The following is a 138773-nucleotide window of genomic DNA, read 5'->3' as shown; positions in this document are numbered from 1 at the left end:
AGACAAACTGAGCGTCACTCGGCTGGTCAGTAAACCCAAATTACACTAACTGCCCATAAAGAGGGCAGAGACAGAGGAAGAGAAGACAAGAAACAAAGGGGTTGAGAAACAAGAACACAAAGTACAGAGTATGCAACAGTTCAATGTCTAATTAAATTTAGTATGAGGGGAATTTGCCAAGAATGGAGCCATTGTTCGGGGGCATCTGGAAAAACCTGACATGCATCTGTGCGTGTGGTTCTTTTAAAAACCGTTGTTCTACAGAGGAAATGGATTGGGTTCAGTTAGGAGGAGAAAAGAGAAAAATCATTCATCATAAATGAACATGAAAACACTGAAATGGAGGCATTCTGTTGAGTAGAAACAACTGAGCACAACAGATGGGATGATATGTGGTTGGTTTTGGGATAAAACAGTTTAGGCCACACATGGAGAAACAGATATGAATACTGCTTTTTGTAGATGTTGGAAATGATAAAACATAGCCACACTGTAGCTATAATACACAATCATACCATGACTGATCCAAAACACCTCAGCCATTTCCCTCTATTGCTAAAATCTCTTATCAGGTCCTTGCTATGATTTGTGTAAATACACAGGCTCAATGGACCGCCATGGCCTCTTTTTTATTCAGCGACATGGTTCTTTGGAGGAGCACAAAGGCTGCATGTCTCACTGATCTCGTATGGGAGTTCAACACATTCGGATAGAGACATAAGAACAATTTATGCCAAATGGATTAATCTTTGACGTCAACATAGACAACCTGTCAAAAAGAGTCTCACTGGAGGGCAAGCACAGGGCGGATTGATTGTTTGAGTGAGAGCAGTCGCACATTAAAATGTATTTAGGAGAAATAAAGTTTCAATGGAGGTGAACTTTCACTTCCCCAGCCGGCCACAGAAGATGTTTCTTAAAATGCTTGTAAAATAATAAACATAAAATATAAGGATAACTGATGGTCTGGAGAAGCGACTCATTTCACTCAGTCAGTCTATTTATTTATCTACCCACATTGTTCCAGAAAGTCCACATAGTAAAATGAAGAACGTTTGTATGACATGAAAAGGCACATAAGATGAATAAATGAATCCATTTTTAGATGGGAGAATTAAATAGAGCTACATCAAGGATGAGAAGAAACATGACCTTTTTCAAGATGACTTAAATGTAAAAAAAATGTTTAGGTTAAATTATTGTTATTTATACATAAAGGGTGTTATCTCAATGTGATTTTAAATTTTTATTACAATCTTAAATTAATTTCTCTATTTTCTATCATTATTTCTAATTTTCTCATTTACATATGTGCGTTATTTTTTTTTTAAGAAGCGATGGATGGATTGCCGTGAAATTTGGTACAAAATCTTAATTAATTGTAATAACATTGGTGACCCCTTGACCTACAGTCCTGTATGTATCATCAGGTCAAACTTTTACATTTGTCCAATACGCTGTTGTACAAATGTTAGCATTAGAAACAAACTCTTCCTGTATATAATAAAATGTGGGATCATTAGCACTGGAATTAGCTAAATCCCTTCCACATCTCTTGTGGAAAAATGGCTGGGCTACCTTTCAGTTCAACCATGCATCCTATATTTGACCATTTCTGCAAGTCTATGACACACTGGCAACAGATCAGGGTGTGAAATGCATCAACCTATTTCAAAAGCACTGTTCAATTCTATTACTTTGTACAGTCATGTGTATGGCAGTGGAAAAAGCTGCTAATATTGTGTTAGCCATGGCATGGATATCGGGAATGACTCATTCAATGAACGGCTCTGCTGCTCTCTTTAGTTGTTAAGTCTTTGTGATTTATCAAGATAAGGGCTGAGTAGCTGTGGACCTAGTATGTTTGATTTCCTACAGGAGTCATCACCTACATCTACATTTTCCCTTTTCCTTTCTAATGGACAATCTGTCAGAGCAGATCAAGGAACGTTCCTGTGTAGAAAATACCCAGCATTCAAGAGACATTCAAGGCAAATTCTGATATGAACACATCTGAACATCTGCTGGGGTATATATTGTATAATACAATGTTTCCTCATTTCTGTCACATCTGGGTTATTGCATCAACCTTTTTCACGTGTTTTTCTTGTTGCCCCAGTGGGACCAAAGACAGAGGAGGAGAGAGAGGGAAATTACCCTACTTGGGTATATTTAGACTCAACGGTTAAAGAAACATTATCTAAACGATATAGCTGATAACAGTTAGAAAAAGCAAACAGTGTGCTTATGAGCAATTACGACGGCCTCACAGGGACCAAAGGATCAAGAAAAAGATGGACACTGATTGTTCCCATCAAACTCCTTCAGACTGTTCCTTATTTTACTTCATAAATGCAAAAACATGCATGTGGCCAAAACTTTAAAGTGAATTATACCACATTTTTGTCACTATAGTTTCTTTATCATACTATTGTGCTCACAACAGATTCTTTGTTTCTGTTTTTGTCTCACTTTAGATTTATCCTCTCTCTATTGTTTGTCTTCCTGCGTCTTTTCTATCCCCCCCCCTTTTTCCTTTCCCCTTGGCTAAGTGAGTGACTTAATAGAGTTTGAATGGCTTTTTAAGAAAGCCAGACCTCTGTGGTTTGGACAGCATGTGATGGTCAGGCAGGCTGGGTTTGAGGTGTTGTCACACATCTGCATTATGAAACTACAAAGTGGATATTATTACTGTTCTAAGACGAAATGTTTGACTTCATTATGAGTCCACAAAGGGGCTAAGTTGTCAAATGACCAAACTCGAACAGATGGATTCTTTTAAATGTTGAGTATTAAGTGATCAGGCAATAGATTCTGCAAAAACTGGGTTTGGAAATGAACTTTTCAGTGGTTGTACCTCATGTGTTGTCCATCTGCTTTGTCCAGATATACATTCATCTAATAGTTAAAGCTGCTCTGATCAGTATTTCTATTGATTTTGACAACTTATGTAATGTGATAGGGGTCACTTATAGAGATGAACCCACAGAGAATTATCACCAGTCTCTGCAGTTCCTCTCAGCTCTATGGAGATTTTCAGCAACTTTACTTTAGTTTGCCATATCATCTTCAGCTTGTAATGCTGCCCCCAAGTAGTCAAAAAAAAAAGTAATTTCACAGTATATTACGAATTCTTTAATAGTCTTTAATGATAATAATTGATCAATTTTCTTTGCAGAGCAGAGATGTTATGACACTATCACTAAATCTAGTTTTCTATAGCGTCTCAGGTAAAAGAAATGAGACTCCAAGGTAGGAGAGACAAACAAAAAATCATGTAGTGAATTTTAATTTAGCTTAGTCTGTAAAATGTGTCATTTCTCAAGGTGGGAGTGGAAAAGTTATGCGATTCTCACTTAAACTTTGACCAGGATGGGTGACTATATATTAATACTGTGCATGAAACATACAACACTTACATATTGGAAAAATCTATAATAGCGTGACCTGTTGATTTGGACTAAAGGAAATCCCTTAATTAAAGAAAACACCTACATATGTGTCTTAATAGAGTGCTGGGCCATTACTGAACTGCCAAACAGCTTCAGTATACTTTGGCTTTGATTCAGTACAAAGTGCGTGACACTGATTTAAATTATCCCGGTGGTGTTTATTTGGGTTGAGGTCTAGGACAGCCATGAGGGTGTTTCCCTCGCAGCTGAATGGGCAGGTTGCAGCACCTGAGCAGCTGTTACCCTTTTTAAAGAATTTAAATTGACACATAGTCCAAGTTCCTACATCTCCTGGCCATTTTTAGTTTCGGCTTGCTAAAACAAGACCTACAAGATCTGCTCTCAAGTTGGGAACTACATTACATTGTAACACAGAGTGCAGTAGTGCACTGTAAAATATTACTGCTTTAGCATCTGCATTGCTGTGTTGATCAGATCAGGACACGCCCCTCTCGCGCTCCTGCCGGATTGCCTTCCCTGTCCTCACAGGTCCTGCTGGAGGTATGATATCGGATGACACATTCCCACAGTCCCAGTCAGGCATGGGAGAGAGAGGTGGGTGGGCAAGACTGCACGATGAGGCCTCACACGTGCCTCACTGCCTCTGCCAGGACTGGCCCACATAGATAGGGATGGAGACACCTACACAGACGATCCACGTTGAGATTTCCTTGTGCCCGTACAAACTGTAAGAGTACACAGCATGTAAAAATGCGCAAGAAATGAAAAAAAAGTGTGTAGACATACGTACATGTACACTGAGATAAGAATGGAGACAAGCTCAGGCTTTCAACCAGATTAAGATGATTATCACATCAGGCGTGTGAGAAAAAGGCCAAAAGGCTTCTAGACAGAAAGAAAGAGGGATAAAAGAAATGGAAATTGGATGAGAGAAAGTTAAAGATGAGGGAATGTAGAGAAAACAAAAACTAGAAGAAATAGTTTGACAAATAGGGAAATAACCCTCTTTCTTTTCCTTGCCAAGAGAAAATTGATACCACTTTCACAGTAAACATGAAACTGTTGCCAGAAGCGGGTTAGCTTAGCATATAAGCAAACTGTTCCTTTAAAAATGGAAACAACCCTCAGAGATTTAGACAGTAAGTTTCTGTGATGGACAACATGTCAGATCACAGAACTGTGAGGTCCTTGAGTTTTGTGAAGTGTTGGTGATGTCCATGTCCACTGTGACCTTTTGTTGTAAGCCCTCCCTGTGCTTTTACAACACCCCTGTGGGACTCATATTCCACAGTTCGACAGAGTAAAGGGTGAGAAATGGGCGTCAAAGTTCAGCACTGTCACGTGAATGGATGGACAACGGGCATTTTACAGTCGGAAAGAATGGCTTCACACATGCCTTTGAGGGAAGATTTTAGTGGCTTTTAGTCTGTGTGTGTGTGTGTGTGTGTGTGTGTGTGTGTGTGTGTGTGTGTGTGTGTGTGTGTGTGTGTGTGTGTCTTTTTGGGTGAGAGAAGAAAAAAAGAGGGGACATACACTAAATCTGTAACTAATCCATTTCCCACAAGCATCAGGCTCTCTGCATCTCAGTATCACCGGTTTACGACACCACATCCACATGTTCAGCGCTGGCTGGCGAGTAAACAAACATGTGTTTGTGATGTTTATTGTTTCTGGCTTGAGGTTTTACCATTGAGCGTACAGTTTCATCATGAAAAGTACTGTTGAACCATCCATCAGAGAACAGTGCTGATTAAGGACAGATCTGCTTGTAACAATAGAAAAGGTCCAAGAAAGAAAGACAGTTGAACTGTTGTTAAAATAGTGCAAAGGCCTTGGTTTTTTGTTGGGAACAGAGTAAAGGAGCTGGTTAGGATTGTATGTTACTGATATTGTCACTGATTGCATTGTATAGTCCTGAGGCGTGGAATCCGTCTTGCTTGGCCAATTTATAAGAAAATATTCCCCATTATAAATTGGATTTAATGGATATACGTGATAGAAAACAATAATTTCCATATTGTTGGCCATCAGACCATTTGTAACCCAAGGGGACCACTACCCTGATTGTACACCTCCACCCATGGATCCGATTCAGAGCAGTTAGATGGTGGTCTTTGGTTGTCAGTGGCCTCTTGTCCACTGAGGAGAACCACTGTTTAAAAATGAAATTGCACTGGAAAACAAATGATCTTATTCACTGGCAAACATTTTGTTGGCGCCAATATCAGATATCCAGTCTGAATTTGTTTTAAAGAAGTGTAAGAAAATTTTTTTGAAAGTGGTGGTCTGTGTCACTGGGTGGCTGGTTATTAGTGTCGCAGGCCATCACCTTCAGTCTGGATTAAATCTCCTTAAAGACCCCGAGCAATGTCCCTGACTAAACTCCATACGACAGGATTTAGTGAAATGCGTCTAAATTAGCGTGTGATAGTGCCTTAATGCCTGACTTTTTTTTCCTCCTTACCATTTTTTTCCTCCTTGGCCATGTGAAAGGCGCAGCCAGCCAATACAAACTGGATCAGGTTAATAGTTCCGTCACTAATGGATGTTATTGTTGAGTAATAGGAGAATTCACTGCCAAGCTCTGTCATGTGTTAGAGAATTGGGATGGGCAAGGCTTATTGCTGCATACATGCCTTACACTACAAAAAACATTTGTTCTTATTCTGAGATGTTTTTAGTATTTAGTACTACTTATAATAGGAATTTCATTTATTCCAAAGCAGTTCCATTTATGGGTCCAGTGTGTAACATTTAAGACAATCTATTGGCAGAAATGGAATATAATATGTTTTCATTAGTTCCTGAAAATAAAAATTGTAACTAGAATGAGCCTTTTATATCTACAGACACCTGTGGTTACCTTTCCTCAGAGGTCGCTAGAGTTGAATTATCATGTTTCTACAGTAGGCCAGAAAAACCAAACACTGGCTCCAAATATAAATAAAAAAATAAATACTGATTATAGCAGCTTTGCAGGGACTATATTATTTTTAAAAAAAAGCAAGTGTACATTTTAAAAAACAATGTTGATTTTAATTGGCCACAAGTGAAATTATATTACCCTAACCAGAATGTATTCATATAAAAAAAGACAAGAAAGACTTAAAACATCCACTGGACAACTTATAAGAACTGACATTTTTATAGTGACTGAAGGATTTCCAGACCGAGGCCAAAACAAAACTTTATCTTGCGATCCAACTCCCGCCTCAAAGCTTCTGAGCCTGTCTGCTTTAGACAAAACCGCAGGTTCATGCCAACATGAGATATCCTCCATCTGACAGGAGTGACACCTACACTTGAAAATACTTTGTGGCACTTAAAGTACTTGCTGTAATAGAATTAGTTAACGGTGTAGTTGGAGACACTTGACACATGAGATAAAGATGAAAACATCAGCATTTTTTAAATTTCAAGTTAATGTCCAACATGTCTTTTAAGATTGGAAACACATGTGTACATTAACATTCCTGTTAAGGAAATCTTTGTCTAAGTTTATCATCAGCCTGTAAAAACTCCTGCTGTTGTGTCAACTTAAGTAACCTCAATGTGCTTTCATTTTGTGCTTCAGTGTGAATCATTTTGTAAGAGCAGCTGCCACAAATGATGGATTTTTTTAATCTTGGAGCAAAATCAACTGTAGATGCATTCCATGTGTCTCATCCTGCACACCTGGTAGGTGGAATTTAATGAACCAAGAACAAAGTGAAACTCTCTCTGGCAAACATTTTGTAACCTTAATGCATCGCCGAACACTTTTAGTGACATCTTTTAAACACATACCCTTTACCCAGACCCAAAAAGTGCAGCTGTTTGGGTATAAAAACTCACACTAAGAGACACAAACTTTTATAGGAAAATAACACAAAATTCAATTCTTCCATTTAAAAAAGTGGAAAAAAAGTGGTTATTAAAGAGTTTGTGGCTCTAATTTTGCTAAACACAAACCTTAAGCTTACAGATAATCAACCCAGCTTAAATTCCCCCTTAACAAATCTCATCAACAGCACTTTGTGGCTGGCTGAGCTGAGCCGACAGCAGCCCATCTCTGCAACAACCCTGTCACAGATTCACCGGGAAAAGGAAGAGCATGTCACAACAGATCAGCCGTTTGTAAAAGGCAGAGTCACACGCTAATGGCAACAATGTGTTTTCTCTCCCCGCAGACGCCGATAGCCATGTGCACTCCCGGCTAGCTCCGCTCGTACCCTGCAATTTTCCAAGGATAACTGTGGAGGTTATTTCCACGCAGGGGTCAAACACAAACACATCATATGAATGCTTTGTGCAGGTTCAGGAGGAGTTCAAGGGAAGCAGGGCATCATTTTCACAATTAGCCTTGCTGTAAGTACTGAGGCCCATTGCCATGATTGAGGCTTTTGGTTTGAAGCTCAGTGTTTATTAGGTCCATTATGACTGACTCAGAGCTGGTCTGATCAGTTCCTGCTTTTTAAAAAAATCTAATTTCTTGTTCCTTTGTTTCAGGTGGAAGGTGTGCTTGCATGTAAATGTTTACTTTTGTAGTAGATTAGGGTGTTTGCAGACAGTGTGCCATTTATACTTAAATTAAAGCATACAAAGTGTGCTTTCATTATCTTGTTTTTTTAGGGGGGGGTTAGCCACACTGCTAGCTTACTTTTTATTTTATTTTAGTTATTGTTTTTGCCAGCAATATGACAACATATAATAAGATGTAGCTGCTACACTGGCTTTATGTATCACCCAAAGGTGCTCTCTTGTCTTCTTTATTTCTTTATTGGTGGCAGGGTGAAAAGGACAAAGAGGACAAGAAAAGGAGGAGTAAAAAGGTGCCTCTCTGTCTGTCAGATGTTTTATTCATTTTGTATCTTAAAGCCAGATGGAAGAGGTTTGTTACACAGACCGTCATATAAATTCTTGAGACATAGGTTCGGGTTGGGCATGGAGAGAAGGAAATCAAGGGTTTTTAAAGACACTTACCATGGAAAGAGTGTGATTTTTCTTCCGAGACAGCAGAGGAGACCGAGAGGGAGAAAGTCTAAGACGGTGATACATTTCCTTTGAAACTTGCGAACCGTTTGCATAAATCTTTGCTTCACCTAAAGATTTAGGTGAAATGTAGCAATGGAGGATCTGGACAATGCTTTTTGCACGTCCTCCTCTTCTCCTGTAAGGGTGTGTGTCCAAATGAAGAAAACAAATCATAGAGGGAGGTAAGAAAAAAGTGCTAAAGGAGGGGGGCAGAAGGTTGTCAGGGTGTTCAGACAGGATGGGGAGGTTATGGCAACTGGGAGAGCAAAGGGCAGTGAAGGTAGACAAGGGTGAGAAAGGGGAGACAGAGAGGAGAGGAGTATGAGGTGGATGGGAGGCAGAGAGGGGGGGGGGGGGTGCTTTAAAGTGTCTGGGACAGATTATCCTTGGAAGGCAATCAATCTTCCCTGGGATTTAGATGACTACAGGGGGCAAATGCACGCACACACACACGCATGCACACGCATACAAACACACAGTGAGAGATCACCCCTCTTAACCTCGTCTGTCTCTCTTTTTTTTAATCTCCCTATCTGTCCTCCCACCCTCTGCCACCTTCCCAATCGCTCCCTCCTCTTTATACACTTGAAGTTTAAAGTCAATTGTAGATAAGTGTTGTTTCTCAAGGTGCTCGTTTGAACTGGGGGTCCCCCCTCAGACATGTGGCTGCAATTTTTGAAATACAGGGGAATGAGCGACAGAGCGAGAGAGGGAGACAGATAATGTGGTGGCGGGGGTTCTGTTTCGGGGGAACATGAGGGTGCATTTAGCTGTGTGGAGAATCACGGGGTCCACGTGAGCACTGGAAAATAAAGACAGTCTGATCTGCAGATGGTTAAATCACAGTTCTGTATTGTGTCAACAGCTCAGGCCTCAATAAACTTTGGCATCCTGGTTGGAGACGTCCAGGATTCGCCACACATTTGTAACTCGGCACAAACAGATTTTTTTTCTTTCCGAGTATAATTATTCGGCCTTGTTGTCCAGTTTAAAAGAATCCCAGCCGCACTTTAAAAGTGAATTGTATGTGACTGTGATGGAAGCTCTTGCAACATTATTCCATTCATCCTCGACAGCTTCTTGTCTTCATAATGAGAGGCCATCTGTGAACACATTAGGTCCATCTACTTAGTATGGATGCCATGATGACAGGCTGTGTAGCAAAAAAAAAAAAAAAATCAATCTTCACAGCAGCAGCAGGTAAGACGTGGTTAGACACGCTGACAAAATATGCTGAGAGAGAGAAAAAAAGATTTTAATTAGCTTGAAATGTCAACTTCTTGAACTAATCATCTTAAGGTGATTGAAGTCAATCGAAAATTTGATTTGTTTTTGATGACTGGGAAATACCGAAAACCTGATATCATATCTGAGATTATGCAAATTACAAATGCCCATTCATTTGCACGGACGAGATTTAAATGTTAACTTTCCTTTAATCTTGAGCTACACACAACATTTGCCTTCATGCCAGTTCATTTACAATATGGAAAGGTTTGAGCTCTTGACTCCATGGTTATTAAGAAGTGTTATCAGCTGTGTGTAGCCAAGGTGAGCAGTTCCTTCATATAGAAAAAGCTACTTCAGAGAAGTGTGAAAAATGAGAAATGTGGAGGGAAAGAAAGAGTCTCAGCCACAAGACTATCTTCAGGACAACTTACAGACAAGGAAACTCTGGAGACTTAAATAAACTGTCACAGAAACTGCAGCAGCCAATCAGGAGGGAGGTGGTAAGAGGCAGGTGTTTTCAATGAACCAATTAGGTGGTTGAGCGCAATCGGATGGGGCTACAACGGAATCTGAATGAAAACATAGACAATTTTGACATGTCACAGCAGAAAAAGGAAATATTAAGGCATTAATGCAACATGCTGGCTGAATTCCATTTAGCTGCTTCAGTTTCAGGGTCCTGGTATTGTGCATGCTGGGACATGACAACAGATCAGAGCCATCGTTAATGTTATTAGTAACACATGTGATTTTCCTGCTATGTCAAGCCAAGATGTCTGCAGTGAAAAAGGCCTATAAATTAATATGTATACATATACACGTATATATATGTATAAAGGTAGACTGTATGCACAGAAATACAGAAAAAAGCAACATTTAGGCAGGCTTATGACCAATCTTATAGCTGAATCATTCACTTTATGTATCTGAGGAACCTGTTGTTAGTGCACTAACAAAGACTTTTTTTTACAATATGATGGGACTTCTGTTCATACAAATTACTGCAATATACCGGATGAACTAGTATATATACTGGATTTAAATTTGTCATATGATATAAATTTTTCATATACCGCCATGCTGTTGCATAGCTGAAACAACAGCTCTAATGCATTTGTTTCAATAGAACATCTCTTTGAATACTTCAATACTTGAGTGTATGTGATGTCAGTTTATAGTGTTTATACTACTATTTTGAAATACTTAGTTTTTAAAAGAAAACAATGTTAAAGTTTCTAAAAAATCTATAGTCAAATGATTATCCTTGGGTTTGGGAGTGTCTAACATCTCAAAAATCTCTTTATTCCAGAGGATTTAAAAAAATAGCATGCAACTTGTTCATTTTTGTCTGAACAATAAGATAATATGTCTAAATCCTCTATTTGAATGATGATATTCAGGTGGAAGAGACATTTCAGACATTCACACTTAAAATATTCCCCTCCATGAAGAATGGACTCCGTATTAAAAGGCTGGCCAAGTGTGGCTCCACACTGCGATAAATTGAGGCCATGGATTTTGAGTTAAAACCCAAATCCCAGGATTAAATATCTCTCTTTTTGCTGTGTCAGAGTGATTGATTCCCATAGTGGTAGAGAGCATTTGGCAGAACGTGGAGGATGACAAACTCTTTCTGTGCGCTCACCTCCAAATAATGCGAGTTACTTCTTCAAGATATGCAAGGGCAGATGACACATTTAGTGGAAGAAGTTAAAGAAACGTTTGCAAGATGTGAAAGGAGACTTGTGAAAAAGAGAGTTGTTTTTCAGAAGAGGCCTGTCCTTGGCTTCGTGCATGTTTCCAGCTGTGAGATCACTAAGCATCTATCTTTTTTTGGTTTTTTTCCTCATCATTTCTTCCTGTCCTGAAGAGTGTCTTCAGCGAGAAGACGCGCACATGTGGACATACACACACACAGATGCAATCACTCTGTCTGTTCAGCTGCCAAGGCTAAGTGCCCTGAATCTGCAAGATTTCTATCAAATTTGCAGACCCACAGAGAGCAATTTCTCAACGTTACTGCACGTGCATGAATGTGTGCGCATGTTTCCAAGTGTGTTTCCTTGTGTGTATGTTGTGCCTCAGTCTGTGTACACATAGCTCAGACCTCTGCCACAGCATTTGTTAGCATTTCTTTGTACTCAGCCTTAAGACAAACATCTCTTGGCAGATCACATCACATGCTCTCTCTCTTTAACACACACACACACACACACACACACACACACACACACACACACACACACACACACACACACACACACACACACACACACACACACACACACACACACACGCTGCGGTCTCCTGTCCCTGATTGATAAGATGTCTGCTGAGAGGTCTATCTGATCATTTCAACATGGTTGTGTTGACTGTGGCTTTGCCCGGATTAACTCTCATCTTTTCTTCCTCTTCAGTTTCTCTTTCTTTCTTTTCTTTGGTTATGCATCACTTTCACTCTCTTAGTTGAACTTTTCTCTAATTTCTTTGGTGTCTATCAATCGTGTAAAATAGATAGATGTACTGTAGATTGAGAGGGCTTCCCATTCCACTGTAATCTAATCACCTCCCTGGCTATTCCAGTGAAAGAGGAATATTTATTCTATGTACCTTCGGCTCTCTGGCTTACTGCAAAGTTGGTCATCTGAGAAATGAAGCTCGCTCAATTGTTGCCCTCACTGTAAGTCACTTTGGATAAGAGCATCAGGAAGACGCCTAAGATGTAAATATTTATACAAAGATTACAAAGTTGCAATGGATTGCATGAGATGTTGGGCCTAATGAAAAAACTGGCAGGAGTTCATAAGACTTTTTCTTTTTTTCAAGGTTTGTCCCGACAGAATGCGGGGGGAATTTTAGTAGTGGCATGATTGCATATAAAGTCAATGCAAAGATACAAGTGAATGCAAGCACAAGCAAAAAAATATTTGCTTAACCTGAAGCTCCAATTCGTGGACATACAGAGACTAGAGGTAAAAGTAACTGCCAGATTCACCCGATTCCACAAATCAACGTTTAGTGGAGGAATGGCACCAAGAAGTGCGAAGTAGGATAACAAACAGTGATGTAAACATTGCATAATTTAAAATATTCTAAATGTTGGCTTTGCTGTACCAGTCTTCTCCCAGATTGTCTTACTTTTCCAAATAATTTAAAAGATGCTATAGCCTTATCACATAAAATTCTACACATAGTGGCTTTAAGAAAGTAAGAGTAAATATAATAGTAATAAGTATGTTTGACATTATTAGAAAAGTGAAAAGTTTTGCACCCTCTCCATCTGTCCTCCTGTCTTCTCATCAGTCGTCATTTTAACTTTAAACCTCTGCATGACGCTCTCTATTTGTCTGACCCCTCTCTCTGTCAGTCAGCTTGTCAGTACAGATGTTAACAGCTGCCGCTCATTCTTTTTTTCTTTAACACATTTCTGTCTGTGAGGCTGTCTGTAGTGGAAACCTTCCCCACATTAGACGAGAGGGAGACGGATGTGGTTTTGGCTCGTCTTGTCTGTCAGTGTCTTTCCTGGGCAGCTGCTGGGGGTTTTGTTTAAAGTGGGCCAGACTCTTGGCGATGCTGTGAATCATATGTTGCTGGCTTGATAGATGTTTGAGGAATGCCCTAAGGCTATTTCAGTCCCCCCCCACGCCTTTCACTATCTTCCCCACTCCTTGTTTCTTCATTTCTCTTCTCCTCTTGTCTACCATAGTGATATAATGAGAAGGCCTCTGATGTGACTTTCTCTTCCTCTTTCATCAATCTAAACTCATTCCACTGTGACAGACAGACTGGAGGGATCTTCCTAAAAGAGGCCCAAGTGTGTATATATTTGTGAGTGTATATGATCTGCAGATAAACGACAATGCAGTTTTCCACTCGCCCTTGTATCCGGGAGAACCAGAAAACTATTTCTTTCCACTGTCATAAATCCGCAATGAAGTAAGGATATTATTTCAGTGGCAGACATAATAATTTTGGAGCAGCAGGGCTTTGTTCTAATAGATGACTGATATTATCATCACTGTGGTTATTGTAAATTAAAATGTTTTTCTTTCTCAGCTTTCCAACAAAAAATCATTCTTTGCTATAAATCAGAAAATAATAATGTATTTTACTTGCTGTATGTTTGTTCTTGTATTTCAGTCAACGGTCCTCACAAGGACATAGAGGTGAGACTGAATCAATGCAAAAACACACATATTTACACATGCATTTATGCCATTAAAACACACACACACACACACACACACACACACACACACACACCTACTAATGTTCCTTTTAATGAAAAAAATGGCACATATCACATTTTCAAGGGCACTTGATGAAAAAGAAAAAGAAATACATATAATCTTTTTGTTAATAATATGTCTTTAGTTAATTTGAGGGATTTTTTTTTTCAGCCAGATGATGAATGCAAGCAACATTTTAGGAATAACTTGCAGCTAGCAGCTCTTTGAGACTGTACTTTTGAGTAAAGCAGTACTTTGAGCTAAACGCTAACATCAGCATCCTAACATTGCACACATGCTTGTATTTAGCAGGTTCGCCATCTTACGTACCCCACTGGCAGGCTAAGATTTGCTAATTAAGTACAGCTGAGGCAGATGGGAATGTTTTTAGTTGTTCAGGTATTTGGTCATAAACTAAAGTATTGATAAATTAATATTTTGACCTGATGATGGCAATTTGAAAGGTTATGTTTAAACAATTCAACTCGATGGGGACATGAATGTCTACAACAAATTTCATGGCAATCCATCAATTGTTCACTGGGTAAGTGAAAACTGACCGACTGGTGGCATTTGAAAGGTCAGAGGAACACCAAACTAATTAGGATTCATGGATGTACAACATTGCATGGCAATCCATTCTATAGATGCTGAGATACTTCAGTCTGGACCAAAGTGGTGGACCAACTGACCAATTAATTGCTGTTCCTGGAGCCATATTGCTAGCAAACAAAAACAATTTAAAGTAATGTTAAAAACACACTTCCTAACATCTCACTTTATCTTGTGCAGCTATAATCAGTATCTTCATCAGTGGAATACTTTGCAAAGGAGAGTATGATGATGTAGTTGCCTTGGTCCTACTACAGTTCCTGTCCTTTAATCGATACAGCAACAATGGAAACACTGCATCACTGCCGATGCTCCCATGGCTAAAAGGAATGCGTCTGATGTGAAAAACATTAAGTCATTTTGTCTGCAGTGGAAAAAGAGATGGGCAATTAGGAAATATGCAATGCAATATTGGACAAACCCATAAAGGCAGTATTGAATGAGTAAACCATTTTCAACGGCCTCATCTAAATGTCATTGTGGCTTCAGCCGCAGTTCTTCTGTAGTTTGTGACTGTCCCTCTTAATTCATTGCTTGTCACATTATTCATTTTCCACTTCCTTTGTCTTTTGTTTTCTTCCCTTACAATCTCTTCTTCTCTTACCCTTTTAATTTGGCTCTCTACATATACATCTGTCTTTTTTATCTTCTTGTGTCTTTTGCTTTCCTCCCTCTAATTCTGTGAAGCAGACACGACCCTTCTGTCCACTCCCATATTATTAAAGTGGTTCTTGAAATCACATTAACCTAATGCATGAGGCTATATGCACCTCATCATGGGAGCTGAACTCTTAAGTAACCATTATGACATTTCCTCTGGATGAATCCAAGATCAACATATGTACAGGACTGGATGATGATCAGCCCCATAAGGTCTACAGTCCTGACCTGCACTTTCATTCTGGGTACATCAGTCTTCTAGTTGGGTGGCCTTTTTCACCAAGAGAGACTGTCCCATCATAGAAAGAACATCTGAAATACCTTTTGCATCTGCATATCAGTCAAATATTATGAATGAGACTTTAAATCTGCAAAAAAATATGATCATTCTTCAAAAATAAATCTTAACATTCTCTGCTTAAGACATTTTTCTTCAGCGTCATACTAGTACAGGTCACCTCACGTGATCTCCGGTGTTGTAATACCATCAGTCTTCACCTCTCATTCGGTACACAGACTGACCTTTGACCCCTGGCTCCAAGGGTTGTGTGTCTGGTGTGTAACAGTGAGCCAGCAAGCACACTGAGAGAGTGAGATAGTTATCATCTGAAGTGTCAGGGGGGCATCGGCCAGTCTGCATTTTTGTGTGTAGTTGATGGGTGGCAAGTGTTCATGGAAATGTTACTTTTCAGTGGGGTTGCCCATTTTTGCCCTTTTGCAGTTTTCTAACTCATTGGCCAAACAGACACTTGTGAATAGTGTATGTGTGTCTGTGAGACAGAGTGTACGTGTGTGGGTATGTGCCTGGTGTCCCTGTACCTCAAGGTCCGATAATCCACTTGTCAACTGACCGTAAACTCGAGAGTGTGTGGTCGCCGCGACGGCTGCTGCCTCTGCGTGTGTGATGTGTGACATTCCTGCCATACCAGACGATCACGCAGACTAGGAGAGAGAGAGAGAGAGAGAGAGAGAGAGAGAGAGAGAGAGAGAGAGAGAGAGAGAGAGAGAGAGAGAGAGAGAGAGAGAGAGAGAGAGAGAGAGAGAGAGAGAGATCTAAATTTGAAGTCACCAGTGTGATCTCTGCAAATGCCTGTGTCGCTTGCAACACCTATGTTAAAGTATGCACATGTGAAAAGGAAATACTGGGTGTACAGATGTTGACATCAAAGAGTCAGAGTGAGAGAAAGAGACAGAGAGAGAGAGAGAGAGAGACACACACACAGACAGACACCCAAAGAAATGAGAAGGAACAAATTAATTTCAGAGTTAGATTGCACCACACTAAACTGGGCATATTTGAAAACACAGTTAATGTGTAAAACGTGTGCCCACTTTAGCATTGTTAGGTGGATTTCATTTCAGGAAAATGGCTGGATCAGCTATATTCACCGGGACTGGAAGAGTAGCGTTCACTGAACTCCTCCTGCTTCATGTCGGTGTTGATGTCAACCAGCAACAATGAACACAACAGCTGTGTACAGATCAGGAGCATGTGCCGAAGGCTTTAGTCATTCTGTTGGCTCCACACACTATACACAGATCTTTGATACACAAATTGATTATTGACATGTCTACACAAGTAAAGCAAAACTCCAACGTCTGACTTCGCCCTTGTGTTTCTGTTGTCAGTCAACTGAATAAGCATAAATAAGTCATTTGATTGTGGGTATTAACAATTAATTAAATGCTACTTGTTAATCCAAATACAGACGCGAGTGGTCTTAGGTTAGTTGCAATCTGCACTATCACTGCTATATGCCACTAAATCCTCAACACTGGTCCTTTAAATGATCTACCCTGTAAAAGTGTTTGCCAACCAAGGATTTGCTATTCGGTGCTGCCATTTTACAAGATTTTTTAATGAAGCACAGTGTATCTCTCTATTTCATGCGACCAGTCAATCTGTTCTGTAGCACTTTATTCAGTTTCTCTGTAATTTTCAGCAAAACCTCCTCCATATTTATTCCCCAAATCCCTCTGTGCTCCTTAAAGCTTGCAGGATACTCATTGTTAAGCCTCTCAAGATGGCCAGAAAGCACAAGAGCATCTTAAAACAATTATGGGCCTCTGCATCATTAAAACAAAACTGCGTTTGAATGGACAAATGAGAATAATACTGGGGGGTTTTTTAAGTTTTTTTTTTTTTTTTTTTTAGTAAAGGTGTTTCTAGGCAACCCGTTAAAAGGGATAATGTAACTGGAGAAAACAGGATCCCAAAACATCCGAGGAGACACTTTTAGTCATATCATGCCTGTTTTGTAAATTAAACCAGAGATACACACACACACACACACACACACACACACAAACACACACAGGTCAGATTTATGACATCCTCCAACATAACAGAGACAAATGGTTGTGCATAGTTGTGTGAATGGGGAGATGAATGGTGAAGCTATAAAACACATAGGGAAGGCGCAGCTGACATTGTATGTCTTACCCAGCCCTGCTTCGTGCTTACTGCCATGTGACATGAATCAGATGGTGTTTCTGTTGTACCTCTATCATTCTGTATGAGCCAGCAGTGTTTATGTTCACTGCTCATTTTACCGGCTCATTTCTTCCCCACAAAAGGTTTCCTGAACATCACGGCCTTCGTTGATGAATTTGCTGAGTTGTACTTAGAAAGTATAATCAAACCAAACCAAATGATTCAAAGTAAAAACCTTAGTTTGCTGAATAATGCACGATATAGCATCACGTTTTGACTTTGCAACATGCAAGATGACCCAGCAAGTTAGTGTCCTCGGCAGTGTCATCCTCATCCTCCGTGCTCTGTAACAAACATTGCTTTATTGATTTAAACTACTCTCAGGTATCCAGCTTACTTTTACTACTCTGTCTTATAAAAACCACATCCTCCTCCCATTGGACGGATAACCGCCTCTTAAATCAAAGCAATAAAAAGTTCACTGTCTTGTTGCATTTTCCACTTTAATTTCTCTCTCTCTCTCTCTCTCTCTCTCTCTCTCTCTCTCTCTCTCTCTCTCTCTCTCTCTCTCTCTCTCTCTCTCTCTCAACAGCTTTTTTCCCCCCTTCTCTAGCTCTAAATTGTCTTGTCTTCATCCACCTCCTTCTCTGTTATTCTCTCCCACTTTTTTAAAATTAATTTTAAACACAAGCTAAAAGTTTCTGGGCAGAAGCTTAGCGTTCACAGCCGACTGAAAGGAAGAAATACTGCCCTCCAAAGTGTTCTGCAATGAGCCTTTCCACACTTACTCAGAAAAGCAGCAGGAGGTCTGGGTCAATGTGAAAGGCATTTTCACAACTCTTTCCTGCAAGTCACGACTCTTGAAAAAACACATACATGTTGGTCACACAACTGTGTCCTTCACTGTGTTAAGCCAAGTATGATATGTAAAAAGCACCCTGTACTTCAAGCAGATTTCCAGTAGTCACTTTGCAACAACAACAATCAAGACTTACACTGCCCACAAGCATCTGTTTAACACACCGAGCTAAAAAAAGAGGCGTCTTGAGGACCCAAGGTCGAACTCCATGTTCACACTGCAAGCAACACCATCAGCAAGTCAGCGGAAGTCCATTCACTGATGAGTGACTGGAGGAAACTCAACCAAAGTGTGGAAGATTAACAAGCTTGTTAGCTGAAAAAAAAAAAAGACGGACAAAGTGAACTTCTCCTGATAATCGCCCATCAACAGCATATCGGATGTTTTGGTTGTTTCCAGCACAATAAGATTATAGCCTACTGAACTGTAGGTTCATTTCAACAATTTGAGGCTTTAGTTCTCTTCTGAAAGACTACAGAACATAATCTCTCTGACAATACTCGAAATAACATTTCAGAACTTTTATTTTTCTACTGGCTTTGTTTATTTCTAGACCAGACCAGACATTGATACCACCCTCATGTATGTCCATGAAATATGGAGCAAGAGCCAGCAGGCAGTTGGCTTAGCTTAGCCATGAATACTGCTGCTGCTAGTTAACAGCTACACCATGTAACTCGTGTTTTTTTTTCATTTCAGTGGTTAGGCAAACAAATTACAACAATTATTGAGCCTTACATGTACGGGGAAGCATACTTTTGAACTTAGAGAGAGGCAGGCTTGCTATTTTCAGCCTCCTGACTTCAGCTATATTATAATCTAATCATCTAACAATCAGCAAGAAAGCAAATAAACATATTTCCCAAAATCTCAAACTACTATATCTACTACAAAACAGCTGCTAGGCGTCACGGTTAGCGATTGTTAGATTAAATTAGGTTGCTTTAGGTTTAGTAGTTTGTGTGTAACTCAAATTTTCGGTAGACACAGTGGAGTAGGCCTGATTTCTCAAAGTAAATATTCTGTACTGTATACACAGTGTAACATTAAAGGTTTAGCATTTGTGGAAGGCCAACCTCCTTAGGCATTTCACTGATTGATTTACTGTCTACTGTGGTGAGGAAAATACCTGCCAGAGAGATGGTATCAGGCCTACCTGCAGACTTATTAGAGCCCATCCCAGTCCATTAGTCCATTATCTCTCTGCATCTCATTCTTTCTTTCTTCCAGTTTTCTCTTGATATGAATCAACATTTTTATACAATAGTTAATTTGTTTGACTCCCCGTTGTCTGATTCTGTTTCACTCTTTGTCTTCCCCCTGTCCCAAGCGTCAGACTAGACATTTCTCACTCGGGCAATTATTCAGACGACTGCAGGGTCAAGCTGGTCCTTCTGCCCACGGCTACATTTCACCTCCTGGGAATGAGTGATGAGCTCTCGAATGTAATCGCAATCTTGCACGGAGGCCATATTTCCCACTTAGCTCCATTTCTTGGTTGCTTCACAATTTAGCATTAGGCATGTCTGACCTTTCTCAAAATTTGGCAACACCATAATGACGTAAATTGCTGATAATAATTCTCATTTAAGGAGTTCATAGCGATCAGTTGCTGTTATATGAAAACGGCAATGTCTGCCACTTGGTTTTTCTTACTTGAACTGAAAATTGACTTGGACATTTTTTGCGTTTTACTTGATTAACTTTTTCTAATTCGTGACAAACATACTTTCTTCAGACTAGACAGCATGGTTACGCTGACCTGACTGAGGTTAGCTAGCCTGTAATTAACTGGAAAGAGTGTTGTGGGACATCCCCTATCATCAAATCACAGAGATAATGGCTACATTAGCAGCATCTCAGAGACAGAGCAAGGAGACATAGTGCTGCATTTGTCTGGAATGTGGCACCAAGCCAGATAAGGAGACAAGCTACAAAGAGAGCTAAAGGCTAAGCACTAATCATATCTGTGTCTTTCCCCCCCCTTTCTTTCCCACACCACTCCTAATTTTTCTGTCCCATTTTTCTCCCACTCTCAGTTCAGCTGAAAAAGTGCCAGGAAATGCCCTGTGACACCCAGATTCACAGTATAAATCCAACTGTTCACAGTGTGAGGAGCAGCCCTACATGTAGGTATGAGTTATATGCCTGTATCTGCCCACACACTACTGGCTGACCCCACTTTGACCACACTGTAATGCAAAGGTACTGCAACTAATGGCTGCACGCCCCCTCATACTGATAAACACACATCTGAATAATAATGTACTATGATCTGTGAGATTACTCGTGATAAGACTATATAGGCCAGAACATGGTGGCACGTCTGCTTCCCTCTTCCTCTCCTAGTCTACCTTTACATCTTATCTCTGTCTTTTTCATCCTGAAACCTCCTCCACATATTACTGTGAGGTCAGTGTTTGGCATGCATCGCCTGAACAGTCGTTTTAGACTCATTGTGTGTCTGTGTGTGTATATAGAAGTACATGAACTTGTGTGTCTGTGCCCACAGCTGGAGTCTGCACACCGTGTTGGGGGGAAAACATTAGTAAATCCTGGCTAAGCAGACCACATCCTCTTCACCCTAAAGCCCTGCAGGTAATGAGACAGGGGGGGTGTTACCTCTTAAAGGGGCAGCAGGAAATGACATGGGCAAGCGAGATTCATTGCCAAACATCCTTTCCTACTATACGGGAGGAATTGTTTTCCAATTTATTGCAGTATACTAACTTGGGGCTTTCTTCCAGTTAATTAACCTGTGTATTAACCTGTGGAAAAGTTTTGTAATTACACAATTTTACTGTTTGGCTTATGAGAATCCCACCAGCTGAGAGGATGTAATGAGAAACAGAGTTATGTGAATTATTTTAAATGGTTATCATATTGAACGTTGGCTTCAGTTACACATCCTCACCTCCGCACTCACATGTGTGTTCAGCTACACAAACAAGATGCTTAATGAACGCCATTTGAATCAGATTTGCATTCAAGCATGTGAACAGACAAACAAGGCAATGTCACTAATGGCAACACTGCTTTGCATCTGAGTACTTGATTGGGCAGCCACCAATGTTATGTGCCCGCAAGCACATGATTAGACAGGCAGGCTAGTGTCATGTGAAAGTGAGTGACCACAGTTTACAGCTGATTGCCTTAAGTGGCAGTCTGCAGCACCATGGGAAAACTGACCTTAGGAAAAACTGGATTTATGTGCTTTTTTGACATGAAACTCAAATCATCACACATTGGATGATACTTTAACTAAACCTTAGCAGTAAAGTTCCCATAGCCTCTATTTCTGACCTTGGATAGAAAGATATGACACAGGTAGAAAGCTTATTAATCAGAAACCATTGCAAGAGGTAAAGAAAAACAAGGCTAAGAATATACAGCCATGCTAGCAGCTCTTTCTTCCAGTCCTGAGCCAATTGCCAATGCAGTCATGCTAAAATGCTCATAAAAACAATGCTAATATGCTGAGGAGTAGCAGGTTTATTGTTATACCATGTTCACCATCTTAGCCTAGCATGCAACCATTTGCTAATTAGCACTTAACACAAACTACAGCTTAGGACAATGGGAAATTAGTTTTACTGGTATTTAGTCATAAGCCCAATAAGCTATTGGACAAATACAAATGTTGACCTGATTATGATGGCCATGTACATGTAAAGTTAAGGGACTCAAAGTTGTTACAATTCACGCTGAGTCGGACGACAATGTCTGTATCAAATTTGATGGCAATCCATCCAATAGTTAGTGTAAGGTGTTTCACACAAACCGAAATAGCAACCTTGTGGTGGCACAAGAGAAAAAGTCATTAGCAATAAGAATACATTGTCTGGGAGACATGAATGTCTAGGTACAAAAATCTGTACCAATGCATCACTTACTGTAGATATTTTATATGGATATACGTGGAAATTCTGACCTGCTAGTGGTGCTTAATGAAAAGCCAAGAGATCAACAAAGTAATTCATTGGGATTCATCCTCTGGGAACATAGAAATTTTACCAAAAAACAAAAATGTGAACCTCGTGGTGCCTAGAGGAAAAGTCAGGGCATGACCAAAGTCAATCTTCATCTTGTCTGTACAATTTTCATCGCAACCCACCAAAAAGTTCTTGGGATATTTCAGTCTGGACCAAATTGAGTGAACAACCAACTGACCATGTCGTGAACATTCTCAACACAATACATCATACTACCTCATAGGTCTATGCCTTGAAAAGTGTTCATTGTCCCGAATGACCAAACTCTGAAAACAATTAAGCATCTTCTTTTCCAGAGTGTGTGTTGCAAACATAAATACATGCGTCATTCAAATAGTGTATGGAATAATACCATTTTGTTTCAGAGAGGGGATGTTGTGACCACATCCTCTCCTCAGTAAGGGCTTGTGTTTAATCGCCTCTGTTTGATTTCACTCCTCATTTCTGTTAGTCTTTAGCTTAGTGGTATAACACCGTGTCCACATCCTGTCTTCGAAGCTGTGAGGGTAAAAAAAAAAGAGAGAGAAAGAAATGGAGAAGAGTATGAATATGTTGTTCAGTTCACATGCATGTATGTTTGAGCCACACACCGTCTCTTAACATCTTTTGGGTGAGTGCCAGTGAATGCATCTTTCAGTGCCAAGTTTGTCATATGGAAAAACAATCATGATGAGCTAGCATCACTGTTCTGATTAATGTGCTGTTTAAAGCACAGCACGTTGCAGGTACCCCATTGTGACTTACATTTTACATAAATATACCACATGTAACATTAGAAAATGCTTCAAACCAACTACATTGAACTGAAAGAAGTAAAACTATGCTCTTTTTGCAGTTGACTGTAAGTCTGAATGTTGGAATGAAATACTTGTTGAGATGAGTATTTTTTGTGGTGAAAGAGATGCCAACTGAGGACAAGGCAGCGGGGAGGAGAGCAGCGCTGAGGAGAGCTGGCTGTTAGCAGACATAATGGGAACCAGACCTGCTGGTAGAGAGGTAATTAAACTGCACAGCACAATGGCGTCACCACTCGTAAACTCTTCAAGAGAAGTTTTTACCTCGTAGCTCTTCCTTCTTTTCCTATTGACTCCTGTGCATCCAAGATCTGTTAAAAGCGATTACATTGAATTTGATGACAGGATTCAGCTTAATATCATCCCTTGTAGCATGGAAAAACGAGCATAATACCCACTAAGTACCTGGACTACTGTTTGTTTTCAATCAATTCCTAGTTTAGTTTTTTTTTACAATCTCTAAATCATCACATGCCAAATATAGCATTCATAACATAACCCGTTAAGCCCTTTAACTTAACAAAGTAAAACCCACTAAAGAATTTCACATTTTGTGATAAACAATCAGTTTTGCTGAAGAATAATTAAGATTATTCTGGCAACAAACTTACTGCCAACAAATGACTCAAAACCTTGTCTTTGGTGAATGTTACTGTTTTTCCAGTTTACAAACTCATGAATGCTGTTTTCTACATCTCTGCTTGCAATTTACTTGTGGAGGTCTGTTCAAGATACAGATTAGCCAATTTCAGCCCAATTATTGGATGTCTGGTAAAGTTATGTAGCAATTCAAGGACCAGCTATGCACAGAAATGAAGGCTTCTGCAGCAGTGTAATACTTGATTTTACGGGCTAATCTTCACAGGTTTTTTTAACAAATGTAATTGTACATAAAGAGTCCAGCTGTCTGACAAATGACTGTACATGATGTCATGTTGTTAATGGTTTAGACATTATTAAAGCTGCACTAAGCAATAATTAGATAATAACTAAAGATCAAGTGACTTGTGAAAACGGTCACACTTGCCAAACACACACAGGATTATCACCCAACTCTGCAGTTCTTCTCAGCTCTGAGAGTTTTAGCATCTTTCAGCTCATTGTTTTGGTTTTATGGCCTTGAGCCATGGCAGACAGCTGTTTTCGGTGAAAAACCCATACCTGTCCAAGCTAGCGAGCTGGTGAACACATAGGGAAGCCTGAAAGGAGAGTGACATTTGGACTCCAAATGAATGCTTATCTTGTATGTGTCTGCTGGAGGTGTAAATAGGCGGCGGTTCACTCATACATTTGCTATAACTTTTAGAAGGTAACAGTATATCATTGTCGTCTTTACAGTTTGGTCTTTGTTTTAAGTGTTGTTTGTTTTGCTGTCATACAGTCAAGGTGTGAAAACAGACAAATACAAGTGAACAATAAAGTTATATTGTCCATAGTGGCAGCTGTGTTTACACAGGGAGTGGATCGAATCCATCTGATGTGTAATTTCTTTGTTAACATTGAAATTATTGACTTTAGCCATCCTGTGCAAAGATGTGAAAAGGTGCATTTTGCAACCTCTCGGTGGAAGTGGTAATAAATTCCATAGACATCCACTAATTGGATGAAAAAAAAGCTAAGCTCACTATTCAACACCTTTAAACTGCATACAGAGGAATAAAACAGCATCCAGTTTGCTTTATTTCCAACCAAACCAAACATCATTTGAGGTTAAACCTTATCACTTGCACTTTTCTCCCACTCACTCCACCGATGCAGTTGAAGTGAGAGCACATCATTGCACCCTGAGGAGGGTGTCAGGGTTCAGGGGGCATCAGAGGGGTGCAGGTCACGACCTGCCATGTCACACTCTAATTGTGATTGTCATGTTGATGGAGAGGAAAGAGACTGGAAAATTAGCAAGCTAACATACATTTTAATGATAGGTACTGGGCCGTGGAAATGTGAGTGTTTATGTGTGAGTGTGTATGTTATGTATGTAGTGTGTGTGTGTGTGTGTGTGTGTGTGTGTGTGTGTGTGTGTGTGTGTGTGTGTGTGTGAATGAATGATAGAGAGAGGGTTTGTGTGTGTAGGGGAGGAGGAGAGTGAGTTATTTTGTCCCGGGGCAAACGGAAACCATTGTTTAAGCCACAGCTCTTGTCTCATAAGCGTTTGCTGTTGTGGGAATGCTGTGGTTTTGGAGTCACAGAGCAAGAACTTAGTGTTACACTAACAGAAACAGAAACAAAGTGAGGAGGAGAGCGAGAACAGATGGAGAGAAGAATGGAGCGAGAGAGAGAGGGAGAGAGAGAGAGAGAGAGAGAGAGAGAGAGCTGCAAAGACAAGAGACAATATGAGAAAAACAGACCAAATGAGACACAGAAAGACAAAGAGCCAGAAAGAATTTGCATGCAAACCGGAGTCGGAAATAAAATAAACTATATATGTCATAGAAATAGACAATGAGAGACAGATTCAGAGGAAAAACAGAATCCAAAAAAGAATCCAAAAAAGGGGGAAAATAAAGAAGAAATCAGAGACAAAGAGGACATGCAAAAAGACACAAGGAAAATGGAAAGAGGTGATTCCTCCCATGCCTGTCATTTTTTTTTTTTCCTGTGATCTTTCTCAACCTCAGGCTGTGCATATCCCCAGGCCAGCCCGCTTTTGGAATTTACAGTCCGGTGGGCCTGCCTGCTAATAAAACACATGTGGACTTGTAGAGGAATGGGGAGGGACAGGGTCCTGAGAACAGCCTCTCTCTGTATCCAAGCCCTTACAGCACACTCATACATGCACAGGAACAACCCCATTCCTACATATACAGTACCTGCTAATGCAAATGCAGACTCAAACACATTCACATGATTGTAAACATACACACATTGTAGAGAAGGTATTGTAGAAGCAGACTCTACTATTGTTCCTGAATATACATATGAATCTATATATTTTATGATTGATGCACACGACGAATGAGAGAGAAACAAGAGTAAGGGCCATGCCAGTGGCTCTCTGAGGCTGTACTTAGGCACAGAAGTGCTTTGTGCTAAATGCTAATGTCGGCATACTAACATGCTGACAGTAAGAATGGAAACATGCCGATGTTTGGCAGGTATACTGTTTATCATGTTCACCATCTTACATTAGCATACTAGCATGGTAACATTTTCTAATTAGCACAAACTCAAAGTTGCTACAGCTGAGGCTGCTGGGGACGTCATTCATTTTGTGGGTATTAAGTTAGTTAACATTTTGACACGATGATTGCAACACAGTCATGAGGAGTCGTCCTCTTGGGACCATGAGAGTCTGTACAATATTTAATGGCAACAGTGTTGAGCTATTTCAGTCACAAAAGTGGGTAATAAACACAAGCAAATGAGAAACAAAGGGGGGAAAAAATGCTCATAAATCAGATTTTTATGTGAAAAGAAACTCTCTTTCAGAAAAACATTTCTTGTGGATTCAATATAAGAAAACTTATTAGTACATATCAAATACATTATATAATTGACCTGGAATAGAGCCCCTCAATTGCCTACCCTTGATAACCATTTCTAAACACACAAAAGCTGTCCTGGGATCAGTTAAAACCGTATCTTGCAAATTTGTAAAGTGGATCATTGGGGGATTAGGCTACAAATGTTCCACACATGTCAATGATTTCTACTCGGCAGAGCATGAACACTGGCCAGGGCAGAGTGGCCTCAAGTCCAACTGAAATCAGTCCTGTATGTCTCTCCTACACTCTGGTACCAAATAACAACTGACATGAAGAACACAAAGCTCTTTACAAAACTTTGTCTCACTGTCTACCTTCTACTAATTGTAAATGTACAGGATCTCTGTCTTTCTTGTTTCCTCTCTTTTTCTCTCTTGTCCTATTATTTCTCTTTCTCTGTGATTCATCCTCCAGCTGTCTACAAAATATGTCCTCGCCGGGCTGATACACTCAAGGATTATCCCCTGCGTAGAAAAGCTTGCAATTAAATGTTTTATATACTTACCTCAAGAGCAGTGTGTGTTTGACAGAGGAAAGAAAAGAGTGTGTGCCTGTGTCATGTGTGCAGTACGGCTTCAAGCAGAGATCTGCGGCCCTTCTGGGTTTTGTGAGACTCTAGGGGGTCGAGTAGAGAGGGACAGAGATAGAGATCCCTGTCACCAAAACCTCTCAAACTCAACCTCTCTCCTCGTTAATCTCGAGTCCTCAGAGAGCCTGCAGAGATGTGTGTCTGCATTAAAGAAATATGCTCATGCTGGCCTATTGGTCAGCATGCCTGTTAAGTGATGAGAAAGTCATCCATACCGGCTCTTTTTTTTCCACTGAAAACAGCTTTTTGCTGCACCTAGCAAATGGGTTGATAAGAGTGGTAAGAGTGAACCAGAACAGTAGTGTTGCAGGATGTAAAACCAAAACAATGCGCTGAAACATGCCAAATAGCTCCATAGCTTTTGGGTGATGATTATCTTTGGGTTCATTACTAGAAACAACCCACTTCACATGGTACCCAGTCATTTGATCCATTGTTTGTATTAATATTAATATTTATTAGAACAGCTTTAAGGTAATGTTAGTTGCTCAACTTGGCATAACATATGATAAAGTGTTAGCCAGGAGTGTTAGGGTATAGGGTGTATGAAAGTTTATAAACAACCACATATTCCTGTAAAGTTGTTCTATAACTCAATGACAGGATACTTAATTGATTAAATCTTAGAAATGTAACTTGTACAATACTATTTGCTTTTCAAACACTGCAAGTGCAATAATGTTCATAACTCCAATGATCCTTTCTGTAGACTCTTACTTTGTACCTTTCTTACTGAAAATTTAACTGAAAGTTAAAGTTTACTTGATCAGTTTGAGTCATGACTTTGGAGACTCTGAGAACCGCCTTGTTTTTACCCCGAGATAAGATCTATCACATGTTACATAATTAGAAAGATGTAAACAAAGAGACGGCGAAGACAGGGTTTTGAAACTTCTCCATTGTTTCTCAAGCTGTCCTGCATCATCTGGACGTACAGACCTGGGGTGGGGGTTGGGATGCGACTCGGGTCAAATTAAGGCTATGGCTCAGTCTGTATATTATTAGGACGAAGGCAGATAATGATGGTGGGATGGGGAGGGGAGTGTATAGTGATTAGATAGACCGTGTTAATATATATATATATATATATATATATATATATATCCAGTAGAAGCATCCTTGAGTATGATTTGGACATAAAATCCACTCACTAGTCATTAGATAAAATATCTGCACAACACAACACAAGGGGTAGGTCTATAGATAAAGCTTGGTCCACCCATTATAGTCAGACCCAGCATATCATAAGGGGGGGGGAATTGTACAGTACTGGGGTTTCGGCCGTCACAAGTAATTGTACAGTATGAGGATGTCATGTCAGTGGAAGGAGGGGTTGGAACGGTTATTTGCTCCCTGTCTGAGTATTTTCTTTGTGCAGTCTGTGATAATGAGGGGGATAGCGTAGACAAGGCTGCAGTATATAGGACATAGAGGATAACTACATTCATTCATCTCCATCGCTGGAAATGAATGAATCGAGTTACTTGTTTGTGGACTCATTAAAACATACAGACTCCATGGCTTATTCATGCTCTAGACATATTTTGGTAATCCTAAAAAATCCCAGACCCAGTGACAATGTGTGTCATTTTGTAAAGTCAGATTTGACATTTTTGTCCATGGTGGATATCTCGCTATGAGATTTTATGGGACCCAGCAGACACAGCTCCGTGGAGGGGCTTTGGACCCACCAGTGCTTCAGCCGAGTCTGACAGCAAACCTCCACGGACTCATAGGGGATCTTCTCTTAGCATGTAAAAAGGAAATGGGTATTAAGTTCAGGAAACTTCCCCCTCGTGTAAGTTATATCAGCTGTGCCCCTTTTTGTCAGTGTTTATCGCTTTAAACATTTGCATTTTAGTTCTCACATAGAATGAACCAGTTTATCAGTTTTGGGGTTTTGTTCCTCTCTAACCACAGCCACATCAAACAAGTCTTTGAACCCTGTAATGAATCCTGAAATGACATTTTATTTTCTTTACATGTTTTTTAAATCATGTTTTTGTAAATTGATTCTATACTGAACATATGTGTTTTACCCCCAGCTAAATAGGAACAGTGGGTCATAAAAGTAGATAAAGGTCTAAATGTTGGGGGTTTTTTTGCTGACATGAACAAAATACAGACCAGGGAGTTGTATTATTCATCACTTTTTGTGGAATAGAAATTAATTAAAGACATTACATGAGGCTATGGCATAAAAACCCAAATGATTGAACCTTTATTCTAAAAAGTAATGAACTGATTTTGAGTTTGGCTCATAGTTAGAACCTGTTTCTGCTTTTCATTAGCCCAGGTAGCATGACTTCCCAACTTAACTTAAAAACAAAGTCCTCATTTTCCTTTTTTTGTGCAAGTTCTTGTCTGTCTTAGCATGTCTGTATCTCTGTGTGTTAATTTCTGAGTTGTGTGAACATTAGACTTATGTACATGCTCGAGTGTGGGCTGGGTTTGTGTAAATGTGGTTTACATAAACCTATAATTGCTCTCACATCTCTGATCCCTGCCGCAGGCCTGTTCCTTCAGTGTCACGCTGCCGCGGTGTCAATAGCATGCCAACCCACACTATTACATACATAATTGATCGGTCTCCATGGTGACGTGGAACCTGAGGAGTCATTGGCCTATTGATCTTGATCGGATACACAGGTTTCTTATCTGATTATGTCATTGTTGTGTAATTCTTACTTGCCTGTGTAATTAAAATGTATTTTGCATGTGAGTTAATGTTTCGGTCAATGATTAAGAGCTTTAGTTTTAACATGGTTCAGGTAGCATGTGAGGTATTTTTTGCCAAAATTCCACATATTTGGAGGATTACTAAACGGGACATGGTAATGAGATGAGTAATCAGTGAAGCTGAGGCTGGTGAACCCATCACAAATTATTTGTATAAAGGCCACTGTGGTCAGACTGAGACGAGTCAGTGCATTATCCTAATGCAGGATGTCTATTCAGAGAAAAGAGGTCATGCTCAATAAAAGAAAATATTTTTGAATTTTTCATGTCATCATAATTAAACTGCCATCGACCCTGGGGCCCATCTATTTATGCCTTTTGCAGGAACAATGGCTTTATTTGAAACAATGAAGTGTGAATACTAAACCACTGGGAATGAGAGTGGAAGACTCTGTGTTCCTTTACATTAATTAATCATAATAATAATAATAAAAAAAACAGCAGGTGTGTTTTTGAGTATGAATCACATTTTAGCATAACTATAATTCTGCTCTAAGCTGTAAAATGGCCTGAAGTTAGTGGGGTGAAACTGTACCACAGGTTGAAGTATGTTAAAATAAACTTGCCATATCATTGCCACAGGTGCACATGTGCTTAAATGTCCGATAGGTTGAGGAGAGCTGCAGTTTGACAGTTACAAGCTGAGACTGATGGGCTTGTGCTCAAGGACGAATGAAAAGTCACTCAGAGTTCAGACCCAGCTACCTGTCTATCTGTCTGTCTGTCTGGCAGATGATCGATGTGAAGAGTCTTTCTGCATAATGTGAAAATCTCAGAGGAGTCAGCCAGAAAGGGCAACACTGAAAGTGAACAACAAGGTTTAAACTTCCAGCTCAGTGTGCCCCACTGGGTAGAGCGTGGCACTGAAATTCGGGAGGGGGGACTTGGCATTTATCTGCCATTCAGGTCATTAAAATTAAAAAGGTTAGAGGAAAACGGTGTGGAATATAAAGCAGAAGCAGTCATTTGTGAGGTTTGTCTGTCTCTATCGACGTCTAAGAAATCACAAAACCATCAAGGAATGTATTGTGTGGCTTTGATTTGTTGGAAATGTAAGGTCAGAGACTGCTGAGTGAATGACCTTAGATAAAGAAATTGTTCTATGGATTCATATTGTTTTAAACTGTAACTCTTGATTAGCCCCCACTCCTGTCTAAACACACAGTTAATACAGGAAAGAAATAAATGTCAACACATCGAGACTGACTCCAGAAATAGTTGAAGCTGGAGAGCTGGGAACACCATGGCGTGATATTGACATTTGCCAGTTTGAGATGTGATTATCTGGCTATTAGAACAGCAGCAACTGGGCACAGCAAGACTACAATAACTAGGCGTGGTGGAGGAAATTACAAAAGTGATGCAAGAATATCAAGCACAAATACACAGGTATCAGTTTGGCCAATAATAGCATATACCCACTAATAATCACTTATGTCTGGAGGGCAGCAGCTGGGTCAGTGTGTTGTGTGTATGTGTGTGTGAGAGACAACATGTCATGCTGTCGCCACCACACTTTTGACATTACTGAGTGGATTAATTGGCCCTATGGCTCTCATGGTGATACCATGGACTTGTCTGATCTTGACAAGCATGTGACTGTAAGTATTCATAAGATGTTGACACACACCGCTGTCCATGTGAGAGCTTTCAACAGCACATTCTACATGGTAGATCATTTCATCCGACATGTAAAGGCTTTGCATGCGACGAACCATGTTGGAGAAAAAAAAGGCAAATAGAGAAGCATTTATGACCAACAAGTGCTCCAAACTAAACAACAGAATAGGTTGTGAGTCACTGCCTTCCAAAATTACCATTATTATTACTGTTTTTCTGATCCGGTGCCCCTATTGGCAAGGCAACAGTGTCAAGACTGTGATTGCAGCACGATGCTTCTGACAGCCATTATTGGCACAGCCACAAGAGGTCCTTGTTAGGAAAGTTTCAACATTGGCGGTTACTGATGCGCGTTTCTTTAGCAAGGAATAATATATATTAAGTTTGTTTCCTGATTTGACATCCCTTAAATTACTTTGAAAAACTCCCTTCAGACACCCAGATAAGTGTAAACATGGTCAGCTTCCTGTTGTAAATGTAGTGAGGAAACACAGGTTATCTTATTTCTTTTTTAGGAAACTGGTCCTTCTATTTCTATAATAAAAAAGAGACTGCAATGGTGTTGACCTATATTGCTCTTTGTTACAGGAATATTAACAACATCATAACAATTTAAGCCTTTGTCTTCCTGCCCTCCAAATAAATCACTCAATGTAAATCCACATAATAAACGAGCGGTACACTTAATCCTGAATGCACCGATTATAAAGGTTGCTAATCCTGTGGCACCGCAGAATTTGGAGCATCAGTCGTTAATGTACAGCAGCTCTTTGTATTAATGAGCCTACTGTACTGCACTCTTACTACTTTCACAACTGCACCAAACTTTATAGCCACATCACTTACAATGACTCTCTTAATGTGGTTGATGTTGGCGCGCACAGTCCCCCAGGCTGTGGAGTGATGTCGTCTGTTCTACAGGCTACCTTGTAATTAACCTGTTTATTTTAAAAATGCTTTCTAAATAAATTTGACATTGCTTGACTTGATGGATGTGCGGTTAGCCTCATGTATCGCAGCTGAGAGCTTTCAGTGTAAAACGGCCCCCTTAATGCCTGGCCCTTATATTTACATTAAGCTTTGAGCTGCAGGGGGCCACGCCGCTGGTACGGCTTTAATGAATGCCACTGCAACAACAGGCAGTTACACACACACGTACATAAACACACACGTAGGCACACAAAAGACTGCATACATGGGCTATACGCACAAAGAGAAAACACATGCACGTATGTGGTCACTCAAGCAAACGAGGTTAATCAAGCTAGCATGATTTGGCCCCCCCGTCTTTCAGCTGCTGTTATTGTTGTGAGTGTCTTCTTGTTCACAGTCTGCGGTGATCCAGGGTTGAGGGTTCCATCTCTACCACTTTGTTTAGGCTTTACACTTACACACATTTAAGTGACCCTCCCATTTTTGTGATTTACACACCCTCAATTATTGTTGCTATGCAAGCTTTCTGTTCTCGCACAGCACAAACAGTCAGTGTAATAAGTCTTTGTTATCTATAGGTCTTTTTTATTTTATTTAAGGTCCAAATTAGAGCGAACGTATTAAATGCATTCTTACACTTTTGCTCTTGCATTTTGGTTTAAAAAAAACAAAACAAAAATAGATGCACAGCGTCACTCTTACTACTCTCCCATGCACAAAACTTCAACATGCAGAGAAATCCAAAGCTTGACAGGCATACCTACTCATGGTTGGGAAGGGTTTAGCAATGGTCAATTAGTGGCCTAAGATGGTCATCATTTATTTTTTTTTTTTATTACAGACTGCCAATGGGATGTTCATGTGATTATAATGAAAAATAATTACAATATTCTGGGATGTCAGTTAGTGTTAGCATTATACCGCTTATAAATTTATATTATTGGTCATTTTGTGTTACCTTTAACACACTCTCTGGCACTAATCCTACTAAGATTCCCTCCTGCTTCCAAGCTATACAAGCTGACAGAACTGAGCATGGTAGTGTGGAGCAGAGGAGGGGGAAAAAACAGGCCGTACCTTATGTTTTCCAGAGAGAGTGGCTGTGTTGCTATATGGACCGCGTGCTTGGTCTAACGTTGTGTTTCATTGTGAGTCAATCGGGTGTGAATAACAAGCATGGGCTTTCTTGCAGGACGCGGTTGGCCAATAAGAGATGATCTGCGGTAAACAAAGGATCAGAGGGTGTGAGGGACAAACTGTGCAGGACTGGAGAGGTTTACACACACTTAAAGATCACACAATACAGTAGAGAGGTCAAAGAAGAAAGGATTATCTTGTGACTGCCAGAAAACATTGTTTTCACTACTAGGGAATGCCATTTTATGCATTAGGGCTTTTTTGTGATTCATTTGAAATGAATAGTGTTAACAAATTGTGTTCTTTAGACCTAGACAGCTTATTTAGAACTCACATTTAAATTCATCCAGGCAGAGTCGGAGGTTCTGAAGCAGTCTAAATCAGCATATGTTTTCGTGTTTTCTTCCCCCTCTGCCTAAGTCAACAGTAATCGGGCCAGGAAGTCAATGAATAGTGTCTTTATTCTACACGGATGGCTGCAGCAAGGATCTACTTGAAAATATCTCCTAGGTGGTCTCAGTTGAAGTGCAGACTGCAGCAGAAGTGAATTACTGACCGAAACCTTGTATTTTTATTCAGAAGGACAAGATTAGCTATGCATAAAACAGGAAACATGTTTCAGGTTGCCTTGAAAACTGGATTTGGTGGGAGCCCAGTAACAACATTTAAAGGCTGTGATGTGATTACCAGACTGTTGGTTGGCGCATAAATGTGACTTTAAAAGCTGCAGACTTTTGATTGTGACACTTCTTGGTAGCAATCAATTTAACTAGTGGAGGTGTCAGAGTTGTAGGGCGCACAAAGAGAGACATAATCAAACATGATGAATGGTTTTGTCTTAGACTGGGAGCTGGTTGGCAGGAAATGCACATCCATCAAACCAACAGCCAATCTATTTAGTCTCGGACTAAACACTTAAGATTGTTCCTAATTTGATTGACTTTTGTAAAAGGACATTTCCAAACCAAATTTGGAGGGGATGCCTATTAAGTAGCCTTGTTTTATGGTTGAGCATTTTGGCAGTTGAAGGTTGTTCAAAATGAAAGTCAATTGGGAGGTAGGTTTTTTCCAACATGAACTATTCTGTAAAGTGATACCTACTGACGAGTGATGGCAGCAATGTAAATCTAACAATCTGGACAAGGCTAAGAATCTACAGCCATGTGCCACTAGATGCCAAATTACGGGATTACCAAAGCGATTACAATTCATCATCCCAGGACTATGGATGTTTGCACTAAATTTAGCGGCAATCCATCCAGTAGTCTGAGATTCACTAAAACACAGAAATGTCAACCTCATGATGGTGCCAGAAGAAGTAAGAAAATAAAATAAAATTAGCTATCGCAGAACGCTTTCTATGCTTTTAACATATAGAACAATAAGTATGCCAACATTTTCCAGTGTGGACATAAAGGTTATGGAAAGAAACCTCTAAATCCCTTCTTTTTCTGAGAAGTGTTGGCCAGAAAACAGGAAACTGCTACCTCAGTATTTTCTGCAAGTTTGTGTCGGCTCCAAAACATTTCAGAACCGTTTAATGTAACACGCACGACCTTGTGAATGTCTTTGTTTTGGTTGTGGTGAACTGAGGTCACTCTGTGTTGTGTCCTCAGGCTAATAGTGGGTTAAATGAGCCTGGTGAGTTTCAAAGAGGGCAAGAGTTGGTCTGAAGGGTCTCAGAGCTGATTATTCAGCAGACATGGTCCTACATGATGCAATTTAAGCAATTAATAAATCTGTTGGGATGAATGAGATGATTTTTTCCCCCCTTTCCTTGGACTGGGTGTAAAGTTTGGGCTGTCAAGTTCGATGTAGTGTTCAGACTGTTGAGTCAAGCCTGTAAGTCCGGGTTGTCGCCACTGGTTCCCCTGAGGATGGATGACCTTTGACCCTACTGGTAGCCTAGGGGTCACCATGCTGTGACCTCGGCAGTTACAAGGGTGCATTCCCACTGAGAGGGTTGAAGGCCACAAACACACACATTCAGACAAACATATGCTCACACACACACACTCACAAGCATAAACACATTCAAAATACCCACCGAGCGGCCTGTGGTCTGCTGCTGAGTCAGCAAAAACAAACCCCTAACGTTTTGATAATCAAATTTGACTTTGAAGGTTTTTGAGTGAGCATTATTAAATTTCCCCAGAGTCACAAAGTCTGGCACGGCTTTATTAATTAGTGCAATGAGTAGCGAGTGATTTACGGTGGGAGTCTTTGGTGTCAGAGTTTAGTGTGTTGCAAATAGGTATCATTAGTCTGTGAGACGCTCTAAGTAGTGGCCATATACACATAATGAAAGCTTTCATTAGGAATCTGGGAGGATTGGTTGTGCAAGGTGAGTAAGCGTGTGCGTGTGACTGTTGTGGCAGCACGATATGCACGAGCTAATGCACGCATGCTTGTGTACATGTACCTTTTTATTTGGCTTTGTTTGGCTACCTTTCTCATCAGGGTTACTGTATTTGGCAACAAGCAACAAGTCTCATCCACTTATCTCTCTCTCTCACACACACACACACAGAATTTTATCTTTCCCTATTCCCTTTCGATTTTCCGTTCAGTCCTATTACCACCTCCACCGCTCAAACCTCTGAATTAATCCTGACCTCATTGTCTATTTTGGCAAGTCAAAGCAAAAGCGCTATATGTTTCAAAAGGGGCATTTCTTCTTCATCCCACATGACCTGCCTCTGCCTCCCACCAGTATCTGTCTCCTCCTCTATGTTTCAGTTTTAAAACATATTTATTTTATTGTGTACCAGTATTTACATCTTTTCATGTCCTCAAGCTATATCCCACTGATTCATGGTGACAGGCTTACTGCATGTGCATACAGTAGCATACATAGGTTGAAGATTTTACAAGTAGCCTGGAAAAGAACAATTTGCTACTGTGCACTGATATGAGACATTGGTGTTTTACTTGGTGGATCTGATTAATGTGGTAGTTCATTTCACAGATGATGATGCTTTTTGCCTGAGTGCCCTGTTTGTTAGCCAGTTTGAGGCTATCAGCTAAACAGATTAGGATTGCAGAAAATAATGGATTACTCCAAGTTGTCACAATTCAAAGGCTGAACCTGAAAGCAGGCTCAAGACTGGATGGTGGTGAAAAAAACAAAGGTTTCATTCCTTAGATCAGTGGTTCCCAAACTGGGGAACCACTGTTCTAACCCCCAGGAGTCAAAGCTTCACAAGGAGTCGCGAGGCCTTCTTGATTTTAAGATATGATAATATTCTGCATTTTGTTCATTTCCATGAAGAAAACTTAATTTTAAAAGTAACATTTTCATTTAGACTGTTATTTAGGAACTACACTTTGAAGACCTATATTCACAGAGCCTTCACCCTCTGATTAACAGCCTTATCCTGCATTAGAAAAGAATTAAGCAATTAAAACAACCAAAGAGCTAATAGAGAAATAAGAAGAAAATACTTAATTTGTCAAAAAAGAAACCTTTTAATTGTGTATGATTGTTAGAAAAAAAAAAAAAAAAAGAACATCATAATACTGACAGAAAACTCATCTCTGATTCACAGGAGATAATTGAAAAAATTCAGTGAAATCATTGTACTCAAACTTCGGGCAGTTAATGTGTTCACTATTTGAGTTCATTATACAGTTTGTCAGTTGTACGCTACTGTTATTATTATGCATTGCAATGCCAGTATTATGTAATATGTCATGTAGTCAGGGGTCGTCAGTTAAGTCAATGATAGACAAAGGGTCCCTTAGGGAAAAGCTGGGAACCACTGCCTTACAATATGGTGATCTGGAGGCTGGCTGACATTTGGGCTGAGGTAGAGTTGGAATCCAGGGATAAAGGCTTGCAGCGGGAAAACCAGTGCGGAGAGCTGACAGACAGGCGAACCTGGAGGCAGAGGAAACTGTTGTAAGTTACTTTGGCAAGCAGAAAGGCAGACTAACTGATAGCTAAACTGTCTAACTTGGCTATAAAGGGAGCTGAAGGGAGGAACATTACATACTGCGTATAACTGAACGATCCAGCAGGGACTGGATGTCAGCACAGGCTTCTTAGGAGTCACGGAGGCGGAGTCGTGACAGTAGAGGTTAAAAAACAAACAATGGAGGTATAATGAGTTTGAATTTAATTTGTACATTGTCCAGCTTGTACCTTTCTGTGCAACTGTTGTCTTATATCTCCCTAATGATAACTAATGATAGCATCAGCCTCAGTTGTAGGCCTTTGTGTTTAGTGCTAATTTGTAAATGTTTGTGCATATTTCAACATTGCTGGGTCATGATAATGCTAAGATGCTAAACTAACATGACTACACCTGCTGAACATCAGCATGTTAACATTGTCATTCTGAGCGTGTTATCATGCTGACATTAGCACTTAACTCAAAGCACCATTGTGCCTAATGACAGCCTCAGAAGGCCGCTAGCATGGCTGTAGACTCTTAGTGTTGTTATGCAATTTGAAGGTATGTTGAACAGTGAGATTAACTCAAACCTTCAATTTTACAGCACAATTATACTAGATTAGACTAACCAACAATCAACACTTTTACATTTTAATTTGATTTAGGGGAAAAGTCACTGTAGAAAAACTAAACTTGTAAATAAAGTAATAAAATGTTACCATAAAAAGCTTTTCACTGGCAAGAAATCCATCTATTAGCAAGATTTACTTTTGTGAGAATAGTAGGTGTTACAGTCTTCAAAAATCATATCCTGTTCACTTTCCATATTTTCACAGGCCACCTGCCTCATGAATGAAAATCCACTGACCTCTTCAGCAACCCTCTTCTGCAAAATGTGAATTTATGCAGCACAATCACACTGAAATGTTAACATGAGCAGTGCTTTCTGCCCACGTGTGTGCTGCTTTGCTGCCAGTGGATGAAGCTACAGTTAGTCTGCACTTGTATGACAAAACTCAGCAAACACTCTCTCTGCCACACACACACACACACACACACACACACACACACACACACAGCCAGTACAAAGCAGCCAATTAACTGCAGACAAAACCAGTTCATCATTAACACTGCAAGTCTCAGTGTGTGTGTTTGTGTGTAGACAGAGGGATCTCTAACCTTATGTAATCTGTGTATATCCTGTAGGCTTGTCATCTGTTGGTAAATTAATCATTAAGTCCTGCTGCTGCGCTGAACCATCTCTGGCCTGTATTTTTTTTCAAGCTGTGCTTCAAGCTGTTCTTTTATATAATACTAAATCCAGTATGAAAATAAAATATATTGTCTCCGTTTTGCATACAATTACTGTTCCAACAGTTACTTCTGCGTTCAAGATGTTCTTGCTGACATTTTCATTCCTCCTTTCTGTTCATTGTCTGACTTTTTTTTAAAATTATTATTTGTGCATATTTTCCATCCACCAAGAGTCATGTAACATTTAAACACCTTTCAAGGAAATGAACCAAAATCAGACATAAACCAAAGGCTCCATGGAGATGTAGTTGCATTTGGGATAAAATTAAGAGCTTATCCACTGAGGCATCTTCTGATGGCTTTGGTCCTCGGAGACTCATTGATCTCAGCAACGGGTTTTATCTCAATTCCTGTCTTCCCTGCTGCTGCACACAGATGGTTTTGTTCCTTCAAACAGCTGAAAAGGTTCCTTAAAAGGCACCTTTAAAAGACTCGAAGATTTGTGCCTTAGCAAAATCTAAATTTTTTTCAGTTCTTGTCTTTTCTCTAGTGTAAATTATTCTTTTTCCCTTTTTCTCTCTCAACACGCACGCACACAGACTCTGTGGGAGTTGGCTGCCATGGTGGCTGAGTGTATGTGATGCCAAGGCAGCAGCCTGGTGCGGCAGTGACGGTGAGTCATAACTAGCAAGAACACAGCAAGGAGTCATGGCACCCAGTCATTACAACACACACGTACACACACACTACAGGGGTCCGGACCAGGAAGAAACCAGGTGCAGTACAGATGCAGCAGTTTCTTTGATTCAAGTTAGAATCAGTATGTTGAATTGATTGAGTTTTTTCTCTCCATCACTCTGTTTCTGTCTATTTGTATATGTCCCTCTATCCTCTGTGTATTTATTCTTCATCTTTGCTCACTTCAAAGTTACATGATTTGCATCCCACTCAAACACTGGGCCTTAGCACCGTCAAACAACACATTCTTGCAGAATAGTTGGGAGCACGATCAAACAAACAATAACCTCAGCAGAAGACGGCATCAAGTCTCCTGCTGATCACTTTGTTTACATACTTGAGGAGATGGCAATGCCATGCATGGCTGCAGAAATCTATGGTGGTGCGCCACAAGCCCAAATGTGTGCGTATACGCGCGTAAGTCTGCGCGCCTGTAAGCACATGTCAGCGTTCACAGACGGCATTTGCATTAAAAGCCCCCATTAATGATCTAGAGACATGATTAGATGGAGGAATCGATTACTTCTCCCTCCTCTCAAGTCGCCAACCTGTAAATATCAGCTGAGGGGAGCACAGCTGGTTTGCACAGCACAGCATGGCACCAGGCTGGTGGCTTTATGCCTCATTAGACTCTGATGTAGCATGCTGAGCAGCAACACAGATCAGGTAGAGGAAGTGGGCTTATCACATATGAAGAACTTTGGAACAAAATCATGTCATTTGAAAAGTGTGAGGCCTGGTCTAATTACTAGGTTGAAGTAAAAAAAAATCCCTTCAGGAGCTATGAATGAACATTTTTAACTGGACTGAGCAAATGGTAAATCATAATTTATGTACGTTATCAAGCAGACAGGTTGGACAAATGGTCAGACTCTCCTGTAATATACAGGTCACAGGTTCACTCTATACAGCTTCCCATTTCAGTCAGGACCACTTTCGTCAAAATATCTTATATCCCAAGCAGAATTACATTTGGCGGTATGGCTCTGTTCTGGGACCTCCTTGTCCTTCCGCGGGCCTACGTGGAAAACCTTAAGGCAGGGAGAGCACACCTCCCTGCCCTTCCATGTGCATACATGGAAAAGTTTAAGACAAGGAGAGCGGCAGCAGAGACCCCCAGGGTACAGAACAGAGCAAGCATCAATGGCAATCAGAAAATGACATTGATTAATTAGAAATATAAAAAGGAGGAGCTGGGGTGGAGGTGGGTGCAAAAAGGCTTGTAGAGGAGCAGCAGAGATAGGCAGGCAGGCTAAAGCAGCTTAAATAAGGCGCCATGTAGATGTTAGCCAATTGGATGCTTGAGGAAATCAGGTGAGCTGTCAGCTGACTGTGCATGGTATCCAATGGGAAGCTTAGAGGAATCAGCTGATGTATGTTTATGACTAGCTGTGATCGTATGATATAGCTGTAACTGAAAGCTAAGCCTGACTTCGTGCCCTGCCTGAACTAACGCTATGCTCAATTTCAGTCAGGACCACTTTCGTCAAAATATCTTATATCCCAAGCAGAATTACATTTGGCGGTATGGCTCTGTTCTGGGACCTCCTTGTCCTTCCGCGGGCCTACGTGGAAAACCTTAAGGCAGGGAGAGCACACCTCCCTGCCCTTCCATGTGCATACATGGAAAAGTTTAAGACAAGGAGAGCGGCAGCAGAGACCCCCAAAGAACCATACCAGGCAACCTCCCTTCCATGAGCTACATGGAAGTGCCGGTAAGAGGAGCCAGCAGCGCAAATTTTTGTAAGAAATAAATAACAGTAATAAAGCCAATAATTTATGCAGATACTAGTTAAGTAACTTGGCTGAGGATTAATAAAGAGATCCCTCGAAGTTATGCTAGAGTGTATTTAAATTAAACCAGCAAAAACATATTTCCCGAACAGAGGGTTATATTTGGTGGTGTGGCTCTGTATGGGACCTCCTTGTCCTTCCACGTGCCTACGTGGAAACCTTCCATGTGCATACATGGAAAGGTTTAAGACAAGGAGAGCGGCAGCAGAGACCCCCAAAGAACCACACCAGGCAACCTCCCTTCCATGAGCTACATGGAAGTGCCAGTAAGAGGAGCCAGCAGGACTATAAACCAATACGTCTAAGCAGACACTAGTTGAAGTACAAGGCTAAGTATACTAGAGATATCCCCAGAAATATGCTATACATTAATGAATTTAAGCCGGAAATTACAAGCACTCATTGCTTTGAGCATCAAGATTTGCTTGGCCTCAGGCAGGAGGTATCGTTCGTAAGCAGATAATGAGCATTTACCCATAGCCTTAGCGTCGAGACAGGAGCTACGGATGCTGCATTTATGCGAATTGAATGAGTTATTTTAATGTAGATTAGCTAAGCCAGATCGCATATACTGAGCAGTAGATAGCCTGTATATTGCATGGTTGTGTTTACTCTAACACGGTTTGAGAAAATGGGGGCAAGTCAGGCTGGATGGCGCTGCCTCCGGGCACAGCTGGCGAAATTCTGCGATTCAAACGGGACAAAAATCAGCAATTGTTATCCAAGCCTGGAATATGAGCTGCTCTAATAATGAATTTACCCAACATAGATAACCAAGTGAGGCGTCTTACAAATCTATTAATGAATGGAACTGAAGAACGCCCTTGTAAATGATGTTGGCAGTTGCCTCATTGTCGAAAAACATGATTGTTCCCATGACCAGTCTTTTCCCACAGAAACATGAAACAACAATTGTACATTCATTAAAAAAGGTAGAAGAGGCATTAGCTGGCAAGGATGACAGTATTTTAGCCATATGTCTGTGAACCACTGATTATTAAAATACCCCCCCAAAACCTACGGAAGGGTGGTTATCATACAGGTCAATCATGCCACTACTACTGTATGTTTGAATGAATTATATCTCCATTATTTCTGTACCCAACACCGAAAAACTTGAGGATCCATTGCTCTTCCCTAAATGCCCCTCATGTCTGCTCTCTGTCTTCTAAGCTCAGCAAAGCTGTTCATTAGTGATCTAGTAGATCATAGCAGTCACACTATTAGACCTTGCTGTTGACATAAAGCTTCCAGGTGAACTGGCACACAGTGTTCGATTCATTTATATGTACTCAATATGCTGCGCCTTTTATAATTAATGGCAAATGATGATTTTAGCTGCTCATTGTAAAGAAGGAGATGCCATACCATTATCACACAGAAGAGATCAGGACTGGGGCTCGGATCTGCAGCCCTTCTCCAAGCTCACCATATCATGGAGTTCTCTATAAATCGGAGAGGTCCAGAAGCCTGGATATAGGGGAACTTCCCTGGGGAATAACACACATGCCAATTTAAGATGTCCAAGCAAGGAGAGCAGTTCTCTTTTGAAAATTACAACTGCCTGCTGCTTTCATTACCTCTCTGATGCAATTTTTCATCAGTACACTATCTAGAGTGAAGCCTAGACTCTAGCCTTACAGGGCCTGATGTTTCTCCTTGGCTAGCAGAAGACCTAATGTTTAAAGGTATATTTAAGAGCAAAATGCATGGTCTGATTTTGAATTGATAGTCAACTAACAGAAAATCGTCTACGAGATGGAGCACGAAAGCAGTTGCAGTTATTTAAAAGAATCCAGCAGAGAGCCTCTGATAGGTATCAAATATGTGGGGCTGCTGTAACAACCAAAGGTGAGCCTAACTGAGAAGTACATTTCTCTTCATTTAAACCGAACAGATGCCAATGTGAAGGTGTAATGCATGACTTAAATGCATCTGTGACATCTGCCTTGGCTAGCCATGCGCCTCTACATGCTTCCTTAATCAACTGATGGCATTGTAGATTATAGCATAAAATAAGGAAAAAGTGCCAGAGGATGTAGCCCCTTCAGACCGCCTTATGTTCCGAGTGTGAAAAATATAATAATGACTTTTTCCCCATCCTTTATGCAACCAGAAATGAGAATCAATAAAGAAATTTTTTTTTTTATTTATTTATTTTTTTAATCAAAACCCTTTAATTGTTATTTTTCTTGTCCATTTCAATGGACATCGGGTCCAAACAATTCTTAAAATACCAACATCATATGACAACATCATACCTATTTTTGTCTGTTAAATGTTGCAAAAAGTAAAAAAGAAGCCCCTGTCAAGTGACGTCCATTGTAATGGACACAGGGTCTGAAGGGGTTAAACTATTTATGCCTTAGTTTTGCCTTTGCAAGAGCAGATCAATTAATGTTTTTTTTTTTTTTTCCTGAATATCCCTGGTAGCTATACCTTAATGCTTGTTGAGAAGGCGATTTATGAATGGACCAATATGAACCTTTTGTTATCCTTCTTCAGTAAAGCATCGACTATCTCAGCTCTTTCAAAGCAGATTGTAGGTTTTGGCAACCAAGTCAGCCCAGCTAAGAACCATGAACCAGCCCTATAACAGAATGCTTTCTTAGCGCCTTCCCCAGCTCAGGGACGTTTATCTCTCATGCCCCCTTTTTTGAGAGGCAGCACGTTCTTCCCTATGGTGATTGGGACTGCACTTCCCAGCATTCTCGGCGGGAATGTGACGCCGTCAAACAAGCTGCTGTGACGTCATCGTCAAGCGCTGCACCTGTGGGACCATGCGCTCTACCTGCAGACAGCGAAGAGGGAAACAATTGCGGAGGAAGACTGTCCGGCCTGACGTGCCAAACCGAACCCTGGACCCTTGAACCCATGACGGCAAGCGACAACCGGATGTTGGACAGAGCTGACAAGCAAGACAGGTGGAGCCGGCCGCTGCGCCGGACCCGCGCTCCCCTGAAGGCAGCGCAGCGCCGGCCGGCCGCAGCGGAGCCGCAGGAGCAATTCCTCCCCCTTCTGCAGACCCCGCAGAACCAGAGCAGCCGGACAGAACTGCGGATGTTGTTCAAAGCGACACTCTCCCCAACAGCCGAGATCGCTGCTGAGACTTCACAATGCAATCGACCCGCCATCATACTCACCGCAGACAGGACAAGTAGAAACAAACGACAAACCACAAGTAACGCACACAACATCCTGGCAAAAGGCTTGTAGAGGAGCAGCAGAGATAGGCAGGCAGGCTAAAGCAGCTTAAATAAGGCGCCATGTAGATGTTAGCCAATTGGATGCTTGAGGAAATCAGGTGAGCTGTCAGCTGACTGTGCATGGTATCCAATGGGAAGCTTAGAGGAATCAGCTGATGTATGTTTATGACTAGCTGTGATCGTATGATATAGCTGTAACTGAAAGCTAAGCCTGACTTCGTGCCCTGCCTGAACTACGCTATGCTCAATTTGTTACCATTGTGAGCCAAGTATTCACTGTCAGTTCGAGTTGTTCTGGCTGTTTTGCTCAGTCGCTGTAAATCACTGTAATGAGAGTGTTTGCAGAGCGTCCACAGCATGAATGCAAATAGAGCGAGATGACATGATCCGTCAAGATGTAGAGTCATTAAAACTTTGTGTCCCTTGTGCTGCAGTGGCAAGGTTGTAAACAACATATGGGCTCCCGAGGGTGGCATCTTTACTTTACAGATAGTTTGTCAGGAGACGCACTGTGGGACCGTGGGTGAATGAAAAACAGCCTTCCTAACAGTTCTGTCTCTCTCTCTAACTCTCTCGCTCTCTCTTCTCCACACACACACCTGAGCTCACCTGTGAGTGTGTTATTCTACACCCGGCAGTGAGCCCCGGGAGAGCTCAGGCCGGTGTAGTGTTACATCACTGACACGCTTCACCATTAGCTACAGCTCATTAGGGTAAATTGGTGCATCTCTACTTGCTAATCACTCTGCTGAGTTGATATTACTTCATTGAAAGTTGAGCTGTGATTGTTATTTAATTGTGCAACTGAGGAACGATGATATGAAATGTTTTCTGAAAGCTGGAGAATAGATGGCATCATTTGCATGTATGTCCACCTAATTTTTAGTTGGACTTGTAATAATATTTTACATACATCCATAACACACTTAAACAGTGCCATCCAACAGCAACTTCAGTAGTGTGCTTAAATACAATTTTGAGGTACTTTCTTTTCCTTTATGCAGCAACCTGGATATAGAGCGTACTGGCTTAGGCGGTGAGAAATCAATACACAATAAAGTACACAGACAATCAGAAACCTGAATACTATAAGACTGTGCATGTGAACACACTTATTCATTATACAATTTGCCCCTTGTGTTCAAACCTACCCTAGAAATTGCTAAATGATTTAATGCAATCTACAGATTTTGTCCTCCACTGTATGCATCACCGTCCTCCCTGCAGCTGCAGAATTACTGACAGGGTCCACAGTTTAAATGTTTATTTATAGTCATTTGCTGCATATTTAGCACAGTGCTATATATTTTGTACCATCCTCATGCCTCTCTGCCAAGTGTTCCAGTGTTTACTTGTTTTAATTCATTATTTGTTGACATGTCTCTCCGACGGTCTCTAAACTAAAACAAATCCTTGTCCATTTATTGCACTTGGCAAATAAAGTGATTCAGAGTCTGATTATGAGAGTGTCCAGACTTGGCTCAGCGCTGCTTTCAATACTTCCGAGAGATGGATGAGAGATGAAGCAACAGAGAGGGGAGAAAGTGTTAAAGACAGAATGATAGATGGACCAGGCACAGAGGAGGCATGTTCAGTGGACACAAGCCAACATTTCTGTGAGAGGGGCGAAACCCAACAGGGAGAGCTTTCTTGCATCCTCCCCTGGAGAGTTTCAGCCCCTCCCCTCCCCTCCGTACGTCTCACCCATATCCCCCCTATTCCTCATATTCCCCCTCTTTCCTTCTCTTTTTATAGCTCTCCCCTCCCATGATATTCCTCCATCTGTCTCCCCTCTTCACTTCCTTCTCGCCGCTCCTCTGACTCTCTCCTCCTCTTCACAGAGGTGATGACAGAACTTCCCTGGCACGTGTTGCGCAGATGAACCTCCAGAGCCTCTAGACACACACTAACAGACATGCACGCCCATGCACAGAACACATGTTGAATGGATTAATTCAACCATACCATACCCACCTGGGCTGAGGAGACGGGGATGGAACAAATAGTGAAGTCTGCGGCCAGTCTACATGTCTTACGGTGCTGTCCTGCTATGAGATCCCATTCACTCTGTACCATGTATAGCATTAAGTTTGTTAATGCTTTAGCTGTTAATATGCAGCCCTGTAACTATCAGTGACACTGAGACGAATTCCTGTTCAAGAAAGAGTTTCACATTCTCTTTCTTGCTGAGCTAGGTAAAAAGATCAATACCACGCTCATGTTTGTACAGTAAATATGAAGCTCCAGCAAGCAGACAAATAGGTTAGTTTAGCAGGCTAACTGGCTGCTGGATATTGTTGATTTACATCCATGAGAATGGTATTAATCCACTCTCAGCAAGAAAGAAAATAAGTGTAAACTGGAAAAGTAGTGCATCAAAGTTTATCATCAAATTCTGCATGTATTATGTAGCACACCTCTATGCTACTGTGGGTTCTTGCAGCACGCAATCTCTCACACTGGGTCGTTGTACCACAACTTTTATTTAACGCACCGCTGTCACAACAGATAACACACAACAATTTCATACGTCTTTCGCTTTTGCTCTCAGATGTTTGTCTGCCACCCAGGTCCAGCACACTACTGCAATATAAAAGGGATTACACAACACAATGAGTAGCAGCTGTGATCGTCAACTCACCTGCCACTGCTCTCCCAAGCCTTCCCCACACCTCTCTCCCCTGCAGCTGAGTGTAAACCACACCCACCTCCACACATTATCTGTTGGGGCAAATGTGAATGTGGCTAATTAAAAAAAAATACACAGTTGTGGCTGCTTAGGCAGGTGGAAAGAGGACTACAGTCAGTCTTTGCAAAAGATAAATCTCTACATAAAAACTAAAAATGAGTGAAAAAAATTAAGAAATTCAGGCATGTAAAAGATACTGCCAAGTACATTAAAGGTTGACTTAACCATCACTCTGGAATGCATTCACACAACACTACATTTGTGTACAAAAGCGTATCTGATTACCTGTGATTGTGTCCAAAGAGATCGACTCACAATATGTTACTGCTTCTTGGGATTCAGAGCTTCATCCATTTTTCTGCCAAGTGTGGTTTAAAGCAGCCAATGAAGCAAGCTAATGCTTATACATCTGTTTCTGAGCTCTACCTTCTTTGATTTTATGATTAATGGAACTTGAAGAGTGGGTGTCCCCTTGTATTAATGATTGTACAGATGAGAGAAATAGTATTCTTTGAGTATTTTTTTCATCTTTATCTGGATCATGTCTTGTAACGACAGACCAACTGAGCACTGTAAGGGTTCTAACCACTGAGCTCAAAACAGCACACAGCCACTGGGAAACCCTGCACTTTTAATACATTTGCTGTCATCAACCAACTGAAATCAACTATGCAAATATTTTCAAAAAGATTTGGAGCAGATGACAATATCTCGAGTAATTGTAACTGCTGAGCAACAGACATAATGCAGAAAAAGATGCATCATACTAACTCAATGAACCCCAAAAGTATACAACGTGATTTGGTGCAGGGCTCAGTGAAATCACCAGACACATTTTTCGTTGCCAGAAAGTGTTTTGTTTCTTCTCAAAGAAAATAATGACTGCATTATCTGGCCAAAATCTGCACTTGTTTTCTCTCTTGAGCCTGTGGGAGCCTGGTTTTCCTGCTGGACAAGCCTGTGAGCATTAGTTAAGGCCATACAGTACACATTTTAGTGGGTGTAGTTTGAAAGGAAGGCATAAAACACAGCATTGCATCATCACTGTATATATCATAACCTATATGTTATGAGGGCCGGATCGCTGATTACGCCCTGTGTGTATACATTCCCTGAATATATCATCTGAAACATAACACAGCTATGAACGTCTGTGAATGTGTGTGGGTAAGAGGTCTCATTCGTACATCAGAGAGACTGTCCATGTGTGTAACATGTGTTTCTCATTGGGTTTCATTGCGTTTCATTTGCCTATGTGAGCCAGGTTCTCACCTCTAAAGCCTCTGGGTTTATGTGCAAAGGGAGATATGAGACAGGTTTGAAAAATAGATTGTTCTAAGATTACAGATGCAAAGAGGAGAACTGAAATGTTCCTGACCACATATATGACTGAATGACAGGGAACAGGGGTGTTAAAAGAGTACCCGTTATTTTTTTTGACCACCCACTGTAGTTTTCTAGACTTAGAGGAAGAGTTTAACATTGTGGGAAATATATTTGTTAGCTTTCTTGTCAAAAGTTAGATTAGAAGATTGTTACCGGTCTCATTTGTACCGTCTATATAAAGCTCCTGCTAGCAGTGGGTTAAATAAGCAAAAAGCCTGGCAATGGGAAAAACTGGCTGCCAGAGGTGACAAAAATCCGTCTTCAAGCATATCTAAAGCTCCCTAATATCTTATTGGTTTAAACAAAGGATAAAAAACAACTTGCAGTTTTATGGGAGTTGGAGCCATGTTAGTTGTTTTTTCCATTTCCAGTCTTTGTGGTAAGCTAGGCTAACTGGCTGCTAGCTGTACCTTCATATTTACCCATAGGAATATGCAAAAAATGTTGGATACCCCAGACAAATATCTAGTTCAAGCTACAATGCTATTTCCAAAAAGGCCTATTCCTTATCAATGACTGATATCGCAAAATTAAAACAAATAAAACAAAGTCTGCAACGTCCCTGATAAGTCTCTGATGGACAAAATGATAATATCGTTGCCAAGTAGATGCCTAATTGTTTTAAAACAGCGGTTTGGAATTGAACACTTCATCTGCAAGAGAAAGACAGAGTCCCCTGGGACACCTCAGTTAGGAAACCTTCAAAGAGTTTTCAAATAAAGTATTTTCCTAATATTTTATCTGCCTTTGACGCGCTGCGGTCTGGGGACTGTAGGGAGGGTTTGACGTATTTGGCTGCAGTTGTAACAACGGCAGGAAAATTCATTTCTGGACTGTCAAAGACATTTGTTCTCCCTGGCCTCCCAAGGCGAGAGTGCAATCCAAGGTCTTTCTTCTCCACTCTTTTCCTTTCCTATCCTTTCTTCTCCTTTCCTCTCCTCTCAACGGTCCCTCCCTCCTTCCTCATTTTCTTGCACCCTCCCACCGATCTCCACTCTTGCCCTCGGCTGACATATCCCCTGGATTCTGTGTGTGTGTGTGTGTTTGTACTGCGTTTCTGTGTGAGACATTCCTCAGTATGGTCCAGGAGCTCCGTGTTGTCACACACTTCCTCCCTGAGGCCTGAACCCTGAGGAGGCGGGGGAGGAAAAGCAGGGATGTTGGTTTGCAACTTGAAAATAGTTTTGAAAAATGCTTAAAAAGGTGCACAGTTAGGTGAAACCTCTGGTCGTGCATACAGTATACAACATGCGTGCAAAATTCAACGAGAACCTCTGGTGAGCACGAGTAGTTGATGAATGTTAAAGATCGGGGATGTGATATGCCCAGTTGACAGGTTACTTCCGTTATTAGACTGAAACATACCAGTGAGCCCCCCCCCTGTCATTCTATCTGCTAGGTGGTGCATGCATACGTGTGCGTGTGTGTTTTCAACTTGCCTAAATGCCTGATGTTGTTTGCTTTTTAGTTTGCCTCAGTAAGCACTAAGCCAAAAAAGCGCATTTGTTTAACCCCCCCACCGTGCACTCACAGACACACACACAGAGTCTAGTGTGTAGTTGTGGGACCTCCTTGTCGTAAACCGTGTTGAAACAAATAAATGACGTAACTGTCACAGGAGTCAGTTTGCATTTGCTCACTCCTCATAGCTCACATGTTTGACTTTTGACGATATACTTAAAGTTAAAATCTGTTACATTTTTCATGAATATTGCTATAATATTCAACTTGCCCAGTTCTCAGTGCTACTGTATTTTCACCTCAGCAAATAAGGCCACACTAACACTAGCTGGTTGGTAAATGGTAACAAACGCAACATAACATCAGTCTGTCATCATTAAAGTCATGGAGTGCAACTTTAAAATATACCCAACGTTGCATCTTTTTAAAATACGCTCCTTTGTTTTACTGCTTTGGAGAGCTGATCATATGTGGTGGTCTTTGGGTCAGCGAAGGCTTAAAGATTAGACAATGTCATATAGGAGAGGTTTAGCATTAACTCAGAGGGTGAGGTAATCACTTTAAGATCTGTAGAAAGAGAAGTAGGCGAGTGGTCCTATATATGGTCACAGATTTGATCCAAGCAACAGCAGATGCAAAATGCAAAAGTACTGTCTGTGTCAAGACTTAATTAGCAAAATTTAAAAATAAATAATATACATATAGATGGAGGGATCATGGTTTGGAAACTTACTCTAATAATAAATGTACTTTTGGCAACTCATTTAACATTAAGTTCATTTATTGACCTTCAGGATTTGGATATTATTTACATACGGTGACAATAATATCTGTATTATATTTTATGCATTCTATCAGTTTACTGACAGTGTTGATTCACATCATACACAACAAATGGAAGTTAGTGCTACTGTGACCCACCATGAGGATCCGAACCCTAAATCTTGAGTTACAGGACCAACACTGCTGCTGAGTTTGGGATTTCACTGTCTAACAACCGCAGCCCTGAGGGGGAAACTCCACGCCAGAGACACAGCAGGTGTTACATTGCAGATGTGGATGAGGTTTCTCTGTAGGCCAGACACCAGTTAAAGTGTTTAGTTGCTTTGCATTTACATAGATGGTCGAGTTAAGGGTCTGGATTCTGGATCCTATGATACACAATCAATGGAAGGGGCAGAAATGTGGACTACAGTGGTATAGTAACAGACAGCTCTGATGGATCCCTACAATTGATATCATTTATGTAGCCCAAAATCACAAATTTGCCTCAAAGGGCTTTGCAATCTGCAGCATACGACATCTTTAGACCCTCAATTTGGAAGAACAAAGTAAGAACAGCCCTCCACCCAAAAAGATAAAATTAAATGGGGCAACAAAAGGACGAAGGGAAGTCATTCACTGTAAATAAAAGCATCACCCAGATTTCTATAATATGAACTTAATTACAGACACAACAGAATGCTTATAGCTCATCAGTGACTAATGCTTTTGCACCAGATTTCCCATGACAGACCAATAAATACAGATGTATTAAAGATATACAGTACTACTACATTTACTTCCCTTTTTAAGGGCTGCCATGAAATCCTTTATGAAAGTCTTTTGGCAGGGCAGTGACTGACGTGTCCAGTAATTGTGTTCAGCAGTGGGAACGCAACAGGAAGTTGCAGGCAGCGATGTGGTGACTTCCATCCACTCGAGCTGAGCTTAACGACCACCCAACCTAATATGGTCAAAGACTCAAGAGCCAGGCTCTCAGGGGTTCAAGTGCCTGACAAAGTGCTCAGGTATGCCAGCAATGGTAGCTTAGCTGCTGGAGGTCCTGCACAGGTTGGAGGTAGCACACCGGATGTCCTTAGTGTCCTTAGCCTAATTAGGGCCGTTTGAGAAGTAACGCCATAGGAGTTGGTGTGTTGTGTTGTGTGTGTGTGTGTGTGTGTGTGTGTGTGTGTGTGTGGAGGTACTAGTTGTGCCTTGAGCAACGAACAGCACATCCACTTAATGGGATTAACATTTAACCAGTGCACTCACTCGCTGTCACACACCTGTCTAAAAAAACTCCACACCAGTGAGTCAGGAAACTGTGTGCATCTGTGTGTGTGTGTGTGTGTGTGTGTGTGTGTGTGTGTGTGTGTGTGTGTGTGTTGTGTGTGTGTGTCTGTCTGTAGGGGGGCACTGTTGATTTACTTCATTCAACAATTACCACTCAGAGGTGGCAGGAATTCCAGAAATGAGGAAAGATTGTGTTCCACTCCATCCACTCGGAGCCCTTCCTCTCATAAAAATACCTGAATTAGTTGAATTAGTTGGCTAAGCCTCTCTTGTGTCACACCACATCTCACCCTTGAAGGTCCACTTGTCATTCTGAGTTATTTATTCCTCTTTAAAATGACACGTGTTGTGTGTAGCTAGGGGTGAGGTGCTGTTTTTCCATTAAAATGTTTGCACATTTTAAAGTTTGACATTTTGCGAAATATGTTTATTCACATTTTCTAAGATTTAACGTTAGATGAGGAGATTGATACCGTCATATCTGTACAGTAAACAACAACAACAACAGTAGCTTCGTATTTTCTGTACAGACATATAATGTTATCAGTCTTCTCATCTAACTCTCGAATAAACACGACGTACCAACCAAAATGCTGTTTTTTAATTCCATTAACTTTGGTCTTTGAGTGACTGTACAAGCAGCTCTGAAGTCCACCTACATTTTCACAGATTTTCTACATGTGTTTAAAGTGACAACTGAATCCATAATTTAATGTGACTGTTATACAAAATTTCTTTCTCAATTTTCTCCCCAAAAATTTTTTTCTTCCCAACCAAAACAGTCCGGTACGGTCACAACAGAATTTGAAAAATGACGGACAGAGACATGCCGCCACTGCAGATCTTTCCAGTAAGTGTAACTGAACCTTCCCTGACTTCAGTGAAGTGACGTATCTGATGACAGCTCAGTGATAACAGTGCAACCCCTGACAGAGATGACACAGGCAGATAGACTAATGACAGGGGAGAAAGACAACATAGATTTCAGGTAGATAAACGTGATGAGTGACAGTGACCGGACGTGTATTTACTATGACAAATCCTTAATAAAAATGCAAAGAAAAGACTTTTTGTAGACTGAAATGTTATTTTGCTTTCATCTGAGGGAGAGAGAAGCTCAGCCCTGAGTTTATTTTTAGTGAGACAGTCAGAGGATGATTCAGACGACACTCCTGTTGTTCACTCTCCTCCAGATGATGTTTTCAGGACGACCGGACCATTACGAAACACAGCCCAGATTCCCACAGCTTGATTGACAGTTTTCCTTTAGGCCAAATCTGGAACCACTTACCTCATTCTCACAAAGGGGGTTGCAGGTTTTGGAGCTGGGTTATACAAGGTCATAGAAGGAAGGGGCCCGGTGGGTCATGACCAGGAAAGGGAACCGATTTTTTTTTGTTTGTGTGTGCGTATTGCTTGATGATGTTACAATTACTGTTTTACCAGCTAGCTATATTTGAGCCAGTATCCAAACTTCTAGTGCCAAATATCTGGACTCACAGCACTGTGGCTTGTGGCTATTTGTAGTTTCCCCAGCAGCTTATTATCTCATCTGTCTGACATATGGTAGTTTCACTTTTATGTAGAAATTCATCAGTCATGTTAACGACACAGTGTGCGGTTATCTAGTGTTTTTTTTATGACCCGCTATCACCTTTTAGCCCAGTCTGGAGATCATATGCCACATTTTCATATGCACGTTTCACTTCCACTGCCCTCAGATATACTACACTTAACATATCCAACTCCAATCAAACAAATATGATAAATATCTGGGATAACTTACCAGGCCACTGCATGCCCTTTACTGTCTTCAACAACCAGATACACTGATCGGAAGATAACCTCTTCATGCTGCAGTTTGCCATTCATCGCTCATGACATCCAAGCTGCCGTCACAAAGCACGCAGTCCCACATCAATCTGGATTGTTTTCAAAGCAGTGTTCCATAAAGAAAAGAGAAAGAGGGGGAGAATGGATGGAGATAAAAGGCAGGATCAGAGATGTACAACGTGCTGCGCCTGGCTCTGACACTTTCATCAACCGTGCTGTGTTTCCACGCACCAGAAGGTGACAGGGGCAGGATTTACTGACCCAGAGGCCCCTTTTGTGCTCTCCACGCTGCACTGATCCTCGGCTTCCTCTCCGGCTGCATGTGTAGGCCTATAGGCTTACCTTTTATACCCCTCTCCCTCTTTTTGTGTCTGCTGTAAATAGGCTTAATGTTACAGATGTCTGTGTGCGAGCACAAAGAGCCGAGGAAAAGCACAGAGGCCAGCTCTATTCTGCGAGGAGGAGAGGAGAACAGGTGGAAAGAGAGCAATCGGGACACAGAAGATGATCGGATTTCCCGTTAAAAAGTTCAGCAGCTATGTGTGTGTTTTAGGTGTGTGGTTTTAGTTGTATGTGTGTGTGTGTGATGTGATGCACAACAGGTGAACTGAGTGGTGAGAATAGCTGCACAGTAAAAACAGACAAAAGCCTATGAAAATGTGGATTTTTCTGCCTCATTTCACATGGTTTTTTGTTACCTTCTTCAACTTTTTCGCACATTTTTCAAGGCACAAATGAAATATTTGTTTACATCTGTTGCCATGGTCCTAACAGCCATACCAGTGCTTGTTGCCAGTGTTTTGGGGGGATCTATGAATTGCAGCTTTTTCTGCTGCTGCACTCATTGTAAGTCCCTATGGACAAGAGCTAAAAAGCTAAAATGTGAAACTTAAGTTATAAATCAAGCTGTCAGATGCTGTCAGAGCAGTAGCCAGCAGGGTGAACGGGGACGTCTGTGGGTCCCTCGCTGTGTGGGCTGACTGACTGGCTGGCAGGGACAATAAGCCATACTGTTTGACCTGCCTCGTCTGTCCCACTGCCAGGTTCACGGACATTCAAACGGCTCTCTTCACTCCCCAGCTGAGGCTGAAAATTCAATCCAAACGCTTCGCTCCACAAATCAGGATCTACTGCCTTTTGAAACGCTTGAACTGACTTGTTGTTTATCCATCTCTATGCCCAAAAGAGAAATCTTGTTTTTTTCATTGAACTATGAAACTGGCCTCATTATAGATCATGCTTGCTTCTGATTGGTTATTCTCATGACGTCAGTAAGTATAGATAGCGTAGCTCCAATGTTGTCATGCTCTAAATGTTGAGTTCCAGATCAGTTAGTTAATACTATAACTGATGCTCTGGAGGATTTATTGTTGATCTCAACCTCGTCATGCGCTACCTACACTGCAGTAAAAGTAATTTTTTGGTCAACAATTAATTAACAATACCGTGGCAACAGAACAAACCAAATTGAGTGTAGTTTCACTGAAATAACCATTCCATGATGCAAGTTCAACTTTATGGGAGCCACTATAGCTTTTCTTCCTCACTTACAGTGAACCCAGGAGCCGTATGGACTTTTTCATATTGGTTTCGAATAATGTGCTTGTAGAATCACCAGTTTTTCTTCTTTCACCTGTACATTAATCCGTCTATTGTTCTTTAATGTACTGTATAATTGCATTGCGCACCCAACCAGCAACGTCTCCTTTTTCCTCTGGGTGAGCAGCCATAATGATGTTCAGTAAGTAAGTCCGGTTAAGACATGAAATTACTTCTTAGGGTCATTGATGACCCTAATCACACCCTTTATCACACATACAGCTGCACACTCCCACCTGAGCTGCCCAGTGGGTGGTTTAGCATCCAGTTGCTGACGGAGGTAAAACCGTTTGTTGCCCAATTTTTAAAGAAAGCAGCTGACACTCACTTGCATGTTGATTACTGGCCCATTGAATTTGGAAGCAAAGGAAGCCACTCTGGATTATTGAAATACTGGACATAACATGGTTTCATATATCATGCAGGGCTCGACCTATTGCACAGTACATAACCCCCGCACATTATGACGAAGTGTCAGTTTTGGGTTTCAGGAGGTTACTGTGTGGGGCATGCATCTGAGTATGTGAGCATACAGTATGACATAGAGGGGTATGTTTACCAACTACCTTCATACTTTTAATACAACTCATGTAACATTCAATTTAGGACTATTTCAATCAAGTATTCCTTTCAAAACTTGTGTATAATGTATGAGTGGTAAACCCAAAGGACATTTATTAGTTGCTACTGTATTCCTATGGGCACTTTCTATGTCTCTATGGTAGTCACTAATGAGTTTACAATGACCTTATGGTATTTCCACACATATATTCCAATGGGAATGGGTTTTTAATACACCATGTGGACTTGATTATGCTTCCAAAATATATCCATAAACTCATGGATGTATACAGTATGCTGTCAGCTTGTAAGTGAAAAAAAGAGGGAGGTGTGTGTGTGTGTGTGTGTGTGTGTGTGTGTGGAGGGAGGGGGGGGGGGGGGGGTCATGTTTAAACCAATAGGCGCAGAGCAGCGCTAATGTCATTCCTCGACGCTTTAACTTGCTGCCAGAGCTGCGCAGCACTCAGCCCTGGTGAACGTCGTCATCTTTATGTCTTTATCCGTGATCATGCTCTGAAAGACTTCATCCATCGAGCTGATTCAGGACTCGAAACGGCACTGAGGTGTGTTTGTTTGGATGCAGTCAGCCCGAATGCCTCCAGAGCCGTGATTTTATTCTGATAAAAGGAATATTCAACGCCGACCCCGGGCCAAGTTGTTCTTCTGTGAGGTGAGCGTCAAGTTTTTGGCTATTTTTTATTTTTTTTCAGTAATGTTACAGCCTTGCTGTTAAGTGCACATCGTTCTGTGTTATTTGGGGCTTTTTTATTAAGTAGAGTCGTGTTTAGGGAGGCTTGTTTGCCTTCATCTTTTGGAAATCAACATGCGCCAACAAGGTTGAAAGATGGAAATGATTTGCTTCTCCATTACTTCATGGCCAGACACTCCAAAGCGAGGAGAAAAAAGGGATAGCTGAGGCTCTGTAACACATTTTCCCTGAAGAAGGAGAGAAAAAAGGTGAAACTGTGGCTGAGTCTGGGGGATTTTTAGCTTGGAAAGTGCGTGTGCGTAAAGACGCACTTACTGGAGGGGTTACATTTGGGTTTCCAGATGTGCGAACTCAGCTGTTGCCTGTCACTCAGGTGGTCTCTCTTGCTTTCTCTCTCTGTCTACAGGAGTCTTTTCATGCAGCTCTTGAACTCTGTCAACATCAGTGTTGACAGACCTCAGCCCAAATCCTCAGAAACATTACAAAGTGAAGCCACATCACTTCAGCCACACAGAACAATTGAACACATATTCAATCATACAAAAAACTTAAATTTACTTTTTAAACAAACTCTGGAGTGTTAGCCTTAGTCTCTTCCAGTACAATGAAATTGTTTAAAACTCATGTGAGTGTGATTCTCTTCAGTTATCTACTTTGCTCTGAGCTTCTAACTGTTAATAATAAAATGTATTCAAGGAGGATAAAGAAAAATGTTGAAACACTGGGTCCTATAGTGACGTCTTAAGATGGACTTTTCATTGCTGTGTGATCTGTATCGAAGCCAGTGGTGGCACCTAGTGGTGGGAGAGATTTGTAAAGATGCTGCAGGGAGGGTAGAAGGCTTTTGGATCAGCTCAGTATGACCCATAAAACTTGAAGAAACATTGTAAAGTAAAAGTACTTCAGTCTGATCCGTAGCTTGAATTTGAAATCTTGGATATTTCTGTCCCTGACCAAGCGTTGTACAGTCATCATGAATGACAAACTGCTGTGTAGTTAGCTGATCCAGGATGAGAGCAGCCGAGGATCAGGTGACTGAGGTGTATTCCCCCTCTGTGGGAGGCCAGTCAGCTCGACTATGCTACACTTTGCTGGGGGTATACACTCTGCAATGCTAAGCCTTTGTTAATGAGTATGTATTGTGTGTGTGTGTGTGTGTGTGTGTGTGTGTGTGTGTGTGCCCTTGTCTGTGTGTGGTACTGGGTGCCAGTGCTCATGGATCTGTATGTCTATTACTCTTGTATGCTTGCGTGCATGCATGTGTGAGTGTGTGTGTGTGTGAGCGAGAGATAGGTGTTTGGAACCAGGAGTTAAGCTGCTGTTAATTGGTCAGCCATTTGAACCACATGGGAGACTCAAGTCAGGCAGTAGCTGAAATGATCGGTATGCTCGGCTCGACTACTGCCTGCTATGGGACATTACATTGATTCTATGCTTTTAATGGATGCTGAGGGGTTTTTTTGGTCTCTACATCCCATATAATTAGTGCTATCATCCACGCTAACTCGAGTGCAGCATGGAATTAGTTTAAAGAAAATAGTTATAGAAAAATATATTTTTTATATAAGTTGTTAGTAAATGAGCTTAAAAGGTGCTGGCAGGCAGATTTCGATACCTTTGGACCAATTATATACTGTCAGTGATTTGGACAGGGCTAGGCTAGCTGTTTCCCCCTGTTTCCAGCTTTTATGCTAAGCTAAATTAGCTGCTGGTTGTAGATTAATATTTTGTGCACGGACAAGAAAGCGGTATCAATCATTTCATCTCCGCAAGAAGGAAAATAAGAGTAGACCAATATTTCCTAAATGTAAATTCAGGAGAGGCATTAATGTCCTTTTTTTTTTTGTTAGCAGGGTAGAAAGGTGAATTTTGTTTAAACATGTCAAAACGAGGAGAGGAGGATGATGTTCCAGCTGAGGAGGATGTGAATCAGAGGGGAGGATGGGAAGCACATCTTGAGGAGATAGGCTTTGAAGTTCCAACGAAAGACAGAGGATGACTGGACATGTAACGTCATACAATTATGAGCCAACATTTGGCAAGAGAAGTGGACAGATTATGAACGCATCCTTGACTTTTCGTTGCATCGCTCTTTTGAGGCCCCTGCTGACTTTTTGTTTATGCACAATTTCTAAATTGACAGACTCATTTTTCAGAGCAGTGTCTCTCGATTAAACACTCTTCATCTTCTCATATGCAACCCAGATTCTCATTCTCCTGTGGGCTTTGAGTGCCAGAGAGGAAATCCAGACTGGAGATTGTTTTGATATTGTTGGACACTCTCCTGGAAAACCTTTTTGCTCAGCGACCAAGGGTTCTGGATTTAGAGCCATTGGCTCCTCGGTTAAAACACCTCATCTGATCACAGCAGTAAAAATGTTTGAAGAGCTCAGAATGTGCCGTGTTTCACCTTTTTGTTTGAAGCTTAACTTAACTTAAATCTTTGTTTTTTTGTCTACCTCAGTAATGAATATATAGTGTTTTAGAGCAGTTTCTCACATTTACGGTGCATAATATTATAAAGCCTGTCATGGCAGCTCCTATCATGGCAGCTCTACATTATGGATGGTGGCTGCTGGCGGACTCTGGTTCAGGGGAGTTGTGCAGCATCCATAGATTTCTTGTGTCCCAGTGTTTGAGTTGGAGCACAGATTGGCATTAGATTAAATAAATGTAACCAATAAGGAACATAAACATGAATGACAAGTGTGTATGTGTTTGCATGTGTGTGTGTGTGGGTGTGTGTGTGTGTGTGTGTGTGTGAAAAAAAGAGACCTCCATCTATTAGTAAGTCAACACTGTTCTGTCTGTGCGCCTCTGTCAGCCTAATACCTCAGACCAACATGTGTACACACAGGCAAGTTTGTGCTGTCACACTGGAATTAATCGAGTGTAGGGTTGTGTAAATCATTCCAAACCTCAGAAAACACACCCTCACATATACACACACATACATACATGCGCTTGCCAAGCAGCAATCCCCTGTAGTTGTCTGTGAAGGGCCAATCACTGAAGGGGAGAAACAGAACAGTGAACAATGAAAAACAGACATTTCTTGGAAAAACAGACACGCACACAAAAGTCCTAAAGCAATATTCAGAACTTTACATGGGAACCACCCAGTTATACCAGTTATCAGCAGTAATATCACTAGTGCAGTGGGAGATTACAAACAGCAACCAGTGCTGGGACCAACCTTGACCAAGCAAGAATACAAAGCATTCCCTGGCCACAGGTTCTCAAATGTGAAGAACTGCTGCTTTTCTCTAATAGTATATCACATTTTGAAGGCTTTGGGTTGTAGTTTGGACAAAACAAGCAAATTAAAGATGTCAGCCAGGGCTCTGAGCAATTGTGACGATACTTCACATTTTAGAGACTAAACGATTACTCAAGAGATCAGTTGAAAATGAAGCCCAACCTTCAAATAGTTGTTGCCTTTTCAGCAGTATGTGATGGGAATGTCTGTTCAGGTTCAGTCTTTTCCAGGTTGTTCATGTTTGAAGGAAATATTGCACTATAAATGGTGAAAGAGAAGCTAATATTGTGTATTCATATTGGCCTACTGTAGCCATAAACCATGGTTATGCTGAGGAGGTGAAGGGTGCGGTGTGTAAATGTGTGTGTTGGGGCTGGGACGGCAGTCCTTGATCTACGAACACTAATCGTGATCCTTGTGCTCACTGAGTGGTTACAAACCAAACCCTGCAGGCCGCATTGGCTTCACAAGCCTGGTATTATGGTCAGCTTGTGGGGAGGGAAAGTAATCCAGAGCTTAGAAGAATATCAGACACTGAGTAATGGACTCTGAGAGGGAGTTTCACTCAATTCTGTGTTAAAACTTGCAGCAGAGCTGAAATAAAGTTGCCTGCAGCACTTGCTAAGCGATGCAAAACTGAGGTGTTGTTGAGAGTTCCTGACTCGTGCCTCCGAGTGAGAGTCGATTTGGCACCACCTTAATTACCTATACACACAGCTCTATTTGATGATGATTAAAGCCACTCACACACACAGATACACACACCTGCCCAGACACTGCCAGTCGCCAGCCGCAGTGGTTATGGAGACATTAAAGGTGATGATTATTAGATGATAATAATTAAAAGGCTTTAAAGCTCAAGTAAAGGTAAACAGTATAGATAGAAGCACAGTCTCATATAGGAAGACAAGATTGTAACAACCACGTAATTATTCCCAGTCAAATGACCACCCTGAGGCAGAACACAAATGATAGCTTTCAGTTTTGTTTTTGATTGGGAAAAACATAAAAGGTCTCCATAACAGATTCTGGTTTGTTGGGTGCTACATCACTCATACAATATTGCTGTTGTGATGTGAGAACCTCCTAAATTCCAATTTTGTTGATCATGTTTCCACAGTTTGATGTTTGGTGGTTTCATGTTTTCAGTTCGGATGAAGGACCACCCTAATCCAGTGGATAATGTCATAAATGCATTGTGCAGAACCGAAAAACAATCCTGTTGTTGTTAGTGAAAAAGCTGACATTTTGGTGATACATGGTTTACATGCAGTCATGTTGTGAGTCTAGCGAGTGTGATTAAAACACGGTCTTGTTCCATCAAAACTTGCAACTGTTTGCATCATGCAAAGAATAATAAAAAATATATTTTGGAAAATGTCTATTGACACCTACTCTTTTTGGCATGAAAATAAAGTATATTATGCATAATAGATTCAGAAAGCCATTATGCAGCCATCGTTGGCTAAAAATAGTTGCATATAAAATGCACAAGCAGGTCAAAAACAACAGAATTATAATTGTTCATAAATATTCTACAATGGTTTTACAGGGAAAAGCTTTATACATGCGTCTGGGATCAAATGTTTGGGTGTGTGCATCAGGAAAACATGACTTTGCTCCTGCCTTCCCACCTTAAATTGGTCTCATGTGGTCTCATGTGTTGGACAGTGTGTTCCTGAGGCTAAGACAAGCTCCTCAGCTGAATGTCTTAACTCAGGCCTAATCAGAGACAGTCTGCTCTTTTCTCCCTCTTCCTCTCCCTGCATTTCTGTCTTGCACTTCACCTCTCTTCCAATATGCATGAAGCTTCAGATGACACAGGATGAATGAATCTAACTCTGTTTTTTCCATTTCCAACTTATCATTGTCAGTCTGCTTCAATAAACAGAAGCAGATGAGGTAGATAATTTTGTAGCTTTGTGACAAATATAAGTTTCCCAATTTGAAGAAGACATCTCTTTGATGAAACATTTAGTCTTCATTTACGTAATCCTGTTGGGTGGTCGCCTGTCTTCGGAGACATGGCCTATCTGTCACTGCATCTCCATGTTGCCTCACACCACCCCAGAGGAATACCAGCCTCTTAATTCACCCAGAGGGGAAATGGCTCCATCCAATCTGATGCCACTCAGAGTCAGGAAATGGCCTGTTGTGATAAATACTGTGTAAGTGAGGGTGGGGAAAATTACTGGATTTTCACCAAATTTGCCAAAAACTGCACATTTGCTTAAGCACTCATGGATCACAGCATTCAGTCCAAAATGCTGCTTTAAATTTTGTTTTGTGATAAAAACTAATAAAAATAGTATGTTTAATGTGAAAGGGTATCAATGTAAGTGATGGAACCACAGAGAATTGTTACCTGGCTCGGTAGCTATTCTCAGCTCTATGGAGTGTTTTAGCGTCTTTCAGCATTGTTTTTTTGTTTTTTTGGCTTTATTATTTTGGTTCACCGTCACATCTCTCATAGTCATTTTAGGCCGCAGCAAAAAAGCTCTGCCAAGCACCAAGCAGCAGACAAAGTTAGAAACTAGCCGGAGAACATAGCACAACAAAGCGAAATACAGGAGTACGTGTAGACCAAAAACAGAGCTCTGTATTAGCTGGATGTGTAAATAACTGTATGTCAAGATGTTCAACTCAAAAATTGATAATATGTCAGCTTTCTGTCCAGGGCTTCTTTGTGCTGCCCCCAAGGGGCCAGAAAATCTGTTATTGCAGGTTTAAGTTAAATTGGTTGATGCACAAACCATGCCAGGGATCATATGCACTCCTTAAAGGGAAGCCTGCACTTTAAGAGGTAAACTGTCCTGTTATATAACCTCTAGCCACATTAACAATCCCCCAACTGCCTTTGTGCTCAGGCAAGTAATCAAGAGACGGCGTATCCTTCAACTAGGACAATTTCATCTCCAGGAGAGGGAGAATGTAACAGATATTCACCCGTGGTGGTTAGCTGATGAAAGCTTGGGGCTTTCCAAACGCTCGTCGCAAAACCAATACAAACAGTGATTTGACAGTTGTCTGGGTTTCGGCGCTGTGAGATCCATCCGCTCCTTTTTTTTTTGCCTGAGAAAGGGAGCTTAAATTGCCACTTGCATTAATGAGGTAGTAAATAAATGTCTTTTGTGTTTACACTAATGACCTCAAAAACCAGACAGTAAACTGGGGGGGGCTAAAGCGTTCATTATATCTAACAAGCCACCCATGAAATCCAACATGTGCGGGCCTGTTTATGTGTGTGCACATGTATGTACCCATGCCCATTTGCTTGTTTCCATATGTTTTTATTTATTCAATACTTTACATATATCTGTTAGAGTGTGTGAACACGCTGTGTGCAAGTTCCCTTCAGAGAAAGCCCTCAAGAATCCCCCCAAGGGCCTTTCAGACATCTGGTTGTGGATGGACAGCTTATATCTTCAAGTAATATGTCCAGTTAAGCCCCTGGGAGCCGCCGCTGTGCACATCATTACAACCCTCCTCCGGCTTTGCTTGGAACTTCGCTGAAACCCTATCGTTTGGTTCAGAGGGGTACAAATATGTTGTATATCCTTTTATACTACTTCCTCCCCGGCCCGTCTCCCATCTGTTGCAGATTAGTCTTCAGTGTGTGTTTAGAGAGCTGAGCCTGTCGCCGAGCGGGACAGATAGTAAACCCAGAAGGTTTTAGTCAGAACTGTCAGGTAGGTCTGAATTAACAGAGAGGCCAACTGAGGATATGGCTGGCTGAGAGGAAAGACAAGGGGGGAGGTGGGAGTAGAGCGACAGACAGCCAGAGGGTAAGACAGGCTCCAAAATTACGAAGCGAGCCCACCAAACGGTTTGTCTGTTTACCCATGAACCTCAGGCCCGCTACTCGAGGGTCAGTGTGGAATGCCAACAGCGGCTGCCTGGCCAAACTCAACCACAGTCCCTGGGAGAGGAGGGGAGACAAACACCCCGCGTAACAGCCAGTCACGCCACTTTCCCTGTGATAGTGAGTTTATTTAAGCACGGAGCTCAAAGCGACTTTCATATAACACATAGCCTCGATTTCTGTCGCCCTCGTGGCATCCAAACCCGCCACCAAAATGTTACCATTGCCGTGCTGAGCTAAGCTGATATCACTCAGCTGTTTTGTTATCTGTCTCTTTACAAAGTCTCTCACTGAATCGCTGGCTAGGTAACCCATATAAGGCTAAACAAAAAGCGCCTTGGGAATCTGCTATTGGAGCTAAAGGCTATATGGTTTCACACACACACCCTGCTCCCGCACTGTGCTGCCTTGAGAACTGTGCCAGGCCATGTAGGCCAAACTGCAGCCCGGGTGTGACAAAGTGCCTGAGGCTGCGAACTTGGTCAGACGCGCCGTTCCCAGCTCTTGTTGTGTTTCCAATACTAAATTATGGGAAAGTGACGGTGCTGGTTGTGTAATACACAGCTGGTTTTGTGTGTGTGTGTGTGTGTGTATGTGTGTGTCTATGTATAAGTGTGCTTTTGTCTGTTCCGCTTGACTGATGTGCCATCCCTCCAGGGTCCTGTCATTAAGCCTCTGTGTACACAACCCCAATCCCTGGCCTACATCTATCTCTTCTTCATGGGGGGATTCATACACACACACACACACACACACACACACACACACACACACACACACACACACACACACACACACACACACACCACATACAGCTTTCCCATACGAAATGTGATGCAACCCTGCTGCTTGTCTTGCATGATATGTCATCAGATGTAGCTGTTTTTACATTTGCTTCTCCCTCTCTTATTTTGATTTTTCTTATGGATTTGTTTTTCATTTGCGATGCTTCCATCTAGTTTGAGTGGCACAGCTCATTAAAAGCCTTTTGACTTATCTGTTTGTTTTGGCTGAAACATTTGACACATTGTAAAACAGTCAGATAGATACAGAGATTGATGGTTAGACTGCACATTACTGAAATAACAGTGCTGCATCATTCTTCGTTCAAAGTATCTTCCGACGAGTGCAGCTGGAGTGTTTCACTTTTATTTTCCTGTTAACGAGAACAAGAGAAACTGGTTCCTTATCTTTATTGTCTGTCAGCCTTACATCTGTGGCCTAAAAACACTTTATTTGGGACTTTTTCTGAAAGGAGCAGCTAGAATATTTCACGATTTACCTTTTATTTTAATTATAACAGTTTGTGTGCCTCACATAAGTGGCCCAAACATGAATGCTGTGCTTTGTTTACCATTCAAGAGAAGCAAAATTGCAGTGATGTGTACCGGTATGTACTTTCCCTGTCAACAAGAACAAGACATTCTGGTTCTTGATATCTTTCCTTTTTTAACATCCAACCCATCGCTCGCCTCTGTTCCAGTTATAAATATCTGCTGTTTTTTCTCTTCTGTAGAGGATCATCACTTTGTATGTGAGGCAGTGTGATCACAGCAGCGTTGGATTTTATTAAGACATTTTAAACACACTCCACACACACACACACACACACACACACACACACACACACAGTGGTGGTTACAGTGACTTCTGGCTTCTGTTAAAGAAGGAATGCATCACTTAACAATATCAAATTAGAGTTGGAGGGGATGTGCACAAGACACACTTTTCTCTCCCGCCTTTCAGACACACACACACACACACACACACACACACACACACACACACACACACTTGACTATAATGACAATAGGTTTTTATTGTTTCCTAATAGGTATTACAGTTTTGTTATGGTGTTTCTCACTTATATTCCAGTTCCTCACTGAAGAGGTAAGAGTGTGAAACTACTCTCTTATTTTATGCAAATGCCTGGTAATATAAAGGAGTTAGTGTGACTTGTCACACACACCGTGGTCAGATGAGAGTGATTGTCTTTAATGTGGCTGCCTGTTTTAGCTCCACTCATCACTGAGCGAAAGAAAGAGGAGGCTCACCTGTGTTGCAAAAAATGATTAAGCAAAAATCTGAGATTTGGCACGTAACATTTTTGCATACACATCTTATCTCGTCAAATGTGCCGGACAAAAATAGAAACACAGTAGGAAGAACACGGTGTTATTAATAAATGGTACACGCTGACAGCCATATACAGTATACGCAATGTACTGTCTAAAGAAGTGTTACATGAAATATCAGTTGTATGTGGTGTTACTGTTGTTTTTCCACAGTGGATATACAACCCAGTTGCCTGATGAAACTGTTTGTATCAAAGAGGATACTTTAGCTTGGCAAGACATTTTAGCCTACAGGGACCATCTAGACTTGCATGCAGTACGATTCAGGTAATGACACGTATTAAGCAGTTTAAGTGAGGTAGACCATGCCAAATCATGAAAAATAATGATAAACATTAATAAATTACCTCTAGACATGTACGGGAAAAAGCCTCTGTACTGTTTTTGACAACCCTATTTATCCCTGAAATAGCATAATTCCTCAACATACTCTAATCAGCCTGTGAGTAGTGAAGGGATTTACAGCAAATCCACTTGAATGTCAGAATAATTGGCTACATATGCAGGGATATAGGCAGAACCAAAAGCACAATAAAGATTGACAGATACACATGTAAGGCTAAACAGTAGCTGCATTGAAGCAGTGATTATTTTCTTTTTGCAACGATTTATCCAAAATTAGATACTTACTATATTGGAAGAGAATGAATAGAACATTTAATAGCATCTGTTGGACGTATACTGGTGACTGAAATCAGCTCTAGTTTCCAACCCTGAAGCAGATCAGTCAAGGAGAACTCTTGAAAAAGAAGGGTCAGTTAAAGATAGAAGCTGTAAATGTGTTTCATTTCGCACATCATCTCATGGTGGCAGTAGAGGAAAAATCATCACCAAAGTCATTAAGGTGCATCCTCTGGGTGCCATACATGTCTCTACAAAATTTTATGGCAATCCATCGATTGGTTGTTGAGATATTTTAGGGTAGGCCAAAGCCGACCCACAAACCAGCATTGCCCCAAAAATAGATCAACATCAAAACTGTCCACTTTGCATTTTACTTGTAAATGGTATAAGTAGAGTTCTTAACTGAAGCTTCCTAACCCAATCCCTAAATTCCCATCACAGTTACTTGTCAATTTCCTGAATTTTACAGCACTTTTATTGCCTCTCCTATTGTCCCCGAGGTGTGTAGGTAACACCCTGCAGTGGTTAACAAATCTCTGCAGAGGGTTTTATGACTAGAAACTTAAATCACACTCGGCTTGGGAGTGTCACGGAATATTAACACTGAACTGGCAAGACGACTGAGCAGCACTTCCATGGACCAGATATGGAGCAGCGAGTCGAGCTGGTGGGCCTTGTTAGCGAGAGCAAAAGATCCATTTCCTGGTGTGAAAGGCTGCTGAGAGGTGTCTGTCGGCGTGAATGGGGCCGAAGGAGGAGTCATAACTGATGTGAATTGAGACGTGAATTGAGACGTGGATCGGAGGTCTTTTTGTGAGGCAGATATGTGAGTGAGCTGGTTTGTCAGCCGTTGTGCATATGGCCTACGTAAGTGGGACATTGCTGATTAAAATCAGAAATGGATACATTCAGGGATACAGATATGTCTTTATTTGTAAAGCTACTTGAAGAGGGATTTGTATTGTGGGTGTTGGTGTAGCTATATTAACAACAAATGAGTCCATATGACACAAGAAGATACAGAAGACAAAAATATTTTAAATGTACTTGGAGTCACATCCTCTGTGACCTCATTAGAAAATCAAGCTTTGACTTTGAAATGCCCCCATGGTGATTTATTTGTCTGGGCTTGTCGGCTTTGGTTTTCTTTTTTCAAGCTTGCTCTTGTAACGAACACAGTAAGTGAGTATTTGAGACACCATTACCAAATTTGTACAATTCATTGGGTCTTGGATGCCAGACTTTTCGCCTCGCCTTCAATTGTGGTTGTTGAGACCAGCTATGAACAGTCTTTAGACCTGGTGGGACGACTGTTCAGAAGAACTGGTTTGTTTCAAGTATACCGTATAGCCTTTTCAAGGTGATGCGATAGAGAAGATGGGTGCTGATGGTATATGGATTTCAGGTAACAAGATGATCGTTTTTTCCTATAAATTATACTCATTTATGATTTGCATCACCACCAGGACCTTTACCACCCTTATATTTAACTTAAATATGTGAACATGTTTTTGCATTTAAAGTTTTATAATTTTTGCAAGGCATAGTTTTTGCCTTCAAAGCCTAAATTGGTTTTAATCCTGGTAGCTATTTGCACACAGTCTCGCATATTTCATCATGCATTTGCACTTTACGCTGCGTTAACATCAGGAATGGCCTCCATGCTCCGTTTGACGTTGTCTTTTTTTGATGAACTGTCGTGGAGCAAGTTGGGACATGTCACTGTCCTTGTTGATTTCTGTTTTGAACAATCAGAGGGATGTCTCCCCCTGATATTTGCATTTGAAGGGATCAGTTAAAACCCATTCTTGCCTCCTGGAGATGAAACACAGCACTGGTAGTAGAGTCCAGGTGTGAAGGGCTCTTATAAATGAAAATGAAGTACAGCACTGCAGAAAAGAGCACGTCTGCTCAGCACAATAAAGGTTAAGAAAAGGCCAAATTACCATTGGAGTTCTGTTCCAATAGATAAATGAAATGTGCAGCCAGAAGGAGTGAGTAAGTGTGCCTGGTATGTGTAAGAGTGTGTGTGTGTAGTCCAGACTTGGTCTTGGATTTCAAGTATAGAAAAGGCCACTAGATCTTGTCTGGACTCTGGAGCAAAGCTTTTGCCAAGGAAAGAAAACTCCGCTCAAAAAGTCCTTTGAGGGACTTGATCAAAAGGTTTCTGTTCAAATTACTTCTGACTTTACTTGGCTTAAGGTTAGACCGATATTTCTGGCCAATAATGTCCTTTTAAATAACACTGGATATCAGCCAAACATTAAACAGCACACATTTAAAGCAATTCTGTTGAAACTGTGCATTTGTGCACATGTGATTTGTGTGCATCATGCATTTATTTGTAAGCGTCAGGGTCAGAGGTCACTGCATAAACCCTCCATTACTTAGTTCCTGCTCATCAGCCTGGGACATGTGAATGAGACCAGGCTATCATCCATTCAGCACATGTCCAGTGGCTTTGCAGAGTGCTGATACATGACATCTCTGCCTAATGGTTTAGAGCCATTTAATCCAGTTTATATTCCATATGGAGAAACAGAAGACCGACAGAAAGTTCCCATCTCCCAAAGAAAGAGTTGTGATCCTACAAATTTAAATGCCCAACTCCATGGATGGAAGTCAAAGACCTTTCTATTATGTAAAAGATACAAAAACTGACCCTTTCAAAACAACAGTAAGGCTCCATTTTAAAGAACTTCAGAAGCTTTCTGCACTGTCGCACCTTCTCTCTTCAGAGAGGAAGCAGAGGAGATGCCAAGGTCAACCCGTTCTTGTGCTTTCTAAAGCACCACGGATCTTTGGCCACAAGCCCAGGCCCAGTCTGAAGGGCTAATATCTGCCTATTGTCAGGGATAAAGCCACTCACTCCTGAGCTGTCCTCCATTCACACCAGAGCATTCCTCACACACTCATTGTTTCCTTTCGTCATCTGAATTAAGTACTTTTCTGTCACAAAAATAGAGGTTTTCCTTTGTACCCGTCTGCCTGAAGTGCGATTTCCAGAGCTTTCAAAATGCATATCCAGATAAATATCTCAGGAAACTCAATGCACATCTTTCGGAGGGCTAAACACAAAGTGGCTTTTGCAGAGCGGAGCCAGGACCCCTGGACAACTTGAGAGCTTTTCTGAAAGGTTTACCCTCTGACTTGACTGCCAAGCTCCCCTCTCTCCTCTCACTCAAATTCAAATATGCCTTGGCATGCCAGGAAAGAAGGCTGTATTGGCAAAGCACATAGACAATCCCATCTCTATGCGCACAGTGAATCTCCTGCTCCCTCTTACTCTTCTAAGCTAGTTAGCTAACATAGTCATTTCTCATTTGTAACAGGTATTTTGGCATGTGACAAACAGCTCTGTTGCCCTCTCTGCAAGTCACTTTGTGGGGTTGTCAGGGGAGAGGGCGTCTTTGTCTCCTGGACAATAGAATAAACTCATTTGTCATTTTAGACTCTTTAAATGAAGCCATTGCTGCTTTTCAGCCTTTCACGATGATGGATGATGCAGAGTTTGTCCAAATAAATTACATCAAACTTCCCCAGGCGTATCAAGGGATGTTTTTGTATTTTGTCCACTGTTTTGTGTGCAGCCTTTTCCTTTTCTGATACTCTCACATTTAATAATTTGTAGGCCTAATGCAGCTGTCACCTTTTTCACATGGTGGATATCTAATTGTGGAACAAAACTCTTTACATCTAGTTCTGCCAGATTGTCAGGAGTTTCCTGAAGTGAAGTGCTGTTGACAATAACGTCATTGTGATGCTGTGCTAAAGTGAGAGATGAGGACAGGGGACCTCTCTCCTCTCACTCATTCAGATCTCCAAAATAGGAAAAGGGTGGTGGTATCAGTGACAGGGTGAGCAGACAGATCCACTGCGTGAGAATTTCCTGAGATGGATAAGGTTGACTCGGGAGGAAGCACAATCAATATTTAACCAGAAAAAAACTTCAGGAGGAGTTTAACTTGGGGGGCGGGGGGGAATAATTTGCTACCTTTAAATTATTCTGTACCTCTAAATCATAGTTTGTCAAGGTGTTAATATGTTAGGGAAATAAAGATTTAAGTTGGTATAATAAATATTTTTATATTAACAGTGGATCACATGACTACTTGTGTGTCAAAGAGGCCGCTACCAGTTATAAACCAATATAGAATTATCCCGCACTTCACCTTTATGGAGCTGTATAGCGTCTTTCAGCTGATTGTTTTGGTTGGCATCAGCGTCATTTTTGGCCAGCAGCAGCTGTTTACAGACACACCGTATGCTAAATGTGGAGGACCAAACAACAGACAAAGTTAGGAACTATCTACTGAATGCAACATTTTTAGCAGCTAAAAAGCCATATATTTTTCTCACGAGTTGGTGGAGACCAAATACAGAGCTAAAAAAGAGACTGGACTTACACATATCAGGAGAACAAATGAATTCTAATGTTGCTCTATGTCTGATGGATGTACAAATGCAAGTAAATGCTAATAAGCTTGCCATGCTAACTTAAAGGGTGATAATATGTAGTGTTTATAGTATGTTTCTGCTACCCCCAAGTGGCAAAAAAAAAGTTAAAAAGTAATGTCCTTTTTAAAAGAACCATCATTTTCCCCAGCTTTATGCTATTAGCCATCTAAAGCAAGGCCTGATTCTAATCAAATAGCATTTATGATCAAACCCTTTACGTATTCTAATTTAAATATTTAGATTTGTGCATCAATTTTGTTGTTGAGATAATGGAGCAGCTGGGCCAAGAACACTTGCATTAACCATCACGTAATCTAATCATTAGCTCAGTAGAAATTAATGTGACATTATTAGAGCAATTGACATGAGGTGGATCAGACCGGATGACCTCGGGGACCATTAAATGAGAGAGAGAGCAAGAGGGTGCAGTCACTTGGAGGAAAGTAAGAGCAGTGAAATTGGTCATGTGATGTATATAACCACAAATATTCTAAGGAAGGATTTATGCTATTTTACTTTTCATGCCACAAAAAGAAGGCATACAATTGGTTTCTGCAAGTAAAGAGCTGAGTTTAAAATTGACTTTGGATTATTTACCCTTCATTACTTTCTTAGTGAACAGCTGTCTGGCTCATAGAACAACATTTTTTAGAAAGAATAAGACAGACTGAAAGAAAGACAAAGAAAGAGTGTGAGAGTAGTGTGGACATGTCATCTGGCTCTCAGGAATCCTGCAGCCGAGTTGGGGTGGGGGGTGGGGGTGGAGGGGGTTGGTGTCACTCTGGTGGAGGAAGGGGTGTGGAGATAAGTGGGGTGTTGACTCTGGTTTGTGTGTGTGTGTGTGTGTGTGTGTGTGTGTGTGTGTGTGTGTGTGTGTGTGTGTGCGTGCGTGTGTGTGATTGAAGTGCAGTGGCAGCCGATTTGCTCTGGAGGGGAGGAATGAGGGGAGGGGCTGACAACGCTTGGCTGCCCTAGGAGCACACACACACACATCCACTCATTCACACACACTCAGAGGGATCAGAGACACTCCAGATAGAGACGTCACCTCTCTGCCCTCCCTTACTTGCTCTTTGGACCTCCAAAATTTTGCATTGCCAAATGAGTGGCTCCCCGGCTGCGGAGTGAGTTGCGCCCTTTTCAGACTTCCCTCACAGCTGACGTTGACTTTCAAAAGGCTTGAGACGTCGGGGGAATACTTCCTGGCTGAGTGGGATCTGGATCTGATTAGAGCGTGGATCCGTTGAGCTTGATGCTGCAGACATGTAGCCAGAGCTTGAGTGCCGTGCAACCAGGGGATTGTGGAAGTGAATGAAAGCTTTATGTGAAGGTGGAAAGAGAGATGCTTTTCCTGGAGGTAAGAGGAAAATAGTACACTGTCTGAAACTTGCAAATGCAGAAGGATTTTGTTGAATGTAGAGCACTTTGGCTCTAGCTCTACTTTGGATAAATGCTTGCACCCAAGTTTCGCCGTTACTTAGATCTGTTGATGGGGAGGCATGCAGTGGATTGTGGGAGATTGCGTCAGTTTGAAGCAACGCCTGGAGTGTTGAAAAAGAGCTGCGGAGAATGAATGGCTAAGCTTGGCTCAAGATTAAAGTGCTGTGTGTCAGAGATCCTGCATGTATCTATTACTCTATTTGTGTTATAGTAAGAGTGTATGTATAGTATGAGGTCTTGCATCTTGTGGCTGTGTGTATAGGTGGTCCCACTCCAGCTGTGTTAAGTCTCCTGTGCACCCATTTGGCCTTAAAATAACACTCTTCACCAGTCAAAGAACGATGACCTCGGCCTTTGAACTCCACAATTTAATGGTTTTCCTAAAGCAATCCCATGATCTTTAGGAGAAATATTCTCTTTTTTTATTACTGTTTTGGTTTCAGCAAGTGCTCAACTTCTCCAAGTTTGTCCTTTGGATTAACTGCAGGTAACTAAAGCTGTAACTATTTTACCAGTCTTAAATTTTGATAAACATCTCCTCACTGAGAGAACATGATACACTTTGGCACAATCTATAAAAGTCAAACTTCTCGGTAAATTAGGATGTATTCCTTTACTTGGCCCGGGGTTGTGTTCATTTGAAAAGAACACGTGTTTGACTAACTAATTCCTCTGTGAAGGGGAGCCCTTTTAAAAGTGTCAGTTAAGCGGGGGAGGCGCATGTGATTAACCGTTAGCCGGCTACATCTGGCCCGTGTTTACACAGACCCGATGTTGTGACTCTTTAAATGCCTTTTTCAAAAAGTCTCCCTTTTTAACCCCCTTAACCTCCTCCTGTCACGTCTCCACCATGGCCCGGGTTTAAAGGAGGAGTGGCTAGACATTTTGTTTTTGTTTTTGACAAAGACAGCCATTGTGTTATTGCCAACGGGTGACATGGTGTAATGTGAGTTGCTGTGTATGTTGGCTCAGGAATCTGCAGTCACCTTTCCCCACTAACTTCTGGGATGAGAGGCAGGAGAGCTGAAGGGCAGAGGACAGAGGGAAATCATTCGAATGGTGAACGAAAGGATAGCAAACTAGAGCTGGAATGATCGGGCGACTAATTCATTTAAAAGTTGATTGGATAATTCTAAACGTTCCCTGGTTTTAGCTCCACAAAATGAAGGATTTGCTGTTTTAGTTTGTCTTATATGATCTGAATATCTTTGTGATTTTGAACTGGTCAGACAAAGCAAGTAGTTGGAAATAAATCACCTTTGCCTTAGTTTCTGTCTCATTCCTGTTAAAACATGTTAAATGGGACAATGACCAATGCAATATCATTCTAATGTGAACACCGTACAATCAGTCAGGTGTGTGTCCATTAAAACATTTAGCTGTAAACCAAAACTGCACCCACGTTGTCACCACAAGGACAGGAGCATTAATGGCCCCTTACTCCTGAACTCCCAAGCAGCACACAAATATCTTAGTGCCATGGAGATAGTAGTTCAAAAATACTCTCTGGGGAAAAAAAATGACTTCATCTAATTGCACCACTTACTGGTCTTAACTAGGTTAGATGAGATAAAACAGAACAGGTAAAGAAAGGCTTCTGGGTGATAACATTATCCATCCAACCATAAAACCTGATAGATTAGTCACTGAAGAACAAAGCAACAGTCAAATACCCTTTTGTTCTGTGATAAGAGCTTTGGTTTGACTTTTAACAGCATTTCTAATCTGTGAATTCAGTGTTTTGAGGCCCTGGGCTTTATTCAACTGTATGCTAATTTGGGGAGGAATGGTAATATTTCCCCAGTCTTGTTTCTGGGGTTTGACTACACGCTGCAGTGTGGGAGGGCTTCAGGGTGAACTGACGAGACAGAATTGACATTTCTACAAGGACGTGGCTGCAGAACTACAGCGTTTGGATTGTGAGTTCAGCTGCAGCTGACCTATGACCTTAGGAGGGGCCACAAGCAAGAAAGTCTTTTAGAGAATCAATACATTATTGCAAATATTTAAAAAGGAGAAAGAAAACGAATGGCGAGCACAAAGTGCAGCTAACCATGACACCAATATATGTCGTAAAGAGGCGTTTAAGTGCTAAATAAACAAACGTGTAACATGGATTTCAATTTTCCATTTACACGTTTGTTATCTGATAAGGGACAGTACACATTTTGTAGGAGGGAGGTGGGGTCAGAAAAGGGAAAGGGTTATGCATTGTTTTCTTTTTGCTAAAAAGCAGGTCTCATAAAACTTATGTGTGCGCCTATTGCTTATTTGTTGACGGCGGTAATTACTGTTCATTTAGTTGTAGTTTTTGTTCAAAAGTAAAGCAGGAATGATCTGTAAACCGGGCACACCGTTTGTTATGCTTACCACAATTATGACGGATGCTAATTCCACTAATAATGTGCAATTTGGGCTCTTTAAAAGTTATTGCTCCACTAACATTCTGAGCATGAAACCAGGGTTGAGTTGAGGAATGAAAACAAATATGGATAACCCCGGGGAGGGTCTCGCCTTTTAGTTAAACATAAAGTTCAGCCAGCTTTAACTCCTCAATTTTCATACAGTCCCTAAGTGCCTGATTATGACCAGGGACAGTCACTGGTCAAAATGATTTTAACTGACTGCTCTTACAGTCACAGTTAGCAGGCGTAAATGTTAAATAGAAACCACCAAGACCCTAATGTCCCTCATTGTGCTGCTTTTGTGTAAAAGAGCAGACCAACATAAAGTTTGGAGGACCAGTGTGAAGTTTCTGACTGTTTGTACCCAAACAAGTTCTTTTCTAGTAGAGATTTGCATGTCAAAGAGCCAAAGGCAGGGAAGTGGCTTTTTCAACACCTTGAGACCAAAGTGCAGTTATCAGTCTGAAAGGGCTCTGAAGAACATGGCTGCTGAGATAAGAAGGGCTACTGCTGACGGTGGGAGAGACACGACGATGAGACTGATGAATCCCTATTCATGTTAACAGTCCAACTCTTATCAGCTTGTAAAGGGAAAAAAAGATGTTTGAAATGCTGCTGATAGTGGATTCATGCTGCACGTGGACCTCTTGTTGATAATTTGTCTTTTGGAATATTTAGATCAGTTTTGTCGCCACTTCACTTTTTTTAATCATCCATTTATGTAATAGTGACACTGTCCCAGCACAACCTGGTAGGCTGCTTACATGTGTTTCTCAACCTTCCGTACTTTGTAGCACAGTGGATAAGGGCAACAGATGTTTAGTGGTTAACAGCTGGAACATTTTTGCTGCCTCATGTTACGTCCAACAGTACAATCCAACTTTTATAAGAACTGTCTAAATGTACCCAGTGTGCATACCTTTATTTACAGATGCAGTAAAATGCCATAACAAGATCTTACATTTGTAAGTACTGTAAATGCTCAGATGTGTACCCAGATGTAGATGATAAGATTTAAATGGAAATACAGACCTTTAAACCTTTTGTGCCTAATAATGCTGCTGTTTTATCTCCATGTGTCTTTCATGCAATGTGAGATAAGTACAGTTCAGGCTTACAAGAGTCATGTATGGTTGTTGAATGAGTGCACCTTACTGGAAAAAGCCTCCTTTGATTTTCCATTATACATCATCCTAAGTTTGTCTTAAGTTCCCTTTGAAGGTGGTCAAGCAGCATTTGGGGTATTTTATCAAGCATACTCCTGTAATGGATAAACAAAAGTTAGGATGACATACTACACTAATGGGATGGAAGAAAATAACACATTAGTTGTTCTTAAGTGTGACTCAAGAGATTGTGAAAATATGGAAGGTTTGTGTGATATGTTAAGGAAAAACTTTCTGCTTTCTTCTCTGTTTTTAAAAAGGAACAGTCTTCTCTGCTCTTCTCAATATTTGTTCTAGCTATTATGTTGAACTCTTAAAACGCTGCTGGGAAAAAGCAATTATCTTATTGTGAAACATAGAGATTAAAACTAATTGATGGGATGACAGGCGTATACAAAATGCAAAAAAAGATCCTAGATCAGCATTATCCCAGCCAATTGGTGACAAGAAGTAAAAAGGGTGAAAGCTAGGGCTTTGGGTAGAATTTAAAAGAAAAATCAGGCAAACAGACGAGGGGTTGAAAAAGAAAAAGCAAAGTTCTGTAAACGTGATTCCTAAATCCTGACTTTTTATCCACAGCGCTTGTGTGTGATGAACCTGGAGCGCAGTGAAAGAGGGGAGCGCCCTTCTCCTCGAGGCCTGGAGATGGAGCCTCGCGCTGGGGGGAAGATGGGAAAGATATCTGTGGGCTTCCAGAGGAGCTCCACCTCAGATGATGACTCTGGGTGTGCGTTGGAGGAGTATGCATGGGTGCCACCGGGAGTCAGGCCTGAGCAGGTAGGGCCTCGGCTTCCCACGCTATTTCCACACCCTCTCGTTGTCTTATAGCTGACCTCTAGTATATTACAAAAATGGAAATCTCAGCACAAAATATCAGCAGCATGTGGGGTTTTTAGTTCAAATGAGGTTATGTGTGCAAAAATTCTAGCGGATTAGTAGGACCAGATGCTGACGCCCAACATCTGGCTATGGATTTTTTTCACATTCATTAGTGTTTATTTAAGATGAGGTCTATATTCCCATATTTTTTTATAGAAATGCACACACAAACAAATGGTTGTCAATGTTTCCTTTACCTGTGTCAGCCGGAATTATCCTAGGCAAATATTAACATTTCCAGCCCCTTGCTGTCTCTTAAATGTGGAGAGATTTCACACTCAGGCGCCTGTGACTGGATTGAGATTGACATGTTTGCCTCACAGAGTCACAAAATAAAGACACACAAAGTAGCAGATATTCTCCACTGATATTCAGCTGCCCCCTCCTCTGTCTGCAAAAAACAAGAAACCGCCTCTCCCTTCCCCTCAACTATACTTCTAACACTGCTGGCCTTCCGGCTGCGACATGTCTCACTCATTTATGTGGTCTAACTGACCGTCTAACAGAAAGAAAATAACAGTCTTTTAAATTAAATTTTAAAATGTTACATCATGAGATTTTGCCAGTCCATCTTATTTCCTACTAGATGTTATTTCCTTATCTCTTCCAAAAGTTAATTTTATCTGTCCTCATCCGCAGGTCCAGATGTATTTCTCCTGTCTACCAGAGGATAAGGTGCCGTACGTCAACAGCCCCGGAGAGAAGCACAGGATCCGGCAGCTCCTCTACCAGCTGCCACCGCATGACAACGAGGTAGAGATGATGAGCGAGAGACACTGACAGAGTGTGCATGAGTGCAAGAGAGAGAGAGAGAGAGAGATGGAAGAAAGAGTCGGTGGCAGAGAGTGAAGCAGGCGTTGCTCCTTTTTTCCAGATGCGACATGAAGTTAAGAATACAATAAATACAACTGTAGAATAAGCTTCAGCTTACATGAACAATATTGCTTATTATAATATTCACATGACCATTAATAGAGTATTAAACAACAAAGTGAAGCAGCTTTTTTTAGCTGTTGAACATTCAAAAACTCACGCGAATTAAGCCATTTTTCTCTAACCAAACTATGGGGCCAGTCTGGTAATCTCCTGGTACTTGTGGTACTGTGGTCCTGGTACAAATCTGATTAATGTATCAGAGAGAGATATATATATAAACCATTTAAGTGAATCAACTGCAGTTATAATAGAACATCTCACATGCAAAAATAAATCTACATTTAAGGCATTGTTTACAGTGTTTGCATTCAAGTATACTAAAATAAATTCAGACATTTCAATGTCTTGTTTCTTCTATTGTATTATAGTTCATTTATGGATTCTTGTATTTAAACATAATTTAAGAAGGCTTTTTTTGTTGAATGGAAATGGAAAATTTTGCTATCATATTGGCAATAAGACATTTTATACTATACCCAGCCCTAATTAAACTAAAGCCAGCAGCTGAGTAAAGCTTAAACAACCTTGCTAACCTTTTCTAGTAAAACTAAAACAATGGCCACATTCCCTCAACTGTTTGACAGAAAAACCCTCTTGTGACAGTAAAGCACATGCCAGCCTCTTCCGTATAACAGCTTTATGGTGTGTAAACCAGCACTCCTTTCACATCTGTGTTAATAGAGTTTACATTAGGAGATATGGCAGAGGGGTTATCACCAGAGGGGGGGATACTGTCTGACAGAGGTGGTCTCTGTATACACACATGGAAGATACACAATAGGAACACTCAACACACACAAACACAACCGCACAGTGTTTGACTGAGCGGTTTTTATGATGTTTGTCGGCAGACCTGGTGGTTGAGGAAGAAAACTGCTGGTGGATTCCTTGCGTAACTGTGGTTCGGAGGGATAAGCACTCTGTGTGTGTCGTGTGTGTGAAAGGGAGAGACGGAGACAGCGAGTTTGTGCGTGTGTGAGCTCACACGCCGACATCGTTTACTGTTGTTTAGAGAACAACCGAGCTGGTTGTTAGGATAGTCTTGGTCTTTTATCTGGGCCTTCATCATCATCTCTAAACACAGAGGAAGGGTTTGTGTATCACTCACGCCATCCTTTCAACGCGGCCTTCACAGGGAATTAGCTTTAATTAAACCCCTTATCCAGCCATATATGGATTGCGTGTGATACTCCTCCCCGAAAGTTGAAAGCAAAGATGAAAGATAAGACCATCAGCAGTAATTGGTGGATGTTATTAAGTGCTTTCTCCTTCTAACCGGCCTCCCTCTTCCTCTCCGTTCTATTAGTTTCTAAGCTCCGCTCACCCCTCTCTCCTTTCTTTACCAGGTGCGTTATTGCCATTCTCTGACTGAGGAGGAGAAGAGGGAGCTCCACATGTTCAGCGCCCAGAGGAAGAGAGAGGCACTGGGGAGAGGAACACCCAAGATCCTGCCCCGAGCTCTGCAACACAGCCGCTGTGAAAATGTAGGTGCCCCACATGGATACCCATGAGCACACACACACACACACACACACACACACACACACACACCACACACACACACACACACACACACACACACACACATATGCACACATGTAGACTATTTTATTATTATGTTATTCCTATGTACTATTCCTATATGTTTTTTAGTTATTTATATCACAAGCAGCTCACACCCACTATCCCATCCCAACGCATAGCAGCCCAAGGCGCAATCCTGATTGGCTAATGCGATGGTTTTAATCATGGACATAAACTTCCTCATTAGGGCTAGAGGGGAAGCGGGGAAATTGGGAGGCTCGTGCTCAAGCCGAGCGGAGAAGCCAGTTCCTCAGGAGGAATTTGGCAAATTTCCTGCCACCCATCTATATCTCAGCATGACAGACTGCAAAAAAAATAAAGTACAGGTTAACAAGTAATTCTTGCCCAGAGTCTTAAAATCCAACTTTTTTCCAAAGAATACACAGTATGTGGCACATAATTCCACATCTACTGGTATAATTGCATACAGCTTAGCTCAGTACATGCAGCTGGTTTGAAGACTTTTTCTGGAAAGGACTAGTTGTAGAGTCCACTGGTAAAACAGGCATTCTCATTGGATTATACTATACTATAATATAGGCTATTAAACACATAAACAGTATTATGTAAGCATAATTAGCCTTTATAATCCTGTGTGGAAAAAATATGTTTTTCAAATTTTTCTAGCGTTTTTTCAAGCAAGAGGATTTTTTTCTCAGTTTGCTGAAAAGAGAGGAACTTAAATTCCATTTTGACATTCTGGTTGAAGTCATAGTGAGCTATGAATAAACACAACACTGGAAACAATCCTAAAAACATGACCTCTTTCCTACTTTTGATTTAGTGATGGTGGTTTAAAACCTAACATCCAGTGCCATTGATCATATTTCTGAAAAATTCTCTTTCAATGCAACAAACATAAATATTAGCGTTGTGTGGCTTCCGGCAAATTGAGCCCTGACAAGTGAGTAAACCACATCCTCTGCTAGACATCCAGGAAGAGCAGGCCAGCCATGTTAATTCCCCCCGGACTGGCAGATGAAGTCTGTTGCTACTCAAAACGCAGATGCTACCACAGAGATGCAAGGTCGCACACACTGAAATGACACATAGGAACAGCAATGGACTCATGCACCTCTAGACATACTGGACATGCAAGTGCATTCGCATGTGCTCTGCAATGCCACGCACAGTTACTCTATAACCACCCACTCACTCATCCATACAGGCACACCTACACTCATGTGCACATTCATACAGTCATGCAACCGTTCGTACACATACTGCACATGCTCAAAAGGCTAAATCATTCACACACACTTTGTCAGGCTCCAGTTTCCTGGTGCCGCACTCCCAGGGACACACAGCACCGCCATATCCAAGGCCCCTGTCTGTCCTGCCTGGTAATAATGGTTAACAGCTGGCATTGCTATCTCATAGCTGCCTATGGGTCTCTCATAGCTCTGCCGGGTTATATAAAGACTTATGATTGCATGTTCAGACACGCTCTGGTGATCTCTGTGGAGTCATATGATCTTTCGACTCAGGACCAAGGCCTGTGTATTCTGTTTAAGCTTACAGGAGGAAAAAATGCTGTCCAGTTCCTCAGCAACACCCAATGAATAATTTAGGACCAAAATGAAACAGCCACCAAATTGAGTTAGAATTTGTCCAACAGTCTTTGTTGGTAAAGCAGTTTTGCTAGAAGGTTAGATTTATCATCGTTTTTGCTTCACTTTTAAGTTATTTTGCACCACAACCCATATTAATACAAAAAGTTCTACTCAGGAAGACATCGGGTGGGGTTGTCACAAGAGCAGTCAGTCATCTTTTAATAGCAATCTCTGTTTATGTTGCCAAGGAAAAGATTAAATGACACTATCCATGTTATCAACTGTTGCTGTATTTCTGCTGCGACTGTCATTACTGTAGAATTCACTGATGTGTTTTGAATGGATCATATTCCTTTGGCATTTACAGTATGATCACCTGTTGTTTGGCCTTCTTTGTTTTAGCATCCCTGCAAATGAAACACCAGCAGACGTGATATATTTTGAAAAGTTATCTTCCGTAATCTCTCTTCTGTTTGTGTTGCATTCCTCGTGTCACAGGCATTGCATGAAATGTCATTCCCTTATGCGATTGTGTCTGTTTATCTCCACAGTTTCATTCTCAAAATAGCATACTTTCTATTATTAATATATAGTAAACAAGGTCATAGGCTCAATGATGAACACATTTTGTCCACTTTGAACCCCTATGCATTGTGGGTCACTTTGACGAATTGCATCAACAAGATGGTTGAAATACAAATCTCATGGATCATCTGTTGTTTGTGTTTGATTGTCAGTGTGGCGGTGGCATCAATGGAGGAGAGATGGCCATTTTTGCCTCCAGAGCAGGGCCGAGCCCCTGCTGGCACCCAGCATGCTTTGTGTGTGCCACGTGTCAAGAGCTGCTGGTGGATCTGATCTATTTCTACCAAAATGGCAAGATCCTCTGCGGAAGACACCACGCTGAGCTTCTCAAACCGCGATGCTCTTCTTGTGACGAGGTAAGACACAGTAATAGTAGCACTACCCAGTACCCTTAGTGTACAATGAACCATGGAATTGTCAAGTACCAAGTACATAGAGTTCAACAGAACTAACAGTGGTATTCATGTTTCTCTTTAGATCATATTTTCAGATGAGTGCACTGAAGCAGAAGGTCGTCACTGGCACATGAAGCACTTTGCCTGTTTCGAGTGCGAGACGATGCTAGGGGGGCAGCGCTACATCATGAAAGATGGCCGGCCCTACTGTTGCGGCTGCTTTGAATCACTGTATGCAGAGTACTGTGAGGCCTGTGGTGAAAACATTGGTAAGATATACTTGTGAGGTCCTAGAAAGAGCTTTACCCATCTGATGTATTTCTTTGACTACTTGTGTTGAAGTATTACACCTAATGCTGTGCTCCTTTTTGCTTCATCCCTTTAGGTGTTGACCATGCCCAGATGACCTATGAAGGTGTACACTGGCACGCCACAGACCAGTGCTTCTGCTGTGCCCAGTGCAAGACATCCTTGCTGGGCTGTCCCTTCCTGCCAAAGCAGGGTCGCATCTATTGCTCAAAGGCCTGCAGCCAGGGGGAAGATGTTCATGCCTCCGACTCATCTGATTCCGCCTTCCAGTCCGCCCGCTCACGTGAGTCACGGCGTAGTGTCCGCATGGGGAAGAGCAGCAGGCCTGCTGAACAGTGGAGACAGTCACAGCTATTTAACCCCCCTGCCGCTGTCCCCTCCTTTGAGTATAAGTTCAGAGATGGAGAGGGTGATGGAGATGCTGATTGCGACATCGGTATCGTAGGGCGCAAGCTGGCCCGTCTAGGCCTGGAAGAGGAGAGGTTCTGGAGGGAGCGGGAGGAGCAGGATGTCGGTGGAGAGGAGGATCCAGAGGAGTGGGCACAGCATGAAGACTATATGACTCAGCTCCTGCTCAAGTTTGGTGACCGTGGGATGTTACACCAACTTCAGCCACCCTCCCTAAAATCTCCCAGCCCTAGCAGTGACAGAAACAGGTTAATAACTGTCTCTGACCCCTGGCTCAAGCCTGATACCACATCTATGGGGGTTACTGCCTCCTCTCCAACCCCTGCCAGTCCCACCCAGAGCCAGACTTCGAATCAATCGCGAGCCAACAGCCTTAGCCCTGGACTGATGAGCAAGAAGCATCTGCCTGAAATGTACTGGGCCCAGTCCCAGGATGGGTTGGGGGACTCAGCCTATGGGAGTCATCCAGGTCCTGCCAGTGCCAGAAAGATCCAAGAGCTGGAGTTGGACCAGGATCAGGACCAATCTGGCACAGGAAGACAAGCCTTCTGGCCAGACACCAGGCAGTGGTATGAAGACTCCCTTGAGTGTATCGCCGACGAACTGAGGAAAGTCGAGCAGGGTGCTGGAGACTCCATGGACTCTCTGGCATTATCAAACATTACTGGTATGGAGACTATTAGTTGCATGTATTCAGTGGAACATTTTGCATTATTTTATGTTTTATCAAACAGCTGTTCAATATGTGTCTCCTGCTTGCTCTTTTTAGGTGCATCAGTGGATGGAGATGGCAGGGATAGACCTATAGTCTACAGCCTTGCCATGCAGGATCCCTCGGTGCCGGATGACTGTGAGAAGATGAGCAACATGGGAACCTTCAATTCATCTCATCTTCACCACAGTGCCAACTCTCTCAACCTTAATATGGAGAAGGGAGATGAGGAGGAGGTAGCATTTGCAATGAGGGGAGGCACACCAGGAGGACTTCTCTCCCCAATGTCCCCACATTCAGAAGGCCTCCCTTCATCCTTTGTCCACGCCCCAGCACTGAGGAGGAGCAAGTCCCAGTCCAGACCTCCTCAGATGGTCAAGTTTTCAGAGGATACTGTGGACAATGGATATAATGATGGTTTTGATGTGAACATTAGAAAGCATCCCATGAGTGAGAAGCCACAGCGGAGGGCGTACTGCCCAGATGAGATGGGCCGAGAAAGAAGCCGCCCAACGAGCCACCATGGGCACACCAGGCAGCACCACCACCGGCAAGGCAGGAACCACAGGAGCCGCAAAACCCGGTCAGACAACAACCTCCACATGTTGCCTTTGGAGAAAGCACAGAGGCTGTATGAGCCCCAGCAGCAGGGTCTGGGAAACCCTCCTTGTGGTGCCATGCACCTACAGCATCCCGCACACAGGCTGCCCCTGGCCTACTCGCAAACCCGATCTGACTATATGCCTCAGGGCTCAGCTCAAGGAGACCCACGCATTGAGCATTTCATGGGTCTCTACAGAGATGAGGATGACTCTTGCTCTACTTGCTCTTCTTCATCATCAGACTCTGAGGAGGAGGGCTATTTCCTGGGCCAGCCAATCCCTCAGCCTCGAGCGGCTGGGCACTACTATGCCGATGACTACCCAACAAGGGTTACAGCCCTCTCTCCCCAGAGCCATGGCTCACAGACTGGTCGCAGGAAGAGCCACCGCTCCAAAAACTGTATCATCTCTTAACTTAATCTGCACTACACTAAGCAATAATGTCAGATTTTCTGATCATGTGGATTTAGCGGATCAAATCTGGGTTTAGAAAGGCAATTAAAAATGACCCATGTGGACAGACTGTGTATTCCACCCTAACAGAAGGCGCATGGCCAAAAGACAAGATGCATATCATATTTTAGGCCAAAATCTACTGAAAGAAATCAATTCCAGTTACTGAGAAAGCAAAGGACAGACTGGATCTTGTAATATATAGTGAGAAAATCAGTTTTTGTGTATGTGCAAATTTGGCCTAAATACTGGGTTTCATTGAATTTTAGCACTAATATGATGCATGGACTGGTGAACTTGGAAGCCTTTCTTTAGACAGTGCAGACCAAAATATTGCTTGTTGAGTTGACAGGGTGGTGACATTAAACTTCTTCTTTCATTTCAGCATTTGCCATTAAGTTTTTAAAAATGTTTTGTGTTCAGTTAAATGTTTTGCAGCAATATCTTTGTGTGCAGTCAAATGGAAACACATTGTATACAGAGGTTGATAAAGTAGAAAATAGAAACAAACCAAATAATTATTTAATACATAATAGTACAAAATGATAATGTATATATTAAGTTAAGATTTTAATACCGGTATTTTTATATCTGTGGTTTAAAGAATTGTTTCTTTTGAAGTGTATGATATAAAAGAATAGCAGTTGTAATGGTAAACAAACAGACCTCGTTAATATTTGAGAAACAAAGAAGGTGCCACTTCATACTGTGGTCTCCGCAGTAAAGTGCCATGTTACTCAGTAACAATGTCTATTATAACATATATTCCACAACGCTCACTATCGATGTACAAAATATAAAATGAATGGCAGTAACAGCTGCATTTTCCGTACTCAGCTGAACTGTTCACTACCCTTGCTCTGACGTAACCAGCTAAATGCTTTGTGATGTAAAGACGCTTGTAATAAATATTTTTTCTCCTCTTAAAGCTTCAGGAATGACTGTTCTTTTTTTAAACATCTGACATATATTCATTTTCAAATTACATATTTTGTAACCCTCCGATGCCTCTCATTGAACACCACTACAATCTAAGAGTTAATGGGATTCTGTAGTGCAACAATCTTTTAAAAACCTGTAAATAGTCTAATGATACGCAACATGCAGTATAGGTTTGTTTTTATACAAGGCCTGGTGGAGTTGGAAATCATTTGCTAGCATGCATTTGAATTTTAAAGTAAGGCATTCACCTCTCATTGTTTTGGGAGTCTACATCATACTCAAACACCAATATATGTAAGTTTCAGAGAGACAGGCAGTGAAACCCTACAATGGTTTGTAATAATGCCAGTAAACTCATTAAAATATCTTAGATGAGGTCTATGCTGCTGGTGGGATATTTATGTGTTCAATAAAACAAACCTTAAAGTTAACAGAAATCATCTTTACTACAACCTTCAGAGACATCTCAGTTTGTGCAAAGCTTCGTCTCAGTGTTGTGCAGAGTTTTTGGGGAAGTGGGGGGCATAGGATATAAAGTTTAAAAAGCAAAATGAAAACAATGAAAAAGGAAGGAACCGAACTGGCAATTTCTAAACAGTACAAATTTATACAAGAATGTAGAGCTGTAAATTTAGCAGCACCAAGTCATACATCTGACTGCTACAAAATTAAAATGGACATAGCTGAAAATAGTACAAAACAAAACATGGTGTTATCTGGCTTCTCTTTTGGAAACGTGTGATCATGCTGAAGTGCTATTCTCAACAACAGATTTCCATCATAACAGGTTAAATAATGAAACCTATGTTAAACGTTCCCACAGTGACGTGAGACTGGTAGCTTTTTAAGCATTTGATAACTTTTAAGAATATTTTATAATTAACATCTTCACCAGAGAACTTGAAGGTATAAATGATCTCTTCAAAACTAACACTGTTCATTCCCACACATAATGTAACGCTGCATCCCATCCATCTTGCTGTGCTGTAGAATTGGTTCAGTCCAGCAATCCAAAATGTATCCAAGATGTCCGTCTAATCAGCAGTCAATCCCATCGTGCTCAGTTTCACACAGAGCAGGTCAGGCCAATGTGTCAGTAAGAAGAGCTTTGATTCACTCCTGTCTTTGAAAGTTTATGGGCCGTCAGTGTTGCAGATGGGGTGGTTGAGTCACAGACGGAAGGTTCGGGCTGCCGAACCGCCTCGTCCAGCTCGCTGATGAACTGTTTGAGGTCCTCCAGGCAACGTTCGCGGATCTCCCCGAGGTTCTCCCTTAGGGGAACTTGTAGCTGCTTCTCCAAGTTAGGGTCTTTAGCCACCAGCATCTTTACCACCATGCCAAATGTCTCGCAGTCCTGACGGTACACCTGAAGTGGACATGAATACAAGTTAAAAAAAACAAAAAACAAAAACAAGCATAGAGACTTGATGTGAAAAAATAAAAATAAATCACAAAAGACAAACACTTAAATTTTACTCTCAGTAGACACATTTACATTCATTTGTATGTAGATTTAGGGCTGAAAAGTGTCAACTGGCAGAGGTCAAACCTTAAGAGAGAATAACTGAGGAGATTTAAAGTAGTTTCCTTCCTGCTCTACCTGGCGCCTAGGTGTAAATATTCCAGCGTCATTGAGCCTGAGCTGATCATTGGGGTGTTAACACACATCATGTAGTGTCAAAAGATAAACACTTCTCCTCTTGAGTTTAATAAGGGCCCTTTATGTAGGGCAGGGTAGCCCAAGAGGCAATAAAACTCTACTTTAGTGATGGCTCAGAGGCTTATAACAGGTGTTAGAGGGACAATGAGTAAGAGGTGCTGGTATCTTGTTTGGGAGCTGCAATTTCACACAGAGCCTCAAATGTCTCATAAAACAATGGAAGGAGCCCACCACTGCCACATAAACTGCTCAGATTTACAAAATACCAAAACAGAGATTTTTTTCCAACTCATGATCTTACACATGAGTGGACAATAAAATTCCAAAGGGGGAAAATATCAGTCACCTATGGTGATGATATTTTTTTTACGTCAGTTTCCGTTTTCTCTTCACAAGTAAAAGCTCCAGACCTGTTGTGGATGAATTCCCACAGACCTGACTTGAGACATGTCCTGTACCTCGATCCTTGTTATAGTTTTTACCTTCATGGTTCGAACAGTGTGCATCAATGTACAAGACACTACAGCAACACATCCTGTAATTTAGGTGTAGGGGTTTGAAAGCATTAAACAGAATAAAAATAACAAACCAAGACAACACAAAAAAGCAGAGCTACAACTAAAGATCATCATCATTATCCATTAATTGGTCAATTATTAGCTCAACTAATGGATTCATAATTTGGCCTTAAAAATATCAGATAATGGTGTGTGTTCAACAGATCCAAGAGCCAAAGGGTACATCTCCAAATGACTCGTTTTGCCAAACCAGCGGTCCAAAATCCAAACATATTCTGTTCATTATGATTAAAAAATATTCACATTTGAAAAGCTGGAACCAGTGAATGCATTTTTTTAAAAACATGGGATTGTATGATCCTGAAAGATCCAACAAGCTTAGAAAGACAAAAAATGCTTCCAAAAATATATAAATAAATAAATAAAAATAAACACCACATTAGACCATTTTCTAGATAGATTAGATAGATCGGGCATCACAGTGTCTAAGTCGACACTGACAGAACCCCAGGGACACTTGCACCTCAATTTCTCTAAGGGATGCTGCCCTCTCCTCTGTTTCTCTCCATCTTTCACATTTCCTTCCCTGGTCAGTCTCTCTGTGCCTAGTTTTGTCTTAGCCTCCATCTCTTCCCTGACTAAGTAGAAGCAAATTATTCCACCAACACTGCTACTCATTAAGTCGGGAATCAAGCCTTCAACTGAGAGAGTCGAGCATTGTGCCGCAGACTGACACAAGGGCACTTCCAAAGACAAGGGTTGTGTGCGCCGATCTGTGTGTTTATACATGTGCCAGTGTATGTGTGTAAAATGAGGCCAGGCAAGGGTGAGTTTCACTCATTCACCGGATACCAACAGTGGCTTCTGTGCTGCAGGGCGTTCGAACTCACTGGCTTATTTATAGCTTTTTCACAATGTTCCCTAGAACAGATAGCATGGTCGGTGTAGAGGAGAGATCACAAATAAGGATCTGCTGTCAAACACAGTTAATGTACGAGTGACAACAGATGGCAACTTTCCATAATCTGCATTAAACAAAAATATTTCAGCTGTTAAAGCTACATACTGTATCTGCAAATAGGGGACTGATCAGAAATTCAACGGCCGTTCTTTGGGTCAAAAATATATTTCTATATTGGAAATGATCAAATGCAGAATAAATGACTGTTTTCTTAGTTGCCTCCTTCTTGAAATATAGCCAACACTCAGCATTTTGTGGGCAGTGACCAGAGTTTTCAGTTCTCCCTCTTAAGGTGACCTGAATCTAACAATAGGGTAAATCAATTCACAGGAAATGTGAACATAAGGATACAAACAGTATCAGGAAAGGGCGCCGACGTAGACAGAACACACACAACCTCCTCTGGGCGTTTCTATACATTTCCCATGTACAATCAATTATTAAGTGGAAGATGTTTCAACAACAGTCAGACTAACCAATCTGTACTAAAAGCAATCCCTTCATAGCAACTTACTCTACTGTGCTGAATTTAGCAACGGTGCATTGTCCTTTTAATCTTTTAATGTCCTACAGTCTCATTCAACAGCTGATAACTGATGACAGTATATTTATTTATCAGCTTCTTGGCAGGAAGTATCCAATCAAGTAAGCTGACAACAACTTATGTGAATACAGGGAAAGTCGTTCCTAGATAACAATGTGCTGAAAATGTGCTTCCTGTATTCAAACACGCTTCCTGAAATCCCTCCCTTGTTATCCAATCAGGAAGGAAAAGGACCAGTTCTCGACTTTGGGGTGGGGTCGGTCCAGAACGGTCTCCGAAAACTTCTTTAACCGCTATTTTCTATAGCCCGTTAAAACAGGGTTAGGAGCGAGCGTGTGGGCCTGCTTGGCTTCAGGAAAGAAGAGTGAAAGAGTTGGGGCCTCGGTCCAGTTCTGCCATCTTTGTACCCCCCCCAAAAAAGGGACTGAGGCTGTAACTGTGTGTCTTGTAGCCAGATTTTTTTTGATTCCTCAACAAATGAAATAAAACTCCCGTTGTATCATAGCTTGGACTGTGAGGGGTAAAACATAATACCCTTTATTGCCTCCCATGCCTTGTCACTCACTATAACCAGTTAGTCTGTACTGCAGCCAAAGTCAACTTTGACAATCAGAACGGGGGTTCAGGTTGAATTTCAGCAGACCAATTTCACTTAGCTACACAAACACACACTGTGGCGCTGGTATAACGCTGCCCAGCACGATGTCTGGCCGATGATTGAAAGTTCAGGTTGTGATCTGTGAAAAGTGTAAAGACAGTTGGTGAGCTTTTTGGGGGGAGCTACTGGACTCGAGTGTTTTTTTGTCCCTGTGTGTAGAAGAGATGGCTAGACCAGATTGGGCGCAGAAAGCCAAACATCTGGCCGACACTTGTCAAGTGGCTAAACGTGAGTGCCTACTGCAACAGAAACACTGCTGCGACTTCGTAGGGCGCATGTGAAAGTGACTTTGTTGTTTTAGAATGAAAATAGAAAGTCTAGCTTGGGGAGTGTTTAGCTGAGAGTTCTGGGCATGATGGGAAAATAATACCAGCCACCAGACAAGTGCTTATACATTTTCAACTCCCCTCTCTGGCAGGTAACCAACCATTATGTGGAGGCAATTCTCTCATGTCGTGATTGAAGGTTTTCAAGGGTTAAAGTGTTTACCACAAACAAGACAGACTTTAGATTCTTCTTTCCATTACCATTCATCTTTCCTTTTTTTCTAGACTTGTACAGAGAATAAGGCAAAGACGGAGGGCAAAATTGTTTGATTTCATTACTAAACTTCTATTTCTGACCTCTTGTGTGTGACACAAACGGGGGCTGACTTCACTTACAATCACGACCATTCAAGCCAGCCTTTCATGACAGACAGACGGAGGGCTGCCAAGTCACAAGCAACCTTCATGAAAGTGATCTGGATATCACAAAAGCCAAAGAAAGGGGACAAGAGGAGGAAAAAAGCTAAATCTAAATCTGAGAATCAGAAATCCAGGCAAAGAAGACCTGAAACATGATATCCCTGGAATACACTGTTCCCTCTCATTTTTCATTTTAAGCTGTTACGCTGTTTCCAGACCTTAATTTCATGACTACATTTGAAGATTATAGCAGAAGAGAATGAGTTATACTGACAATGGAGAGATGACGTGATTGATAAGGCCATATTAAACTACCTAAAGGTTATTCTTGACCTGGGTCTTTGTAATCATTTTCCATGATTAAACGTATGAAACAGAACTTTTCATAATACTTGAAAATGTGAAATGAAGCTTGCAAAGTCGAGTTCAAACGAACGTGACGAGACGCAGAAGGGGGAAAAAAAATGAGATATAAAACAGGCCAGAAGCTGCAGCATCAGCAATAGTGTTATAACGGCCTATAGGCTCTGTGGCGCAGCTATATGAGAGAGCGCAGTGTGTGCTCTAGGGCAGAGCTGGCTCAGGTTTAATGGTCCCAGTAAAGCAGCAGTAGTGCTCACTGGTGCAGGAATGGCCTTCATTAGATAACTGAGTGGAGCTGGAACCTCGAGCCCGGGGTGGTTTTAGCTCTGTTAAGTAGTCGGCCTCCCAATTTATTGTACGCACAAACCAATGCCATGTCTAAAGCTGTACTTGTGTTTCTGCTTTCGTTTATGTGCTCCCGCACCGTGTACATTTTCCTAGTGTTTCCAAACTCTGTGTGTGCAGGTCTATGTGTGCGTATGTGTGTGAATTTGTAAAGATGAGTCAAACAGTGCGGGAGAGTTGTGATGTTTGAGCCATGTGGGATATTAAGCTTGTGCAGGGTATAATGAGCAGTTGTTGCAGTTATGCCAGTCAGGTTGGGAGATTAACAAGAGCCACCAGGAAAATGCTGAAAAATCTGGCAACCGGCTACTTTGGCAGATAATTATCCATCACTTAAACACTGTTCTGAGACTGATATGTGGCTGGCAATTGGTCAATTTTAGGATGTACCCACCGCTGTGACTGGTGGACAGGAAAGTTAATTTCCTGCCTTGTTAGGAACATAATAGGTGGCTGTTCCAGTAATGCCTATCCAGTAAAATAATCCATGTGTGAGTCAGAGGAGTCAAGGCCACCATATGTATGGGATCATTTGCCAAGGGTACAGTACGTGTCAAGCATGCACCAAGTTGACATTTATAGAAAAGTCTTACAAATTACTAACTTGTAATGAGAAGATTGTAAATGCAGTCATTTTCCAGAAGGGGCAGCTGGGAGCTACTGACACAAAATGTTCATTTGCATGCATTGTCCTTTACAAATGCTACAGGAACACCAATGAAGAATTCTAGATATGGCATCTATCCAAAACAGCCAAGTGAAAACAAATCTAAAAAACAAGACATGTTGGCTGAGGTACTAAAACTACCAACATGTGAAAAATGTATCCAACAGCCTTAAATTGAGAGATTATAAATCATAGAAAGCTCATGAGTTGAATACCTTTGTTATTTTCACACTGACCTACTACTTGCTGGCACATTTTAAACTATATCCAGATAGTCAAACTCAGCTAAATGTAAGTTTTAAGATGTTAGAGTTAGGCGGGTACCTTCTCTATCTCCTGAGCTTTGGCTGCGATGGCCAGGGCTCGTCGCTCTTGAAAGTTCTCCGCGTTCGACGACTTTTGGCTCTCCTCCACGATGGAAGCCACCAGCAGCTCCTCTTTTTCTCCTTCTGGAGGATGGCTGTCCTCCTAGAAAAGGTAGGAGAGAAAGGGGTGAGTCTCTGCTCTAAGGAAATCTTAAAGATGAGTCACAACATGAGAGAAATTTAAATTTTAAAAATCAAGAAATGTTTAGCAGATAACCACAGATGTGACGGCTATAAAAGCACTAAGAAATGTTTTAAAAAGTCTACTACCACTACGACACAATTCTAGCAATTATACGATACAAAGAATTGGACAGCACAACCACAGACAGAAATCCTATGACCTGACCCGTTTAATTTTGCTGTACATCTAAGCTTCATCCTTTTGTCAACCACATTTTTCCTTTAGATTCTACAGCTGAAAAGCCAGAGTATACTGTGTGGAAGTTGGGTGCCATGGATTTCTAGTTACATCTACAACTAGTCAAAGAATTAGGGAGTCATAGGAATTACAGCACCAAGATAAGAGATGGGACATGCTGCATATCAGATGTGGATCTTCATATGTAACACCTTTCTTAATAGCTTAACACCATTATATTTTTCAATGTAAGTTGTAGAAATTGACATTTCAGCTGTTTTTACATCTTGAGAATAGAAAATCTGGCCAGACAAGCCGTGATGAGCCATCTAATGGGAAGACTGGAAACTCTAGTAGCCTTAAGTATTACTGTGAAAGCCAGAAGAAAGAGCAAAGGGGAGAAATGAGGCCAACTTGGATCAGCGCTCAATTTCTTTTGCTCATTTCCTGATACTACTAGAGTTTGAAGGCCAGGGAGCAGAACTGCCCAGCCATGACTAAAGTCCACTCATACATTCAGGGAAACAGGCCAGGGACTAAGTCATATTAAATCTCTCGATGACCGAGGAAAGTAATTAGAGGAGATGGTACATCACAACGCCGAGTGTGGTCTAAAATAAAAAGCACAACTCATAAAGCATCATCCAATTATTCTTCCTTCCCATTCCCTCCCTGAAGCTATGCTTGGGTGAAGTCCAGTGTGTACGCTTGTGCAAAGATTGCATTTGTCAGACTTCAGCCTCGGTGAAAAAAAAAAAAAACCCTGTCGGAGTCTTTCACTTCAACTTGCTGGGCACAGCCCAACTGGAAAGGATGTTGCACCATCAATACCAAGCTTGGCAGATATATTTTATGCAAACTGGGCTAAAATGAAATGTCATCAGTCGGGAGGTATGGGTAATCTCTTTTCAATGTAATACTAAAAATGAATTCGACACCAGTTTATTATACCTTTAGTATTTTTTCCCTCTTTATTTTTCTGCTGCTAAAAAGCCTTCTTCATCTGGTGAACCGTGAACTGACCTTTAAAGTTAAGACTGCTGTAGATTCCTAATTACTGTTTTTCTTTTTAAATAATGATTTGGTGGTGTATTTCACATTGGGCCTACGCAAACCTTTTAGGGTCACACACCCTACTATGCTGATGTTTAACAGGTATAATGTTTAACACATTCACCATCTTAGTTTATCGTGTTAGCATGCCAATTGGCACTAAAAGGATATGTCATTAGTGTTTGGTCCAAGTGAAATTGATGATGGCCTTGGAGGAAACCAAAGTTTTACAATTCATCCTGTGGGAAACACAAATCTCTGAACCAAATCTTCAAAATCTTAAAAGGATGCATTGTCTGGGAACCATTAATAAAGAACAGCAGACTGACTGAGCCACACCTCTAGCGCAGCATTACAACAGGTTTCTAACATGTGTGATCCTCTGACCTCATAGGTCTCGATGCCCTGTCCTCACCACTAGATCTCAGCAATTATCTTGGTTGGTAAAATGTTATCATACTTTAATTGACAGGAACTGGATGCCTTGTGTTAGGGACGAAACCTTCTAGTGACCTTTTCAGTTACAGGACATGCTTTCCCACCCACCATGGCGCATAGCCAGAATCGGAGCTGCTCTTTAGGTCCTCTCTTTGGTCTTTTCTGTCTGGGATGGCTCCAGAAAGCCTGCGTGTGTGTTTGTTGAAGCCCCACAGCAGGCAGTGGCCGGGGCCATAAGTGCAAGCTTTACTGGGGGCACAGCGCAGGCCTTTCATCTTGGCCAAGGTTACGGGTTTGTGCCCCCAGAACAGAAAACAACAATGCACCACAGGCTAGATCAAACACAGCAAAAAGCAGCAGTGTGTGTGTGTCTGTGTGTGTGTCTGTGTGTGGAGGGGTGGGGCACTTAGTAAAACTTTCATCACAGTAGTTGATTGGGTGGTGGCGGGTGGTTCTTCCAAAAATGCACATAAGAAGAGAGAAGAAAGGACTATGTTTGTGTTATAATTTCTGACATATAAAGCAATGAATGGGTTTGCAAAAATATTGAAGTGCCCACCATGCCAGTCAAAGGGACAATCCAGTAAAAATATAACAAATTGGCAACATACAAATGACCTCCGGCATGTTCAGAAAAAGATCTAAAGGGTTGCTAATGAGATACAGAAGACTGGTTTAACATTAAAGCAGCATTTAAGAGATAGTCTTTATGGGTTCTTTCAAAGTGAAGTTTTGCACATCATGAGAATCTTGTTTGTCTGTTTGTCTAAAATAAAACTAAGAGTAACTATGAAAAGCAGTGTGGTTAAAAGAAAGGGGGTTAAAGTTTACAGACTAGCAAGCAAAATGCGTGCCTAATTTTTATTCTTTTTAAGCTAAAAAAATATAAATAATAAAAAAAAAAGCTTGTATTTTCCGTTCAAAAATAATAGCCATAGAATCTACATAACACTCAGAAGCATGCAGATAATGCACACTGTAGATACTGCATGCTCCATTTGCACTCCATGAAAGGGATTATTTCAAATCAGTTCAAAGGCTCAATGTAAGCCTGCTTTGCTGAGTGTCAATTATTAAAATTTATACGGAATTCAACAAATTATTTCACAATTTAATAGATTTAAAAAAGGTAGCTTAAAATCACATGATTTCTCTACCATCCCATCATATGACGTTAATGTGGCACAACACAGGGGTCACAGGAGAAGCTTTGATGACCTATGAACCCAAGTTATACATCAATTTCTCATGAGCACAAGACCACTGACCTACAACATCTGTTAGGACAGTCACAGGCCCCAAACACAGTCAGTCATACTCTTCGGCAGAGAAAGGAAACGATTGTTCATTGTGAAACGGTCTAAACACATCCCAATGAGTTCCACGGGGACTTCTCCTGGCTTTGCAGCTAAGATCCTATGATAAAAGCTATGACTTGGGCTACTGAGTTAGCCTCTTCACTTCTGGGTGGCCACAGCCAGACACATTGCGCCTAATCACATCTGATTGTATTTACACTCCTCTGCGTAGTTGGAGATGGATGATATCAGCACAACAGGCTATTATTTGCAAAACAGGCAGGAGAGATCTACATTCATAGCTCAAAACAGTTAAAACGTTTTGGTTTTTTTGAAACAAGAGCACTTTAAGGAAGGATGGCTCGTACTTTCTTCGTCACTTGAGCCCTTTTCCCCACACCATTATAAGTTCTTGTGATTGAAGTCTGCTTACAACACAGGTAAACAAAGCACAGGCCTGATGGCTTTCATGCTCTGCGTGAGGGCCACTTTAAAACCCATTAACATACTTCAATGGGACTAAACACTTATTAGAAGGACAGAATTTAAGAAGTTCCAGATGCATCCTGCTGTAAAGTGACAAAGGCGGAGTCGACAATATATGATACATTGTACATCTGGGACTGAATGTTATAGAATTTTAATACAAAACGCTTATATTTAGGAAAAGAAGCAGAGGCTTACGTTATGTTCTTTTTTGTAGACGTAAACTTCTAATAAAATGTAAGCACAAAAAACTCATCTAGTTGAGCTCACCTTGTTTGAGGTTGCGCTGTGTGGGGAGCCTTCTCTTGACAGACCAGGGATTTTGTCTGAAGAAATAAGGAAGGGGGGGAAAAAGTTGGATGGTGAGACTTGAGTGGGCAAAATAATGATTTGGAAAAAGAGAATGATAAACTAGAGAAGGAGAAGAACAGCAGGAAGCAGAAATTAAAATGGGGGGGAAAAAAGACAATTAGTATGTCTGGAAAGTTGGTAAGTATGTGTTTATGGTAATCAGGGCTCTGTAAAAGGTGTTGATGTTTGGTTCCAGGATGCAGGCAGGTACCTAGGCTAGAACATCTGGAACAATCAAGAAACAGATGGTTCACAATTGTGCTCTGAAGTCCAGTGGGTGGATTCACTACAACGTACATTTCTCGCTTGTACATTCCCACTCATCAATTGGACACCGCCTCCTCCTTTCACTTTCCATTTTTTCTACCACCAACTTTCCTCAAGCATCTGAGGCTTTGGAGCCGACCGACCGAGTCTGCCAGCAAACATGAACTCTGAGGACCTTGCTATGAAACAAAAACAGTCCGATATTGAAGCTTTAGCTTCAGGAATATCCATCAGACATCCTATACCCTTTCCCTGTTCATCCACACACGACCTGGTGGCATTTTTATGAGGCCTGACAAAGTGGCAGACAGAGCGGGGAGGACGGCTGGCTGCTGGACACATTAGAAACGCTCTCTGTATCTCTCAGGTTACCCAGGCTGGGAGTAGGTTAAGTTTAACGATTGTAACCTTTGTATATTTCCGAAACAAATCCTCTGCTTGTCATCTTATTTTGCTTTCATTAACCTGTATTGAAATTAAAAAAAAAAAAAAAAAAAATAATCAATTCAAAGAAATGTTACAAGGAGCAGTGCTTAAATTGTCCATTTAAAAAGTAGAAAACCACTGCAGAACCGCATTTGATACAACTTATCTGTCCTGTCTACACCAACTATACTGAACTGTACTTACCGGCCATCTTGCTCTGAGAATAAGTCTCTTCATACCCTGCAGAAAGACCAAACCGTAAGGTCACTGTGTACATAATAACTAGGCCTTCTTACCTTACAGCAATCTAGCAAGCACATTCACTGCCCTGATGCTTCACCAAAAATATGATTAAAGATGTTATGTTCTGCTTTCAAGAGGTTCCGATCATGCATTTTAAACGTTTTATATAGCAATATTGTTTAGCATGATGACCCCTTTCCATTCTAAGGTCCACTTAGCTCATTTCATGATTACAAAGCGAGATTTAAAAACGGAGAGATAGCCAGCACCAAAGATGGTAGCAGACCTAAATAACACGGTGCTACTTGTGGAAACACGGAGCTTGGGAGGTTGAGATCTACAAACAACATGCAGTAAACAAGGAGATATTTTAGCACTTTTTACAGTCCACTTGATTCAGGATCTATCGATAGAATGCTTGTAAACTCGTACATTACATGTCCAGTGCCAGATACCTATTTGTTTTTTACTGATCTTACTAACAGGCATTCAAATTGCTAGTTAGTAATTAAGCTATATGTTGAAACACCTGCATCCAAGTACATAGTCATACAGTTTTGATAAAGACTATTTCTAAGTGTAATCTTAATCGAAATTGTTATTTCCAGAGTTGCAAACTGCATTAAAAAGTAGTTTTTATTCAGTGTGATGCACACAGAATCACATCTGAATTGAGAATAATATGAGACAACCTACGTGTATCTTTCTTATTTGGTGGGGACATTATAGATCGGTGTAGGAACCATAGAAAGTGCTAATGTACCTCCACAACAGGCAGTAAAACGTATGTATTCATTACAGCAAAGTCACCACTAGGTACAAACCTAGAAACAAAATTCATGATGCAACTTACAGTACCTCAGACCTAGGTGACAGGATTTTAAAGAAAAAAACTATTTATTTAGGGTTTGTTAATGTGATTGTTTTTAAATTGGATTCTATAGGTTAATATTTAATGTGTGTCCTATTCTGTAGGTATATTCTCCAGATTTTAATTATGTCCTCCATCCTTGCATCCTTCTCCTGACTTAGTGGCAGACATCTTTGGAGCATAGAGAGACACAACATTTCCGTCTTAACTTTTTTTCTGACGTGACAAGGATGCAAGGAGACGTGTGAGGAACAACAAATCAGACTACTGTCACCCAAGTACAAGCTTGTTCACATGGCTCAATGTACAGACCCAAACTGTCATGTCCACTCGTTTGAGGAAAGAGCGCCCCCCAGAGGTGCTCAGAAACACCTGCGAGACCCTCTGGACCGTCCACACCTGAAAAGCCAGTCAGCCAGATTATCAGTCATTATCAGACAGTGAGGTAATAGAGGAAAATTAAGAGGTCTTAACAGTCAATGTACATCTTGGGGGGCGATTGTTCTAAACCGAGGCCTAACTGATCTTTTTTCAAATAGCTTCAAATAGTTTATTTTCTGTGCTGCTTTTCAACTGATGCTTCATTCGGTGAGTGCATGTCCTTTTCATGAATTATAGGCAATGAATGAGTCTTGACTCTAATGTATATGAGCAGGTTCTATCAGCCTTTACTGCAATATAATCAACCTGGACATTTGAAGAGGCGCCAACTCCGACTTCAAATCTTAGAATTTATAGTATTAAATTCCACCTGTGCCTGGATGGACACAAAGCGGTTTAAAAGAGCTCCACGCTGCATCAGGGGGAGGGGAAACTCCAAGTTCTACATACTCTTGCCTTGCTGTGAGGGAAATGGCAGGTTCTTGGCTCTGTCTGGTGAGTAGCCTCTGCTGCTGACGCTGGAGCCGGAGCGACTGTGGGGGGAGCGGGCCACCTCGCGGCGGACAGGAGAACGCTCTCTAAGTGGTGGGAATGGAGCTGCCTTTCTCCTGTAGTGGTCTCTGTCCTCCCTGGAAGAGCAAAGGAGAAAGTGTGGGCTGTCGAGATTGTAATAGTCCAAACGTGGATGACAACTTAGCTTCTCTTCCTCATCTGACAAAATTATCTTGTTTCAGAAAATCTAATCCCTTTTCCTTTTTTTGTGCCAACATGGCACAATGCTGCCATCGAGCATTTAGAGGGTCACTGTACAGAACAAACACACAACTGGGAATACCTGATGTAAAAACTTAGTGACACTCCATAATAACAATTGGAAATGTGGTGCATGAGAGAGGGATGACAGAAAAACAAGAAGACTAAACAGGGAAAATTAAAAAGATGGAGAATGAAACAGAAAACAATGAAATTATTACATTAAAAACAGAAACAAAACTGCACAGCCCATCTTAAATGTGTAATTAAATCCATTAAACTCAAGTTGTGTGTGTGTCCGTTTCTCCCCTCATGTAGGTTTAGAAAATAAATGCATCAGTGAGGCCTAAACATATGTACATTATTATTCTAGCCAAACACACTAATTACACTCTTACTGATGGCTGCAGTGAATAAGTTGTACGCACTTGAATATGGCACACAAATGCCCTATGCAATGATCAAGTATGCATTCACTCGTACCCTCTGTCCAGGTTGAGGATGGCTTGCACTAGTGAATCCTCCCCGCTCTCTGGGAGTGATCTGGGCGCTGGGTAGATGCCCTGGCTTCGCACGCTATGAGGAGGCGGTGCACGGGCGCTGAGGGGAGTGAAAACACGCAAATGATTGTTTTATTGCAGGTACATCCGGTACAACATGGGAACAAGCACCATTTGTATTTAACTTTATTCAAACTATGTTAAAATACCTGCTCTGCCAGGATTAAGTATTCAGGGTATGGGTTGCCTCAGTGAGATGCTGAACCCTTTAACAGCTTTAGTTCATGGTTTACAGTAACAAAAACCAGGGAAAATAAGCAGTATGACTTGAGAATTGTGCACATTCTTGTCCACACTTTACAGACATTTTACCACACCATGTACCCCGTGTCACTCCTGGGAACGCAGTATCTCTGTGCCCTTTTTACCTCACTCCACACCCCAACTGACCTCTTCCACCCACGCCAAACACACCAATCAGCAGGCCTGAACTGACCTGGGTGCCCTTTCACAACTCAAAATATTTGTTTGGAGTAAAAGCCTTGCTTCCTTGTCTGTCATGAATTTAGTCACTAATTTGTATGACTTTATTTCCTGATTTTGCAACTGTATACAACAGTGCAGTGTTAAGATGTCCCCCTATGTTGAAGAGATTTAAGATCAAATCATGTAACTTTTCACATTAAATTTAACAACAAAGACAGCAGAGCATCTAAAGTCATGCTAAATTGTGATATCTTAGTTCACCTCTTTGTTGTTTTATCCAGCTAAGTGAACTTAAAATCAACCGTCAAATATTAACTCAACACATCATTTATTTTGGCACCATCAAACAGCGCAGGTGCGACCTGAAAACCCAATAAATGTGTTCCCACGATGCAAATGCACCACTTTTAGTGTTTTACTATACTCCAGCACACCTATATTAAAAAAAATATCATATGCAACATTATTTTATGAAATATGTAATTTTAATTTTCCAAGACATTAGAATATAAAAAATGAAGCTGTTCTTCAAAAACATGGAAGACAAATCACATGAAATTATAAAAGGGCAACAGCTGCATTGATTTTGAGGGGGAAAAAAGCCTCAGTTTCGCTAAGTTTTCCCCTTCATATTTTTAACATTTATATATTTCAATACTTAGATAACACTCCATAATAAAGTATAAAGCTGTAATTCTTAGATGGCCACCATGAAAAGCAGGTAAAATAATGACTGCATTTGTTAAATGTCACATGTGGTCAGACTGCTTTGGCTTTGGCAATTAAACTATAAAAATACATTAACCAAAACGACTGAGAGGGACCAGAGCGAAGGATTTTGAGTGAATATTGTAAATCTGTCAAGCAAAATCTCTAGCCTTAATTTTTGCAACCCAATCTGCAGCTAAGAGCCATAGTTAAACTGAAGAGTCGTCCAACCTATAAAAGTGTGGAGTCTGGCGAGCTTTGTGACCGCAAAAAATGTGAACAGGGTGAGACAGGCCAATGTGGGTCAGAACAGACCATGATTTATGATTGCTGCTATGTAAACTAACATCTCAAACAGGTACTGAAAACGGGGGCCTACTACTGCAGAAATCCCCCTCATTGGCCTGACCAGAGGAATTAAACAGAGGACTTGTTCACAACACAAGCGCATGGAAAAAGACTGCCCCCTACTGTCCATAATGATAATATCCAACAAGACAAACAGAAAAACCTTACCCAAACTCCAAAGGCCGCCCTGTGTGTGGTTCTTCCCTGGGTACTCTGTAAGGATAGTCCTCCTACGCAACACATGGCAAAAGGATCAAATCCATTAAAGTGAACTTTTCTGGCATTCTTTCTTTATAAAATTTGACTGTCTTAAGAAGTCTAATTAAGATGTTGAACTTGAATGCATATGTCTACCATAATAAATGGTTAAAATGTAGCACACTGTGTGGTTTGAAACTCTTTCAACTTGAACGTTCAACTGCAGCACCCACAGCTGGCTGGTTATGAGCGTGCATATCAAACCAACAATATTAACATAATATGCAGCTGTAATGCCGGCAGCTATGCAAAATGGTCTGTGTGTACAGACATCTTATTCACTTGCCTTAAGCTTTCTTAATAAATCAAAACGGTGCAAAATGATATGCACGGCTAGTCAAAATACTCATGTATATGAGGCAGATTAGAAATAATTTGCATTCAACGTCATGTTTGCATTTGGATGTGCTTCTATCGCTTTCATTTCATTCTCATTTTGTTTGTTAGACAAGGAGCTTATTTTCTGTTTGTGCCTTTTTCTTCAGAGTTGAGGCAGTCTTTGGAAGTTCCCAATCAATTTTTGATCGATCTCCTCTTCACAAATGTTTACTCTCTATACATTTCATGTAATTCTTGTTTACCATATGTATACGATAAACTCTACAACAATGTTTTGTATGATATTTATGCCCTCACCCTCCTTGAAGGTGGGCCAGCTCTGCGTTCAGCAGGGAAATGAAGGCTATCACCGTGGTAGCCCCTTTGATCTTCATGGTAACTTCGTGGGCCTCCTCCATTTGGGAAAAAGCGCGGACCTCCTTCATATTCGTACCCACCGCGGTTGTAGTCGTCCTCTGGCCTGCCAAAAGGACCCCTCCTCTCCACTGCTCCAGCTGCCCGTGGATACGGACCCTAACAGGATAGGTACATTTCATTTCATTATTTTATGTAGTCAATTTCAACTTAAAAATGTCTGTCTGTTAAAACGTCTCATGGCAACATATTGGCTAAAGACGTCTTCACCTGATGTAGAAACAAATGTCTAAGTAGAAGCAATATCGTTTACATATGGGGATAACGCTCTACACTATTTAATAGATCATTGTAGAAAAACAACAAAAATATGGTATAAAAATAAATTACTATTCTAGTGGTTTAACATATTTTGGCCCTTCTTCACCAAATGATAAATACTGGCAGCCTGGAAAACAAATAATTCAATATAGTTTTGAATGTGATACAACAAGGTGACGAAAACAGACAGTGAAGTCACTTTGTACACACTCACCGGTCTCTCTGGTAAAAAGCGTTCATCATACACCTCTCGTATACTCCTGTCTCTCCTGTATGTCACTGCAGAAGAGAGGTAAAGAGTTAAAGATACTGTATGCACCTGCACATGTAATCATGCCAGGGCGGTTCCACAAAATAAATAATGAAAACGAGATTCTGTATTCATTGGCAGTGTCTTTGTTCGAGTGAGGACTGCAACACAGAGGTCGCTCTCGCAAAAGTACTTTCACAAAACATAAAAAACCTGAATGTTCTTGAGAGATTTTGTGATGTGAAGTAAAGCAGTAGTGGCATTTCTCTTGTTTGCCATTAAATGAGCGTACTGTAAAGAAATGTGTCAGTCACCAACTTACTTTTGAATTCAAGGACCTCTGTGAATCGGGGTGATATTGAGAAAGTAAACCCAATCTGTAAGAAGAATGATTAAAAACAGCGTTAAGGCTATACACATGACATATGTTTCCATGCCACTGTTACACCAAGTCTTTAAAATCAAGCCCATCGAAGAAATTAATCATGTGCAACATAAAAAGAGCTCTATTTAAACCCAGTTTGACCATGAGAGACATGATCCAACAGCTGAGCCGGCTGAGGTTTCTTCCTGCAGAACACAACATTTAACAAGCAAAAACCACATCCAACATAACACCAGCTTCACAGCACCCGACCGACAACTCAAAAAGCATTCCAACATTTTCTCTTGACGGTGAATTTACAACTAAATACTGAAGCTCATGTAGAAAGGACAGCTAGCATTGCTAATTAGCACGCCTCCATATATGCTGCAAACACCCGCACGTTTTATTTTCTTTTTCTTTATCTGAGGGCAAACTAACCAATCGATACTGACGCACAGAAATGACACAGAAATGTCTAAGGCGTAGTATGCCATCGTATATATATGCACTCGGGTTAAATAACCCGCAGTAAATGTCATTTCTTCCACGTGAATTAGCAAAACAATCTCACCTTTCCCTCTATCGGCTAGTTAGCCTAGCCTTTCCCGTTCTGTGAGCGACAGCGGCCGCTTTTTATTGGACGAGGGGTGTTTACGTCATCAAGTTGCGACTCACAAGACGTTGCGTTTATGTGGTCGCTCGCAAATGCGCACAATTCTGCACAATTCTGCACATTTCTGCACATTTAAACGCATTTAAACAACTTTTGACGCCATCCAGACCCGGCGGAGGCTGTGTGGGTGAGTATTTTGGTTAATGTTAGTCACTCGGTCGCTTGAAGTAACTTTTAAAGACGTAACGTTACATGAATCAGCTAGCTGGAGAGCCTCAGTAGCTGGTTGTGCGTTAGACTTGAATTGGTATTATTTCGTTTTTACAGTGTGCCACATGCGTCCAGTATGAGCGGGGGGTTGGCACCAAGCAAAAGCACTGTGTATGTGTCGAACCTGCCTTTCTCTCTCACCAACAATGACCTACACAAGGTAAGTTAGTCCCTGCGGTTGTTTTTCTTCGGTTTACTGGCGGGCTGACACCCTGCGCCTGTTGTGTTCACTGTTTGCATTTTGTTATTTACTCTTATGTTCAACGAATCCAAGAACCTTCAATACATAAACAGGGCACTCTGTCTCATTTCAGCTCTTCACCAAATATGGAAAAGTTGTAAAGTAAGTACTGGCTCTGTCATATTTGTGTGTAAACAAAACATAGTGGTCCAGGAACACATGACCCACAACAAATCAGTTCAGGTCTTTGAATACATGCCTGTAGCAATTTGATTACAAGTTTTAAAATCTGTATTAATTACTGCTATGTTTGTTTCAGGGTTACAATCGTTAAGGACAAAGACACCCGCCAGAGTAAAGGGGTGGCTTTTGTTCTCTTCCTGGACAGAGAATCAGCTCATAACTGTGCAAGAGCAGTGAACAACAAACAGGTGGGTTTGTTTCACATTAAGACCGTTTGTTTCCATGTTCTGTATGTCACCACCGTGTCCTGTGCAGTGATGTTTCTTTCCTGGATATTCACCGGTCACTTGAGTTACAGATGTGTTTGTTTTCCAGTTGTTTGGCAGAACAGTGAAGGCGAGCATTGCCGTAGACAACGGGCGAGCAACTGAGTTTATAAGGCGACGAAACTACACAGACAAGTCGAAATGTTACGAATGTGGGGTCAGTGCATATTAACACACACATTTTTTTTCCCCTTTGAGATTGTCAAATTTGATTCAGTTGCAAGTGTCATCTTTTTTCTGTCTTTTTGAATGTCATCACATCACAGGATACGGGTCATCTGAGCTATGCATGCCCCAAAAACATTCTGGGGGAGAGGGAACCTCCGAAGAAGAAAGAAAAGAAAAAGAAGAAAATGGCTCAACAACCTGAACAAGTGTAAGTATATCATAGCCGACATTGTGAGATATGAATTGTGTCATTTTTGTAATTCTTAATTATTATTTTTTTCTCTTATAGTGAAGAAGAAGAGGAAAGTGAAGAAGAAGGAGAGGACCCAACCTTAGATAGTCTGAGCCAAGCCATAGCTTTTCAGGTAAGTGTGCAGATGTAGAAAACTTAACAGTGTATTCAAGATCTTGTTCACTGAGTTATATTATGGGAAATGTTTACCCATTTGTGTGTCGTTGTGATCTCAATCTATCTGCTACATCTCTACTAAAATTCAAATGCTTCAACTTCCTTAAAAAGGAAATGAACAAGGACATTTTATGAATAATTGTTTGAGATTGAGGCTATGGGAAATGGAAAAACTTCTTGCATTTAAAACATTATTGTTTTGTCTCGTGTTCCCCCAGCAAGCCCGTATGGAGGAAGAGGAGACACAGAGGAAGCAGGTGCTTTTGTCTCAAGAGGACGGCGCTCACGCTTCAACATCCGCGGACTCCAAGAAACCAAGGATCAAAAAGAGCGCATACTTCAGTGACGAGGAGGAGCTCAGTGACTAATAACAGAGTTTGGACGTCTGCAAAAAGTTATTGTCAAATATTGCTTTGTAAGTTATGTTGTATCGTAGTGGGGTTGTTAAAAACATGCTTCTATTTACACTGATGACATTAGATTTTTCCTTTTGTACATAGCACTGAGACCTTTTTTATGTTTCTATAAATAAATTGTTATTAGGGTGATGGGTTTTTCAATTGCAGCCAATAAAACCATGTTTCTTAATGACAGACCAAATAAGGTGTTGGGTTTTCCAGTGTTAACACAGAAACAGTTATTGACTTTGCTTAGTCAGTTGAAGTAAATAGAAATAGAAAAGTTAACATTGCTGATGCTGAACATATCTAGTTTTATTCAATTTACTGACTGGCTTTGGATTATTCTTGTATATCAATAATTGAAATTAGAGTGGTGACAACTGTGTGCCATTAGAACATAAAATGAAATAATTAAATTGGCTATTAATTTGAAATGTAACAAAACACAGGGCTTTGCCTCTTTTCTCCTTGATACACTTCCATTAAAGATCAAACGATCCTCAAAACTGGGATGAACCATTCTGAACCACCTTCAGTAACCTACACTGTAATCTGAATCCTAATTATTGCAACAGCTGTAATGCAGCGGTTGGGAATCCCATCGTCGGGAGAGGATGGAGAATAAAGCTGGTGGTCCTTGATAATGAAGAGGTTTGGGGACAGCCCCCTATCATTCGTAAACTAGCATGTTAAATACGGTACGATTGTTCGCTTGGAAATGTGTTTTATTTATTTATTTTTTTTAAATGCTCGCTTGCGTCAGAAGCACGCAAATAAAAGTAGGGATTCCCCGATGTTTTATGCGCCTGTGATCTAAACTGCTGCGGCATTTCTGCAGTCTGCGGAGTCCGATAGAAGAAGCAGGGATATGAGAGGATTCCCAGCACAGCGAGTTTAGATGAACACATTACTGTAGGCGCAACATTAGCTACTATGGCTTTTGTTGCCTTCAAGTGCTGTCGGTAATTAAAACGCTGTATGGAGAAATACAAGGAGATTGCATAAAGAGATAACTGCTGCTGCAAAAAAAAAAGACATTTATTTAAGATACGACGACTGATTGTACAAGGATACATTAATTACACGTGTAATCTTTATATATAATGTAACTGCACGTCAATATTCCTAATTTCTGATTTTACAATTTAAGCTTTATGTATGCCAAGTCATGTGCATAAGCTGCTTTGTATTTGTATAAAAGTGACTCAAACATGTGCCAATGACATTTAAATAAAACACAATATGATATGGTGTTTTTAACAGCATCTTTCCCCAATTGAAGGTGAGCAAATATATAAAATAAGCTGCAGTGTGTGTGATTAGAATGAAATACAGCTATATGTCGGCAGGTTATGATAGTCGACCGAAGGACACGTTACGTTTATTACAATAAACCAAATATTATGAATATTTAACAACCCGAGTACTGAGAGGTACCAGCTTACAGCGGGTACTTGAAAGCGGCATGAATTCATCAAGAGGAATGTCAGCCTCGGGAAGTAAACCAGCCTCTGATTGGCCACGGCGAATCACGTGACCAGTTCCCAAGCGGAGTTTCCACGACAGCTGGAAGCCGAGCGGCACGGGCGCATCGCTTCTTTGCTAAAATTATCGGAAATAACGCGACTTCTGCTCGTCTCAGCACCTCCACATAAACCCTGGTCTGGCATGGGCGACAAGAGGAGTCCCACAAGGTAACGACCGAGTCACAGCGGCCGAGATATTCAAGCTAGGAGAGAGGGGAGCGGACATCGACAAGCGCACGGAGAGAAAAAAAATGGGTTTCCTCTACGGTCTCTCTCTCTCTCCCTCTCTCTCTCTCTCTCTCCCTCTCGCGCGCGCTTCTCTCCCCCCTCTCTCTCTCTCTCTCTCTCTCTCTCTCTCCGTGTGTGTGTGTGTGTGTGTGTGTGTGTGTGTGTGTGTGTGTGTGTGTGTGCGTGTGTTGGTGTGCGCGCGCGCGCTCGGGTGTTAAAACCTCATCGCCAATTACAGTGTCGGATCACAGCGCGTTTGCAGATGATTTCCTAAATCCTATAGGCTAACCCAGATGTTTGCTATCGATAGCCTTCGTGGATGCGAGCTGAACTCACTCTTGTCTCCTCTTGCCCCCCCCCTCCCTTTCCTCCTCTCTCTTTACGTTTTTTTTTTTTTTTTTTAATTTTCTCCCCCCACTCCCACCCCCACCCCTTTTTTTTTGTTTTCACATTTATTGTTTTAAAGGCCGAAGCGTCAACCGAAGCCCTCCTCCGACGAGGGGTTTTGGGACTGCAGCGTATGCACATACAAGAACACGGCAGAAGCTTTTAAGTGCATGATGTGTGATGTCAGGAAGGGGACATCAACAAGGTAAGGCGATGAATATACATTACCTTTTGGTCTCTTTTTGCATTAGCGGGGCCTAAAGGGGGGGTCCTTAGGGACTCAGGGGTTGCCCTTCCTAGCAGAATGAGGAGCTGTTTAATCTCGCCACCCCTCTCCCTTTAAGCAATTAGTGTAGTTGTACCATGAGACAATGGAATAGGATAATTGTATATTTTTAGCTTTGGATTAACCCTTCCCACTGTTAACATCCCATATGCATTCAGGCAGTAAACAAACAGCTTTTCCTGTAGTTTTCTGGTGATAATTCTGTATGTTTTTGTGCAAAAGATATGTCAGTTACTTTATTTGTGTTTTCAACAAACTCAACCCCTCTAAATCCTCTTTTCTCATTTCCTCTGAACAGTTGCATGTCAGTCTCCATGTTCTTTGCCCGGGTGTTGACACTGACCTCTGTTAAAATGAGGGAGAGGGACGGCTTGCTCTTTAAGCACACACATCCATCTTGTTGCCCCGGAGATATTTGTAACAGACGGGGGGATTGGAAGGGGAGCCGGGGGGGGCACTAGATGCCTGTAATACGCACACACACAGGTACTCAAGCATACAAATACACAGCATGTAGGTACACACACTCGATGCCCTCTGTGCTGCGGCTGATATTTGTCCTGACATCAGTGATTTGAAGCAGGAAATGACTGTTATTCCTGAGTGGTAGTCATTATCGGGATGAAAACACAACAAAGGGTGAAGCAGAGGAAGTGTAGCTCTGGTTATGAGGAACAGCGTATGTTGTTCTACCTCTTTTTAATGTATCACCAATTACCCTCTCCTGCATTAGCACAACTTTCCCAGTGATTTAACTACAGCAGCAACAATAACACCACATCAGTGCAGTTGTCAGCTTTGATGCTTTTTTAGAATTGCGGTGCATGCACTTATATCCCTGTGTGTGTGTGTGTGTGTGTGTGTGTGTGTGTGTGTGTGTGTGTGTGTGTGTGTGTGTGTGGGAGGGCTAGTTGTGAAAAGAGGTTGTCAGAGCAGCTGCCAGACAGACAACCATAGCTCATTACTATGCAACAGCTTAATCAGCCTGCTGTCATCAGAGAGAGACACACACACACAACCACACACACACACACACACACACACACGTACAGATGCACTCAACATGCAAATTTTACACATGACTGCATACATATTCGTACACAAACACACGTTGTTAATACACACTCAAGTGCTCAGTTGCCGCTCACACAAACAGACATTGAGCAGCAGACATGCTGTTGTTGGGTTCAGCTTATTGCAGTTGAGCGTTGATTGTTGAGAGGACACTCCAGGGACTCTCTCTGTGTGTGTGTGTGTGTGTGTGTGTGTGTGTGTGTGTGTGTGTGTGTGTGTGTGTGTGTGTGTGTGTGTGTGTGTGCTCGTGCTTCGTAAAAACAAATGGCCTGCAGCAGCTTTGCCAAGAACCTGTCCGAATCCTCACGTCACCGAAAGCGGTGACACTCTGTCTCCCTCATCTGGGCATTTTTTGGGGGAAGTTGGCAAGGACGCAAGGACCCAGAATTCCTCCCAACACCCCCTTGACACCCGGCGACAAATTTAGAAAATGTCCGCGAGAAGCAAGGTCTTATTTAATGCTAATAACCCCACTTGTCTTCCCAACTGCAGTGCTGCAATAATGTTATAGTGTTGTCATGCTCTTGCCATACACAAACCCATACTCGCACCACACGCTGCAGCAAAATGGCCACACAGGTGGTCGCAGCTGTTAACGACTGCACACAACAGACAAGTGGATTTCTCAGCAAGCAAGCCGAAGGTGCTAAAGGGCAAACGACATGCAGAATATAAATGTAGGACACGGCAAATTCCCTCGCCGGTTACTAAGTAAGCATGACTGAGCTATTACTGTGAAGTAATGAATTAATGCTTGACACAGGCGTGGAGCATCCAGCGGTTAGAGGAAGTGTCCCATAGCCTGAAGGTCACAGGGTTTGACAGGCCCGTGTGGGTTCTGTGGGCTAAATCGGCGTATCACTTGTCACAGGTTGAAAACGCCAAGTAACTGCATAAAGTGTCACTTTTCCCGACAGGATCTGTGTCTTTTCAGCAAGCACTAGAGGTGATGGATGCTCAGAGAAAAAAAAAAAAAAGGGCACATGGTAGAGAAATATTTAAAGAGGAAGAGAGTTTGCATGTAGTTAGAGATGGAGATAAAGATGAATGTTTTATGAAGGTGAGGTTTAGCAGAGCCTAGATCCCTCTGATGTGGAGAGATGATCTACTGCAGGGACCCAAAGCTGTCGGCTCATTGAAAGCACGTTGTTGAGTTTGACTGAAGACAGGGATACATCAGCAGGATTGGACTCGCTTATCGGAGGAGGAGTGAAACGGGAGAGAGTGACAAAGAGGGGAACTGGCTGGCGTTGCGCTAATTCTGTCAGCAACTTGGAAACTTGTGCTGCTAGGAAGTCAGATTTAAAGCAACACAAGTGGGACCTACACCTACATCTTTAGAGAAAAACCCTCTCTGGCCGAAAAACCCAGATGCAGTCATTTGTGCAGATAAAATGCAAAGAATATGTTGTTCTTCTACAGCAAGCTGCTAGCTCACAGTATTTAATTAAAGTTCTCTTAGAGGAGCTTTGGGATCACAACATATCATGCAGCCTCATTACCTTAAGACTTTGCTGGGGAAAAGTGGGAGAGACATTTTATCTTCCTGCCACTCTTTGGGCTCAGTCCCAGCCTTTGAAAACACAAAACAATATATGAAGGTCACAATACAGTGGTGTTAAGGCTTTTTCGATAAGTGCAAGGTCACAGGTTCGATCCCTACATCAGTGGAAACACCTAGGCGGAGCATTGTTGAGCAAGACACTGAAGGCCTCCCAGTGCACCCATTATGACTTATCCTGGATTAGAGTGTCATCTTAATGTTTAAACTACAAGATGGAAGATGAGGCATGTGTCAGAATTAGTGCTAGCGTCTGGCGTTTGGAATAAAGGCTGAAAACGTCATGCTGACAGACAGCTGTTAAACCCAACCTAAACACTGCCCTTAGCCAAATACTACTGGGTGTAATAGAGCGGGGTGTGTGTGTGTGTGTGTGTGTGTGTGTGTGTGTGTGTGTGTGTGTGTGTGTGTGTGTGTGTGTGTGTGTGTGTGTGTGACCTTCTCTGGTGTCTTGCCTACACCACCTGCATCTGTTCACTGAGCTGAGCTCTGACAAGTCAGGCCCCACCAGGGAAACACTCACTGTGTGCATGCGTTCAGGAGCTTGTTTAGCAGCATTATATTTCTACAGGTCAGGACAGTGAGCTTGATCATGTTCCTATCAGTTCCCCCAGTAGCGTCTCCCTCTTTCTCTCCAGGAGTTGGACTTCACCTAGGGCGTCTCTTGGTGACAGATTGACTGATGTGCAGGTTTTGTCAGCTCCGCCTAAACAAGTTCGAGCCATTCTGCGCTGGCTGGGAACCTGTCAGCGTTTGGCTTTTTAGATGTTTTTATCATCCTCCGCACAAGCTCGCCCTCACAGTTCATGTTCAGTGCACACACAGAAAAAAAACAGGCTGTAATTGTGCAGCTGGTTTAGCCCCTTTTAATAACGTAGCTTTTAATATGACGGAGTCCAGAGTATCTTGTGCGAGATTCAAGCATTAGGATTGCTTGTTCAGTCTTACCAAGAGTCCCGAGATATTCCGTTGACACTAATATAAAAACAGAGAAAAAAAAAAAATCGTGGACATTTTACCAAGAGCAGAAAGTGGTTAATCACATGTAAACACGATAAGTGAAAGAAAATGCTTTCACAAAAATGAGGGGGGGTGAAAGGGAGTGCAGTGAAACAGTGTGATGCAGATATTGGTAATGACATTGTTGCCATTTCGAAGCGTTTTGCATGAACTTTATGAATCCAGCTTGTGATTGGATGCAGTAGATCTCTATTCCAAAATCTGAGATACCGATCAGCTTGCTGGAGCTATCTTGATTGCGTGGAACAGCCTGTGAGCCACAGCGGAGAGTTGCATAGACATAGTTCATCTTCCGAGTGGATGGTGGATTCTAAATGTGCAATACAGAACTTCTAATGCAAAAAAGGAAAAGGATTAATTATCTCTCTTTCCTATCTGTTTATTCTCTCAAACTAATTACAGTGGCAGAAATGGGTGCAATTGCCATGGAATAGTAATATATAATACAATATATGCATGCATTGAAATGCTGCCTGAAGAAAAATGTATGCTATTGAAATGCACAGTGTTAAGTGTGAATTAGTTGCACTTTCACATTGTTCCACTGCCTGCACACACATTTATACTTACAAGACTTGAATACAGAGTTTCCTTTTGGCAATAAAACCCTGTCCACACATCTTTATTAGCTTTTACACTAAGGTTCGTGCTCTTCCACACCTTGTATAGGCTTTTACAGGGTCAAGATTCAAACAATATCCTTTTAAATCCCCAAACTAATCTGGTACTTTCCCTGGAAACATGTGTGGGAGTAAACTTAAAACCAAAAATTACCACCATGTGGTTGCTGTGTTAATGTAAGTGTTAATTCCCAGCTATTAGACAAAACGTGCAACTAGCAGAGAGCAACACGTTTGACTCTCACCTTAGAGTCGTGTGTTTTCATTCGTCTTAAGCGCTACTAATCAATATGCTGGAGTTTGTTTTGTGTTGTTGTGCAACACCTTTGGTGCTAAACGTTGCGTCACATACATCCTCAGAAAAGAACAAGGGATTAAGTAAAGTCATCCAGGCCTTTTTCAGACCCTCTTTCTTCTGTGCGTTCTTCATTTTTTTTTGGAATGGTTTAGGACGTGTGTAAGATTGTCAAATGAGATGTTTAAACCGGCGAAGACAAATGCTGACAAACTGGTTTTTATGAGCTGGATCTGCAAGTTAAAGTGGAAAAAAATGTGTGTTACTTTTAAGAAAAATGAACAACAGGAAAAGGATCGGTACAGATTGCATATATGAACAAGTGGCACGCGTGTAAAAACAGACTGCATAGCCCCAATCAATGTTTGATCATGCCATCTTAATCATTACATCCTCCTAGAAGTCACGCTCAGCTCAGTCGTGTGTGTTACTGGTTTTAGCGCTCACTCGGCATACAAACACTGAGTGTTCACCAGGGACAATGAAGCTGGCTGTTATCACGTCACTGTGGCTCAAGATTATGGCTACGTGATAAGCCTGTAATTACTGCGGTGACACTGATGCATGACATACTGCTCTGTGTGCGCGAGTGGGTGTGCATGTGTGTGTGCGTGCAGGCCTGTGCTAGAGAGAAAGAGTGTGGTATAGTGTGGCTAGCGGGCTGTAGAAGGTGTCATAAACCACAGGACGTGGAGAGCCATCTGTCTCTCTACACACACACGCACACACATGGCGGTAGCATGTACAGGCAGGGAGAGACATTAATCATCGGGTTGGAGGAGCTCCCAGGAGCAGCCTACAACCCGCTGATAGAAAACCTGACACACACACACACCCCTACCTATACCTAGATTGAGAGTGTGTTCAACAGGGCATAAAATAAGCCATTTCACAATGATCTTACAATCATCACAGAACAGCGAGATGAGATGTGTTTATAGCAGCACACTCCAGTGCTTATTTTCAGTCCGTCAGCTGTCCTGTGGGCTGTTTGCTCATCACACAATGTACTCGACAAATGTTAGCAGGCAGTCCAAACATCTGCAGAGGCTTGTGCTGCTGTCTTTTTTAGATGTAACGCATTAGCAGAGCAACGTTTTTAAAGATCAAATGCCTGGAATAATGGCCAGAGGTGTCTTGTCAGCTCACACAGACACCTTTTTAGACAGCTTTTAAAATGTTTCAAAATAAAAAAAAAGAGCTACTGCACCTATATCGTCTCATTTGTATGGACCCTTTCTGTCCTTGCAGAAACACTTCACCTCCTGAGGTAGCGCCTGCATTGGAGGTTTTGGAATTCTTACAGCACCAGCGTTCAGTTTTATTAGGTCTGTCTACCCAAAAACACAATAAAACTTGAGTGATTCATTCCTTTTTTTTAGAGATAAAACAGCTGGTAGGCTTACTTTGGCAGAAGGTACTTCTCCATCAAACTATTCACAAGGTCTGTGAAGAATTGTGAGTAACAGTGTTGGTGTATTTGACTCTGTGGCCTTTCAATGTAAAAAAAAATTCTCAGGTAAACGGTTTTGCTTTATGGGTTGAGGAAATTCTCACGTCTTAGGTTAAATACCCCATTTAAAAACCCCTTTGGATCATCTCCAAAATGCTTTTTTATTAACTCATGAAAAGTTGAGGTTTTCATTTTCACAGGACAGCGATACAGTGGCGTGTTGCCCAATTTTACTGGGGTCAAAATTAATCACATACAACCACCTGGTTGCCTGGATGAAGTGTTTGAATTTCAACAGACAAGACGTTTACAGTTACTAAAAAGTCTTTGAATTTGATATGAACTAGACCAGTGGTTGTCAACCTTTTTGGTGTCAAGGACCCCCAAATTGATACACATTGGGCCACTGACCTGTATTTGTTAATATTTAGTTTCTTAGTTATGGAGTAACTACATCTTATCAGTCGTCTTTTTATAAAGTGTTATGATTTGTCTGTAAACTGATTTTGGCTCACACACACTACCGCACCATGTGTGTCAGTTGCTGACGCTGTTCGCTGGGGGTGTCGATGACCCGTTTGTCCGCTGCGGCAGAAATGTGGCGGCCTGGCTGAAACCACCCTGAGTCATAATTTGATCACCTACTGAATCTGTCATAGGCAAACATTTTACTAGAAGATCGTGACCAACCGGAGGAGCCATTTTCAGTTCCAGAGGTGGAGGAGTGTGAGGTGAGGTCAGTGGGTGCATCAGAAGGAGGAAGAGAGTGTGAAAGCGGAGAGGAGAGAGATAGCGATAAGACTGTGTGTGTGTGTGTGTGTGTGTGTGTGTGTGTGTGTGTGTGTGTGTGTGTGTGTGTGTGTGTGTGTGTGTGTGTGTGTGTGTGTGTGTGTGTGTGTGTGTTAATATTTGCACAGGGGTCAGCTAGAGTTGCCAGTGAGTCAGTGGCTGTATTTGTACTTTCCAGCCCCTCTTGTCTGTAGCACAGGATGATTTTGTCTTTAGCTTGCAGTTAAAAGCAAAAGAAAGCAGACAAATATTATGGACCAACATACATGCCTGCATATTCTCAATTATCCTCTTAAACAGACAAATTCTGGCTTTTAATTCAACAAATGTAGTCAGGTAAACATAGAGAGTGTGATTGATATCCATTGTTTTTTCAAGTAAATAGAATTCAGTGTTGTTAAGCCCTCCTCGTAACGTCCTAATTTCCCAGTGTGGGACTCCATTAGCTGCTGTATAATAGATGGCACGAGTGGAGCAAAATGTTTGAAACAACAGCTCCGACTCGCAGTATTAATGTCAGAAAGAATAGGCTGTTACATTAGGCGCAGAAATTCCTGTTGGAATCAATAGATGCACAAACACACACAGATGGAGGCCTAAGTGCTAAGATAATAACCATCTGATTGGGTTAACAGAGGCAGCTCTGTTTAGGCCTGCTGCTTTGCCTCACCGTAATATTAGGTTGTCCGTCTCCTTTCACCTCCAGGTTATTGAACTGGCTCTATTAGTGAAAATCTACTCCGTTGTAATACATGATGAAGATAGGATGTACAAAATGTGTTTATATTCGGGCCCCAATTGCTCTCAGGAACAGCCAGTCTTTTAGTTTTAAATAGAAAAGAGCATAATTAGCCTCAGGTGACATTTGATCGCACATCAAGCTAAAACACAGTAGTAATTAATTTCTTATTGCACACAGTAAATCTCATGGAAAGCACACAAGCGCATGACATCCTGAACAGAAATCATGTATCAAAGGTGAACCAGAAGAAGAGGTTATGAATGAGGCAGCCCAGCCATCGACGTTATTTTTGGACATTGGCAACATTTGGCCCGAGGGCAGGATGGTCCACTCTGTTATGACTGTCTGTTTTGTGTTTGAGCTTCATAAAATGCCAGAAAACCAGACATTTCGTCATTGTATCAAGAATGTCAAGAAGAGCAGCAAATTACTTCAGCTGTGAACAGAGGACTTTGAGAGGCCTCTGCTTTTATTTCAAAAAGGTGTCAGCATTTCTGCAGTGCCGTACTGACAAGTCAGACATATTAGAGGATCTCTACATCTCCCCCCACCCTATCAGACAGTTATGTAGGCCAAGAGACCCATTTGCATTTCACTCTAGCCTCACTAGCATCGCTGCATGTTCTGTGAAAGCAGTGATAACTCGGAAAAAGAAATTGACTCTGGGAGAGACTCTTTGAAGCTGGGCCCCAATTTAGGTCATCCCACGACTGTTAAACAACAGCTTTGCCCTTAGAACAAGACAGCAGACCAGCAGCCCCGGCTTACACATTTTCTCTTCCAAAAACGAGGTAGAAACCACTAGATTAAGCTAAATAGGCCACCAAGGCTCTTGTTGGCAAAACCGTGGCGCATTGCACAGCAACACTTGGCCAGGTGCTCAGAACAAATTTTGTGGATGGATTTTTATCATCAAGTCCGGGACATTTGTACACTCGGTACTTGGACTGCGTTACACCCTTATAATTACATTAGGCAAGTGCAAGAGGACATTTTTCACAAAGCACCTGGAGGCCAGTGTTTTGTAATTGCAATACTTTTCGAAGGGTTCATGCACAGGTTAGTACTCTTGTGTGAATCAACAGAGATACAGTATAAAAGCATTAATATAATACTTAGTTTAGAGTCCCCCTCAACTCAGAAATATGTTTTTCTTCTTCCTACAGTTGGATGTGTAAGCTTCACTGTGCAGAATGATGTATGTGCAGAATTTGTGGAAGTTTTAATGTAGAAACTTGATGCCACCAGTGCACATACACTGAGAATGGACACCTTGTGTCCAGCAGGAAAACCTTAGAAATTAACAAATTCATAAATTCTGGAATTTCTAAAGAGGTAGAAGGAATAGATGTCCTTTTTAGGATTTTAATGAGGAAATTGTACTTTTTATGCAGAAAAACATATGACACACACATTGTTCCAAGCTGACTGTTTGCGTATGTCAGATACATATTTTATAGTTTGGTACAGTTTCGGTATGTGACTGGTCATTGTTCACAGGTCCTGATCTATCTATTATATGACATCATAAAAAGAAGGTAAAAAACTGGCTGATGAATATGAAATTTGCTTTCAGTGTTAATTTTAAGCTCTAATTACAAATACGACTGCTCAACGGGGCTCAGAAAACACACTGTGTTCTTCTGCTGTTCTCATCATGCCCTCATGCTTCATCTGCTCACTGCTGTGTGTGTGTGTGTGTGTGTGTGTGTGTGTGTGTGTGTGTGTGTGTGTGTGTGTGTGTGTGTGTGTGTGTGTGTGTGTGTGTGTGTGTGTGTGTGTGTGTGCGCGTGCGCAGTCACGTGCATGTGCCTGAATGTGCTTCTGTATGTGTCGATTGCATTCGTTTACAAAGCATGCGTACATTTTCACGTGCGCCCCGTTTTGATTTGTACACACCCCTTCGGCTGTTGGTGCAGTATCTGCATGCTGCGAGAGTGCATTGGTGCATTCATACATGTAACTGGGTCTATGTGTGAATGCGTTTTGTGTGCGTGCATGCGAAAATCAGGCACTAGATGTGTAGAATCCCTCAACAGATGGCCTTTTCAACACACTCGCCTCTCGGCTAAGGCTCTTGCCAGCCCCAAAACGCGCGTGCACACACACACACACGCACTCCTGCACAGAAATACGATCGCAGCCTTCATGCATGCAAACTGTTGCCAGACCAATTGCATAATGTATCATTTTTGAGACAGCAGACACTCGGAGGATGGAAATGTGACTGTGAGGAGGAACATTTAGTTAACCATGTTCCAGTTATATTTGATTTTGCTTGTTAGCATTTCGTGGAGCCTGGTTGTGAAAGCGTCGTCCTCACTTATCAGGCAATCCTTGCTATCAGTGAACACTGTCATCAGCAACAAGCCAGGGACCATGACTTTTTGATACCCGACACAACCAAGCAGAAAAAACAAATGTGTTTGTACATAATCTATAATCAGCATCTTTAAAAAAAAAATAAAAAAAACCAGCATGGAAAATGTGATTATACTCTGACAGAAGCCACTAATGCAAGTGCAAGTGATCCTGTATGGGAAGCTGGTGAGGGATCATGTCCCTGAGCGGCAGGTGACATGATTTATGGCTGTTTACACTCTCTAGTGGAGTTAAAAGAGACCAAGACTGCAGTGCAGGAGAATTGGACATTCCACATTTGGGAAGAAAGGAGAAAAGCATGTTGGGTGTGACCCTTTAATGAAAATGGGACATACTGTAGTTGAGGTCAGAACTGATATCACTCACTCTCGTACCCACACATCACACCACTCTTAGTTTCATGGATTTATTCGTGAGTCTGTTTTCATAAAAACATGCGAGGAGCAAACTGCACATAGCTGTTATGTATTCTGAATTCAGTGTTTGCATTTACAATTCCTATCACATATTCCTTTCATCAAAACAGATCTCATCTTGTCAGTGTTTATCCCTCTGAGCACTAAAACAAGCCTGTGCAGGTATACTACGCATCTCTCAAATGGCTGAATCCTGGGTTATATTCTGAATGCACTCAGCGTGTGTTGCCACTTGCTGCCAGTGTTAAGAACACCACCCTAACCAGCACTGGCAGTGATTATTGGCTCTTGATTATGGTGGTACGCTAGCATGAAGCCATGTGTTCACCATGATTTTCCCTCTCATTAATCTGCCACACTCTGTCTCTCCCTTCCTCTCTCCCTCCATTGTATCTCTTTCTCTTCCAACCCCCACCCCCCACCCCTTCCTCTCCCCGGATCAGGAAGCCTCGTCCCGTCTCCCAGCTCGTCTCGCAGCAGCAGGTAACGCAGCAGTTTGTGTTGCCCTCGCAGCCCAAAAAGGAAAAGAAGGAGAGGGTAGAGAGGGAGAAGAGCGACAGAGAGCCGGCGCTCAAGAAGAACAGTCACAAGAAGATGAGGTAAACAAGCTGACACGAGGTGGAGGGATCAACAGGAATCAGACATTACAGGGATGCATGAATAAACACTGGAAACTATAGATGGTGTTTATGTTTGCACCTGACGTTAGGGTGATGCCTTGTCATATTTCATAAAATACTTCAAAAGATAGAAGTGAAGAGGGTGAGAAACACCTGAAATAAATTTCAAAGTAGTGTCTGGAGGAGGCTCTTTGGAGTTTTCAGTGACATTGTAGCAAAAAGATCAAGGTGATTTTCACTCCTGGGTAAAATCGAATCAAAAGATAGTATTTTGCACTTCTTAACACAAGTGCAAAGGCTGGTTAATACAAAACCCCATGCAGGGTTTGAAACAAATAGTCTTAAAAAAAACTTTCTCAGCTCTCCTTGTGCGTTCTCTCACTTTCCCCAAACATTTCCGCTCACTCACCAGGCCGAGATTAAAAAACATCGACCGGAGCAGCGCCCAGCACCTGGAGGTGACGGTCGGGGACCTGACAGTCATCATAACGGACTTTAAGGAGAAGGCCAAGCCCACGTCCACCTCGGCTACGTCGTCCAGCACCGCGTCCACGGCCGACCACCACAGCCAGAACGGCTCCAGCTCGGAAAACACAGAGAAGGGGCTCTCCCGCTCCTCCTCGCCCAGAGGAGAGGGGAGCTCGGTCAACGGGGAATCCCACTGAGTCACCCCTTCAAAACCTCCCCCCCCTCCCTAAACTACCCCGGTCTCCACCCACATCTCATTTGCAAGTTCACGTCACCAGTGGAGAATCCTGCGTCTACAGCTGCACAATACTGACTAAAACTTTTTTTTTTTTGCTTTTCTTTCTCAATAGGAATTTGTGACCAATTTGTCAGAGTTGCCAACACATTAGACGAGTTTAATCAGTTCAAGATTCTCCACAGCACTGGAATCCTGCGTTTAGAAAGCAATATGAAACACCTCTTGCTCCATCTTTGAAGTTCTTAGTGATCTACATTTCCACTTGGACATTTTGGTGTAATCGAAAGGATCCCCACACGCTGTCCGAAGCTCACTACTAGAATATTTACTAAGACATTCTGACAAGGAACTTCTTCAGGACTGACCTGAGATATGTCTGGGTAAATGTTTGGTCAGGCTTTATGATTTCCTTCAGATGCACCAGCCAGTCATGGGTTTTTTTTTTCCTTCCTCCATATATATATATATTTTTGTTCAATGAGATGTGCAGCCCCACCTTTCATCGTCTGTGGCCGGCAGAGTGACTTCTTCCCCCCCTCATGTGGAATTTTCAGCCTCTGTCTGGAATCTTTACCTACCTGTTATAAACCCAAACCATCTATTACACACTCTCAGTGTCCCTACACTGACCCTTCAACCTCACAGCGAACCTTTGCTCCTGATCTTGATACTCAAAGCTTTTACTTCGGGATTGCCTCTGCTGTAGAGAGACTTTTTTGACACAGCATAGCAGCTGTACTGCTACTGGCACCGTGTGGTGTTGGTGCGTAATGTTTGGAGCAGGTTGTTCAGGTAATGCTTGTTACGTCCGCGTGAAGGCACCAGCAGGTTTTGATAAAAGCCCTCTCTTAAACTGTGCAGGAAGGTATAGTATATGATTTTAAAAGGATAATACCGGTGTTTTTGTGTTTTCAGTTTGTGCCAATAATCAACGCTACTCCTCTTTTACATTATTCGTTATTTGTCTGCACACAATCAGTCGAGTTAGACATACATCAAGGTCTTTTTCTGTCTTTGTAACCATTTGTTTTGTACCGTACATAAACAAAAAAAACACAAACCTGCATTAAGTGATATTTTTGGCAGAATCAACTTGATTTGTGTTATGCGAAAAGCTGAACGTATAGAGAATTAGCAGCTCTCCAGCTATATGCAACTTCTAGCTCATTGCTTTGGTTCTCTGAACCTCGCATACATCATCCATGTCCAGCAAAATGGCTCAGACAAGCTGTTTGTTACACTGCCTGGCCAGCATGAAATGGCAGAAGACTGAAATTAGCTTGTAGCTGGTAAAGAAAGTCTTCAGCACTACTTGCCAAGTACAGACCAAACTAGAGCTAAACCAGATGCTTATGTTGGTGTATGTCTGCTCGATATGCAAGTAGGCAATGGATTGCTAACGCATTAGCCGTAACAGCTAAAATCTGTCTCTCAGGGCTTTGAGTTGATTTTGCAGTCTTGCTGTACACTGTTGCTAAAAAAAAAAAAAACAACACTTAATGCAGCTTTAAGAATTACCCAAACTCTGTTTTTAAATTACAGTCAGTGTGAAATCATACTTCCTCCATCAAATTGTAAATACATGATGTTAACACAACATGTTACCAATTTACTGACATCCTTCATGATGATATTGCACCATGGTTACTGTCAATCACACGACTCCCACAGAGTGATGTACATCCACGCAAATACAGTAAGAATTCTTGGAAAACTCCCTATTTCATCATGTTTCTACTTTTATTTTGCGTGCTTTTATTTTCTCAACCAAGAGCTCATTACAAGCCAGGTTTATGAATTTGTTTCAGAGACGCAAAAAGAACAGATGATCGCACAATGACTCAAGGATTGTCGACTTTAATGTAGGAGGTAATCCAAGGGGCTGTAGCTGTAAATGACACCGGTATTCTCCTTTTTAATCTGCGCTGCACAAACGGGGCTGCACCTGCTCAGTGTCACAATGGGGGAAAACCAGAGGGCGCTCATGCTGTTCTGCCCCCCACAGTGGACCCAGTTTGGATACAGCGCCGTGCTCGTAGAAGACAAGAAAAAAAATAAAGAGCTCCGGCTTGTGGACGTGCACATTTATCAGCTGTATAGGTGATGGCGTGATGGACTTCAGAAACTGTTTAAATTCCTCCATTTTGATGTAGCAAAGTGGGGGAGCTTTAGAATCTACTAAACTCCCAGCAGAACAACTATAGATCAACCTAACTACACAATAACTTATAAAAACCTGTAGAATACTACACAGATAAAAGTTGATATTTCTAAAATATTGTACTACAATGTTTTGATGTGGTTGTATTATCCATCATACCAGTGTTCTTGTCAAGATTTTTTCCTTTAACATTTTAGCACAGATCCTGAGAACTGTCATGGCATGATAATATTATGGTCTCAGTATATTGTGGGACAGGCTATGTCTCTTAGTTTGTTAGCATCGTTTAATGTGTCAGAGACGTATTTTCCCTCATAGGTTGACCACACTAGCTGGGACTAGGTGCGTGGACTCGTGAGAACTGTTCCAACAGACATTTGTTATTTGGTTGTGGCAAAAATGGAAAGACACTTAAAAATATGTCGGTGTCACATGTTGATATTTTCTGTTTCGTTTTTTTTTTTTTTTTTTTTTTTGCTTTGCCATGCTCAATTTGTTTTAAAAATGTGTGAACTTGTTTATTACATGTCTGAATAAGAAAATAACAAAATTCTAAACAAAAAAGGATTTATCTCGTGCACACAGTTTTACTTTTTGTCCCTTTCTGTTTCATAACAGGTGTTTACACTTTTGTATTTTCACTGGTTTGTATTTTATTTGTGCTTTTTTTTTTTTTTTAGCTCCATCTGATGAACGGCTTAATAACTGTTGCTCATGTTCAACACAGTACATGCAGGATCAGTTTACTTAACTAATGGGTTAGTTATGAGCATAAAAAGGTGTGGTTTACACACTAATGAATTAACCATTACATCCGTCAATAACCTAATTTTCCTCACACTTAATGAAAATGCAGTGGAGCCACCTCAATAAAGACGACTAGTCACTTAAAGCCATGAATGGGTCTTTTCAGAGGGGAAATCAATTGAAAGTTGCTGCAGACGGAGCCTGCAGGGGAGGGAGGGACAGGAGGGGGAGCAACCTGGCTTATCGCTCCCACCCTTCCCCCCATTTAGGGTCCCGACCTCCTGCTTCTTTTTCATGATGCGTATCAAGCGGAGGGGAGAGACTGCAGAGGAGACGCGGAAGAGTGTCATCGCCTTCAAAATAAAAGCATACAATGTGCTTAAAGAAAGGGTTAAAATAAGCATCAAAAGTTCTGATGAAAATATTTCAAGATGCGAGTTAGATATCAAGAGTATATTCTCTATTATATAATCGAAATTGTTGAAATTGTTGGAAATAGGCTTAGAGAATTGTCTTAGCAGATGGTTTCTCCTTACCTCACATTATAGTCATCAAGAAACTAAGTGATCTTTTTTTTGATGATTTAAAAACAATAAGTTATTCTAAATTCTAAAGTAATTCTACCAGAAATACCTATAATGACATTCTGTAATCACAATAATTACAGACCCTGGGTCAGTCTAACTGAGCATGGTCATTGTGGATAGAAAATGTACCTTTCAAAAACAATTCTGTTGATTTTTAATGATATATACATGCATACAAATAATAAAATGAGCAGAAAGGCATAGACAATATACTGCAAGGTAAAATAAAATATAAAAAATTGATGAGTGTGACATCTGTGGAACTGTTTTCCACTCTTAAAATGTTTTAGTGCATTTACATTGTTGCACAGTATTGTATTGCAGTAAGAGAAGAGCTCAGTTTATGTGTAATCTAGACTCCGAGCTACTGCAATATTTTTTTTCCAGAAGTTGACAAGTATGTGCATTATGTGCGCGTTGCATAGCTTTAACGTGGCCACTAGATGGCGCCTTTGCAACGCCTGATAAAAGTTTTATTTTCTAAACGTTGGCCGGAAGTGCGTTACCATAGCGTCGGGCTTCACAGTTATTATTAAACGCTAGTTTCTGTGTCATGACTTTAGCTCCGAGTTGCGTTTTCAAACTCCAAAATGCGGCGTTACATTCGTGCACTACTGCTGTGCACAGTGTTTGCCGTGTTTTCGGGCTTGTACGTTTACAGTAAGCTGCTTTACTCGGACGTACCGGTCGGAGTAAACGGACCGAAGAGGGGTTTCATCCAACCGAGAGTCCCCGGAGGCAGGCGAGGGGCCGCGGACAAAACTGGGCCCCAAAGCCCACACTGGTACAATAGGTAAGGCTGGGTTTTTTCCAGGTCTTTCCTGCTTTAACGGGGTGCAACCGAGGAGAAAATACACATTTAATACGATTCGTGTGGGTATAGATGGAGAAAAATGTGTAACGTTACTCTTTACGACACTTGTGATGTATAGGAATGCGACGCTGATTGAACGGCCCAATGCAAACAAAGTAATACTTCATGCAGTCCGCTAACCTTACATCTCTCCATGGTTACACAGTAGTGACGCGAGACTTGGACAGGTGTGTGAGTGCACGTGCAGCCCTCCGGTTGGCATCCGATATTGATTGATACGTCACTAAAGTTATTAGGTACAGTTGTCATACAGAGGATAGCCTGCAACAGTACGTCTCCCACAGCCAGAGCCAGCCTTACATCTGGGCAAATTAGAGAGAAACCTGGGGGGGGGGATTAAATCTATATATATTACATCATGTGAAGTGACTCCAGTCAGATGGATTCAATGTTTAATGCTAGTTCAGCTTTGTTTGTTTTCACGCCTGACTGTCAGATCTTAGTGTTTGAGGAGAGGAACAGATGTAAGGCACATTGTAAATGGCCATCATGGCTGCAGGCTAGACTTGATCCAGTGAGTCAAGATACAATCCATAGGGTATACTATTGCATAATAAACATATCAAAGGTCAGAAAATTGCTTTTAAACATTCCATTAAGTGATATCCTAGATAGATAGATAGATAGATAGATAGATAGATAGATAGATAGATAGATAGTTTATTTATCCCGAGGGAAATTCAAGCATCCACTAGCAGCATACAAACATCAATTAGACATACATTAAACATATATTAAAATTAAACCTATAGCACAGTAGCCATACATTAAATTGGATAGATTCAACTTTTGCAGATGAATGAAATATGTGCCGAGAGAGAAAACAAACTAGAAAAATAGAAATGAGAGAGTCCAGCTCTGTGCCCACCACTGAGCCACATCCTCTCCAGTCTGTCCAGTCGAGCGGCGTCTCTCTTCTTGCTGCTTCCTCCCCAGCAAACCACAGCATAGAAAAGGACGCTGGCAACCACAGACTGGTAAAACATCTGCAGCAGTTTTTTTTACAGATGTTGAAGGACCCCAGCCTTCTCAGGAAGTACAGACGGCTCTGCACTTTCCTGTAGAGAGTGTCCATGTTTGCTGTCCAGTCCAGCCTGTCATCCAGCTGCAGCCCCAGATATTTATAAGTCCTGACCACCTCCACATCGACCCCCTCGATGGACACGGGTTGGAGATGTGGTTTCTTCCTTCTGAAGTCCACCACTGTCTCCTTGGTCTTGGAGGTTTTCAGCTGCAGACTGTTGGACCTGCACCACCCCACGAAAGAAGTAGACATCATAGAAATAAACATAAGTGTTCATTATTACATAAGATTGATTGATTGCCTTTATTTAATAAATTAACATAGAATACCCAGAGGTGCACACAGTGCTAAAATTTATCAAGATATTGCAATAAAGTCACATGACTTATTTCCAATGCGGTCCTAACACAAAAGGAAACCTTTCACTATCAGAGATTGAGTGGTATGTTTGCTTACAAATTGACTTCAGCTCTAGTTTATACCAGGACATAGACATATTGGTGGTAGCCAGTCACACAGCCAAACTCTAATCTGAGTAAAGACATTTAAGATTTAAACACATTAAAAACTTTCAGTGTGTGGAAGTTGAATTGATGTCAGACCATTTTACTAATTTAAAATTCAAGGATTTATTTGTTGCACAGTATGTGCAGTGAAATGCACGGGTGGTATACCAGAGGATGTCTTAACATCCTCTGGTGGCTTGACCTTGATGGCTTTACAAAAAGAGAAATGTGGAGTGTGTGTTTGCTTTATAGGCAATAAAGTCAAATCATGTGCCGCCTGGCGTCAAGGGTCATAAATAATTTGAAGCCATAGGTGCCCGCCATGTAATATTGAAAGCTTATTATACTCAGGACTCAGAGTTCCTTGGAATTGTATTAAATCTATACACACTCCGTACTCTAAAGACACTTCACATCACAATTACAACGTCTGTCCAACTCTCCCTCCTCTCCCTCAGGTACATCATGCGTCAGCGGGGTCAGGTGGAGGCAGCTGGCGGCCTTCAGAGCAGACCCGAACCTCCAATGCACCTGGCCGTAGTGGCCTGTGGGGAGAGGCTGGAGGAGACCCTCACCATGATCAAGTCTGCTGTGCTTTTTAGCATCAAGCGCCTCTACCTGCACATCTTCGCTGAAGACCAACTTCACGCCAGCTTCATCGAAGCTGTGAGTAGGAAATGCGTACAAAATGAATGTCTGAAAGCCAACCTGCAAATTGCATGCTGTTGACTGTGAATAACAGAGTTTGTGTCAAGCATATCTTATACAGTATATATCTCTACTAGCAATTTAATGTGTTATCTGTGTTCCAGTTGGAGTCGTGGCCTGGTTTTATTCGCTCCAGGTTCAACTACACCGTCTACTCCATCAGCTTCCCCAGTGAGAACGCAGCTGAGTGGAAGAAACTCTTCAAACCCTGCGCTTCTCAGAGGCTATTCTTACCTGTGAGTTTCCAATAGAGAGAAGACACTTCAGAGTTCTTTTTAAAGACAAAACATAACCCGAGTTAGGAAGTCAAGATCTTGCAAACTTGGAGCTCTAACTTTGAAAATATGTTCAAATCCTCCAATAAAATTTGGATTGGTAAACTGTAGAATATCAGGTTAATTTTCCTAATTTTAAAACAGGTCACCAACTTCACTTGTATTTATTGAATTATAATTAATTTATACTTCAACATCATATATATTAAATAACATAATAACTTTATATTAGTTTACCTTTGCAAAAGAAGGTGTTTTATTCTATTACCCTGAGGGGCATGCCGCTGCAGCATGCACCATTCAGAACAAACAGAGCACTATTCATCATTATTAAGTCACATCTGGCTTTTTGTCTTCTAATCTGTGTAGCTGATCCTAAAGGACGTCGACTCGATCGTGTACGTCGACTCAGACATCCTCTTCCTGCAGCCCGTAGACCGCCTGTGGGCATTCCTGTCCCAGTTTAATTCCACCCAGCTGGCCGCTATGGCCCCGGAGCACGAGGAGCCCCGAATCGCCTGGTACAACCGCTTCGCCCGCCACCCCTTCTACGGCAAGACAGGCATCAACTCAGGGGTCATGCTCATGAACATGACGAGGATGAGGAGCAGGTTCTTCAAGGTAGGAATAAAGGCACATTTTTAAGAATTTAAAAAGTAAAGGATTAGTTGGTGGCGTTTGGTTTACTGTAGTATTGTACTACTTCTATTGGCCACAAGATGTCCTCCTTCTGCTGCAGTTGTATGGCACTACAGTCTGAAAGGATTTAGTTTGATTCTTCCAGCACTTGAGAACATCCTGACACAGTAAAGGCATCTTTTTGACTGTTGTGTATACATGTCTATGTTGACAGAACGACATGACGTCTGTGGGGCTGCGTTGGGAGGAGCTCCTGATGCCTCTACTTCAGAAATACAAACTTAACATAACCTGGGGAGACCAGGATCTCCTCAATATCATTTTCCACCACAACCCTGGTAAATCTGCACTGTAACATAAACACACAATGCTTTTTAGAATCCAAAGACAAGTTGAAGCGGCATTCATTGTTACGGACAGTCCAAATGTAAATTTTTTAAAGTTAGACACTTGTCGAGGTCTACAGGATTCACTTGAGGACTGATTTGTTGACTTCAATGTTTGTGCACCTCCATTCCCAGAGTGCCTGCAGGAGTTTCTGTGCCAGTGGAATTATCGTCCAGACCACTGTATCTACGGCAGTAATTGCGCGTCAGCTGAAGAAGACGGAATCTACATACTGCATGGGAACAGAGGGGTTTACCACGACCACAAGCAGCCTGCCTTCAGGGCTGTTTACGAGGCCATACGAAAGGTGGGCATGCATTGGCAATTTCAGACGATAATCCATCTTTAGGCTTTGTGAATTCAGTCACAGTATGCAATACAGGCTTCTTTTTATGTCTGTCCAAACATGGATTTGTGCTCTGTGCAGACCAGATAAATGACAGTAAAACAGTAAAAAACAGAACACTCTACATAAAAGAGGGGGAAAAAGACAATAAAAGAGGTTGTATTAATATCAAACAGCTGATGCATCAACTGCTGAGATTTATCTGCTGTAATGTTATCAAACGTTGCTGCCAGTGCATAAAATTAACAGCACTTCCATTAATCTTTTAATAGCTTTTTTTTTTTTTTTTAAAATTGTACATTTTAGCCATATTCATCACAGACTTGTAAAAAAAAAAAGTTCTTGAAGATGTCCTTGCATTTCTGGGTGTGTTTGGCGATCTGTCTCACTTACAATGATTGAAGACCAAATGTAGTTAACAAGAAATCATAGAGATGCGTGCAGTTCGTCTACAGTTAAAATTTAATAACCACAAAATGTCAATAAACTTAAATATTAACAGAAAAAAAATATCAAAAGGTTTTAGTGTCTGCCCCTGAGGCTTCAAAGGCTTTGTCCCAGACTGTTTTAACAAGAGAGACGTAATATTGGGAAGATATTGATGGCGCAAGAAGAGTAGCAAAGGCAGCCTCATATTTCAGTCCATCACAAGTAGGGGAAGCAGCTCGCTCTTGCCTTCTTGTCATGATCACAGGTTTTGTTGCTTTACAGTTTTTGTTTCCAGCTACATGTACTGAATGCAGAATGTCAGGTAAATTCTCAAAAGGCATTTTGGGAAATAAAGTGTCTATCAGAACAGTGACTGAAAACTGCACCCTGTTAAAAGTCTTGTGTACAGTTACAAAAAAAAAAAAAAAAAAAAGAGCCTGGTGAGCCTTCTCAAAGTGTTGGTGTAATTTAGTGCAACATCTGATGAAAGGAGCCCTTTTATAACCCCTGTGACACACCTGCTCTCGTCCACTGCCGCGTTTCTTTACCCTCCAAGATGAGATTTTGGATTGGTGCTGACCCTAAACACCGTAAGTGTTAGTGACGTCAGACTGCATTGAAAGCACAAATCTCCACCATTTTCAGAAGGTTGGAGTAAAAGCTAATTTCCCCCATGAGGATGTTTATGGGTTGTTTAACACCACTGTAATGATATTGACGACACAAGTGGCATTTACTTAATGAAGCCATCAACATTGGGAGTCTCATTGCTTTCCTATTAACAAAGCATTGAACATAGATCAAAGCGATGGCTGATCCATACCGTATCCATGGCCTGCAGTTAAAACTGCAGCTTTATAGGACAGGATCAATTGCGACAGTAGACACACACACATGTACCTGTGCTGTATATGCTGCTATGAAGTCAACATAAACACTCACACAAGGGCCCACAGCATGCACTAGCACACAGTTTATCCAATAGTTTGTGTGGGTATTGATACTTTCATAGATATGTGATTAAGTCTGGTTTGCCAGGAGGGTGGAGGAGTATAGATTGATCCTCTGTGTGTTTAATCTCGCTGGACAGACCTTTTCATCCATTTCTAGCTTGTTCATCTGCAACAGAACCTCAGGCTCATCTGTGTAGTGTTATGGAGTAAATAACAGGACAATACTACATTGGCAGCTCAGTAAAAGTGCAAGGCTTCAGAAAACTGGTACAGGAAAGAACTCAAATGCACTTTTGCTCAATTTTGAAATATGATACATTATAATCCCATTTTTCTACGGGGCTTATTGCCTGCAACAAAACGCCTAATTTAATAGGCCTCTTCTTCATCTGATATTCAAGTTTGTACGAACACAAACTTCAACAGAGGGCTGTAAGGAAACCAGAGAAAATGAAAGGGAAAAACTAATCTCAATGGGCCATACAGAGAGGCACGCTAAAGAGAGAACCCTCTGGAAAAGCTCAGGCAACAGAGACAATCTGGCAAATAGGGGAGTGGTGGTTGGAGAGCACATACATACTGGGGCTGATTATATATTGGGAGCAGGTGTATAATTAGGTGACTGGTCAGGCGAGGACAGGACATTTTGACTAACATCAGCACAGGTGTTACTAATACCACTGAACAATGGCTCTGCTCTATTCAAGTGTCCCAGTAAGTCATGACAAAGTAACAGTGAGCCAGTACTACAATATCCAGAAACTGAAGCAGAAAAATGGAACTGAGCCATGTCAGAATGTCTGTGTCTATTCGCAGTGCAATATGCCGCAGTGTAGACCTTTTCAGACAGCAGACGTTTTGACATCAAATAGTTGGATCAGAATCTTAATTAGTGTAATTGTTAACACCTGTGTTTACCCCATACGCTGGACAATTACGTATTATCTTGGCCAAAATAATTGTGATACAAGATATTCATATTCATGAAAACATATCTACTAAAACATACTAAAACACAGTTTACCTCAGATTTAGTTAAGAAACACATTTATTGCGTCTCATCTCTCAATAGGCATCTCATCTCCCTGTTCTGTAGTTTGGAACATGTCCGGTTTAATGTTTTTTTGTGGGGGATAACACAGGCAAACCGAGCCTTAGGATTTTTGCTTGACTGGAAAGATACAGGCTCCCTTTTGTCCCCTTGTTGAAATTAAATCAGGAAATCAACATATGACTGCACACTGGAGAGCTGGACAGCTTTTTCAAGTCAAGCCATGCCAAAGATATTCACGATAATGGAAATGTTCTTCATTGCGATACGCGATAATGTCGTACATCGCCCCATCCCTAGATCACCCCTTATTTTGACTTTTTTTACATGATTGTTGAAATTGATATCACTTACCTGAGCTAAGGTAGCCACAAGCTCGCTTTCTGTTCACCAAAACAAAACGCCCACCCCAATACAAATAGCAAAGACGTCCTACACATCATCAAAAAGCCAATATCAAACGAAGGTAGAGTCGTGTCCACAGCAAGACAACTGATGATTATTTTCATTTAGTTAATCCCTCCTGGGTTTCAATCTATAAAATGTCACAAAATAGAGAAAAATGTCAACATGTCCCTAGGTGACTTGCTCCAAATTGTGTTGTTGTTGCACAGAAAAGTAGCAACTCCTTAGATATGAGAAGCTGGGACCAGTGGATGATTAAAATTTTTGCTTGATAAATGACTTTCATGATTAATCAATTATCAAAATTGTTGTTGTTCAGTTTCTGTTGACAAACTAATAGATTAATCAGCCCTATATCCATCTGTTGTTAATGCCATTAAGTCAATAAAAAAACACTATTAAAACTGGAGCCCTGTATCTTCACACAAAGAAATGGGAATACAAACGGCAGTGCTCCTCCCTGTCTGTCTGTCTGTCTGCCCGTCTGTGTCTCAAACAGACCACAGTGGCCTGTCTGTCATAAAGCATCTCCTCCCTCCGCTGCAAGAAGCTGAGCCCAGGAAGCAGCAGTTAAATTTTTTACAGCCGATGGTACGTTTAGAGTCGGAGCCTGCACACCAACAGTGCCCCATCAGCCACGCAAAATCAATACACCAACTGTAAATGCAACTTTATGACCGGTGGGTGTGTGCATTTGTGTGTGTGTGTGTGTGCGCGCTCGTAAAAAAACACCATTCTCTTTGTGACCCAGTATCAGGGACCCAACCGCAAGCAAATGAGCTGGCATAAAAAATGGTAATTCCCCTTTGATTTCCTCGGAGCGCTGTAAAGGCTCCTTCATTATTGGGAAGACATGAAATTTCTTCTGTAATCCCCGCTTATCACTGGACGGTAAGCCTATAGCATAAAACTGACTCCAACAACGCTGACTCCTTTATATTTTGCCCGGCTGACCGATCAGATTAGATTTGGAGTCCCATCTGAGTTCAGCATGCCTCGCGGATTTAGTTTTTAATTTATCCAGGGAAAGATATCTTTCGAGCAGAAATGCTGCCCAAAGCACCACTTTGCTTACTTACTGAGGGAATCTGATCAATTTTGCTGGAACAGGAGGGGTTGTGAGTCGTCCTCGGGGGAGTTTTGACAGCAGTTTGGGATTTCAGCTGCTCATTTCAAGTTTCCAAGCCCACTCCTCCAACCTTAAGACAACCACCACCCCCGTATTTTCCGCTTTCTGAAGAAACAGGGAGATATAGGAGAGTACAAGGCATCTTACTTGGCAACATGAGACCAGATGGATGCACAAAAGTCTCCTTCATACCACACACTTTGTCTTTATAGTCAGTAAAATTCCTTGTTTTAGCACGGTTTGTATTCTGCTCTGTTAAAGCACATTCCAAAAGTCCCTTTTCATCTCTTTGTTTAAGTGATACTATACATCACACCAAATCGATGAATTTGTTTTTTCATTCTAGTACTCCTTTGGTGCCGACCCGGTGACCTCTTTGCTGGATCCTCTGGAGGAGGAACTGTTGAAGACGACACACACTTATTGTGGTAAATCCCACCCGCTCTTCACCAGGAGACTGGCACACAGCCTGACAAACATCAACAGGAAGGCCCCGCGTGGACGGTGACAAAAATGAATCACAATGACGGGACGGAGGCCAAAAGGAGAGAGACGGTGCTTTAGCCTAACTTTTTTTTTTTTTTTTTATTACAAGCCTGGTCAGAAAAACAAGGAAGCAGTGCCGGTTGTGACTACAGCTTACTTCTAATCTTACAAGCTGAACCTCGCTGTTAAAAGCCGGGTTTGGTTTTTTTCTGACTTTGTCAAAAGAAATGGGATTTTCTTTTTTTTAAAACCAACAAGCATCTAGTCTCTTTCATGTAATAATTTTATCCTCTCAGTGCCTTTGGTGAATGTTCGTCATGGTGCAAAAGATGTTTAAAAGTTTGGAAGAGTAGCTCTTGACTTTCCATATTGGAGAATTTATTGAACCTTGTGAAACACTCTTATTAAAAGAGACAAAAATCATATCACAACTGGACAAAGGCTTCCAGCAGAGCCCTTTTTTTGAGAGAGATGTATGCACTAGACCACTTTTTCAACCTTCAGAAACTACTTTATTACCAACAAGATGGAAGAGAAGTCATTTTAGAGAAGCATGGAAAAGTAATAATTTCTGAATTCTCAACTGTGTAAAATGATTATGTGAACAGTTTCTGGAGTAGTTCTCCATATGTGATTTTCTGCAGTGGCAGAAGTTGAGTGTATGAACCCTCAGAGTACTGTCTTCCTGACTAAATGTTTGTCTTACTTGTTATTTTCACTGAGAAAAGGTCATTTTTATGTCGTATAATGTCATTCTACATTGTAGTGATGTCGGGTCATGTGACTCTACACATGTTTTAGTTAACTTTAATGAATTTCCTTATATTGTGTTGAACAGACAGGATTCATGAACTTTGCTGAATAACTGGATTCTACAGATGGGTGACAAATGAAAGAAATGGATTGGGTTCCAGAGACTAGGAGGTGTCTGTTTCCTTTATATTGTCACCCATCTGTATATACTTATGTATTTTCGTCAATATAGATGTGTGGATATGCTAAATATCCTGTTTATGAGTTTATGCTCCACAGTAGAGCCAGCATACATTGCTACTGAACAAGTGAATAAGCTACAAGTTTCTCTCCTGATGCCAAAGTATTTTGTTTTTATTACTATAATTATGGGTTTTGCACCGTTGAATGTATTTTGAACACTTAGGGTTGAAATCAAAATGTTATTATCAGTGCTTATGTTGGTATGGTTGTAATGTAAGGATATCCTTTGTGACGTGTGTACTTGTTTATATGTCATTGTGTTATAGGATTTTTTTTTTTTTACATTAAAGATTATTTCAGTTTTGATGAATTACTATTGCAGTGTGTCCTTTTTAACCACCAGAGGGCAGCATTTTTTGACATGTCCACTAGTGCTTAGAGGGTGAAAGATGTGGGAGAAATAATTAACAATGGTATATCTATAAGGAAAACAATTTAAAGAAACTAAATATAAACAGTTTGAGAGTTTTGAATTAAAAACTATGCTAAATATAATTAACTGTTAATGGCTGTGGATCAAGTAAAGGCATCTCATATAACCTTTTTCTCTTACCACTCTTACCTCTTTGCATCTTTGTTAGCTTACTCCATAAAGATCTAACTTGAAGAAGATTGATGCTTTGTTGCCATCACCTCCTCGGCCAGATCAATGGACTTGCCAATAATCTATCACTAAGCCACCAGCAGTGCTACACCATTTCTGCTTCAGCTCTGAGGTGCTCATAAAGTGTAAGTGATGGACCAATAACGCAGCCGTATAGGTGCCTTTCTGTGACACTGTATGGCATTGACTATGGGGAATGAGTTTATGCTAATTCCCATTAGGCCGGGGATGCAACCATTCATTTATGGATCCAGAGGTAGTTTGATTCATTGCACCAGAAATATGCTTCATTTATCACTATATATCCGTATGAGAGCTTATCAATTAGCTTTATTGACCTGTGTGCTTAAATGCAACATGTAACAGGCCAGCTCCCCAGGGAGAGGGAGACAATGGCTTGAATTGAGCACCCTGTTGAAAAATTCAATATCATCCATCCTGCGAGGTTTCATTTTCCTGAAACTACTTGTTTTATACGGTAATAAATAACTCTGATTTTATTTCTTTTGTGCCATCACGGCTGGAAGAGAAACTATTCAAAATAAATATGTGACCTCCAACGTTTAGAGTGGGGTCAGAGTGGGCAGAGGGGAAGATGAGGGAAAATAGGCACATAACAGAATAATTAACTGTGTGTGTGTGTGTGTGTGTGTGTGTGTGTGTGTGTGTGTGTGTGTTTGTGTTTGTGATGAAGAAAAAGAGAAATAGATTTTTTTCCAAATCCAGGTAAGGTTGCCCATTTTTCTCTATTGTCACAGGACAACACGTTGAAGAGGAGAGATGAGTGCACAGTGGGAGGACAGAGAAAAGGTTGATGGAGTGTGTTAGTGATGAAAGAAAAGAACAAGGCTGTCATAGCCAATATAGCAATTAGGGCACTTTGTTGCCTCAGAGCTCTATCTTTTGGATATTGCTTTCCTGAAAACAGCGTTGGACCTCAAAATGGAGGCATCAAAAGAAAACAGAAACAGAGAGATTGTAGAGAAACAAATATATTCCAGGCATGTACACCATTTGGTGGAAGTACAGTATAGCAGTGAATAAAATAGTGGGTTGATTATGAAGTGTATTAGGTGAAACACACACTAATATAAAGAAAAATCTCAAATGTCACAAAACCCACTGAGCTGCAAAGAGCTCTGCATGAAAAACGGAGAAACTCATTTTCTATTTCACATTTTCTTTTTAGATAAATTGAAAGCTAAAGAACCTAAAGTGGTGGATAAGTGCTGCATGAGCAACCTACCTCATCATATTTATATCTTCACTGGTCAAGGGGGCACCTTTGCTGCTAATCCACCTACACTACACTTGTCACTTGCAATAAGCAGGTGTAGGCCTCAATCATGTTATAGACCGAGACTAAAGAAATATCCTTTCATTGCTGCATTCCCTTTAACATTTATTCATTTCACTATTATGACATACTTATTTGCTGCTTGTGTCAGTATCGGAATCTGATAAGGCACATTTACTAAAAGTTCCTCCATTGGTTAAGCTTTGCTCTCCTATAACACTGTCAGACTAATAAAGGACATCACTTAAGGCTCAGCCACAAAAAGCTTCATACATCTTTTTTCACACACGCAGTAGTACTCCTAAAACCTGTAAGCAGAGGTTTCATTTAACCAGCATACGTGTGTGGCAGCACAACAAGCTGCAAACACAACATTCACATATAATCCCTTTATATGGCAAACCTGTTGGCAAACATTTAGACATCAAGCAGACCAGGAGAGACATTAAGTCCAATAGTCACTCTCATTTTAGCTGTTTTGGTCTCCATCAAGTCTTCAGGGAAAAATCTGGCTCTACAGCTGCTAAGTGCGCCTCATGTTCACCAGCTAGTCGCTAGCATTGTCTGTTGTTTGGTGCTGGGAAGGTAGTATATAGTGGGTTTATATGAGCTTCTTTTTGTTGCTGGAAATGACATTATGTGAGAGTGTGAGAGTGAACTACTGCAGTAAAGCTGTGGGCCGTAAAATCAAAACAAAGAGCCCAAAGAAGCAAAAAACTATCCATAGAGCTGAGTGGAACTGCAGGTGAAGTCGGGCAATTATTCTCTGTAAAAAAAAAAGAGAAAAAAAAGAAAAAAAAATTGATTAGTGCAGCTTTAAAAAAAATGGATTTTGGCAACTTCAGACCATCTGGAGCAAACGATGTCCTCTGGAGCCCAAAAGTGGTTGTTCTTGGCTTATTACTGGTGTATAAAACATAGTAATGAATTATTCATTTACCATTAATAAAATTAAAGGTAAGAACTCTTTATACGTAGGAACTATTTCAATATGGGCTCTGTGAGGTTTCACTGTGCTTGGAGACATGTGTCATTTATAGTGAGCGTATGCTTTGATCTAAAGTAGAATTTCCTCTTATTCGGGTGACTTGCCACATAGAAAGACAAGACCACATCTGTCCAACTCTGACAGCTTGGATCTAGCACATAACACACGGTATATAGATGCATAATGCACACATGTTCAAACACATAAAGACACACAGCCACAGTAAGCAGGTATTAAGGTTGAGAGGCATCACACACGCACACACACACTCTTATATACTATATATGACTTCTGCTCCGCACACTTGAGCACATACGTCATATGGTACTAGATTGCACAGTAGGGGGTCATTTACATGTTGTAATAGGGTCTACATATCACTGCTGTAGAAGATGAGAGAGAGACGCATAGAGTCGTTCAGGTTCTGCACAAACAGACTGTCATGTACTGCTCTTCCTATTTACATGTGTGCAACTCCAGGGTACGTTTGATGCCCAGTGGGATGGAATATGACATCTTTGCTCACTCTAGCACTGAATTTGCTTCAGTGAATCACTGGATATGTCATATGAAGAGAAAACGAGAGAGAGTGATGGGCATTTCAGCAGATTGGTTTATTTACTTCACAGCTTATTTCAGTGTGTGTCAGACTCAACACGGCAAATGCCACAATGCCAAGCCAAAGGATTTCTGTCCAGCTCTCTGTGAAATCTCGCTGCTTTCAGGGGAGCCAGCACTCAGGAATCTCCCACCTCCATCAGGCTGCATCTGCCAAATGTAGTCCTCGTCCTTGTTTATGTCCTCACTGCTTTGTATGCACATTTCTTCCTACTTTCCTTTCTTAACTAATTTGAATCCTATTTTAACCCTGCCATCTGCTGTCCTCCCTTTCTTTTTGCATTCCTAAATTCTTATCTTTTCGCATTATTCCTACAAGAAACCACCTCTGAAATCCACCTCAGTGTGTGACCCAGTTTCTTATGCCTGATTTCTTTTTTCCAGCACCCATCAGAGGGCACGCAAACTTCCAAAGACAAACCACACTGCGAATACAAAAATACCCAATATGCTCATCAAACATGCTCATATTTTTTTTATGCTGCTCAAGAAATGGCAACAGAATGCTTTCAAAGACAAATTGTGTTGCAGGAGTTCTCACCTCCAAACATTTCAATAGTGTGAGTCTGTGCCTACTTAGAAATGTTAGCCTTGGGGATATGAGCTCCTTTGCTTTGTACTAGACCGCAGGCGCACATGAGAGCCAAAACAAGGCTGCCACAGTAAGACAAACGCATCCAAGGACAATAACGGCGGCGTTACTGTCTTGTCAAGCGTGTGTGGTTGTTGAGTTACTACTTGCAACAAAATGCGATGTTCAGTAGGGGTTTTGAAGTGGATTTGAACACCTGGATTTGCTAAATATAAAAGCTAGCACTGTCAAAAGCATAGCTCCATGCTTCTCCTGAGAGTAGTAGTTACTTCTGTTTAAGAAAAAGTTCACTCTCATATCTGCGTTGTAAATAATCATCGAATTAATCACATTTTTGGACTGAAGCATGGGTATAGCAAGTTAGCGTAAAGATGGAACACGACTTTTATACTTCAGTTCTCGTATGAATGAAACAAACCAGATATATTGTCTGAAAGAGTGAGCCTTAGAGGGGCCGTTGGCCACACTGGCTCTGTCCCAGTCGGTGACAAAAAATGTAGCTGTTTCCCCCTGCTTCCACTGTTTATGCTAAGCTAACCTGGCTCCAGCTACATATTCACCGTACAGACATGTGAGTGGTATCCATATTTTCCTCTAACTCTCCGCAAGAAAGTGAACGTGTATTTCCAGAAATGTTGCATGATTCTTAAAGGTGTAATCTAAGGTAACTACGCTGCAGCAAACACAGAATGCGAACACAAAGCTACACATTTGTATGCACATGTGCACAATAAACATTCACACAGGGAATGCATACACACACATCTCAAACACACACACACACACACACACACACACACCACCCCATCTGCTCTGCCCTGTCTATAGATCCCACATAAAACTTAAAGCCGAAGGGGGGTGGGGGGCTGAGATAGGGGGGATGACATCAGAAATGAGAGTGACCATGCCGCTTTTATATCCCAATGTACCCTGACCCTCCTCCTCTTTTCCCTGCCGCATCCTCATCGTACAACAATAGATTTCCCATTACTGCTCCCCCCCTTCACTCCATCGCTCAATCACAGCCCTACAATATTTACCCCCGGGAGTGATCTGATTCAG

General features: G+C 41.4%; 5 protein-coding genes across 16 annotated transcripts; 4 read left to right on the top strand and 1 right to left on the bottom strand.

Moving 5' to 3' along the window:
• Window positions 1-56646: 56646 nt before the first annotated feature.
• Window positions 56647-85613, top strand: LOC127359124 (prickle-like protein 1). Of its 4 annotated transcripts, none has more exons than XM_051392864.1 (8): window positions 56647-56881; window positions 76849-77046; window positions 77788-77901; window positions 79431-79568; window positions 81959-82162; window positions 82284-82470; window positions 82587-83585; window positions 83688-85613. In XM_051392864.1, exons 2-8 carry the CDS (start codon window positions 76861-76863, stop codon window positions 84644-84646), a joined length of 2787 nt encoding a protein of 928 aa, XP_051248824.1. In that variant the 5' UTR covers window positions 56647-56881; window positions 76849-76860; the 3' UTR covers window positions 84647-85613. The 4 variants fall into 4 exon arrangements, with proteins under 4 accessions (XP_051248824.1, XP_051248821.1, XP_051248825.1 ...); XM_051392861.1 differs by lacking the exon at window positions 56647-56881 and adding an exon at window positions 67369-67467; XM_051392865.1 differs by lacking the exon at window positions 56647-56881 and adding an exon at window positions 67476-67626.
• Window positions 85614-86048: 435 nt separating this feature from the next.
• pphln1 (periphilin 1) lies at window positions 86049-103886 on the bottom strand. Of its 7 annotated transcripts, none has more exons than XM_051392875.1 (12): window positions 103825-103886; window positions 103209-103263; window positions 102851-102915; window positions 102259-102474; window positions 101533-101594; window positions 99806-99922; window positions 99020-99198; window positions 98501-98587; window positions 97279-97314; window positions 96301-96356; window positions 92354-92497; window positions 86049-86993 (listed from the first exon to the last, which is right to left on the bottom strand). In XM_051392875.1, coding segments are annotated over exons 2-12 (1236 nt in total). In that variant the 5' UTR covers window positions 103210-103263; window positions 103825-103886; the 3' UTR covers window positions 86049-86720. The 7 variants fall into 7 exon arrangements, with proteins under 7 accessions (XP_051248835.1, XP_051248838.1, XP_051248836.1 ...); XM_051392878.1 differs by having other exon boundaries at window positions 99026-99198; XM_051392876.1 differs by lacking the exon at window positions 103825-103886 and adding an exon at window positions 103692-103818.
• A 28-nt stretch (window positions 103887-103914) lies between these two features.
• zcrb1 (zinc finger CCHC-type and RNA binding motif 1) lies at window positions 103915-106006 on the top strand. The gene is made up of 8 exons (XM_051392891.1): window positions 103915-104053; window positions 104194-104296; window positions 104451-104479; window positions 104637-104748; window positions 104876-104983; window positions 105093-105202; window positions 105284-105359; window positions 105622-106006. The coding sequence occupies exons 2-8, from the start codon at window positions 104213-104215 to the stop codon at window positions 105769-105771; spliced, it is 669 nt and encodes a 222-aa protein (XP_051248851.1). The 5' UTR covers window positions 103915-104053; window positions 104194-104212; the 3' UTR covers window positions 105772-106006.
• Window positions 106007-107337: 1331 nt separating this feature from the next.
• Window positions 107338-122962, top strand: yaf2 (YY1 associated factor 2). The gene is made up of 4 exons (XM_051392892.1): window positions 107338-107498; window positions 108025-108150; window positions 119027-119182; window positions 119616-122962. Exons 1-4 carry the CDS (start codon window positions 107473-107475, stop codon window positions 119866-119868), a joined length of 561 nt encoding a protein of 186 aa, XP_051248852.1. The 5' UTR covers window positions 107338-107472; the 3' UTR covers window positions 119869-122962.
• A 126-nt stretch (window positions 122963-123088) lies between these two features.
• gxylt1b (glucoside xylosyltransferase 1b) lies at window positions 123089-133922 on the top strand. Of its 3 annotated transcripts, none has more exons than XM_051392872.1 (7): window positions 123089-124197; window positions 126267-126474; window positions 126621-126752; window positions 127161-127412; window positions 127645-127768; window positions 127952-128124; window positions 132477-133922. In XM_051392872.1, the coding sequence occupies exons 1-7, from the start codon at window positions 123995-123997 to the stop codon at window positions 132636-132638; spliced, it is 1254 nt and encodes a 417-aa protein (XP_051248832.1). In that variant the 5' UTR covers window positions 123089-123994; the 3' UTR covers window positions 132639-133922. The 3 variants fall into 3 exon arrangements, with proteins under 3 accessions (XP_051248832.1, XP_051248834.1, XP_051248833.1); XM_051392874.1 differs by having other exon boundaries at window positions 124060-125546; XM_051392873.1 differs by having other exon boundaries at window positions 124084-124197; window positions 125074-126474.
• Window positions 133923-138773: the final 4851 nt, after the last annotated feature.

Source organism: Dicentrarchus labrax, unplaced genomic scaffold (genome assembly GCF_905237075.1).
Source record: "Dicentrarchus labrax unplaced genomic scaffold, dlabrax2021, whole genome shotgun sequence".
In the NCBI taxonomy this organism is placed as follows: domain Eukaryota; kingdom Metazoa; phylum Chordata; class Actinopteri; family Moronidae; genus Dicentrarchus; species Dicentrarchus labrax.
This window is presented reverse-complemented; position numbering and strand designations above follow the sequence as displayed.

What these genes read in the sequence shown, in the direction of transcription:
- LOC127359124 (XM_051392861.1), top strand. Translation starts at nt 67,447, where the DNA reads ATGGAGCAGCGAGTCGAGCTG. An exon ending in CGGGAGTCAGGCCTGAGCAG is followed by an intron (nt 77,047 to 77,787) that starts GTAGGGCCTCGG and finishes CCTCATCCGCAG; the next exon opens with GTCCAGATGTATTTCTCCTG. An exon ending in GGCATTATCAAACATTACTG is followed by an intron (nt 83,586 to 83,687) that starts GTATGGAGACTA and finishes TGCTCTTTTTAG; the next exon opens with GTGCATCAGTGGATGGAGAT.
- pphln1 (XM_051392875.1), bottom strand. An exon ending in GGGCGGCCTTTGGAGTTTGG is followed by an intron (nt 99,923 to 101,532) that starts GTAAGGTTTTTC and finishes CACTCCCCTCAG; the next exon opens with CGCCCGTGCACCGCCTCCTC. An exon ending in ACAGCGCAACCTCAAACAAG is followed by an intron (nt 92,498 to 96,300) that starts GTGAGCTCAACT and finishes TACCTTTTCTAG; the next exon opens with GAGGACAGCCATCCTCCAGA.
- gxylt1b (XM_051392872.1), top strand. Translation starts at nt 123,995, where the DNA reads ATGCGGCGTTACATTCGTGCACTACTGCTGTGCACAGTGTTTGCCGTG. An exon ending in AGCCCACACTGGTACAATAG is followed by an intron (nt 124,198 to 126,266) that starts GTAAGGCTGGGT and finishes CCTCTCCCTCAG; the next exon opens with GTACATCATGCGTCAGCGGG. An exon ending in CTCAGAGGCTATTCTTACCT is followed by an intron (nt 126,753 to 127,160) that starts GTGAGTTTCCAA and finishes TAATCTGTGTAG; the next exon opens with CTGATCCTAAAGGACGTCGA.
- yaf2 (XM_051392892.1), top strand. Translation starts at nt 107,473, where the DNA reads ATGGGCGACAAGAGGAGTCCCACAAG. An exon ending in AGGAAGGGGACATCAACAAG is followed by an intron (nt 108,151 to 119,026) that starts GTAAGGCGATGA and finishes TCCCCGGATCAG; the next exon opens with GAAGCCTCGTCCCGTCTCCC. An exon ending in AACAGTCACAAGAAGATGAG is followed by an intron (nt 119,183 to 119,615) that starts GTAAACAAGCTG and finishes CTCACTCACCAG; the next exon opens with GCCGAGATTAAAAAACATCG.
- zcrb1 (XM_051392891.1), top strand. Translation starts at nt 104,213, where the DNA reads ATGAGCGGGGGGTTGGCACCAAGCAAAAGCACTGTGTATGTGTCGAAC. An exon ending in AAATATGGAAAAGTTGTAAA is followed by an intron (nt 104,480 to 104,636) that starts GTAAGTACTGGC and finishes TGTTTGTTTCAG; the next exon opens with GGTTACAATCGTTAAGGACA. An exon ending in GCCAAGCCATAGCTTTTCAG is followed by an intron (nt 105,360 to 105,621) that starts GTAAGTGTGCAG and finishes GTGTTCCCCCAG; the next exon opens with CAAGCCCGTATGGAGGAAGA.